The sequence below is a fragment of the Strix uralensis genome, chromosome 7 (assembly GCF_047716275.1).
Source record: "Strix uralensis isolate ZFMK-TIS-50842 chromosome 7, bStrUra1, whole genome shotgun sequence".
NCBI lineage: Eukaryota > Metazoa > Chordata > Aves > Strigiformes > Strigidae > Strix > Strix uralensis.
This window is the reverse complement of record NC_133978.1, coordinates 5820568-5960032: the sequence shown is the minus strand read 5'-3', so window position 1 is coordinate 5960032 and position 139465 is coordinate 5820568. Positions and strand designations below refer to the sequence as shown.

Here is a 139465-nt window from a genome sequence, read left to right as displayed (position 1 = left end):
TCAGCCGTTGCTGCAGCAGCCACAGCAGAAAGGTGCTCCTTCAGTGCACAAAGTTCGATGTGGTCCTTCTGGTGCTTAGCGTGTGGTGATATTTTGTTGTTAGTCTTATGGAAAGGACCCTGTAGAAATTTCAGCTTGAATATGTGTCTGCCCGCAGCTATATGCAAGGCACATCGCCTGCAATAGCTCAAGAACCACCTGGTTAGTGAAATCCCCGTGGATTCCTGTTCCTATTAAGATCTCATAATCTGAAAACAAATTCAATGTAACTTTTATTCTGACGCTTTCACAGACGAGTTGGGGAGTTGAAAGTATTAATGGCAGTGTAGTTCTTCAGCACGTTCTGTAGTGTTCAACAAGATCAGGTTTCACACAGTTGTGTTGTTGAAACTCTTATTTCTATATTTGTCTTTATTTCAGTTAGCCAAGTTGGCATTTGAGAGAAGAAACAGTGCTGAACATGGCAAATCTAAAACAAAGGTTATTGTGGGGTCGCTTGAACTTTGAGTGGCTGAAGAATCAGTAATAGGATTGATAATAAAAATAAAATTAAAACTTGTCTTACCCACAGTAAAAGCAAGGGGAGAAGATCTTAAGCTATCACCTGAGCAGAACTGTTTTGCATAAATGCTTATTGCAGTCTAATTAGTCCTAGTTGTTCATTGGTGTTTAGTAATGTTGGCTCCAGTTACAGCCAGTTGGTTAAATGTCTTGAGACAGCAAAAGTATGTGCTGGGGGACTGATACAGCAGTATAATAAACTGATTTAAGAATAATTTTTCAGGAAGCTAATTGTTTTTACCTATGAATAGTCTCAAAAATGAGTTTTAAGTTTTCTTTAGTTCAGTGAGTAGGTAGTATATCTGTCTTAAACTACTTTTTTAAGAAAAGGCTTAGCTATTTACTGTGGTAGCTTGTATGTGCTTAGATTATATTAACTTCCATTTTAAGATAATGCTTTGAAACCAGTTTCACTTACAGAGTCTCAGTTCACATCAGTGAAGAAAAGCACAGGTCTCTTGAGTTTCTTGGGGTGGATGTTATTCATAGATTCATTTGACTCTAGAGTTACTTTAGAAAATGTAAACGACTGTAAAGCAGCAATGTTTGTTAAGTGTAGATAGTTGCCCCCTATTATGTATTGATCTTGTAAATTTTTTTCAGGTGGTTTGTTACAGCCCCCTGTTCGTCTAGTTTCACAGCCACAACCAGCTCGAAGATTAGACCCCCCATCCAGATTTTCTGGGAGGAATGACAGAGGAGGAGACCCTATGCCAAACCGGAAAGATGACAGGAGGTACGTTGTAGAGGAGTAGACTATAATCAAAGCATTCCATGAAGACCTGTCTTCAGAGCTGAGCTTCTTGCTCCAGTGTGAGTTGGTTGATACGCGCAAGTGGCTTTACCGTTAGATACTAGTGAAGAGTTCTTGTCTATCTGAAATGAAGGAATTCCATAGTCAGTCTCTTTAGAAAAGAGACAGTGTACTGAAAACGATGAGGAACTTCTCCTCTCCTTTTTGTGAGTCATCTCTGGCAGGTCTAGCTTCTGTTGGGCTAGAAACCGTTTTGTGTTACCAGCATGCAAAAATATTTGTATCTTATATGCATTTTTTAAGTCGTGAAAGAGAACGAGAGAGACGTAGGTCCCGGGAAAGATCACCCCAGAGAAAACGCTCCAGAGAGAGATCACCTAGACGAGAGAGGGAGAGGTCGCCTCGAAGACCACGACGTGTTGTTCCTCGTTACACGGTTCAGTTTTCCAAGTTCTCATTGGACTGGTATGTTTATAGTGCCAGATGTTTACCTGCATTTCACTTCAATTGGGGGCACAGATTACTGTGAGCTCTGTCAACACATGTGTGTAGTGAGTGTTAAATGATGATCTTAGCCATTACGTGTTTGATCTTTCTTTAAAGTTGAGAACCTTGTATGATAAACTTTTTCTGCGTTCTTTGTTATTTTTGAATGCTACTGCAAAATACCTGTATAACCCTGTTGAATAGATATTCCCTAATACAGGCATCTTAATCAGATGAGTGTTTCGTAGTTACTTGTTTTTAAACTTCAATCCATGACACTATGTAAAATTTAAAGAGTAATATATTTAAGTTAGTATTAAATATACAACGGTTGTATTTACAATTAATGTATCTCTTAATTATGTGCTTTATTAATGATTCTTCTGTTGCTGTATCTTTTAAATAATGTTGTTTATTTCAGCCGTAGCTGTGATATGATGGAGCTGAGGAGGCGTTACCAGAACTTGTATATCCCAAGCGATTTCTTTGATGCTCAGTTTACATGGGTGGATGCTTTTCCTATGTCTAGACCATTTCAGCTGGGAAACTACTGTAATTTCTACGTAATGCATAGAGAAGTAGATCCTATAGATAAAAACGCTTCTGTCCTTGATCCACCCGATGCTGATCATCTGTACAGTGCAAAGGTTTGTACGGGTTTCCAGTATTAAGACTATTCATTAGAAAATTTTTTTACCAATAGGGTGAAAAAGTGAGTATAACTGAAAAAATATTCTACGATGATTTGAGCAAGATACAGCATTTTAAACTTCTCAGGAAACAGCTAGTGTGTAAAGCTTGAAGAATCATGACTGAAAATCAGTTTGTTTTTTTGTTACTAGAGCTGTCCTAAATCTTGATTTTGCTGAGGTGTCTTCCATTCTCTGCACCCAGTTGCAGTGATCTGATGATAGGAAAGAAAGCCAGCTGCTGTACAATCTCTGAATGTATTTCTTAGGCAATTCATTCTGAATAGTTGATCGAGCCCTTTTGTTTTTTTTCCCCTTCAGGGGCCCTTTCTGTGCAGTTTGTGCTCTTCTGTTTAGTGATTTTCTTCTTTCATCTCATTATTTATTATTTTGTTGAAAGTAGATTGGGCATATTGGGATTATCTGAATGTCAAAAAATGCTGCATCAGGGGCTGTAATGATACAAAAAAGACCTCAGTGTCAAAACGTTTTCCTAAAAGCTGTTCCATTTGAAAGCTCTTTAATGAAAATAAATCCGAGATTTCTAGGTCAATCTATTTTAGAAGTATTTCCTGTTAAAGACAGAGTTAGAAACAAAACTGCCTTTAACCCCTGTATTTTTCAGAAAGACTTTACTTGCCTTCTGTGTATAAAAACTTTGAAGCCTTAGCTCAAGTATTGGACATACTGTTTTTTTCAGTCTACTGATGCAGAGCAAGGGCTCTCTTTCAGAAGGTTAAGCTTCAAAATATATTCAGTAACTGAGGAGTAGCATCCTGTTTCATAATATTAACCTGTTCAGGATATAAAACAACCTTGTTAGATATGACTGGGCTAACGGGATGCTATGAGGATGCAGATGAATGTGTTGGTCAGTTTTCTTGTGATTTGTGACAAAATGGAAGGAGTCAGTTACTGAAACCAGAAACATACTCAGTGTGCTTCTTGGTACAGGGGATTTGGCATGTGGCGATAACATATGAAGCATGTTGCTTTTACATGCTTTCAGTTTATTTTTTCCATAAGATCACACATTGCATCCATATAGGACAGAAGGAGAGTGGTCCTCGGCAGACATTTTAACACTCAGTTCTCCGATTTTATTTTACCTTTGCTTGTTTTGATTTTTTTTTTGTGGCATTAAGGGAAAAGTACTGGTATGTATGTGTTTGCAAGTTGTGGTCATTGTTTACCAGTCATAGTGGGAGACCTTCACAAGACTGATCTGACTTACACAACAGGTGATGTTGATGGCTAGTCCTAGTATGGAAGATCTCTATCACAAGTCATGCGCTCTGGCTGAAGATCCCCAAGAACTTCGTGATGGATTTCAGCATCCTGCTAGACTTGTAAAGGTAAATATGCTTCCATGCCAGACACTTTTGGCAATAAAGGTTGGTTATAGAGCTTTAAAAAATTTCTTGGTAAGGGAGGAGTTTGTAGGCAGCTAAATGATGCCTTCGTTTTTCCTCTGAAGGGACCTAGGTTATATGTCAATTCTTTTCCAGTTTATAGGAGCTCCATCTTCACTGCTTTCATATTCACTGCTTTGTTCAACTTAAACAAGCTATTTGGAGAAACCTACGTTAATTATATAATAACTTTGTTAGGGTTTTTTTTACAAGCACTCAGACTTTCTTTTTAAGGGCTCAGCTGTGAAAAGAATGCAAACGAAGCAACAGTTAAGTAACCGTTGTATTAAGTGGAATTTAACCACTGTTAAACTGAACAACCTGTAAGTGCTACGGTGTTTCAGGACAACACAGACTTGATTTCCAGTTACACTCCATCATCTTAAAGCAAATGGGAGTACTTGAATTTATAGATGTAATACTCTTGTGGTCTGGTCTTTTGTAGCTTTGCTTTATCACTCTTAAGTGACACCATTTAAATTAGTATCTTTTTGTCTTTTGTGTTAGAAAGCTTTTATTTGCAAAGGAACAAGCCTACACCAATAAAGAAACTTGATGGAAAGTCTTGCAAACAAGAATGAGTGATGATGTTTTAAACCTATTCCATTTCTGAAATAATCTGTGGAAGAAAATAACTGAACTCTTTCTTGACTGACTTTCGTTTTCAGATTTCAAAATAACGTGAGAGTTTACTCACGGATTTCAGTGTGTGTGCTGTGAAATAATATTCTTTGTGCTTTGGGAAAATGACTCTTTACCCCTAGCAGGGGAACATTCAGAAGACTCTTTTTGTCTAGTTTTTAGTGGGTATGAAAGGCAAAGATGAAGCTATGGCTATTGGAGGACACTGGTCCCCATCACTGGATGGACCTGATCCAGAAAAGGACCCTTCCGTGCTGATAAAGACGGCTATCCGTTGTTGCAAGGCTCTTACAGGGATTGACTTAAGTGTATGCACACAATGGTAAGTACTGTACTGCAAAGCAAAGTACACTGTAGTAATACTTGTCTGTTACCAGGAGTTTGAAAAAAAGATGGAAAAACCTCTTTTTCTTTGTCGGCTGCTCTTGGTAGTGCAGGTAAACTACTCAAAGGATGTTCTGTTTTGTTATAAGCTTGATTGGTGCCAACTGTGCTGAATACTGCATTAAGTACTAATTAAAAACTCTGGATTTATTTTGACATGTTATGCTGTAATTTTTTAATGAATGTGCGTTGAAAATATTTTTCATTTTGTGCATAGCTGAAGAAGATCGTCAAGAGAACTTCATTTCATTGTTCTTTTGTTATAAATAAATAGCCGTTCGTTATATAGCCATATTTTCTCTTGATCAGTTTTTGTCCTGAGTTAATGCTCACTGCAGTTTTACTAATACCAGGAAAGTCTATTGTATGCTAAATTTAAAGTGTTTCAACAACTTTTATTTGCTCATTAAACCTATGTGTGCTAAACAACAAGTTATCTAAAAAGAATTTTGTTGGTTTTCCTCCTTTTCAATTGTGATACCTTTTTACAAATGTGCCAAAAGAGAAAATATGGCTTCCATAATTTTTTTCTTTAGATAAACTTCAAGGTCTTGCAGCAAAGTTTCTTTACTTGATGTGCTACAAGTGATCTAGGCTCTTTAAAATGTATTGTAGAATTTTTTTTCCAACATGCTTCTTCCCTTGCAACAGGTACCGTTTTGCAGAGATTCGCTACCATCGCCCTGAGGAGACCCACAAGGGGCGTACAGTTCCAGCTCATGTGGAGACAGTGGTTTTATTTTTCCCGGATGTTTGGCATTGCCTTCCCACCCGCTCAGAGTGGGAAACCCTCTCCCGAGGATACAAGCAGCAGCTGGTCGAGAAGCTTCAGGGTGAACGCAAGGAGGCTGATGGAGAACAGGCACTGAACGCTAATCCCTTTTTCTATTTCTGCTTCTCACAGGCACAGGAACACAGGCACAAAATGCACACCACATACTACACAACATACATACATAGGAGGAACATAACTGGTAACAATGACTGGTAAACCAGCTTTCAGCAGTGTAGTGAATGTTGGTTTTTATTTTTATTTCAGCTAGTTCACTAACTTTAAATGTGTATGCTGATATCACAAATGGAATTTAAATTGTGCTTATGATGCGCAGAAAATTTTTTATCATAGACGTAGTTGCTGGAATCTGGGACCAGTTGTTGAGTGAGATGCAGTTTATGAATAGCTGTCTTTAAACATTTTGCCATTTTCTAAAATTTCTAAATTCTCTCTTGTGGCCAGTTCTAATTGTGATATTTGAAATTGAACAAACGTTAGTCTGAAACATCTGAATTTCAGGCCATGTGGCTGATCAACATCTTGGAATAAGGGAAGGTCTGACTGAACAAAGAGTAATTTGGGGGATTTAAAATCTGGGGGAAGATCACACACTGTGTGGTTAATGGAGACCAGCAGTGTCTGTGTAACCCCGATATTCTTTGTGGTGTTGCTTATCACCCTTTTGTGTTCCACAGATCTGGCTTGTATTGGCTGAGTGGCACTGTGATCATTTATAAAGTGGTAGAATGTGTGTGTGAACTTGTCTAAATAATAACTTTAGGAGAAGACTATCTGAAACAGTTGTGACCTTGCACAGATCAGCAACAGAATTTAAAAAATAACTGAAATGCTTTCCAGCTTTCTGAATGATAATTTCTAAATTTTGTTTGTCAGGACGAAGAGGAAAAGGATGATGGGGAAGCTAAAGAGATCTCTACGCCTACGCACTGGTCTAAACTGGATCCCAAAACGATGAAGGTAACTAACATTTTTCTTAAAATTGATTCTGTTGTATGTTTTCATTTTTAAGGCACGACCCAAAATACAGCTGTACTTTCCCTTAACTGAGCAAAAAGCTTCAGTAGTGTCTTATCTTCCTTGCTGATTTTATAGGTATTGGATGCGATATCACAGTGTACAAGTGTGACTCCTGATTTTAATAAGTGAATACAGCTAATTGAAACTGTTCTGAACTTTGTACAATTAAAGGGTACCACATATGATACACTAACTGGAAAATGAAAGTTCTGCAGCAATCTGGTTATATCTACTTGCATTAAAAAATGTGGGGTCTAAAATACTTTAATGTTAGTTTAAAAAGGCAATAATTATCAAAAATATGTCAGGAGACGTAATAAAAAGTTTCCTTGAAAGGAATAAAAGTAATAAACTATTTCACTGTAGTAAAATCCTTTCCCTGCCCTTGTGAAAAGTTTCTCAAAAAGGGGTTCTTTGAGGAGAACGCAACTTTAAATGTAATGTGTCTTCTATATCAGTAAACATTAGTGGTTTTTCCGTGCAGATTTAAAAAAATACAGTTGACTTTTCAGTGCTCTTAATTTTACTTTGCCGTTTCTGCTAATCAAATGTTTTGCAATGTCACTGGTTGATACCACTTACAGAGCTTTTGTTTACCAGGTAAATGACCTTCGCAAAGAATTAGAAAGTCGAACCCTTAGCTCTAAAGGACTGAAATCTCAGTTGATAGCTCGACTGACAAAGCAGCTGAAAGTAGAGGAACAAAAAGAAGAGCAAAAGGAGCTAGAGAAGTCTGAGAAAGAAGAGGAAGAGGAGGAGGATAGGAAATCTGAAGATGACAAAGAGGTTAGGTTTTGTACATACTTGATTTAAGTCTTATTAAATACACATAAACACATAAAATATTATATATAAAATTTGTATAAATATATATTAAGTATAAAAAGTACAGGAGTATGCTTAGTTGTGTTGCGATTTTGTAGTTCTTGGCTGACTACTGGGAACTCTTGCTGTAACTTGAGCTGCTGAATTGGAACGAAATCTTGGCAAGTTTGAATTTCTTTATATCAGCAAAGCCAGCTGAAATGTGCAACTGCACTAAGGGTGTCTGAATTAATGTCAGACCTTCGATGTAAGGAAAAATCAATCCCAAACTCCCAAGAAAACCTATGCTTGAGAACAGGTGAACACACTTAACAAGATCTTAACTTCTTAAACCTACACGAAAAGCAGCTGCTTAGTTTTATTGGCTTTCAGTGGCATACAAGCCTTAGGGAATTCTTGTGGAAATGGGAGAAGGGCAGGTTCCAGTCTGTAAAAGGTTATCTCTTCATGTGGCTAATGGTTGCTTAGGTTTGTTTTCCCTTATTATGAAGCTTTAATTTTTGCTTCTGGATAAACTTCTGTGTATTGAAGTTTCTCAGTTTTGCATTTGGTAGTTTCAGTACTACCTAGTCTGTTTTGCTATTTCATGAGGATAAACAAGATCTGTGCAATAAGGCCAAAGCTCAACCACAGAAAAGGGGCGTAAATGTCTGGAGAATGTATTGTGTGTTAGTTGCTTTTAAACCTGCCTCTTTGTGTATTACCTGCTAACCACTATGGGATGATTTGAAATTTTATATATCTGTGTAAACCTTGTTGAGGGAGCAAAGGCCATGTGCTTGCTAATTCTGTCGGCTGCTGCCTTCTCCCACAGCTTGGATGGGCTTCAACTATCTTGGGGTTTCTTGCCACAGCTTTCTTTAAGATTAGGGGAGGGAGCTTTGATTGTGCTTGCTTTTTTAAAAAGCACAAGCTCTGCCATGACTTCTTTCTGTACTCGTAAGACTTTAATATTTCTCTCTTGGCAATCAGTAAGCTGCTTGGTATTTTACCTTTTTTAACCTTTTTTTTGATTTGCATCGGTTGTATCTATAGAGAGTGCATTTCCCATAATCAAAAGAGCCGTGTAAATTGTCACCTGGTAATTGTTAGAGCTATGTTGGATATCTTTGGGAAGATGATGTATGAAGCCTTTACTCTTCCTATGTAAGGAATAAAACAACTTATTGTACAGCTCTAAAAACACCCCTGAACAAACAAAAGACCCCTCGGGAGCATTGATTCCTTTGCTCGCTTGCATGCCATTTCTTGAAGTGAATTAGCTTTGAGTCCTTCCAATGTTGAACAAACATGCTGCAGTTAGTTAGCACTGTAAAATATTTGGAAGGTGCTCACTGCTCTGTGGGCTAAACAACACTGCACGTCCTGCTTTGTGTTGCTCACATTTCCAGTTGTCTTAGGCAAGCGTTGGCAGTGACCACAGTATGCATTCTGTAATTCTAGTCCGTAACTTCTGTCTGTGTTGCATTCAGCAGCTTAGACTTTCCTTCACCTTCTTCAAAGCAGTGAGTCCTAAAAACTAATATACAGACTGAAACTTAAGCTTTGGTATATGCTGTTATGGGAGTGGTTTTGCCTCTTTTTAGGAAGAAGAAAGAAAACGTCAAGAAGAAATGGAACGTCAGCGGCGGGAGAGAAGATACATCTTGCCAGATGAACCAGCAATCATTGTACATCCTAACTGGGCAGCAAAGAGTGGGAAGTTTGACTGTAGCATTATGTCTCTTAGTGTTCTTCTGGACTATAGATTAGAAGATAATAAAGAACATTCCTTTGAGGTAATTTAGCTGTGTTACTTACAGTTAGCCATTCTTGTTTCTTTTTAGTTCTACGTGATAACTGCACTATTCTTAAATTGTAGAAGTTTATGATAGCATGGCAAAATAAAACTTAGTTAGTTTCTTTGTGCAATACCTAGAAAAAATTGTCCAGTCTTCGATACATGGTTTACAATAGCAGTATAGTCACTATAGGATACCCAGAAGAAATGCGCATGTTTTCAGGTATGGAACTGAGTTTATAATTTATACAGCTAGTCTAGGTCCTAAACTATTGCAGTACAGAAAAGAAGCATTTCTATAAAGTTGTTTAAGGTTTCCATATTCAAACCAGATAATAAGAAATCTGACACTACATAAAATTCTGACATGGTGAAAGTTGGTAAGATAGCACCTCATAGCTATTTATCATAAGTGTACAGATTTTTTTAATACATATTTTAAAACTTTTTGTCAGTTCTCTCTTCATTCTTCTTTATTTGCAGGTATCATTGTTTGCAGAACTCTTCAATGAAATGCTTCAGAGAGATTTTGGTGTCAGAATTTACAAAGCACTGATTTCTCTCCCAGAGAGGGAGGACAAAAAAGACAAAAAAAGCAAAAAAGATGAGAGAAAAGAAAAAAAAGAAGAAAAAGATGATGAAACAGATGATCCAAAACCTAAGAGGAGAAAATCTGGAGATGATAAAGACAAAAAAGAAGATAGAGACGAAAAGAAGGTCTGCAGCTAGCTTATATGAAGTACTATCCTGTCTGGATCAATATTAAACTGTTTCTATTTGAATTTTACTTTATTGCTTTTGAAAATTCAGGTCTTGTAGTGTTAGTTAACCGTTTTGACTCGTTGATCTATTCTAAAAAATTTTATGGCTGTATTTGGGGGTATTTTAATATTTATCTATATCCCATGGATTTGTATTTTGTTTTTTTAAGTGACTAAATACAAACATGCAAATTTTGAATGAATGGTAGTGAGGTTTTTACTTTCCTGGTTTTTAGTTCTGACTGGATAAATTTTTAGGAACTTTTGTTACAGAGGGAAGATAAAAGGAAAGATGATTCTAAAGATGAAGAAGAAACTGAAGATGACAATAATCAAGAAGAATATGATCCGATGGAGGCAGAAGATGCTGAAGATGAAGATGAAGGTATCTTGAATTATGAATTTTGTGGCTTTCAGAAATTTTTTTTATTGCCACTGAATATGTTCTGTCAAGCTGGCGAATGCACTGGAACAAAATTTAAAATTGCATTATTAAACTAATTTTATTTTAGTAATTCTGACCAGATCTGCTTAAACTGTAAGTGCCTTTATGCTAGGCATTGTATAAACATAGTTAATATAAACTAGCTGTGGTACTCAAAGTAAGGCATGCATATAGAAGTGGTTTTATTTTTTTCAGAATGCAGACCACTCGCAACTCCCATTGAAGTCAGTAGGAGATGTGAGTATTCAGCACCTCTGAAAAACCAAGCCACTTTTAAGTGCCTAACTTCTTATTCCTCAGTTCTGAAATGTCATACTGTTTTTATTAAGCCAGAATGTAGTGTGGGGTGCTCTTTACATGATGTTACGAGGAGTTGATTTCTGTTTGGGTGGAGTTATGTTTGCCTGAAGAAATGGGGAAAGGGGCTGGGGCACTTTTCTGTCACCGGTGAGCAGCAGTAGTCCTCTTTCTCTGCTCAAGAGGTTCAGAAAGCCGTAAGACGTGGTGTATGTTTTTGGTTTGTACTACTTTGGGGTTTTTGTCCTTTTGTGGAGAGTTTTCGCTATAGGTGTGGGTTTGAACTGCTTAGATATTGCAGTCCCAGTATTTTCTAACCAGCGTTTTGGCAGAGTACTGCACCAGCCTTAAAAAAATTGGTGCTGATCTGTAGTTTCCAAAATAACTTATTTGCTTATAATCTGGCTGTGAGAGTGCCCTGGGCTTGTCTGTTCTGTACAAGTGCTGCTCCTTCCCATAATCTGTCCTTGTGCCATTCCCAGTCAGAGGTGCTGAGAACAATCCAACATGCCATGGAGGTGCAGGAGAAAGCTATTGGTTCTCAGAAACGTGTTGGCAAAATTAGACAAGTGTTGTGATACATAGTTTTTTTCCAAAGTTTTCCTCACAAGAAAGGTGAGCTTAAAGCTGAACTTGGCACATGATTCTCTGACCAAAGACTTGCACATAAGGTACAGAGCTGCATGCTGTAATCCATTCCTGCAGTTGTTGTATTCCTCTTTCTCTCTTGATTTTTAGATTTCGTTTTACTGTACTGTCAAAAAACCTGCAGTTTGTAATTCACATCTAATAAGCGATGTGATCTGTAACTTCTTGGAGAATCTAAATCATAGGATCGGTAACGTTTCACTCAGACATGAGTATAAACACATGCTTTTAATTATGTAGTTGATAAGGTTTTTATGATATAAAATATTTCAGAGTAAATAGTACTGATTTTGTCCTAATAAGAATAACCATAGCTGAATGCAGACTCTGCCAAGCCTCATTAGGGAGAATTGCACTAATTTTCTGCACACCACTTAAATAGATGGTGATGTTGGCGGAACTCATTCTGGCCTAGTTAGCATTTGTTTAAGCTCTTCTATCCTGTGTGTGTGAAACACATGCGGGGAAAAAGAATGACAAATGTTAAAATAAGACCAGAGAAAAATAAAAATTTAATAGGACTCACTTAAGTGCCATTTCTTTTATTTTTCAGGGAAATATATTAATTTCTTATATTTGGGGGTTTATATGAGCTTTTCTAATGAACATGTGTATTCTAAGATAATAGTTATAGAATCATTTGCTGTGGGTATGTTGAATTTTCTTTCTGTTTTACAGACCGGGATGAAGAGGAAATGAACAAACGGGAGGACAGAAGAGAGGGAAATAGGCATTGTAAAGAGAGGTCGTCTAAAGATAAAGTAATTAACATCTTTCTTAACAACTACATATAACCTTGTTAGAGGTGTCCTAATTAGAGCTTAACTTTATGTTTATTATAAGACCTATTTGCACTCTTGGATTGCTTCAGGACTTCTGCACTGAAAATTAAGTGTATATAGAAGTTAGGGAACATGTGACAGCTTTGGGTAGGGTGCTCACAACCTATTTGTACTTACATTTCAAATTTCATTGGGTGAAAGCTGTTGGAAAAACCTTCTTACATGAGATACTGATGTGTCTGATGAGAAAAGGAGCAGCTTAGCTTGATTGATAAACTGGCTTTTCAGTTGTGAGCTTGAAATCATTATGTGATGTTTTTACATCCCCTTGCAGGAAGATGGATGTTTTTTGCATCATAGGGCCGATAGCTTGCCTCCACAGTTCAGATTAAGGGGCTGCATAAGTTTGAGTTGTTATACTTAAACTGTCTTTATAAATGCTTTCTGATTCTCTTTTTATTTTTTTCTTCAAGCAAAAATAGATGTAGGAATAGGAATAGTGGGAAAACACAGTCTGCAGAACTGCTGTAGCTGTGAGAGCTGGATGCTCCCTTGTTAAATGTTCATGGGGATTTCACTTTGAAAACAGCTGTTCAGTAAAACGTGTTTGAGAGGAGAAGGGATGTTTACTGTTATTTGTTTAATTAGGTTAATTCTTCAAATTTTTGGACATATTAGCATGAACAAAAGGAAAGTGTGTCTACCAGATGTTACTGTCCATTGTGCTGTAATTCTTCTAAATATTTGAAAGATTACTTGTTCTAAACAGCTTGCTTATTTTTGAGCTCAGTAGGTAAATGCTAGATATTAATCACTTGACTGAAAGTAACAATAAAATGAACAGAGGAGTACTTTTGTTAACTGAAAAGTTTACGTGTTTATGGAAAAATGATATTTTAACTTCCTAATGATCCCATAATGAATTTTCTGTAGGAGAAGGACAAGACGCAGATGGTAACTGTTAATAGGGATCTTCTGATGGCTTTTGTTTATTTTGATCAAAGTCATTGTGGATATCTTCTGGAGAAGGACATGGAGGAGATACTGTACACTCTTGGACTACACCTGTCACGTGCTCAGGTTTTGTATAGTAATAGAAATCTCTTTAAAAAGATTACAGAAATGCTGTAAGCGGGAGGAATATAGTTTAGCTTCTGAAGGTTGTTGCTTACATACTTGATCCCTGATTTTTATGTAACCGCTCCATATTTACAATGAAACACTAGTTTAATCTTTTCTAAATTGTCTTGGAATGAAAAGGGGACGTTTGCAGCTCTTAATATGCCCATATTGTATAGGTAGCTTTTGTCTCAAAACTGTATCTTTTTCCCTAGCTTGTTTTTATTTTAAGCCCCAGTATGTTAAAGTTCAAAAAGTTGTGCAATTTCTTTAAGTTTTCCAGTTAAAACATTCTTGTTCAGGTAATACAGTTTTTGTGAATTAAGTAACACCGTATTTCTTTCCACGGCTCTGTTTTAGGTCAAGAAGCTACTTAATAAAGTAGTGCTTAGAGAATCTTGCTTTTACAGAAGACTAACAGATACTTCTAAAGATGAAGAAAACCAAGAAGAGTCTGAAGAGCTACAGGAAGATATGTTAGGTGGTATTACTTTTTTTTATGCCACAAACTTTCAGAGAATTGTTTCTGTGCGAATGATAATGAGAGTTCTGAGATATTTGCTGTCTTCCAGAAACTAATTCAGGTCTGCAGGGAACCTGCCAGTTTGGAAAAGTAGATCTTGGGCAGTTCATAAATGACAGTATTTCTGGCTTCCAGCACATCTTGTTGCATCTGTAGGATAAATCTTAATATCTTGGAACAGAAAGGAGGACCGAAGTTAATGCTGAATATTGATGAACAACATGTTTCATTCCCAGCAGTTTTGCAGTCAGGAGGATCAGTGCTATAGGTAGTAGAACAGAGCCTGATTTTTTGAAGACAAATTACTGCAGAAAGGAGGCATAGAAGAATGCCATGAAAGGGCATGCTCCCTTTTTTGGGGTAAGGGGGGAAATACGGGTAAGGAGGGAGGAGAGAAATATGAGGGATAGATCAGCAACTTGAATCTGTATTTTAGGAATTTATTCTTTTAAGAAGTTTTTGAGGTTGGTCACTAGAACTGAAAAATGACAGAATGATTATTTCCTAATGCTGCTTAATCTAATACAGGAAACAGATTACTGTTACCGTCGCCAACTATAAAGCAAGAATCAAAAGCCATAGAGGAAAATGTCGGCCTCATTGTGTACAATGGAGCTATGGTGGATGTTGGGAGCCTTTTGCAGAAGCTGGAGAAGAGTGAAAGAGTGCGGGCAGAGATAGAACAAAAGCTTCAGTTACTGGAAGAAAAAACAGGTGGGACATTACTTTGAAGGTGGGACTTACGTGGATGCAAGACTTTCTAAGTAGATAAACCAATTTGAGTAATATTTGTGATCTAAATTCCATAGCTATTTGCTTACCATAAACTTCTGTTTTCTATTTCCCAAGCCCTTTGAACTTGCACACCAACGGTTGTTGAGTACCATTGTCACCATGCTGAAATGCTTTTCTTTTTTATTCAAACTGAATGTAAGACTTCCAAATGTAGTCAGAATTGAGTATTATCAAATTATAATGCAATGCAGTTTTTAATGTTCTTTAAAATATTAGTAGTTATGGTGTTGGCATGTAAGTGGAATATTAAGATACAAAATACACAGCGTTGGAAGTGACAGACTCTATTTTTTCCAAAGATGAGGATGAAAAGACCATACTACAACTGGAGAATTCTAACAAAAGTCTATCTACGGAGCTCAAAGAAGTGAAAAAGGACCTTGGCCAACTGCAAGAAAATTTGAAGATCTCTGATGATAAAAATTTGCAATTTGAGGGTCAGCTGAATAAGACAATCAAAAATTTAGCTACTGTTATGGATGAAATACAGAGTGTTCTTAAACAGGTTAGAATTGTTTAATTCCATTTTTTATTATTGTATGCAAGCTTCCTGTAGACTAAGTTATCACAACAAAAACTTCAGAATAAAAAAGAATTTTCACATGAATTCAGGGCAGTAGTATCTTAATGTATATATATAAAAGATGTTCAATGTGATACTGATTATTTAAAGATATATTTTTTCTGAGCTTGAAACACATGTACTTGACTTAAATGTTAAAAAAGGTATAAATATTGATGTAAATATCAAACCATGTTGATGTTTTCCTGTCCTGATCTTGTCCATCCCCAACACTCCAAATCTGCTCTTCTGTTTGATCAGTAGGAGTAATTTTTCAAGGCAGAACTTAAGTATTTCAACTTACGTAGGGGTATTTTAGTAAAATAAATTTTAAGCAAACCACATAATGCTCTAGAGCATTTCTATCCCTGTAGAGAAAGATGCTTCTATATTCCCTAGGAATGCTGTGGGGGCCTGTTAAGTAAGGCTGAGAAGTAGGTTTTGAAGGCTACTGAGTGGCAAACTGGTACTAGGAGGGAGCCTTGCTTCTATCTACTTCTGTCTGCAGAAGTCTTTTGAAAAGACAATATAGTATCTAGAAAAGCTCCAAAAATAAAACCACACACACACAAAAACCTAGAAAACTTGACAAATGTTAGAACTCTTTTTTTCCCTCCACCTTGTAGGATACAAGTGCTGCATCATATAAGTCACTGTAGCTTATTAAACTGGCAGTACCTTGCAGCTGTCTGTCATCACTATTGTTACGCAGTCCTGTGCTTCACTACGTGCTGTAGACCTGCTACTCCACCAGAACCAGCTGCTGAAGGCACTGCATAACCCTCTTTTGCCATGCAAAAAGCTCAGTTAAATAGCCCTGCTCATTCTGTCTGGTATTTTTGAGATGAAAATGGCTAAGCCTAGTGTTTTCAGATGGCTTTGACCAATGTAAGTGTTTGTTATGGTAAATTATTACTGTAATGGATTTTAAAAAAACTGTTTACACTTGCTCTTTAAATAAAAGGAAAAACAAAAAACAAAACCCAAACAAAAACCCAAACGAAACACAAGGAACCAGCAGAAAAACAAACAAAACCAAAGCCCAACAATCCCCTAGACCTTTAGACTATAAAGTGAGGCATCTGGGGATGGTTTTTTTGTGTTTCTCTTCAGAAGTGCATAAGTCACATTTAATTTCTGACCCCCTCAACTTTTCAGGAAGATACTGGAAATACAAATTGGTTCTGAGTAAGATACCAGTTCACATAGTATTTAAAGTTGACACCAAACAGTATCTTTGTCTTATGCTGCTTCATAGTTCACAGGAGAAATACCACTTCTGGAATTCATGTTATCCTCTCCCTTTTTTCTTTTAAAGGATATTGTGAAGAACGAAGATAAAGATCAGAAATCCAAAGAAAATGGAGCAAACGTATGATAAAACTGCTGCTGTTTAGAAGAATGGTGTTACATAATGTAATATAAGTCACGATACCAGAATGTATGGGAAGTGATGCATGTTTGATTTTAGTAGTATAAATATCTTAGTTCCAAAAGATGTATAAAGTTTTATGAATGTGAGTGTCTGCTTCTGAAGATTACTTGTAATTCTTAGCATTCAATTTGAGACACTCCTCGAGTGAAAATAATTTTGCATTGCAAAATGTTTTAGGATGAACTTTGTTATAGTTTTAACCCTAATAAAGTTCATCAACGTAATGACAGTAGCAAGTATTTAATTACCAAATGTTTTTCATTAAAGTCTAGTGAGATCAAATTTTTCATTATTTATAGAATTGCCATTTTTAGGTTTTTATTTTTATTTCGGTCTAATTAGTCTTTTTAAATTCAAATATAAATCACAAGATAGCATGCTGCTTAATTTTGCAAGTAAAGATTTTTTTTTTTAAAAAAAAGCTTCTTGGATTTTTTTTTTACTTGTCACAACTTTCTTTTCCCTTCCAAATATAGCTTTCTTCCCCAAAGCTGCTTGTATTAAAGCCTCATAATATACAGTAGTTCAGATGAGTTAAGAAAGCAATAGAAACCTACCAAAATACTGGTAGGGTTGTGAGATTTATATGAAAATACATGGGCCTGTTTTAAATGTATGTCATTTGTGTTCCTTTAATTGTTCTTATCTTTGGATTAATATATATGCTCCTTTTTAATAAAAAAAATGCAGTGTATTAAAATGTATGGTTGGATACCAGGCCAGTAGATGTCAGAATAATGCCTTACATGGAGAAAAAGCTACCATTGTAAGCCACCTTTAATTAAATTTGGACTTCTTTCTTAATATTTCTTCATTACTTCAAATACTTTAGTCCAACAAAATGATGGATACACAAGTATCAATATTCCACATTGTAATTGCTAAGGAGCAGGACACAAGTTGGATTGTTGGAAGTGGGTAAGATTGCCTTCCTTTGTGTTCAGAAATCACTAGAGATCTAGACTTAACAGTTAAGGTGACATCATTGTCAAAGGCAATTTATTCAAAAAATGTGAAATATAAACAATTGTATTTTGGTGCAACTTCCAGGAAAATTAAGGGGTTTGAAGGTTGGGACAGGAGTGTTTTCTTACAGAAATGGTTAATTTTAGCAGACCTTTCCTTTTTTAGCCTAGATGTCCTAGGTAACTAAATACCTGTTAGGAGAGTCTAAGTGCCATAATATGTATGAATAACCTACATGGAAACTCATGTAGCTTCACTGAGATACACATTAAAATGCCTGAATTTATGTTCAAAAGAGTCTAAGCTGGTGCTTTTATCACTTACCTTTCTTGGCTCTTTTGGAGCTAGACAAGTAAAATATCTTTTTATTAAAATAACATGCATAAGCTTCCCCCTCATTCATCTCAGTTGAGTCACTGTATAATAACTGTTCACACTAAAGTAGGAAGTACTATAAAAACACTACTGATTGCATATAAGTACACAGAAAATGCATGCTTTATGAATTAAGAGATAACATCTCATTGGAATGATTGAGGATGGTGATAATTTAATCTTATCAAAAGCGTTATCTGTGGTGTACAGATGTTGTTAACAAATTCTTTTGTAATCAAATTATATTTTTCACCTTTACCTTTGTACAAATTGTTGACAGCATGTTTCATTTTTGACGTTGAGCACACTTTATTTAAATGGACTTGAAAGGATTGCATTTGAAATACTTTGTTCATGAGTTTTCAGCAGTACCTGTGAACATACGAGAAAATAATTCTAGAATTCAAGGTAACATCTTAGGCACACTGAAACATCTGTTGAAATATTTTGCTTGAGTGTTTTTACCCTGAACTGCTGAGCTGAAAGCAGTTGTCACAACAACCAGGCCTCATCTCGTGTTTCAGTGAGTGGCCCTGTGAGATAGTTGCTAGAGCGATACAGATTTTTACAGTATTTAAGAAAAAGAATATTTGTTAGAATGAGTGTAATCTTTCTCTGTATTGCTTTGATGTAATAGTGTTTCAGATACTATGTAGAGTCTGCATTTATGTTGGAAAGGAAATTAAAAGGGTAAAGAATAAAGGAAAAAAAAAACCAAGGAAGAGTTTTACAACCTCCACAAAGCTTGACCAGTCTCCTGAAGCACAACTAATCTGAGGAAGAAGGCACCTCTACAGACTGTTATAAGTCACTTTACCAAACAGCACAAGGTTCTGTATATACACAGTATCAATGCTGGTCATTAGCTAAAGCTTCTTGGTAATATTCCCAGAAATATAACTAATTGTTAAGAACATTGAATAGAGTATCAGTAATGGAGGTTTGGAGAAGCAATCTTCTGTCAGTTTTAATTTATGAATGATGTTTTTGTATTTCCTGACCATACTTCCCACCTCATGGGCTTTCCACTTCTAAGTCTTTCATTACGTATCCGTTGCTGGCGAAAGGCTGGTAAAAGGGAGCCAAAGTTGGGTCTTACTGCTGCCTCCACGTCCAATTTGTTTGTAGTTTTAAAATCATCATAGATTCTCTGTGGGAAGTAGTAAATCTCAGACTGCCTTGTTCTGTACAGAACCAACTGCTACAGCAGGCCAGTAAATGGAATCTGATCTCAGTTTATAGATTATTTCCCTCTTCTTTTGTGTTTTGTCTAGTATGGGGGAATTAATGAATTAAACCCTTACAAAGTGACATTCAGACTTGTGGACGTCTCTGAATACAGCTAGAAAGAAAGTTCCGAGTGATACATCTGCATGCAAAATGGTCTAGAATAAAGCAGACTCTCTTGAGGCTCCTTTGCTTTTGCTCTGGTAACAAAAAGGCAGAAGTATATAGTTTCAGTGCTACATAGAAACAGCAGCAAATAGACCAACAATGAATTTTTGCCAAAGTTTTCTGAAGCGTTGAGGATTGCATGCGGGATAATGAAGCTGCCCACAGCACTTGCTGCATGTTCTACCACGATGAAGACATGGAACGTTTTCTTGACTCACCCAGCGCTTGACGCTTGTGCCTGTAGCGCCTGGGCACTGCTGCAGAATCACTTCCCAGCTGTTGCTTGCTTTATCCGGTGTCCTCTGGCCCAGTCTGTGGCGCCCTGAAGTGTGCAATGGAGAAGCTGGAATTCTGTCTGGTGCCCGTGGGTTTCCACAGATCCAGCATTTACAATTGAGTTGTTTCAGAATCTAACAATATGAAGCTTAGTCCTTTAACATAACATTTTTTCAATGTTTAACTGCTTTGAGAGAGATGAATGGCTTTCAGGCCATCTTTCTGCCGAGTAATGTACTGTGTGAATATCTGTTTGAACTTATGTAACACAGTTAACTTTCCCTGATAATTTTATCAGGAATGTGCACAAAACGTGTTTTTTCTCTTGCTTCTCTGTAATCTTTGTGTACCCAGGTCAGGTTCTTACCTTGAATGCATTTGTTCAGTGCAGTTTATATTTAAAAAATTAAATATAAAATAATTCATTTTGAGTGACTTGAGTTTTATGGCCACCAATAGATTGCAAAATGTGTAGGTAGCACAGTCGATACGCTTATGCTGATATTTTCCAGAAAGCAGAAAAGGTTCAAGTAGAAATTGAACTGGGACTTATATATTGCCATGTAGTGCGACAATAAAAATGGCATTAATAATGAATACCTCTACTCGGCTATCAAAACTGCCAGTGTTTTCCCACCAGACTTTCATGTTTCTGCATACTGGGTCTCATTAGAAGTATTGTATGAAAGTAGTTACAGTAAAAAGCTCTAATAACAAAATGTATTGCTTTCAAACAAAAAAAAATTTCCTTTTTTATTCATCCACTATATAATCCATGGAATCATGATACAGAGTATAAATTTAGAGTTTTGGAACATACCAAATATTGCCTGAAGTTGTATGTGTTGTAGGGTTTTAACTGCAGTTAGGAATATTGCTTTGTAAGAATCAGTATCTTTTCAGGTGTGATTCTGTAATCCTGCAAGCTGTGGTATCTAGCCCAGTGTTAGTTCAGTTCTCTTTATTCTTCTCTCTAAAGTGATAACAGAATAGTGGCACTGAGTAATTTTGTTTGTTGCATGCTGCAGTTTGATTTTTTTTGGTGCAGGGTTATGAGGTTAAACTACCAGAGTTTTTCTTTAGTACCTGCAGTACTTCACTACTCTGGGACCATTTACAGAGCATGTTAAACCACAGGTGCATGTTGAAATACTTTGTTGATTGAAATTGTTGAAATTGTTCGGTGATGTCCTTCTATTTAGAAGGAATGGTCTTTTCTTCCATATCCCCCCCCACCCCAGCCTGAGGAAGGAGCTCACGTATAGCTTTTATTCTTGCTGATAACTTGGTCTGCAGTGTCAAGGTGTGTTTGTGTGAACTTCCAATAGGCAAGCAATCTCCCAGCGTGGTGAGGTCTGACCGTTTCTTTGTGGGAGGCAAATGATATGGTCCATGTGGTACCTCTAGAAGTCCCTGCTCTCATATGCTCTAGAATCTTCCACCTTAGCAGATCCTAGAGTGTTGTAGTGATCTTTTGGGACAAGTAGGTAACAATAGTCCTGTGAGAGGGCTCTATTTGGAGAAAGTACTTAAGCTGGATTTCAGCCAAGATGACAGATTCCCAAAGCCCCATGTCCCCATGTTTTGATGGGAAATTGATTCCTGGATTATTTTCCCTCAGTCTAATGAGGGGTGCAAGTGAAAGGATCCTGTTGACTGAATCATTGTTCACATTTCATCACGAACTAACACCTGGGTAGAGGGGAAGAGTGGAGAGGAGGAACACTGTGGAGAATCCCAGCCTGAACTCCTCCCACTCTGCTTTTCTGCAAATATTTTTAGAGTACTAATTGGCTTTATTTTTTGCTTGCAACCCTTTTAGTGGTATACAGAAGGATTTGTTTGAGTGAGTTGGGTTTTTTTCCTCTGTATTGCTTAATTCTTTTTGTACTTCCTGACACAGGGTCATCCAGTTACATTCCTGTTTTGTCATGCAAGGGGCAGAAACAGCTGGAGAACAGCAACCTTCATTTTTGGTCCCTTTGTAGCAGAGCTGGATGGTAGCCAGCAGATCTGCATATAAAAAAGCAGAAATTGCTGCTGCTTGTCATGTCACAGAAATTAACAGTTGGAGATAAAAGTACCTTGCATTACTGGTCTCAAAAACCACTTGTCTCGCAACCAACCTGATTTACTGTAAAACAGTCCATTGCATGTGTGCAGAGGAAAAGTTAAAGGAGAAGTAGGCAATTTTCACTGTAAGTGTAATGTACACACAGGTTGGGGGGGGTGGGTTGTCACACTTTCATCCTTAATAAGAAATTAGACAATTTTGGAAGTTCTCTTAAACATCTGGAAAGACTCCTGTCTGTTTCACAAGAGTTAGTCTAGGTGTCCCATAAGAGACTTTCCTTTCAGCTTGTTTCCTGATGCTTTGTTTTATCAAAGCACCATTCAAGCAAATTAAGTACTTCTATTAAGTACATTACATTAAATGTAACTACTAAGTACATTACATGAAATGTAACTATTAGAACATTCATCTTACAAGCTGTGAAATCTTGGGGAAGAGTTTCCAAATGCAGCTTGAGAATATTCTTAACATGTTTGTTTACAGAGAAAAGCTTATACTTGTCGGTATCTCCTCTAAGGAAGCCATGTATAATGTGACTAAACAGATGAAAATGAGGATTAGCTGCTTACCAATATCAAACCTGATTTTCTGCCTTACTGTCTTTCCTGACATCAAGCTAATGACCTCTTTTTTTTTGAGGGGTGGGGTGGGTATCTTTTCATTATACTAAGGAGAGGAAAAATATATGACCTTTAGTACTGGGACATGTATGGGTGGCAGCACATCTATAAATCCTGATTATCCATGGGATCCAGTAATATGCTTTCAAGGAATGTGCAGTCAGCATCTTTAGTCTTGTGATTTGGGCATGTAATGATGGACAGCACAAAAAGGGACTTGCGGGGGTAATATAACGTACAATAATAGTGATCCATGGACGAATGCAGAAGTTGTATAGCATGACCTTCGGATAGCAGAGGCTTAGAATAGGTGGGATTGATAAAGGATGGCTGTGCAGATATTCTGAGCAGTGAATTCTTTCTGGTATCTACTTCATACTTAAAGTTTAAAGAAAAGGAAAATCCACTCTAGGTGTTTTTTTTCAATGAAGACAGTTTGAAAATAAGATTATTCAAATGCAACCTGCAATTTAAGAACCTATGCAAATTTCCTAAAGAACACACTGAACTGGACACAAAATCACTCTGTGAGCACCGGGTTCCGAAGCCGGCACTGCTTGTCTGTCATGGATTTTCCACAGTAAATGAGAAGATGCACTCTGTAGCTTTGCAGAATAGGAAGGAGCTGCAGAAGTAACACGTAAAAACGGCGCGGAGCAGTGCCAAAGCCTGGCCTCTGCGCCTTTGCCCCGGTGCCTCCCTGCCTGCTCTGCCAGGGCCTCACTTCACGAAAGCGTAATCTGAGACAGGGCAAGAGCCCTGAGCTGGGGGAGGAAAACACCGGGGTGGGGAGGAAGTCTTTGGTCTCTGTGAAATTTTAGTGCAAAATAGAGGCAGGTTCCTCCAGCCCAGAGTGGGACTTTGTGGAGGGAGAGTGCCCCGTCCTGGAGCAGCAGGGACGCTAGGGGAGAGCTGGGGCAAGGCTGAGCACAGCGGCAGCAACACATAGCCAGTGCTGGACCCCTCCAGTGCCACTGTATTTGCTTTCATCCTGACTATTTCTTATCTGCTTCACTGCCTGCCTGTGTGATCCCGATGGTGAGATCCTCTCCGTTTTGCAGAGCTGCTGGTTGATTCAAGGAGGGTAGCCTGCACTGCCATCAGAGGCTTTATCAGCTGGAAGTACCCAACCACTCTCTCGGCAGGTAACTTCTGCCTCTGGCAGTAAATCCTGGCAGGCAAAAATCCTGCAGTCGGGCTGGTGGAAAAGCAGGGAGCAAGCAGAGCATCACCACCACGGCATTCTCCAGGGGCACAGCCTCCCCGTCGGTGGGGACACTGGGACAAACTGGGTTTCAGCTGCTGGGAGTCTTAAGTCAAGTCAGTGGTGACCCAGTGAGTCATTGCAATGTAGGCAGGGGCACTCAGTATCTAGGATAAATGTGATAGGAAGCAGGTGTGCTGGTTGGTTTCAGTGTTTTGTTGTGGGTAATACTGTTTCCTGGAGGAGGAGACTGGATATAATGTGTCCAGAGACCGATACTGTAATGAACCGGAAGGTGCATTCACAACCAGTGGAAGACTGAATTAGTTTCATTCATCATGAATAGTTCTAGACAGATGATGAGTTAAAAAAAATGCTGGGGCTGGATGTTATGGATTGTCTCAGCAAAAAGATTTCTCTGGGAAAATGCTACAGAATGTGCTGCTACTGGAGAAGGTAAAAGTGGAGGGCACACAGCACCGTGGGTGGGGTGATGGCTGCCCGGGAGGGAAGGCACTTTGCTACCTAATGCAGACATGATGCTCTGAAGTCAGCAGCTGCTTTCAGTCTTAGTTCCTCTGGAAATGTTGACCAAAAAAACAACAAACAAATAAACAACCTACAAAATAATCTGTTAAATCTTTTCTAAAAATGCATAAAAGTGAAATTGATGGAAGATCTAAGAAGTCAGGCTCAGACACATTCAGGTTGCTGCCTTAAATATGTGATTATTCACATTAAAAATTTAGAATATGAGAATTTTGCAGAAGATGACATATTGCAGCACTGTCTCGATTCCTGCTGTGATTTAAGTTGAATTTATTACCTTTCATGGATTACACAGAGAACATGCTATCAGATCTGGCTGTAGTAACAACAATGACAAAACAACCTCGAGGGAAATTTTTTGAGTATTTTTAACTAGATCGTACTGGTTGGTATTTAGCCATCATTTCTGTCTGCTATCTGCAATTAGTTTATATTCAATTAATTGTGCTAGTGACCTCTGCAGTCTAACAAGGCCAGGCTGCAATCAAGGACTTAGTCTATACATAAAAGTGCAGCTGCTGGATTATCAAGTGCTTTTAATGCAAGGCTGCCACGAAAAGTCCTCTGAACTGTTAGTGGCTGCAGAATATACCAGCCAGCATGGTAACTGTGGTTCCCAAGCAGAGGAGAGTACATTCCTGCTCCTGGTATTGACTGCTGCCTCGCAGCTCTTCAGTTTGCACTTGAGGTGTGTTGGTTTTAGTCAGTAAATCCCTTTACTGTTTGTAATTACTGGAGTGGGGGCAGACTTTGGTATGCTGGAGTCATTAATCCTTGGGTCTGTTTTACCCTGGTCCTGTGGGGCTTGTGTTGGTTTGTCTTGCAGAGCATCCTGGAAGGCCGCTCTTTTCTGAGCGACCTTTAGTAGGAGGAGACAACACTGTGGCACTTCTGTAGTTCTTGCAATTTTCTGTGTGGTTTTGACATGGTTAATTAGGATTGCTCTCTGTGGAAGGTGATTATAAGAGATACCAAGTTCTAATTACCAAGCATAACGCAGGTAAGTGAGCAGTGTAGTCCACTCGTGCTTTAACTTTCCCAAAACTAAAGGGTCGGAAGCATCAGCAACCAAACCAGGAAAGCTGCTGACAAAGACCAAATAGAAAATGCTGAAGTGAAGTTGTACAGCTGTTAAACCCCGTAGTAGCTATAGGCACTTGGTGAAGTGCAAACAAATCCCTTTTCAGTTGGATTTCCAAAGGTTAGTAGCGATTTTCATAGTTGTCATTATTTGAGAGGTTTATTGTTATTTTTCCCTGAGTGTAGCTCTGTAATCCTCTCTGTCCAGGGATGAATTATATTTTAAGTCAGACGTATGTTTTACCTCAGGAAGGTAATAATAATAATAATATCACAAATAATAATAATTAATTAGATCATCAAAAAAATCACAAAAGCTTTTTGTTGAAGCTAACTAGCAGTTCTTTGAGTAAAAGTACAGTTTTGAATTCTTTCCTGAAGCAAGAAAACTGTCAACTTTTGGAAGACTTGAGGAATTCTTAATGTTCTGCTTCAAAATTTTTAACATGAAGATTTCTGATGTCTAGTCTGTGTTGTCCTTGGCCAGCTCAACATCTTTATGCTTCTCTTAACACTGGCTTTAGCTTAAATCACATAAGATTTTTTTTTTTTTTTCCTGGTATTTACTCTTTTTTCACAACAATTGTAGAGCATAGCCACTCCCTGTAGCAGCTCTATTTTCTGACTAGAAAATTAATCTCTTTATACAGTCTTATTTCTCAGGCACTGTGGTAACTTTACTAAACTCTGGTAGTGAGTTCATCTTCCCTGATCACAAGTAGCCTGCTGACCTCTTAATCAAATAGTTATTTGTTAATCCAAGTGAGATGTTATAAAGAATTTACCGGTGTCCCTCTAAAAACCAGTAATACCTCTAGGTATGTTGGGAATGGTTCTCTTTTACTACAGTTAAGTTTTATACCACTGGTGAGTATTGCTGTTACTTGCTCTCTCCTGGGGATGATTTAGAAAGTCCTTGACTCCTTTGTTTTTTACCTTCTTGCTTCCCTGTAACCTCTTTTCTGATGCATAGCACGGCTGGTTGAATCCAAATGTAAATGACTTTGGTGAATGAATTAGATAATTTCCTCTATCATCTTCTTTCTTGCTGCAGTAACACCCAAAGGGGTTTCTAACAAGTTAGACTTCTCTCACAGTTTCTTTAATCAAATGCCTTTGAAGAAGCTTCTCTTTGTGAATTTCACCTTTTTAGACAATTGATGTTGAAGCGACATTTTCATGGGTTTACTTCCATTTCTGGAAGCTTAGCTGAAACAAATTTGCAATTTGAGTGTCTTTATTTAGGTAGTTTTCTGGTTAAAATTGATGTATTCTGTGCCTTCTCTTCCATCAGTCATCATAATGACCATTTTCTGCTCTGGAAGACTCTTATCCCATTCCTTATATGTATTTTGCTCCAGAAAAGCAAGTGACAAGTTAGACAACTAAAATGCAAGGGGCAAAGGTTTCTTTGGTTTTGTATTTTAAAGAAATTGACAATATTTAAAAATGAAGCTATTGGTATCACATTTGCTGTCTTTGTTCTACACAGAGAGAGATTTGACGTGTTTTTTTTTTTTTTTCATCTATCTGTTGTCATGTTATTGTTTGCAGTAACATGGAATTAAAGCCACTTGGGTTTCTCATGCTTCGTGACCAAATGCTGGGATGTTGGGAACCAAGCAGTGTCCTAAGTGGTTCCTAGGAAACATTTCCTGCAGCACATAGCCATAGCAGTGTCTGCAAACTCTAGCAGTGTTTGGTGAATCTTCACAGATATCTGGGGCACCAGTGTCAGTGATGGGAATCACCTGGCCCGCAGTATCTTTATCCTTGGCCATGGTACATGAAAAGTGTCAAGACTGAGTTTTCAGACTCGTGAGAAAAATCAGCTAACCATCTGGAATTTTTTCCTTTTTAATTCACAACCACTTGTTTGCTGGACAGTAAGTGAGAAGCAATGGGCATGCAGCAGAGCAGCACTAATTTTGCCAAGTCACATTTCAGTGAAGAATTATACTACTATACTATCTTGCCATACTCCAGTTCCTGTTGCACACTGATTTTAAAGCCCTTGGCACTCAGAAGTCCTCCTCACTGCTGTATCTCAAGGGAGCTTTTTTGGGTATTGCTCATCTTCAGAAGACACTGTGGTCACACAGATCTTTGTGTTACTCTTTATGCCAGCAGTTCCAATGAGGTTTGTTCTAGAGAAACATACTGGGGAGTTGGACATCCAGACTTTATGGAATAGATTACACCTTGACTGATGTCAGCCACCAGAAGATTAATCAAATAAAGGGAAAATCCAGTCCCAAAAGCTTATAAAGAATCAGAAACTGTCCTGCTGTATTTTTTCCCAGGTAAAATCCAAAATGTCTTTCTCTTCCCTTCTGACGGGGATTCCAGCTCTGGTTTGCATGGTACTCCCAGGACTGGTAGGAGCTGTTATAGTCTCCTCCTTGGGGCATGGAGGAGAAGAAGGAGGGAAAATCACTGCAATTAAAATCTCCCTCAGAGGGTGAAGCAGGGACTAGTTCAAAAAAACTTTTCCTCTTGATCTGACAGCTGAGCAGTCTCTGTCAAAATGCTAACATCTCTCTCTATCAGACCATCTCCTGTGCTTAGCTGAGTTGTTCAGTCAATTGTTCACCAAACGAAGGGCAAACTGCTCCCTCCCGCCTTTCCTGTAGAGCCACGGGGAATGCATGCAGGGCAGGTGCTGGGAGAGGAGTAGGGGACTCTCCACTGAGATTAAATACAATTGGAAATACTCAATTTGAGGGCACTGACCTCAGGAGCCTTTGAAGAGAGAAACTGGGGCGATAGTCCAGGAGAATGCATCTCAGTAGCTGCTTGCTTGTTGTCCTTGGTCATAGCCAGTTCGTTTCTGACATCCCAGCCCGCCTTCTCTCTTGACAGCAGCATCTTTCACGTGCCTGAACTGCCTGATTCCCTTTTTGTGGTTCCTATCGGGTAGAAGTGAACAACAGAAAATTGAAACATTTCTACTTAGCCTTTAGAGGCTGAATTTGCTGCCGGTTCAGCGCCTCTGTTGCAGGGCTACAAATTATTCACAAGGAAAGCTAAGAAAGGCCTGCACTTTCCAGATAGGCTGAGGCTGGGATTGGCATGCAGGCTATGACTTTTCTGTGTTCATGTAATGTGTTGATCACTTCTCTTAATGAGAGAGGTCTGCTTGCTGGCTTCTGCTGAGCCTTTAGGTCCCTACTGCAGGCTGCAAATTTATCTCACTTGGGAAATAATTTATTGAAGAGTGACATGGAAAGGACAGCACACTTCTCTGTAAAGTGTTAAGTTTTATCTGGTTTTGCTGGAGGTATTGTCTGAACTGGGATGAGATCAGACAAGGAATTGTTTAGTGTTCTTCTCTGTGCATTTGGTGGAGTCATCTGGTAGGTCTAGCTCCTCACTTCTCTTTACCTTGTGTGAGTCTCTCCCAGAACTTAGAGAGAAGAGAAGCACTCAGAAAAGGAGCTAAAAAATGGGCAGAGGTGGTCTCTGAAGCTCCTTGATTCTGGGGAGCTTAATGCTAATTTGATATTCAGACAGAATCCCTGTGATAGGAGAGGGGTGGAATTGAATCTCCCACAGAAGGTTCAGCAACAGCTTGAGGAGTACGGAGTCAAACTTCCATTGTATTTATAGGCTGTAATTACCTTCCAAAGGGGGGGCAGGGGGCAGTTTTGGGGAACTATATTTGTTCCTGTGTGGTGACTCGCAGGTGTAACTTATTTAGTGACCTCTGCAGTGCTGACATGTGGCTCCACAGGCACTGGTCATCTCGCTGTGGAGGTCCTCACATGCTGAGCTTCTCTGCATGTTTGTGCCAGCTTTCAGGAACAGTTTTGAAGTGCCACCTGTGGAACTGGTACACCTGGAGTCCATCTATAACTGCACACATGAGTATTCTCTACTTCTTAGCAATTCTCAACCTTGCTTAAAATGAGAGCAAAGTCTTTTTCAAAATGGACCTGACAAGCTTTTAGGACAGGCTTATTTTCATTTGAGTAATTTAAATTTGTTCACAGCAATTAATGTCAGTATCAGCATCGTTCTGCTGCATGACTAACGAAGCTATAGATGAAATTATGGCCTTGGGAGTAGCTGATTCCTGTTTTGCCTACAAAAGGTCATGACTCTGGAGTGGATGTTGTTTTTCGGGCCCTCTGTAGTTAGGCACAGGAACACACAATCTTAACGAGGATGGCGACTCAGCAAGAGGCTGGGGATGTGCTTCACGGCATTCCTTTCTTTTGGAGTTCCTTTCTTCCAGTGTCTTTCATCCTGTCTCACAAACAGGGATGTAGGTTTGCAAGTCAAAGGAGAGGAATTTTGTACTTCAATGGTGCTGGCTTCTGTGAAATGTAACTCACAGTATGGGGTCATACTTCGTATTTGACTTTTTAGGATTACTTAAAGTTCTGTTCCTTTTTATTTTCTTCAGGCTTCAAAAGAGTGGATGACCTAAAATGGTGCTTTATTTTGCACTGCTGTGTATAGCCCGCCAGACCATGAAGAACAGTTTAACTGAGTTTTAACTGGTTTATTCTCAAACATTACTTTTAAAGTTATTTTCAGTAAGGTATCGGATTTAGAATTTACTAAGTTGCATATTCAGTTGTAACTGCAGTTTCCTGGTTATCACAGTTGTTCCAGTGGTGACTCTGTCGATATATTTTCAGGAGGAAAAAAGGAAGAAAACATTTGTACTCCTTGAGGACAACATTTTATCTACCTTGTTGTTATTTGCTTACTAGTTTAATGCTCTCCACATAATGGCTATGTAAATCTTACATTATTTCATAACATTTAGCACATAATTTTAGCTGTCATTTAGCCCTTACCACTGATTTCAGATGAGATGATACCCCTGCATGTTTCATGCATTTCCATATCAAATTCTTACTAAGGTATTAATCCTGTATTATAAAAGCCTTCTCTCAGTTGAATACGTATTGCACTGAACCCAAATGTTATATTCAAACTACTGATTGAACCCAGAGCAGTAAGGTGCAGGGTGCAAGGTTCTGTAAAGTTTTCCAAAATTCTGATGCATTTACCAGATCTGCTCAGATTGAATTACCTGAAAGGTGTAATCTGTAAAAGCGTTTATGTGTGCAAATTTTTTCACTGTCTCAGCAAGTAGTCTCTAGTCACACTGTTTAACAAGTACCGGGAGTGTACAATTTTTTTATAATAAGCTCCATTCAGTTTAATTTACTCTGAATTTCTCTAAAAATAAACTTCAAGATTAGTTGTGAAGAACTTTGTGTTGTATATTTCTCAGTGCTAAAGATTTTCAGCAGAAGAAGCTCTTGCTTCTGTCTTTTGAGTGAGAAAACAAAACTCAAGAAAACAGGCTGAGCTGTGCCATCTCAGTCTTTTGAATTTCTTGCAACTTGAATCCTGAATGGCAGATCTTAACTGCCTTAATGCTCTTTTAGGACGAGGGTAATTTGAACAGTGTTAATGTTTTCTCTGTCTCAGTCAGAAAAGACAACGGTTTGTGTTAATAACATGTAATTAATGAAATCAATTGCATTAATTAGTAGTGCCTCCGCTATGGTCATTGGTAGGGTTTCAAAATCAAGGCTAGTTTTCAAGGCTAGTTTTAGCTTTTCTATATGGCCATCTTGCTTTAGGACATGTCCACTCCATCACTGAGGACAGCACCAGCTCTAACAAGACTGCACAGATGGAGTTCAGTTATGGAAAAAATATTACGAAAACAGTAGCTATTTGTTTGAAGGTAGAAGAGAAAACCAATAGTTTTACCATATGATGCTGTTTTGCATGGCTTCATTAACAGCATGATATAAGTGTAACTTTTTTCTTTAACTTGGTGTAACCCAAGAAAACTTCAGAGCTAGTGGAGGTCAAAAGTGCCATTGCATTGGGTTACGGAAAGCAGGGTGGTCAAAGTGGGGGGTGAGAGTGGCTGTGGGAGGCACAGGTACTGGCATCCAACTAAACCAGATGACTGGACTACTATTTTAGTCCTGGGAGTCTATCCCACTTCCTACTCAAAGCAGGGTCAGCAATGGGGTCAGACCAGGTTCCTCAGGGCTTTATCCAGTCACATCATGGAAACTCCCCAGGACCGGAGACTGCATAACCTCTCTGGGCAACCTGCTCCACTGCTGCACTGTCCTTAAAGGCAAAAAGGTATTCCTTATAGCCAGGCTGAACCTCTCCTGTTCCAGATGATGCCTGTTGTCTTTCATCCTCCCACCACGCACTGCTATGCAGAGCCTGGCTCCATCTTCTCCAGGGGCTGCTGTCAGGTCCCCCCAAAACTATTTCTTCTCCAGGTTCAACAAGACCCATTCCCTCAGCCTTGGCTCACAGGGCAAATGTTCCAGCCCTGACCATCTTGGTGAATTTACCCCCCATTTATAGATGTCTTTTCTGTATTGGGGGGCCCAAAACTAGACTTAGTATGCCAGATGTGGTTTAATAAGCACCAAGTAGAGGAAGATAATAATTTTTTGATCTACTGGTTCTGTTCCTGTTAATACAGCCCAGGATGCTCTTGGCCTTTGTTGTTGTGTGAGTAACATGTGCCTCCTCAATACTGAGGACTCTTGTTAAAAGGCTTACTTTCATTCAATACCAGATAAAAATTGATTAGATGTATCAGCAGAAAGAGGTGAGTGGCTTTATTCAGACAACCTTGCTTCTTGTCTCATACTTAGAGAGCTTTAGTGATCTTTTGATTATACAGTCCATGAGCTAAAAATTTGCATAATGAAGTATGACATGCACAGAGAAGCTGAGGCTGATGGCAGCATGGCTTTCTTTAAGTTGATAAAATTGCTGTGATACTTGCATGACATTTTTCTTGCTATCTGTTTGGGGCTTTTTTAAACACCAGTTTAGAGAAATGTAGGTACCTGCGTTTCTAAAACAACATACATCCAGAGCCACTCTGCCAATTCTTTACTATGCTTTATAAAAACGCTCCTGGGAGAACTGAAGTAAAGAGATGTTAGTAGTGCATATCATTACTGTGTCACACAGTGCTGCCACACTGCTAACAAACAGAAAGCTCAATATGCAAAACCCACCAAACCGCCCTCACTGGTGAAAATACAGTGAAGCCCTTGGGAATAATTAATATATATCATTTGAAACAAATTTTTTTCCTAGTATATTTATCTTCTATTGATGAATCAGCAGCAATTCGTGTTCCACTCACTGGCAGTGCACAGCTTCTCCCTAGGCAGCCTGATTTGTACTGAATCAGAAAGATTTCTGGGCAATGAAACAACTGAAACTGCAACTGCTGTTTGTTTAGCAAACTCAGTCTGTTTTGAAAGCTGAAACACTGCTTATTTGAAAAACTGAAATAAAACAGAACCTCTGTGAACTTTATTCTGGTTTCTAAAAAAGAAGAAAAAAATAAAGAGTGAGCTTTATTTTTTGTCTTGTAGCTTTTTTTTTTTTTTTCTGGATATGGGATTGCTCTTTTGTCGACTATGGCCAGCTACATGCTGAGTTTCCAAGGTTGAAAACTCCATTAAAATTATGAAATATTTTCCTTGTTCCCAAGAAAATACTGCAGCAAAGCTAGCCTGTCATTCAGATGACTTGTTTAGGTACTTCATGGACTGCATCATTTGCTTTTTCCCCTGGAATTGTTCTACATTTTCAGCACCTGGGAACTGTGGGCTAAGGTCCTCAAGCTCAAACTAGTGCTGTTTAATCTGCAGTGTCCAAACAACTTCTCTGACACCTCCTGTGGTAGTAAAGATGCTGCTTTTAATTTCTAAACTGTTTTTTGTTTTTTCTGTGGGTTGTTTTGTTGTTTTTTGGGTGGGGTTTTTTTATTTTGGTGGTTGTTTGTTTTTTTTTTTCCCCCTCCTTTGGGCCATAAATTCCAGCCCAAAGAATGGATACAGAAACTTATTTTCCAGCATAGGGAACACCTTTAAAGTTGGATATCCATTTGGAGGGAGTGGAAGGAAAAGTGGCTGTGCACATCCATCAACATCAGGAGCTGCTCAGGCAGGTGTGAAGTTGCCCATATACCATCAAAGCTTTGTTCTCAGCTGAATGAAAAAAACTCCCTGCACTGGGATATGCCCTGAAACAAGATCTGAGGATTGTTTCCACCTCGGTGTGTGACAGTGGCTTCTGTCCTCACTGCAGGCCAGGGGCCTGGGTCTGAGGGAAGTTACAACTGCACCAAGCTCTCTGACAGTTTCTCCTGCGGTGGGTGGGATTTGGCCAAGTGTTGCCTGGGAGTGAGTTGGACATAATAGTTGTCACGTGTCCCCTGATTCATGGTTTGCTGGAAAGCCTCTGCAGGGGGCTATGTTCTCTTTTGAATAGCTCTGTGGGTGCTGTTTCTCTGAAGGATTAGTGTGTGACTTTCCTTGGCTGGGGTAAATGTAAGCTGAAGCCACGGGTGTGTGAAGAAATGAATTTTGGTCCACTCTGGAGAGGGGAGACATGACCGTGGGTATATCTTACTTCCATGACTGTAGCTTTATATTGTATACTTTTTGTGACTGCCTTTTGTTTGACAGCACATTTCCAGGCAAAGGAGTCAGCTCTGGGAATACTGCAACAGTTGGAGTTGACCTTTAGCTAAACAGAGACAGGAATGCACAACTGCATGATGATGTTTTTCTAGTAAGTCTTTCACTGTATAGGTAAGTACCTAACCACCACCCAGTAACACTTAGAACAAAGCTTTTGACAATAAAGAGCTATTTGGATGGTCTGAGATTTATTTCAGAAGAGCGGACAGGGCTGGGAGCAAGGAAAAGACAGAGCTGTTTTAGAGGAGAAACTCCAGGGTTGCAAAGGGCTTTCAGGGGCTTTTTTAGACCAGGCCAAGTGGAAAAGATGTGTTTATGTCAAATTCCTGTAGCAGTGGATGGCACCACCTGCAGACAGTTAAAGGAGCCAAAGATGTTGCTAGTGACTTGTTTATTTGTGTTCTGCTGTTTGGCTCATGAGTTAGTCATTGACGATTTTGCAGCTTGCTCGGGACTGCTTCAATCTGTGTTATTTTTACCTCCCTGCAATGAAGCTTTTGAATCAATCTGTTTTACAATCAAGCCTGATGCTGAATGCTGAAATGGTTAAAGATGATCTTCCTTGCTATCAGCTGTGCTGGCTATGTTCAATGCCATATGCGAATTGACTTAAAAGCTATCAGCATGCTAAAGTATATGAAAAGTAATTATTTTGAGTGCTGTTGCTCATAGTTCAACTTCTCTGCCAGTTGCACAGTGGCCAGCAGGAATGGCCCAAAGGCAGATGTGTTTGTATGGTTTTGCTTGTTGGCTGTCTTGCCAGCTGTTGCAGGTGAAACACAGATCTCCGCTGGACAGCTTGCCTGCTAGTCTTCAAGGAAGCAGAGGTGCTGTTTTCTTTTCAATAGTCAATTTGAAGCTGCATGCTTGCTCATGTGTTCAGTCAGCACCTTTGGAGCTGGAAAGCTGCTCCCAAACTGTTCTTGGAGCATTTCAGTGGACATGTCAGTGGCCTCGGTATGTGTTGAAGAGGTTGATCTCTCTGAAGATCAGAGATACAAGTTTCAATGGGAAAAACTTTCCCACTGTGCTTGGCTTAAGGAAAACCGTACCACACCAAACATGTTGGTGTCTGCTGTATAACTTGTTCCTATTGGGGGCTTAAACTGAGATTGCAGGAGAGAGCTCTTGCCTTTCTTCTTGAATCCTGCTTTGTTTTCACTATACCTGCCTGTGGTTTATTTTTTATTGCTGATGAAAGAGAAGATGGCTTTGGGTTGCTATTAGCCCTAAGATTAGAGGAAGGATTTAATGGCTCTTGGCTAGGAACCGCAGAAAGCATTTATTGGTCATTGTTTTAAAAGTTCATAACACTTGCAGTTGGGACTAGACTTTCGTATGTTGTGGGAAAGGCAGAAAAAGTGGTTGGTGTGTGTTTGTTTGTTTGTTTTATAAGTCCATGGCATCACCCACTGTGTGTAAAAAATAAATAAAAATAATAATAATAAAAAACCAACCAACCAAACAAACAAAAAAAACCAGCAATTGAGTCTAAATGGAGGACATTGCTTGCCTAATTGTCCTGATTTGGGAGTGTCTGTTCTTGCAGGAATCAGTAGGTATAGAATTCTGACATTTTGATGTTTGTAGCTTCTTTAATATAAACTGAAGAAATGTCAGTGACCTTAACTGACATTAATTGTTTTGTTTCTCTTTTTGAGAGTTGTACAAAATAATCAAACAGAAAGATATTGTCTGCTGTTCCCAAAAGCTTTTCTTTGTTTCAGTAACAGATCAAACATGTTACAATATTTGACAATTTTAATGTACTTGAACTATTTACTCTTTGCTTCAGTAAAAGGATGATTCTGGAAACAGGATCTAGTACACAATATTTGTGCCAAAATAGTTTCCCTGCTATATACTTAAAATTGAAAATGTTTTAATGATCTTAACTCTGTCTTTATAATCCACATAGAATTTTTATTCTTTAATATGAACACATCTTGTAAAATCTTCATTAATGTTCAAAAAGTGTTTTGCTACAGTTCCCACTTTCTATGATATTCTTACTAACTTTTTGTTCCTTAAAATTTTTCATCTTTAATTATAAAATGTAATTTTTGCTATAAAATGTGACCATGATGTGCTCTAGGCTATAGAAAAGCAGAAGCCTGGCAGTTCTAAAAGAGCTGTACTTGCTTATGGCTTTCCTGGTGCATTTATGCAAAAAGTGAAGTACATCAAACATACCAGGGCACCCACACAAAGAGGCACCAGATCTGTGGGATCTTCTGTATGTTCAACTTAATAGAGCATACAAAGCAATTCCAAGATAGATCTTTCCAGCTACAAAACTGAAAAGTCAATCTTTTATTTCCATGTGCTGTGTCTTCTCTGTCTCAACAGATGTAAGTGGAATCACATAAGGGAGTTTATTCTTGATTTGCATTTGTTTGGTTGTTTTTTTTCCTGGAATGAATTTACTGTTAAGCCTTTATTGTTATATAAATAATTTACCCGAACTTTTAAGAAGTAAATTGAGTGCTCTTGTAATAAAATGCCTCTCTGTTCACTTCCCCAGAACTAGCCTGTTTTTTACCCAGATAAAAGTTCTCTTTTATGTAATTTTTCTTAGAGCGAGAAGATGCAAAAATTCTGTTAAACAACTCAGTGAAAGATGGTAAAGCTCACATTACAGAGACGGAACAAAAAATCACTTTGTGCTAGTCAAGAATACCCAGAGGCTTTCCTGCACACTGAGTTTTGTTACCCGATGCTCATATTACAGATGACTTCCCCACATTGTGACCGATATGTGCTACAAAAGGGTATTCTTGGGTTTCAGGTGTCCAGGTAATGGGCAGAGTTTGAATAGACAGGTAAACCAAACTGAAGGATAATAATACATGAGTACTGGCAAGCTGCCTAGATTGGCGTTGGTAGACATGATTCTGGAAAAGCTGTGGAGTGGGAAATGGCCGAGCTGTATTTAAACGGTCAAGAGGATTAGCCTGAGTTCCTTGACTGCTGACAGGTACCTTGCACATAGGCATACACAAGTCCTTCATAAAAGCTATGAAGAAACCAGGAAGATGATTCTCATCAGATGATTTATGTAGAGTAGGGAAGGGAGCAGGGGATTCTGCAGTCTTTTTTGAGCTGTAAAGGGACAGATACTGAAGAGCTTTAACAAGGATGGCATTTTGGTGATTTTTCATCAGGCCTATGAGACATAGCTTGAACAAATTGTTAAGGCTGCTCCCTGTGCAAATCTAAGGGATACAGCTTTTAGGTATTTCCATCAAATTTGGGAGAACATCTGAATCGCAACTGCAACAGTTATTTAACTGTGGAAAGTAAATCAACAAAGTTTTTAATAAGAAATTGATAGACACTTGTAGGGTGCTGCCTGGGCCTTTTCCCATACTGCTTATCAATGTTGCCAATGATCTAACTCTTGCTTTCACTATATCAGATTTTATTTCAAAAAGTCATGAGGAAATGATATCTACTATTTGTGTTGTTACCATGTGTGTACTCTGGCACTATTGATCTGCAACAATCATTTTGCATTTGAACACAATTTTAGTGGTTTTTTTTTTTTCCTTCAGCATCAAGCTGGCTTTTGCTTAATCTTTGTTTTAAATATTATTCTGAAAGGGCCTCCTCTGAATGGAGACATGGGATTTGAGGCTGTGAGACAGATGCAGACAATAGCAGGATAATAATAATAAACATAATGAATAAATTTTGGTGTTTTACTCCTTAGCAGTCTGGTGCTCTGCAGGAACAAATGGTAAACCTGGCAGCAGTATGGTGTGCCTACAGCAGAGACTTTAGACAGCAAAGTCTTCACAAGAGTTATTAGTGAATGCTGATGGCCTTTTCCCACACAAAAAGAAAGCTTGCAATGGTTTCTGCACCTGCGAGGAGTATCCTAGCAACATCACTGAGGAAACTCTATGCCAGGACTTTTTTCTGAGTGCTTTTTGTTGAACGTAGCAGCAGTTGTAAAACAAAGGTCAAGAGCAATTTAAGCTCTTCAAAGTGCTGTTGCTTAATTCATTTACTCAGAAAAACGTTTGTGTTGTAGTTCTCTGCCTGAAGGACAAATATCGGGTTACAGAGTCATCCAACAGCCTATCCAATTGCAGTTCAGTTAAACGCGAATATCACTTAATTTAAAATGTCACTTCTTACTTGTGGGAAAGTTACTGTTAGCATTTAACACTAGTTTTTGTCTTGTGAAGTAACCAGGAGTCCCTGCTGCCTTCTGCCAGCTCTGGCAGCTGAGGATACCCAGGGACTTTCTGTGCAACACAGAACAGGGAAGCACAGGACACCACCAGGGAGTGGGAACAGACAACCGGTCTAATTAAAAAAAAAAAAAAAAAAAAAAAGAAGAAAGCTTTTTTATTTGTCTGAGAAGGTGTATGCGGTCATTGTTTTACTGTATGCACAGACCTCAGGTGAGTCCCTGCTTTGTGCTTTGTCATCAGCTTTCAGGGAAAATACTTATTTCAGGTTTTCCTACATCATTCGGGGGTACCCTGTCAGAAGTACTGGCTGGGCTCACTCTTACTGGCCTTGCCATCTTGCAGAGGGGAGAGGGCAGTGTTTATCTTTGTGTTTTATGGATAGGGGAGTTGAGGTGAAGCGCTAAGACCCTGGGCTGGGGCTACAGAGTTACTGGGGAAGCTGGGCCACGCTTGCAACCCCTCTGAGCTTCTGCTTTCGTCATGCAGAACAGGGACAATGTTATTGTCTCTCACCGGGAGAGATGGTGATGTAGTCTAAAAAATGCACGCAGTTGTAATGAGTTTACACCCCCTGCCAAGTCTAGTACATAATCTCTAGTTCTAGAGCCCAGTCTAAAAATGGAATTTTTAACACTTCTATTAAAATGTATGTGCTAGACAAGGGACAAAGTCTGTTGCTGGTCTTTTTTCCCCTGCATTCTGACTCAGTGAAAAGATTTTGTACTTAAGATTATTGGATGTTGACCTTTTTCATTAGCTACTTAGAGAAAAACAGGTCCTGCATGGTTTCATATGTAAACAGTCATCTAAAAAGTCAGCAGTCATCAGACATAATTCTCTCTCGGCTCCCTGTTTATTAAACTAAATGATGGTTTAAGCTGGAATTTAATAACTAACAAACATGCTTAAAGTAACCTTCTGTTTCCTTCCTTACAAAGGCACTTGAAAAGTCCCTTTTCTGAGAAATATTTCTGAGTAATTTGCCAAAGAAAATTAGCTGAGGATAAGTTGTTTGTTCTGAGGCAACACAAGAAATTTTCAGTGAAAATCTGTCACAGCTAATAGAAAATATGAAACACTATTCCATTCAAATGATCTTTTTTTTTTTTCCTCCTTGTGGACTTCAGGTGATGTGACCCCTGTTCTCATGAATCCTCTCTCGCAGCCAGACTCCATTCCTCTGGCAGAAGGAATATGCCGTACTATATCAGACATGAATGCAGATCATGTGATGGTCACGCAGGAAACTTTAACGGAGCAGTTAGTCAAAAATTATCCAGGTAATGTGTTCGTTTCTCCCTCATTTTAAAAGCAACTGTACCATAAAGCCCGAGTTTCTGATATTGGGCCAGTGACCACTGAACGTTTACAAGCAAAGCTGGCAATGTGAATACAAATTAACAGGCAACTCTTAATGTACATAAATGTGCACACTCCTCAATCTGTGAGCGTCACTAACATTGTCTTGAATGTAATCCTTTTTATAGATTTTAATAAGTCTTCTTTGAGAATACAAGAGAACTGAGTGCAGTAGCATGTTGAGAGTATGCCCTTTCTAGAGGGTGGGAAGGCATAGATGAGGTATTTAGGTGCCAAATATGGAACAGCATAAAATAGACTGTGTGTCAGATCACAAAGACTTTGAGTCCTCCTTTAAGAGATGGGAACATAGCTGACTTTGACAGTAAAGGGACTGGGTAGGAGTCTACATCTGGTGTTTGCTATCAAAAAACACAACCAGCCTCCAATTCAGGTTTGTTGGTCACATTCCAGCCCCTTCCTTGCTGAAAGCAAATTATTCACACCAATGAGCTTTAATCCTTCTCTTCTGATGGGGTAGCAGCCACTTCCCTTAAATGCTGGGTTTTCTTTTCAATCTGAAAAATGCTCAGTTTCCCTTAGATCTGCAATACTGAAGTGTGTGTGTGTGCATGTGAGACTGTAAAGGCTCATTATGGCCCTCTGCAGGAGGTTGCTTTGATACTGAACTTCCTCTTTTGAGTCTTCTTAATCTTACAGCCCTGCAAATGTTACAGGCTGGTCTGGGAGGCATTTTCACTAATGGGAAGAATGTTAATGCAACCCCATAAACTGGCCCAGAACTCTGCCAGGAACATGATGTAGTCCATATGTGCAGAGACAACCACGAGGTAGCATTTTTATGTCAGCTAGAAGTAGTACTCTCAAAGTTTGTAGGGAGAGAGCGTATTTCTTGCTATGTTTTCACCTTGCTGGAAGTTTTCATTCCTGTGGAAAGGAGATCAACTGAAGCCTAGGGTAGTAGATCAGATGACACTAGACTAATGACTCTGGGACTGTGACATCTGAGGGAAAACCAGTAGCTGAGACCAGTCTCAGCTTAGGTAGCAGTTGTCTTCTGACAATATTATACCAGAAGCTTCAGAGAGAGTGTTAAAAGCCACTGTTAAATAATCTGCCAAGAGGGAAATGCTTTGAAAAACACACTCTTTGGTCTGTACCTGGCAGAAGTTCTCTCTCATGAATATCATATCCTGACAGACTCGAAGAGAACATCCTTGCTTATTTGAAGGAGAACATCTTAAGCTCCATCACAGCAGTGCTGCAGTGACAACCAGAAACGCAGCTGGCCTTTATCTTCTTCCTCAGGGGTGATCTTGCCTCATCAGTGAGGAATGGCCGTGGCAGAGTTAAAGAGAGTTCTACTGATCTGTAAGACACCGGCAGGATTGCACCTACCAGAGCCCTCGGCTGGATGATGTTTCTGTGCTGCCCTCCTCTGGCCGGCCCAGAAGGGCTCTCCCTGCCTCAGGGCTGCCGCCTGTGCTGTCCCCGAGATTTGGGGCAGCCCTCGCTATCCTCCACGCGTGGACACTGCTGCAGAGTGGGGCTGTCCCTGTTCTGCAGGGAGCCCAGGGCTGTGGGTGGGGACAGCTGGGTGCAACAACAATTGCTGGCTCTGGAAGCTCAGCAGAGTGGTGATGTATTAAAAAAAATTCCTGCCTTTTGTCTGGTGATACTGGACACTCATGTTGAAATTGCATATGCCCTACTCAAACTTTAGTTGCCAGGTCAGTTTCAAACTTCTTTTGGAATCCTGTGAACTAAATACATTGGGTATTTCATGTTCAGTTCAGCTTCCAGATCTGTTGTAAGTTAGTTATTTTTTTGGCCAGCTCCCATTTTCTTTGAAAACTTATTTCTGATTTGAAATATCTGTACCTTTGTTGTAGGCATTGCCGTTCCCTCCCACAGTATCTTATATAATATCCTTGGAACTCTAATTAAAAAAAGGAGAATCTATCATACGGGAGAAGGATACTTCATTGTGACTCCCAACACATACTTTATCACAAATGATGCCACAGAAGACAATAAAATGGTCCCATTGGAGAACAGTTGTTGCTGTTCATCACCTTCCATCACTTACCTGGTAAACATTGAGCGCTGTGCAGACCCAATGAAAAAAAACATTCCTACAATATCCCATTACAGACCCTGCCATTGTTTCCCTGACCAGAACATGGTCTGTGAACGAGGTCATTGGCAGCTGATGAACCATGAACCTAGTGGAGGAAGTAAGAAAGGCTGCAGTGAATGGAAGCCTTCAATTCAAACCCAAGGGATCTCCACATCAGCTGCAAACCATTCCTGGGACACCATCAAATCCCTGACATCTGTGAAAGAGAAACTGAAAAGCAGAAGGTTTGGCTTTGGCCTTTTCTGGAGAAGTGCTTCTAAAAAAGAAAAACATAAGAAGGAGTACTCCACATTTTCAGCCCAGTTTCCTCCCAGGGAGTGGCCAGTCAGGGATGAAGATGACTTAGATAATATTCCACGTGATATTGAACATGAAATCATCAAGCGTATTAACCCTACTCTTACAGTTGATAATTTGATTAAACACACAATATTAATGCAGAAGTTTGAGGAGCAGAAAAAATACGTCAGTAAGGGTACCTCGGCTGAAATGTCCATAGTCAGACAAAACCGTCTTTCAAAGGATTGTATTCAAAAGCCACAAAGTAAAACAGGAAAACACACCAGGAAAACCAAATCAAAGAAAGAGAAGCAGATTAGCGGAAACAACAGGAAGTCTCACATACATGATCTAACATCCCAAAACGAGAAACTGGAAGAGAACGTTTCACTGCCTATCAGAATCCAACAGCCATCTGATGCAGCAATGGAATCCCATGTCATATATAAAAAACAAATTAAGAACCCTTTTCAGGGTCTGTCATGGAGACGCAACTTTTATGCAAAAGGATACAAAGGTACAATTAACAGTCAGCTGAAGTCCAGGACTCGAAAGCAAGAAAGAGCTTTGCAAAGGCCACAGTCCTTGGACTCCTCAAAACCCTTTGCCTGTGAAACTGAGCAGCTGGCTAGTGAAACACAGGCTGACAAAGCAAAGCAAAACAAACTACTCCACACTAACAGGTCTTCCCTCCAACTAAAGAAAGACAGTTTAAGTGAAAACTTCAGTTATCTGCAAGGCAGTACTTCACAAATAGATAATAAAAGTAAATATTTTCTGGAAAGTAATACTTCTGAAGAAAACATCTACAGCAGAAGAACAGTCAAAAATAATCCTGGGGATATTAAAAAATCCCCTCACTCCTACATTGAAGATAATGATGTGTGCAAAGAAGATGCAAAATTTTCATTACATCTGAAAACTGAGTATTGCAGGTGCAAAGCTGACACAGTATGTGAGTTATTAGATCAAACAGCAAATGAATTTCAAAATGTCTGTCTTTCAAATTATACAGCTAATGTTAACCTTGTGAAAAAAGTTGGTGAGAAATACAGGCAAAAGGCTGATAAAAAGAGTGAACTTAAATATGACTGTGCCAGCCATCCCAGATCAGTGAAGCTGCAAAGTGAAGGATTTACTGATAACTACCATTTTCTGTACCAAAAAGCACATGATGGTGACACCTGTAACTCATTACATCTGGATGACAATTTTGAAGGCCATGAACCGTGTCACCTGCCTCCTGGCTGTGCTTTTTCAGATACAAGAGACTGGAACAAAGCTGTGCAAAAGCTGGGGACAACTATGTCCCTAAAAAAGTGTAAAGTTATTACTTATCCCGCCCAGTACAACACAACTGTAAATAAACATGACTCTGGAGAGCATGCATATAAGGCAAGTGCTAGTTTTGCAGAATCAATAGATGGCTCAAAAGAGCAGCCAAAACCAGATTTCACAGAAGAAGGTTGTTTGTGCAGTCAGGTTCTTCCAACAAGTCACAGAAAGGAAGAAGAAATTGGCCTTGCTGAATGTGCAAAGGCTTCAGCTGTAGCAGATTTCTGCCACGCTAATGAGGCCGACTCAGATGCTGACACTTTGCAGAACTTCACCTATGAGGTGGGTGAAGTAGTGGCATGCTGTGCTTTGGGCTCCCAGACCAAAGAAACCAGAAACCCTCTGGGACAAGAAGATCTGGTTTTTAAGAATGCATGTACTGTGGTATCAGAACAGAAACGCTCAGAAGGGACAGAAAACCACAGCATTACAGGAGACAGTGGAATTGACTCCCCAAGGTAAGAAAACACATATTAGATGTTTTATCTTCAAATTATCTAAATCAGATTTAGACAGAAATGTTGCCATAAATCATAAACCCCCCTCCTCAACAACAAAATTATCTTTAAAAACTTCAGTGTTATGTCGTGGAAATACTCAAACTGTATGGTTTTACCATGTCCTTTTACATTAACATTCCTCCTAAATCAGCTACATAAATGCTGCTGTTAATATTTTGCATTTGTTTTCATGTGGCAAGAAAAACAGTATGAGCTCTGCCTTGTAGATGGAGATAGCCAAGTGCAGAAATATTAAGAAACATGGTGATTGATAAACTCCTTGTTAGCAGGCAGGTTCAGCTTGCATTAATCTTGCCATATGACATTATGGACATTTTCATAGTTTCCCTATTCATAGATGAAGAATAAAAAGTGCTTTATAGAGGTGTTCAATCAAAATTCAAAGTACAAAATACCATCCAACTTGCTCACAAGAGGCAGGAGAATGCGCATATTACTTGAGCTAGAAGGTTCTGCTTCCTTTCATAGGATACATTTTACCTGTAACTAGACTTGTAAAATCTCTTAATGGAAAACAAATTGGTATGAAACAATGTTTTACACAGTTGCATTTGGAGACCTACAAAACTGTTAACTAAATTGGCAAGAACATAAGTTAAAACACTGTGAGGGAAAAACCATATCCATTTTCTTAATGGCATCACGTATTCTTAAGATCTTAAATGGCTGGTATTTAAGTGTAATTAAACCATTTGAGTTCTCCTTAGATATATACTATCACCTTGAGAAGCTAGGATATGAAGGAACAAATCACATACTGCAGTTTTTAAGGAAATTCTAAATTTTTTTTCCCCCTTAAGCAGCTTTTGTCTGTGCATTCTTTCAAGCATACTTGCAGTGTATTACATGGACATAAACACTTGAAATCTATTAGATGCTCTTTAGCAAAATGTATTTCAAAGGGTGATTTTGATTGTTTGTATTGATGACATATGTGGTATCAGAAGCGAAGCCAATTCAGTTTTTAGAATGTGAAGTCTGACATCTAAACAATGCTGTTATTTTAGATGGACTGAAAAGAAGATGAAACTTCCTGCCAAATTCTGAAAGCATAAATACGAATGCAAAGAAGAGGACAAAGTGGAAGGACAAGTACAACAACGTTTCTTCAGCTAACTCTAGTCATGAATATTTGATTATTTTTTTAAATAAGCTTTGTAAACTTTCCCTTTGTAACTGCATAACCATACTGTAAATGCAATCAGTCACATCTGTGAGGCTGTCTCTAAATCAAAGCTGTTAGTTAAAACTTTTGAGCATAGTATTTACAGAGCTGATGTGTATTTCTGTTGCTCTCATCTTTAATTAGTTTTTGCATCCCTGTGATAATAAAAATGAGAACTGATATACTTCATTTAGACCACACCATTAGCCTGGAAAGGGTTTGTGTTGCTCTAATAGGAACTGTATCAGTTGGACAGGACTCTTTTACACTGTAATTCTTGGAAGTGTTTCCTACTTGTGCCACAGAAATACCAGCACATTCCACCTCCCCTGTCAAAAACCAAAGCAAATGAACAAGATTAGCACACACCTTTTTACTACAGAAATTCCTTAAATCCCGAGGTTCTCTCACTGTATCCTGAAGAAATCTCAGCTGTCATCCTGAATCTACTTGGTGTGTTTATATATGGCAAGCAGGATTTAGTCTTTGCAAATGAAAACGTGCTGGTGCAGGACACAACAGGTAAGGTCAGTGGTGTGGTTTTGAGAAAAACCCTGCTGTGGGCTGGCAGGCTCCCACTCTGCTCCTGACTACCCCTTTCCTTCTCTTAAGGAATCAACACCCTGGCAGCCGTCGGGATCACTTTACAGCTTTTAGTTCAGAAGACTAATTTTGACTTCTTAATCCTGATTTCTTCCTGTAGCTAAAAGCAGACTCTGCTGGTTTCACACGGCTGATCACCACCAAAGGCTTGTGGTCCATTTAAATCTTACAGACAGGCACTTGATCATACCGTTATTGATTAAGTTAGGCTCTTTCATTACTGAAAACTTGTCTCTCTAGTTGTGGAGACAGAAGGCTAAAATTGCAGTTACCACTTTTTCATGCTATTGGAGATTTTTTTTTTTTAGCGAAAGCGTCTCTGGCTGTGGGGCAGAAGCAGCTGCGTTTGTGTTGGCTGGGGCTGAGCAGAGCCCTGCAGCGCTCTCTGCCGCCCGCCTCGGTCCACGGCCGCTTTCAGTCACGCCGGTACCGGCATTTCCCCCTCAGGCTTCTCCAGAAGCTCCCAGCGCCTCACGCTGCCATCGCCTACCAGCACCTTTCCCGCTTCCTTAAAAAACCCCTCCCAGCGGCTCACGCGCGCCGCGGGGGTACAACATTACGCAAGCCCTGGGGAAAAGCCGGTGGATGAGGGCAAATTGCCACTCCCCCGCCGGCCGGCCGCCCTCCCGCCATGGCGGAGCCCTCACGGTGAAGGCTCAGGGCTGGGCACGCGCGCCACCGCCTCGCGGCCGCGGGGCATGCCGGGTCCCAGGGCCGCGGGGCATGCCGGGCCTTGTAGTCTGGCGACGGAGACGGCCGCCTATTGGCTGCCGGGAGCGGCCCGGCCCCGCCCCCGTTACCGGGGCAGTGGGCGGCCTCTGTTTCTGTCACACAGTGTCCGGGCGACGGCGTGGCGTGCGGCGGCGCGGCTGCCGGCGAGCGGAGATGCCTGAAGCCAGCCGGTTTAGCGCTAGCAGCGGGGCCGAGTCGGATCCCGAGTGCCCTATGGAGTGCGAGTCAGCCCTGGAGAGCAGCCGGCGGCGGCGCAAGGTACCGGGGAGGGCGCTGGGGCCTCCCGCGGCTGGGTACGGCCTGGCCGGGCCGCGCCGCGCCGCGCCGCCTCGCCGGCACGCTGGGGCTCGTATCCGGCGGGTCTTGCCTCGGGTCGCGCTCCCCCCTTCCACCCCGGCCCGGTGGCGTGGGCCGGAGCGGGTTTGCGCGGCGTGGCCACGGGACGTGCCGGGCCGGCCACGTGCGCGGCGGTGGGGCCTCCCGGGAGGCCGGCGGGCTGCACGGCCTGTGGCGCCGGGCCCCGCCTCGTGTCGGGCCGGCCCCGCCGGGGGCGGTGGTGGGCCTGCTGGGCAGGCGTGTGGCCAGCCTCGGCGCGCAGCGGCCCGGGGAGCGCTTTCGGGTGCAGCCGCCGGGGGAAAAAGTCCCGAAAATGAAGGCCCGGGTGTCTCGTGGTCAGGAAAACGCCCCTTGGCGGCAGCTGCGCCGGGGCAGGGAGGGGTCTGCTGCTTTATACGAGCCCCCCCCGGCAATAACTAGAGCGTAAGACAGTTTTAACAGTTCTGCAACGTCTTTTCTGTTTCATGCTGCTTGGATCATGTGCGTGTTTTCTCATTGACCGCTGTGTTGCTGTGTGCCTTACCAGAAGGAGAAAAAAGAGAAGAAATCTAAACGCCGTGAGAAATCTCAGAAGAGAAAGACTCAGACGGAGGAAAGTGAGCAGTCGGAGAATGAAGTTGATTCCCCGAAAGTCAAGAAATCGAGGGCTCAAGTTAAACAAAATGGTGATATGAGAGAAGAAAGCCCGGAGAACGCGAAATTATCTTCCTTAAATGCGAAATCCACCCACAAAAAACGTCACAGTAACTCTAGTGAAACATCAAGTGGTGATGGTGACAGTGAACAAGAGCAGGTAAAACTAACGACTTATTTGGTTATAGTGATGTGCTTAGCTTTCAACTCCTGGGTTGCAACAAGGTTAAATTTAGAACAGATTATCTTTTTTTTTTCTCCCTGTCAGCGGAAAGACTGCTATAAATTTTCAGGGTTTAAAGCTACTTGGACTGTCCCTTCTGTCGATTATTTGCAAAAAATTTAAATTATGAAAGTCCTAAAGTTCTAGATCATGGTTTTCCTCACTTCATCAGTCCAGTACTGTGGTAGCTGTTGGCAGACGGACAAACTGCAGTGAGATAGTGTTTTGATATGATTCAGCATCATTAGATATGATTATAATTGCCAGAGATATAGTTTAGTTGACTTCTTTTTGGTATTAGGAGTACTTCTCTAGTGAAATGAAGAATTACTTGATTTTTAGTGGGAAAAAAGTTAATGTATTATGTTCTTATGTATCATCTTATTAAATAGTAATTGTTAATGTGAGAAAATGGTCCTTAATGTAATCAAATCTCACATTGTAGCAGTTTTGTAAGTCTTTTTAAGCCTTTCTGTAAGAATGTTTTTATTTTGTTTAACTATTTCTATTTTATTTAGGTTCCTTTAAAATGGCTTGACATAAACCACATTTTTTTTGAAGGGAAACCTATCTTCTTGTACCTAGGATTTGTTTTGAAAAGTCTTTTTACCTGTATGTTCTGCTGTTGCTTGGTTTTGTTTCTTCTTCCAATTGATGCTTCACAAAGCATCCAGGGTTTCCCTGGTTTCCAGGGTTAGCATTCTTTCCTCACTCTTAGCATTTTAGTCACTGTGCTGTTAAAACATATATGAAACGCATGATGAAGTAGGTGTGTTTCTACATTGTAATGTTATTCTTTTGGGGATCCATTTCTGTATCTGTAAATCACTGTGCTGTATTAATTGGGAAGTAGGAAACAGGCTAGATATCAAGCCTGATTCTTGCATATTACAACATACCTGTTAGACCATTAGTAATTATTTAAAATAGAATGTTAAAATTTAATTAAGAGCTTTCAGAGTTTTGATTTGGGTGTTTTGCATTTATAGAGTTATGCCATTAGATATGAAACAGTCTTGAATTACAGATCACTTTTGTCTACCTTTGAAATAAGATATTAAGTAAAACAAGGCTCTTTAGCTGCAGTTGTGATACTGTCACTGAAAATTTGACCCTTGGGTATGACACCAGTGCCTATGCCATTACCTTGAATTTTCTGATGGTCGTGTGATGTTCACATGGAATGTTATCTGATTTATTGTTTACCTAACAGGAAATGACTGAAGAACAGAAAGAGGGTGCTTTCTCCAATTTTTCGATTTCCAAAGGGACTGTTCAGCTTCTTCAAGGTAAATTTCTTGGCATGATGTGACCGCAAAAAGTGAATTATCTCTATCATGTGTTTTTATACTCAACATATTCAATCAGTGAGCTTGGAGATGTGCTCTGCTTGTGTGTATGCAAGCATGGATGCTATACAGAAGGCACATTGATTACCTACTCTAAATGCAGCTTTGAACATAGACTTTTCTGTTTGCAGTATTGCCTTTAATCAATCAGCCTTTATGGTAGAATTTTAAATGACAAGCTCAAAAAAATAAAATAATTCTGTGGGAGGATTTTTCAATTAAAAGTTATTTTGGTGTGTGTAAAGGAAGACCAGTTATATTTAGTATCTTTGACATTAGTTTGTACATGACTTAGTATGAATTAAGAGAAGAATAGAAGTGGTTTTAATATGTTTTATCTGAAAGGAAGAGATTTTCATAGATAGGTGGGGAGTATTCCATAAATAAAGCCACAGTACTTGAAGGCTTTCATTAAAGGCTAGTAACTTCAGCTGTCCCAGCTAGCACTATGTCTGGTGGTATGAAGTGGGGGAGAGTAAAGTGGACAGTCCCAGGGCACTCTTTACAGATGACCTCTGTGATTAAATAACTCAGTGGAGGTGATGATACAGTCCTGATTTACTTTAGAGTTGATGGAAGTTCTGCTTGGGATAATTTCCTCTGAAGAGCATGCAAGAACACTTGTAAAATGATAATAATTAAGGAATTCTGTTGAAATAATTTCCTCTGAAGAGCATGCAAGAACACTTGTAAAATGATAATAATTAAGGAATTCTGTTGAAATTGTCACAGCTCGAGGAGTGACATACCTGTTCCCAGTGCAAGTGAAGACCTTTGACCCAGTATATTCTGGTAAAGATGTCATTGCTCAAGCACGAACTGGAACAGGGAAAACATTCTCTTTTGCTATTCCCTTAATTGAAAAGCTTCAGGGAGACTCACAGGAAAGAAGAAGAGGCCGTTCACCAAAGGTAACTTATGCATAGTTAGAATGCTGATTTTGCTTTGTTTTATGTCAGAGTGATTCAGATTTTTAGCCCTCTGGAAAAGTTCTTCAAGTTTGTGCAGGTATAAGCTAACCCACATTAAAGATTATTTGAAAGCTGTTTTCGTTGTGCTTTGCCTGCATCCTGTGCTGCCTCACCCTCTGATCAGGAGTAAAGAGCACAATAGCTCTATCCACTCGTCAGTTCCTTTTTCTGCTTACAGGGAGACCGGAACTACAGGTGTTTGACATGTTGCTATTTAATTTTGTTCAGTCACCTTACCTGTTCAGGTCCAGTGGTTACTGGACACTTGTTTTTCTCCCAGATTAGTAGCAGATTAGTGACTTTTTCTGATTGATAAAAGCTGTCCACTTAACTGTGTTTGTTTAAACATGTAAATAGTGGGAGGTTTTAAAAACAGACTTAGTTTTCACTAGGGCCACCACCAGGTATTCCAGCTTCTGCTCCAGAGAACACAGATTCATTATGAGCTGTCTGCACAGGGAATACCATGTATGTTTTTTCACCAAATTCTTATGATGCCCTTCAAAACTAGGTAGGCAAAGCTTATCATATGCCCGTTAATAGTGGATTATTTTTTTTTATCAGTTTATTCTATCTTGCCACCCATCTCATAGATTACCTGAAACTCATTCCAAAACTAGTAGTACCTCTTCTATTTGTGTCTGTCCATCATGTTGGCTGTCTGACTGAAATGCTGGCTCTAGATTTGGCACAGTCTTGCGGAGAAGGGAAAGCTTTCTTTGATGGAGTCACAAGTCTTAAAAGGATTTCAGGCCCATACCATAGTACACTACTACTTTCTTTGTGTTTCAATGTTGAAAGAAGTAACAGGATAAGGATTTTAAGGTTCTTTTGTCGAGCCACTGGTGCCAGGTTTGAGAGCATTACTGCAATCACATGTTAAAAACTAAATTAGTTAAAACTCCTAGCTAGTAGCTTGCCCATCACTTGTGGTGAAGCCTGTATATTGGAAGAGAGGATGGTTCCTTCTGCGGGGATGTCAGCACAGGCTCCAGAACCATGCTGAACACCAGCTTTGCAGACTGAACATATGTTTCCCTGAGTCACAGGGAAGCTGAGAGACAGTTGATATCTCTTTCTTACACCTTCTTGCAGGACTGTGAAACATTACCGAGCATGTGTAAAAACATTTGATTACCCAAATCCTTCAGTCTTGTGCTCAAACAGCATATGTGCATGTAGAAGAAAACTTGTAGCTAATCTGTTCAAGAGCTAAAGTTAAATAAGATACCTCCTGTCTATCTCATTTAAAAAGAAGTTAGCCTGCCTAGATGAACATGTGCTGAAGATTAGTGATTTTTACAAGAGACAAGCAGTGTGTTTCTCTAATCTTTGCTTAGATAACTATTTAAACCTGATTTAAAAAAAAAAAATGATGTAGATGGTCAGACCTAAACTAGTGATAAGTCTGGCGGTTTCTTGGCAGAAGCCATGCTGAGAGAACATGTTTGTCTGTCTTCTGTCTAGGTATTAGTTCTTTGTCCAACAAGAGAGCTGGCAAACCAGGTTGCCAAAGATTTCAAGGACATCACAAGACAACTAACAGTAGCCTGTTTTTATGGAGGAACTCCATATAATGGACAAAGTAAGTGACACTTATCACTAATAACTGAAATGTCAATTGACTGACATATTTGAGAAATGCAGTTGGGTCCTTCCAAACACACACTTTTAACTCAAGAACTGGAGAGTATTCATGGGGAATTCCGCAGCTCAAAATGTATCTTCTTATGGTGAGAAATAATCATATTATTACAATATCTCAATTATATTCTTGGTGTTCCTTGTTTACTCACATACTTTAAATTAAAGTAAAAGAGATTGTAATGTGCGTATACAGAGCATTTGGGTTTAGATTCTTGTAAAGATTTCTATTTTCTTTTAAAAATGTTTAGTCGTGGAGCTGGGTTTGGGGTTTTTTTGTGTGATATGGGATATCTAGAGGATTTGTAAAGTGGAGAAGGATTTCTTCATTGCGACAGTGTAATTTACTGTCTTGATGGTTGTAAACAAGGCAAATGAGAGTGGGAATGAGAATAAGCTCTTTCATCGTAATATATCTTGAGACATTAGGGATGTTTGGTTTTTTTCCTGCAGAACTTTAGGAGGAGGTGATCTCAGTAATTTGGATGGTCAAATAAATGAAGAGTTTTTTACATTTCCAATTAAGGTAGACAATTTGGAAAGAGCTAACTTTTTCCAAAGTATGTTAAAAGAAGCTCTTTGTTTGACACTTTATTTAACTCATGGGTAGAGGAAAGGGAGATGGGAAATCTTTTTTCCTTCAGGAAGAGCAGTAGAACTTCTACCTTACCAATTTTGGCTTTTTTTTTCCCCCAACTTTTTTCCTCCCATTCATCATTGGTTCTCACTTCCATTTGTAAGGAATGTACTTATGAATGGTTTAAGAAGCTGTTTCATTATTACTTACCTACCATGTGTTTTTTATGTAGAGAATGCTCCATAGTTCACTGCTAACTCCTCTTCTGCTCTTTCCTGTTTATCAGTTGATCTCATGAGAAGTGGCATTGACATTTTGGTTGGGACACCTGGTCGAATCAAAGACCATCTTCAGAGTGGCAAGCTGGACCTTACCAAGGTCAAACATGTTGTACTTGATGAAGTTGACCAGATGCTGGACATGGGATTTGCTGAACAAGTGGAAGACATTTTACGAGTTGCATACAAGAAGGGTAATCTCAATATTTAAACAAATAGTAGGAAATGTTAGTAATAATTTAGTCCGTTAAAATTCAGGTATGTTTTTCTGAAAGCCGCAAGATGGCTTTGTTTAGAAATGACTGAATACTATATATTGTAGGAAACGTACTGTGACATTACATGAGGAAGTGTTGTGAAAGTGGGAATCATTCAGAGGACCTTTGCAAAGCTTAAAATCCAATACCTAGGGATCTGTAGATAACTTTAACACCTATCTATAAGTTGTACTTGGACTTCTTCCAGTTAAATGGAATTAGAAGCCTTTTACCCTTTTCACAGCTTGAAAATAGATTTGATTTTTGGTCGTAACAGCTTTTTTCCTATTTTTGAAAATATTTAGACTTTCCAGAGTATTTTTTCTCCAGATGTTGGTAATGCATAAATTTACAAAGCAGAATTTCCTTCTTTATTTTATATACTGATATTTGACATCATATTTTTAATAATGCATGTAATCAACTTGTATACATCTGTAAGTTGAAACATATGAGGTTTGTGAAACATTGTTCTGTGTTTTAAGATTCTGAAGACAATCCGCAGACACTGCTGTTTTCTGCAACTTGCCCACATTGGGTGTATGATGTGGCTAGGAAGTACATGAAGTCTAGATATGAACAGATTGACCTTATTGGGAAAAGAACTCAAAAGGCTGCTACAACAGTAGAAGTGAGTAATCTATCTAATGTGGAATGTTTTCAGGCCTTTTCCCTTTTCCTTTATGCTACGAATGGTCATCCCATCCTAAGGTACATTATCAGAATGATGTTGAAAGTTGTTTTTGTAATTATTTTTATAAGTATAAGGCACATTACAGCTAGTCAGAGTGTTTCTAGGTTTAGGATCCGTCTGTCTCTTCTCACAGCATCCTGTAACCATATAGACATCTCGGGTAGAGTGAGGATTCAGTTATCAGTTAGTTTTGTTGGTTTTCAGAGAAAAGCAGTATCTGGATTTATCCAAGTTGGAAACAAAAGGCACACATTAACATCAACCTGGCTCTTTTAAATCATCATAGCCATCACAGCCGAATTCTGTATTCTGTATACGGGAGATTTTTTCCAGGCTTCCTGTGGGTATCTCACCTCAGCAGTAAATACCATAGCAAGGAATACAGTACATATATGCTGAAGCCTGAATTAGTTATCTTTACTTGGTAAAATAAGATACTGTTTCTGCCTAAGTACTGCTTAGCGGTTACTTTTGACAGATCAGTTGGACACATTATAATTGTATCAGTGGGATTGAAAGAATGTTAACCTTGTGCTTGAAAAAAGCTTTTAACGCACTGTATTTATTTGTTTCGCTTTACCTGACAAAGTTTTAGTTGACAGAACTGTGACAAAATCTTGCACCCCTGACTGTCCTCCACATAAATGATATAACATCTCCTGGGGGTTTTTTTCCTTGCTTTAAAAAAGGGATTTGTACACTGTCATCTTTTTTTTTCCTCTTACTGTAATTATTTTGCTTAATATTAATTGTGGTGGGCAGAAGAGCCTTATGGATTTTATATGTTCCAGGAATGTGAGTTAGCATATTTTGCCCATCAGGAAACTGTGTAACTCTTTAGTATTTCTGGATTTTACAGTTTCAAATGTATTAAAAAAGAGTCTTACGTTTTTATGTAAGCTAAACACTGGAATTCTTTTCCATAGCATTTGGCTATAGAGTGTCACTGGTCGCAGAGAGCTGCGGTTATTGGAGATGTCATTCAGGTCTACAGTGGCAGCCATGGGAGGACCATTGTCTTTTGCGAGACCAAAAAGGAGGCAAATGAACTGGCTCTGAATGCTTCAATCAAACAGGTATCATCTGTATTAAGTAACAAAACCTGTCAGAGGTGTATCAACTCTGTTTTAAAGGGAAGCTTTAAAAATGGTTAAGGCAAGTGGTCAGATAGTGCAGCTTAGTCCTGAAGACTATAATGCTGTAAACTTTCAACCAGTTTGGGTTTTTTTAAAAGGTTCTTTTTGGCAGTTTTGAAACTAACAGATACTGCGCTACAAAGAATTTTTTCCTTAAAAGAAGAGCTCTCGTTGACATTAAATGAAACAGTTGTGAATTAATTTTTCTGTAGATTGTGCTGTCTTGGATTAAAAAATGGTGGTAGACTTACTAGGATAACGGGTCATGATACTAGAATAGCAGTTATTGAGCTGAGATGCTGACATTAATTAGTGTTGTTGGGGGGCAGTTGGGGTTTAGAGCTGTAATATAACAGAGGCTATATTTGTGTTTTCATCAAGATGTTCATTAGCTGTTATGAAGACCTTAAAGATGTATACACAGAAAGAATTCGATGTGCCATCTCTTGTGAATGACCTCTAGTGTATTCCTGAGGTTTGTGGTATGGCACACGCTAGCACTGGTGGAAAATGAACATGTTGATGTAATGGTGCAATGTCTACGATGTGTAGCGACACTGGCACTGCATGGTTGGTTTTGGTGGTGGTATCACAGCAACTACTTTTTCTGTATGTGTTTTCATCGAGGAGATGGGTTATGTCTAGAAAGCAGTACAGCACTATGTCCTTAGGGAAAGGAGAAGCTTTTTGATCTGCTACAACCGTGTTCAGGAGTGTTTCTCCTATGCTCCTAGATCACCTCAGTAACAGCTAAACCTGAACGTGGCACCTTATCCTATGTTACTGGTGGTGTTAGGGATATCAAATCTTGCATGGGCTATACAGAACTCTGATCTTGGTAGGTAAGAGAAGGAAATTACTTGGATGCTTCAGTTTTAGCATTTTAATACTTGCTAACAGAATATATGCCTATTCCATTAACCAGCTGAAGTAAATCCAAAACTGTCTGAAAAAGAGTTTTTTTTGAATTCTGTGCTGACCCTAGCATTGTGTTAGTATTTCTTCAAATCATTCTCTGTTTACATGTGGAAAATCTGGTAGCCATCTACAGGCAAGCTGTGAAATGTGAAGTGGAGGAAAAAAACAATTTTTGTATGGTACTTGTTATTGCTGTGATACACAAGGACTTTCAGAATGTTTGGATTAAAACAAAATTATCTTTGAAGCTGTAGTTAATTTTTTTTTTTAGGACCCCCTTATATTTTAATCCTTTAATTGGTAGTGGAGGAAATTAGTATATTAAGGAGAATTAAGAAGCAATATTATTTTGGAAAAGATGTCTAAATGAATACTAAGAAGGCCTAAGAAAATTGTTAAGGACTATTTTGAAACAGCTAAGCCTTGTATAGATGGTGTGGATGGCAGGTTAGGGCATAGTTGTGTTCGTAGGTCACAGTAATTCGAGGTGCAGATAAGCCACATGTTGTGATTCTGTTTTCCTACCTTTGTTAAAGATCTTTGAGGTATATGAATAAGAAGTACTGAGTAAATATTGTAAGACACCTAAATTATAAACTCTGGTAATTCAGTTCTGTATCTTGCCATATGGTATCAAATACCAAGATATTGTACCCCAGACTAGCATAAAATGGAGCACTGCCTTGGATTTTGGTACAGTCCTGTAATCATACTGTTTTTCAGGATTGCCAGTCATTGCATGGTGACATTCCTCAGAAACAAAGAGAGATCACACTGAAAGGTTTTAGAAATGGTACCTTTAAAGTTCTGGTTGCAACCAACGTCGCTGCCCGTGGTTTAGATATACCTGAAGTTGACCTGGTTGTACAAAGTTCACCACCAAAGGTAGGAGATGGTTATGTTGGGTGTCTTGTAATAATTTGTAGTCTTGTTTTCAAGTAGTAGATGTTATCAGGTGATGGTATTCACCACACAAACTTTATCAGCATTGCATTTAAGGGTAAGAAATGTCCTGATAGAAGGTAGTTTCTTAGAGGATTTTTTCAGAGTGCTTCAGTCTCCAGTATGTTTAAAGATGGTCTCCTTAAAATGCCTTCCTTTAAGGCTGTTCAAAGCCTCTCCCTTCAAGGCTGTGTGTGATCATTGCAAGTCTGGAAGCAGTGAGAAGTCAAGAAAGGCTGTTTGTCTTGCAAGAACAATTCATTAAGTAGGGGCATATATGAGGAGGGGACCCCAACAGTGAGAACATTGGCTGAAGTTAAGAGAGTTTAAAAGAAACAAGATAATTTTTCAGTGAATTTGCTATTAATATCTCAGTAATCATGCTCAAGTTAATGTGCAGGAGGGTGAGTGGGATTGTTACAGAGGTATACATGCTCAAAATGTTATCTCATATTCTCTGTGGTGATGCCAAAACAAGACTTAGTTGCTTCATGAGCATGGTTCTGGCTTTCAAACTATGATTTTTAGAGGGTTATGGAAAAGCTTATTTGTTTGCCTTTAGTGAAACAGTGGTTTGTAATTTAATTCTCTGATGCAATTATTGTGTATTTTTCATGCTTAATTGTAATAGCTTCTACTAAATTATGTGAATACAATGAATTGATTAAATTGCAGTAAATTACATAAGGGTATTTATTTTGAAGGATGTGGAGTCCTATATCCATCGTTCTGGACGCACAGGTCGAGCTGGACGAACTGGAATCTGTATCTGTTTTTACCAGCGAAAGGAAGAACATCAGTTAAGATATGTGGAACAAAAAGCGGTAAAGTATAGTTTTCTTCTAATCATGAACAATGAAATGTAATGTGTTAGGGTAGCATCTAAAATCTTCCTGTTTTGTTTAATACTTCAGTTACAAAATAGAGCTTATAAAGCATCCAGTTGAGGTTCAGTTACTTAGCAGAGTTTGGGTACGGTGTCAGTTACTGTGGAGCAGGGAGCGTGCTGCAGATTCTCATGCCCACGCTTTTTCAGCAAATGCCAGTAAGATTGTACCTGTGGAAATGGGAAAAAATAAGTAGGATTTCAGTTTAGTGTTCACCCTGGCTTGTCATCTGATCAGTGATTTGCATGTGTGTAGCTTTACCGAGAGCTGTTACTTCCATTTTTGCACTTTGTGCACTGTTCCATATGGTTTTCTCGCCAATTAAGTATTCAGTTGGGATGAGATGGTTTAGTCTCGGCACATAAAACTCAAACTTACATTTAGAAAGGCTGTATAATTGTAAATCAAAGTAAATCAGACTAAAATTAATATTTTAAAATTTGTAAATTTGTAGGTCTTTTTTTCCCCTGGAATCTGCTGAAATGGTCTCTGTTTATTTCAGTTTAAGGTCACTGAATCATTTAAACTGACCTGGTACATAAAAGGCTTTTAAGTGTTACCCATTTCCCTGCAAGCTTAACCTTGTAATTTTCACTAGCAAAAGTTGGGAGTTAAAAGGTGAAAAGAAGAAGAAAAGTGATAGATTTAAATGCTTGCTTCATTGGAGTCCAGTAGTGTTTCTTTATAACTGTATTATTTATGGTCTACAACCTTCATCTGTATTTTGCTTTTTAAATTTCAGGGCATTACATTCAAGCGTGTTGGTGTTCCTACTGCAACAGATATAATAAAAGCTTCCAGCAAAGATGCCATCAGGTGTGTTCGGTGACTCAAGCCCTGTTGTATCTTCCTGTCTTCCTAGTTCAGATGGGCTGTCTGGGTAGCTCATTGCTGTCTCTCTGAACGGATCAGTATTAAAGTCTTGGACTGCTGTTTTTCTTGTATTCCAGAGCCTAGTAAATACTAGTGTATAATGCTTTGTTGGTTTGGTTTTGGTTTTTTGTTTTTTTTTTTTTTTCTTTAATTACTTAGGTGTCTGGATTCTGTTCCTGAAACTGCTATTGAGTATTTCAGAGAATCTGCTCGGTTGTTAATACAAGAAAAGGGACCAGTTAATGCTCTGGCTGCAGCTCTAGCCCATATTTCAGGTGCTACTTCCATTGAACAGCGCTCCCTGCTGAACTCGGATGCGGTAAGGCTGGATGGCTCAACATTTGTCTTGAATCTGAAAAAAACCCAACACACCTCTGTGATGTTTAAATAGAGAATTATTTGTCTCCTAATGATTTTGTTTATGGGAACTGTACTTAAGCCACTAGGAACTACTGATTTAGTTAAAAGCAAGAATATAGTGACTATAAATATACTTGCTCTTCCATAACAGTATCCACTTGAAAACTTAGTTTATAAACTGTAAATTAGCAGGTTTCTTGTGTCTGATAGATGTGCTGAAGTTTCTTCCTCTGACTGAATGGAGCATGCCCACTTTCTGCTCTTTAGGGATTTGTGACAATGATACTACGCTGCTCTGAAGAAATAAACAATATGAGCTATGCTTGGCGAAGACTGCGAGATCTGTTGGGTGATGATGTTGATAGGAAAGTGAACAGAATGTGTTTCCTCAAGGGAAAAATGGTAAGCTTTTTTTGTATCTTTGCTGCTGAGCTTTTCTGATTGTAGCCTTTTCTCAGCAATTGTCAGGGGAGATATTTGGTCTTTTTTTTCCCCACATTCCAGGCTCTGTTGATAAGGACATAACTCTGGTAGAAGCATGGGCCTCAGTCTGTTTTATTAGGGCTCAGGCATCTCAGGGGCTTAGGGCTCTGCTTGACACTTCAGAACAGATGTTGAATGAACTTTTATGTAGAGATTTGTATTAAAGCATTAAGATTGGTGTGAGTGCAGGTAGAACGGGTGCCTTTTGGAGGTACCAAAAGAAGAGAGATGTAAATGTGGCAGATGTTGATGGCACCTAGTTTAGCAAATCATCAAAATCACAGCACATCTATATGCCAATACTGAGAATACCCAGACTTGGTAAACTAGAAAGCTCTCAACAAGGGACAACCTACAGTTGAACAACAGTTCAAAGACTCTTTTTTTTTTTTTCTTCAAATAAAAACAGTTCTTGTCCTAAGTGTTGTGTGTATTCTCTTCTACATTCCCTCTCTGTGTAAAAGTTAACCTGCATGTCTTGCCGTATGAATTTCACACGTAGTTCACAAGGTTTCTTATCCAGACCATTCTGATGTTAAGTTTGACTTGAGGACACTTTTTTTATGTCAGTGAACTGTTTTTACTATTTCCGTGCCTGAAATTTTTTCTTAGTGCATCATTCGCGCATGATATTTGATATTGCGTTAATTGCTAAGATTTGTTTTATTGTCCTTGCCTCTGTCTCTTCACAGCATGGTTCTGTATTTGATGTGTGGAACACTGTCTATGGATGGTTTTCCCTACATCAGATTTGTAATTCTCAGTTTCCAAATTGCTCATTCAGACAAAGAATAGCTTTTTAACATGTGAATTATGTATTATACTTAACCATTCAAGTAGTTTAACTTCAGATTTCTAGTCTGAACCTAGATACTCACTTTACTGGCTGCATAAAATTTACAGAAGACCACATTTTAGGATGGAAGAGGGTTGTAAGCTGTAAAGAGCTGTTAAAGAGCCAAGAAAATATGAATTGGAAATACTGGCTATGCAGAGGAAAGAAAAATGTATATTTGAGGAAAATGTTAAGAAAGTGGAAGTATTGGTGTTCTGAGAAATACTGATGCAGCTTTCTCAATGTTCAAAGACTTTGAAGTATCTTAAATCTCTATTAAAAAATGTAAATGTAAACCTGTTTGTTCTAGTACATAGATTTGTAGGCTCTATTTTTTTTTTAATTGCAGTCAATTAAAAGGCCATTAACATTTTTCTCTCTTTTCAGGGTGTGTGCTTTGATATTCCTGCAGCAGACCTAAAGGAAATAGAGGTACGTTCAGTGAAATTCCTGGTTATAGCAGACTGTAGATGAAATTGGCTGGACTGGGTTAGGCAGAAAACATTATGTAGCCTGTATCCTGCCTTTCCTAGTGGCAAAAGGGATGGCTTTGAAGGAACTAGAGAAGAAACTTACAGTGTTCCTTTCCTAATGTATTCCCATCTCCAAAAATCTGTAGCTTGAAACTTTTGCTCTGAGAAGAGTGGTGGTGTGTACAACCCACCCCTTGTTACTGCTGTCGGATTAATCTTTGTAGGAAATGAGTTTCGTTACGCTATAAAATCAGCTTTTTTTTTTCTATTCCCCACCCCCCATTCATTTCAGCGAGAATTCTCTCCACAGAAAAGCGAATTCTAGGTTTTTGCTTGGCAGAAGTAGTATTCCCATGCCAAAATTCCTTAGACTTCCAATGTTTCTTTCAGGTATTTTTCCCTTAGTGCATCTCTATACCCTCATGTCCTAGCATTCATTCACAGGATCCTAAATCAATGTTTGGCTCTGGATTAGAGGAGAATTGAGGGGAGGGTGTGAATTTGTGATCAGTAATAATTTTAGTGGTATTCTTAGTAAATGAAAGCTGGGGAAAGAGTTTACTGATGAGGCTGCTCTGTAAAGCTGTTGAGTGGGTTTCCACTCTGTTCTGTAGGATCTGAGGTGTACTCAGACAGCTGTAGCTCTTACGCTTAAAATTTTGAAACCAGTATTGACCACTTTAGTTAGAAACTTGAATCCCCTATACTGGCTCACAATTTTGCCTTTTCAGTTGAGCAGATGTAGGAATTATGAAATACCCTGTATTTGCATTCCTAGAATTTAACTTGCTATGTCTGACTTTATTTCAATAGGCAAGATGGGAAGATTCAAAACAATGGCGTTTGTGCGTGGCGACTGAATTACCTGAGTTAGTAGAATCACAGCGAGGAGGTGGCAACGGAGGAGGAAATGGCCGAAGCTTCTCAAGCTCCAGGAACGGGCGGCGTGGTAGCTCTGGTAGAAACAGATTCAGAAGCAGAGGCCAGAAACGAAGTTTTGACAGAGCATTTGATCGTTAACTTCAACCGTGCACAGTGGGACTGCAGTATTTTATATTATGTTAAAATAGGCTATTCCTCTGTGTTTGTACCACTTGGAAAAATCTGTCATTCAGATTTTTTTTTTTCTCAGTACTACTTTGGTCATAAAGAAGATCCTGTTCACTTTAAAAAACACAAAAAAAATACTATTGTTTCCTTTCTTTCTTGTATTTCCATTTCAACAGTAAGACTGAAATCTTTATTCCAGAACATGACTGTCCCATTCAAAATTGTAGCCTGGCTCACTGTATAATATATAGATCTTCACTGCCGGTCAAACCTGTACATTTTCCAGAAAAATAAAATATTATTTTACAAGTTCATATCGTACATTAGAAGGTTTTACAAGTGCACGTGTTGGGCGAAGGTGAGCGGTGTAGTTTGAGTACAGGTGGGGTATATTTTTTATGACAGGGGAGGCATTTACATGCATTATTACATGAGGTAGGTGTTGTTTTGCCGGTGGAGTCGCTGGCTTTTGGAGGGTGGCGGCAGGAGCCCCGTGCGGGGAGGAGGCGGGGGCGCGGGCAGGAACCGGGGCGCGGGGGAAGCCGGCGGAAGGGACCGGCCGGGCAGCGCCGGCGGAAGGGGCGGGCCCGGGGCCGGTGCGGCGGCGCAGCGGCTGCATGGGTGCGGTGTGGGGCCGCGCAGCGCGGCTCGGCTTCCCCGCGGCCCGGGCGGCGGCGGCGGCCCCGGTCAGCGACCGGCGGCGGCTGGGCTGGCTGTGCGGCACCGGGGCGGGCCCGCTGCTGCTGCTGGCGGCGGCGCTGCCCCGCGGCCCGGCCCTCCCGCCGGCCGCCCTCGGCGCCGCGCCTCACTTCCTGCGCGTCGGGGCGGGGCGCGCGGCCTGGGGCCGCCGTTGCCAGACGAGCGGCAGCAGTAGCGGCAGCGCCGTCGCCCACCTCCTCGGAGAGCAGCCGGCCGCCATGCCCGCCGCCGGCCCCGCCGCCGCCCCCGCCGAGCCGCAGGCGCCGGCGGGCGCCGAGTCCGTCCGCCGCGGCCGCCGGAGGAAGGCCAAGGTAGGAGGGGGCGGCCGCGCGCCACGTGCCGCCGCGGGGGCGGCCATTTTGTGCGGCCCGGCCCGGCCCCGTCGTGGGGGGACCGGGGGGGACCCGGGCGCGGGGATTCGGGCCTTAAAACCGGGTGACAGCGGGCTGTCGGAGGGGATGTGCGAGGGAGGCGGTTCCTCCGTGTAACGCCTGCGTTCCCGCGGCAGGAGGAAACCCAGGAGAAGAAGCTGAAGCGGCGGGAGAAGCTGAAGCGACGCGGTAGGGCCGAGGGCGAGCAGGCCCAGCCCGAGGAGAGTGGGCTGGGCGACGGTGACCTTGAGCCCCCGCTGCCCAAGAAAACAAAAAAAGTCAAGGAGGAGAGCAACGGTTCTGAGCATACGGTGAAACTTTCCTCGGCTGTAAGCAACGATGCGACGTCCCCAGCAGCCGGGAGCGTGTCTGGGGATGCAGCCGCTGGAGAGCAGGACAGCGACGCAGAGGTAGTAACGCTCTGCCAGTGGAGCCCTTGTCTTGCCTAATTAAAGTCCCGCTGGTAATGAGCGGGCTTAATAAGTCATACCGGGTGTTGTGGTGGAGACTTGGGGTGTGAGGGCTGGGGGAGCGTTAGGCTGCTGTCGTAGGCAGCCTTTGCCGCCGTTCCCGTTGGACTTAATGGCACCCGATCCTGGGCATCGGGGAGCGCCTGGCATCGTGCCCGTTTCCACCCAAGGTGCGGCAGGCGAGTGAAGCGCGGCAGCACATGCACCAACACGTGGTAGCTGTCTCTCCCCGTTGTGCTTTCCCTCTTGTGGTAAACGCCAAGCCCTATGGAGTAGTTTATCTTGCAGTGGAGGAGACTAGCTAGCGGGGAGCAGTTTCCGTGTGCTAGCTCGTCTTCACGTAGCACCTTGTTTTGTGCCCTGCTGCACAAGCAGTCACCATCCCAGAAACGTGCACTGCTTTTGTGCTGTGATGACGCTTTCTCTGCTGACAGGTCCTTTGACAAAGTATTTGGCAAGGTGTCCTGTAAGGGAAGGTCGGGGTTATCCTCATTAATTCCTGCTTCTGGGGTTCTCCCTGTTCAGATTTCACCCTTGGTCTCACACATGTGTGCGAGAGGGCCCTGCAGCTTGCCTTCCCCTGTATAGGGCCTTTAGTGGGTAGTTTTCTCTCGTGTGTTTAAGATGGGAATGTGAATCAAAAGAGTGCCTTTTGCACATGAGGTCTAATGATGTGATCTCTTGGGTCTTTGAAGCAGAAACTAAATTGTGAGTTTTAAGTACATATCTCCTGGTGTGCAAAGTTAAGAAGCTGTTTGTGTGGTGTACTGAGTTGGTGTGACTTAAAGGAAAATTCCTGCTTCACACAGTGAATTGTGACACCAAATATGTTTTGTTGTGAAAAACAAGTTTTCTAATGATTTCAGTGCACTCCGTTAAAGATTTTTAATAAGTAGTTTCTCTCTTCTGATTTGCCAAGCATATGTGCATGATGCACTAAGATCACATGGCAGGGGAAGTTGTTCCCTTTTGTTTGTCATGGGTCTTAAAAGGTTGTGCAGGTATATCTGAATTAGGAAGGAGATAGCAGTAGTTGTGCTTTTGAACAAGTTGTTGCAGGTAACAAGAGCAGGAAGACCTTGGGCAGGAAGTCTTTACTTAAGACTGATGTAAAACCAGGATTCACTTGTAGAAATTCTGTCACACTGAATGGTGCAGCCTGTGTCAGTGTGTCTTTTCTAATACAGCGTGGCTGGATTAAAATTTCCCACTTATTCTGTGATGACGTTTTTGTTTGATGTACCTGCATCACAAGGGTTTTCTTTTTCTTTAAACAGAAAAGAGGTGAATGGTAAAATTGCAGTGGTAAAGCAAATGCACAGCTTCTCTTGTGTGTCTGTGTAGTGTATGTTACTTGCTCATCTCTTACGGCTAATAAGTTTTTTTTTTCTTTTTTATGCTGTTAGGAACTGACAGAAGAAGCAAAAGAAGGCGCCTTCTCCAATTTTCCTCTCTCCCAAAATACCATCAACCTTCTCAAAGGTTAGTTAATGCGGTAAAAGAAATTTCTGTAAATGTCCAGAATTGCATTCTGTTACCTGTATAAGCAGAGACAGAAGCCAAGGGTAAATTGTCCTAAATAGTTTTACATTTATAGTGTGGTAAGAATATGCATGTGAGCAGTCACTGTAGATTCAAAGAATCTACTGTTAGTAGGAACAAAGCTTGTTTTGTTCAGTTTCAGGGGCCTTAAGGTGAGTTTATTCTTCCACATGGTTATTCCTAGATATAAATTGGAGATTTTCTTTTCTCATAAGTATCATTCTACTTACTGTGTATCTTTACTCCAGTTCCCTTATCTGTTGTCTACAATATCACTTGTTAAATAAGTGTAATGTGAAGACTATTTGGCGCCTGTGAACAGGTTGTCTTATGATTACTGTCACACTTTTGGGCATTTTCATATCTCTTCTTGATTACTTTTATTGAGGAAGTAATCACTGTAGAGTTCTTGTCCTGTGTGTTGGGAAGCTGTGTGATTCTTGTTCCTCAGACAAAACTCTCCTTGTTCCTTTATGTTTTCCTTGCTCAGAAGTTTCATCTTGGATGTATTGTTTCACTCCACTGTGCAAAACCTCTGAAGATTTAGAATGGTTTGAAACAAATGCCCTCACCTCCTCCCTACCTTCAAAACCAGGCTACCGCAAAATCTTGGACTGTATCAAAAAAACCCATGTTGTTTTTTGTGGTTTTTGTTCTTCCTCTCCTGTTGTCTTATGCCAAACATCACAAAGAAGGCTGTATTCATTGTGGATACTCAGATGTGTGGCTGGGGGGGGAATACCTTTTGGTTTAGAGTAGGAGTCAAAACAAAGATATGTGATTTTCTTCTAAGCTGCATCTCCTGTTGTGTACAGGATTTGACATGATGTGCCCTACACATCTGGGCTAGTTGTATATGAGGGCTTCTAATTGTTCACCTTTTAATGAAACGTCTTTGGATTATCTTACAGCTCGAGGTGTAAAATACCTGTTCCCTGTGCAAGTGAGGACTTTTCAGCCCATATACGATGGCAAAGACCTAATTGCTCAAGCTCGAACAGGAACTGGGAAAACCTTTTCTTTTGCTCTTCCTCTGACTGAAAAACTTCAGAGTGTCTCGCAAGATGGGAGAAGAGGCCGTGCACCAAAAGTAACTTGCCACTTAAGGGTTAACACCAAAACCTTAGAATATGGCAGTTTTTGAAAGTGATTTTGTAATTGCTTTGAGGGCTTCTGTTTGGGATTTCTTTCTCCTTGTTGGTGTTTGTAATACTGAACATTTTCTTCAGATCAGGAGCTACAGTGTGACTGAAACTTTGCAGCATCACAGGGACAACACGTTTCACGTTTAGGGTTCCTTGTGACTGCATTTGGGAGAATGGTCAGGGCACTGCAGCAGTAGCTAGTGGGCTCCAGATTGCTGTCCTCAGGAAGCTGGCATGCAGCTTTGGGGTTCAGTTCCCTGCCTCTTCTGAGGTAGCAGTTGAGTCAGCTGGTCCTGTCTCCGTTCATTGAGGTTGTTTCTCACTATAAATTCCACGGTGATAATTGAAGGCTTTTGGTTTGTTTTTTGTCTCCTCTCATGTCCGGAGACTCAACTTAATGGATGCAAGTGGTGTTTACATTTCTACTTAAGCATAAGATGGAATTGGTAACCAGATACCTGTGATGAGATATCATACTCCCACACAAATGAAGTGTATATATTTATCATTAGACTGAAAAACTGCTATAGTCTGCAGATTTGTTGCCTACTTCATCCTTCTATTTTATTAACTTTAAAGGTGATGTAAGTTTCAAAATCCTACTGTCTGAAAAATTTCTAGAGAGGAATTCAGCTCTTTGTTTTATTGTTCCATTCTCAAAGAAAATGGAGGGGGGAAGGATAGATACTGGAGGAAGGCAGGTAGATGGAGAAGGAGGATGCATGGCTAGAGTGCATCATGCTATGTATCTTTTAAGATCTTACTACTCCAAATTTTTAGCGACTGTTCCTATCCTTTAATGCTGAACTGCACCTTCCTTGTCCTTGGTAATGTTACTGAAGTGTCTATTTTATCTGGCATTAACTTAAAAAAAGTACTGCTGTTCTACATCTTTGTTATCTTGTAATGTTTTATCTTGTTTTTCTTGCTGGCTATGAGGTTGTGTTGTGCAGGCTCCAGGTGGCAGGAAATATTGCTGGGATGGTGCATCTCTGCAACAAGTGTAGAATAAGAATGGAGCACAAGCTGTTTGACGTGAAGTAAACCCTTTTGTCCTAGCACCCTCTCCCAAGTGCAGCTGCATTTTTGTCTTTTCACTCCCTCCAGGTGCTGGTTCTTGTTCCAACCAGGGAACTGGCCACTCAAGTAGCCAGAGACTTCAAGAATCTCACCAGGCAACTGTCAGTAGCTTGTTTTTATGGAGGAACTCCATATAAAGCACAGCGTAAGTAAACAGGAGTTACTGCTGGATTGGAGTTGACTTTCTCCACATGCATTCCATGAATAAAATTGGCTTTTTTCCCCTTCAGAGTTTCACTTCAGTCAGGAAGCATGACATTGCTTTCGAAGGAAGCATACAGCCTGGGTTGAATTATTCTAGTTCCAATAAATCTTTATTTAAAAGAATGATTGTAGGTGTGCGAAGTGACGAGTCCTTTTAGTTTCTTCTTTATTGCGTGTTTGTGTGGTTTTTGTGTGGACATTTACTGGGACTAGACAACTGTCCAAGGAAAAGAGAGAACTCTGTGTGTGTGTATGGCTCTCTCTCTCTCCAGAGGTAACTGTGAAAAAGAATTTAGCTGAAAAACTAAAGCATTTTTCTGTAATAAAGCTCTGGAGGTTTCTAATGCCAGCTTAATGCTGCTTGGACATAGGTGTATCTTACTGTAACTTTGCTTGTGGTTTAGCTGGTATTCCTGACAGAGCAACTTGGGCTGCCACTTAGCTTACTTGTTTGTTACCCCGACTGACATAGGACTTTCTTCAGAGATCAAAGTGAAGGGCGGTAGCTTTTTGGTTCAAAAATTAGAAGTGTTGCTGTGTACTGCTAACTTTTTAGCTTGTTGTCTCTTATTGTCTCTTAGCATTCTGACACTGTCCTTGTTTCTGTCTTCCAGTTGATCTCCTTAAAAGTGGCATTGATATTCTAGTGGGAACTCCTGGACGGATCAAAGACCACATTCAGAATAGCAAGCTGGAACTTTCCAGCGTGAAGCACGTTGTTTTGGATGAAGTTGATCACATGTTAGACATGGGCTTTGCTGAACAAGTGGAAGAAATCTTAGGATTTGCTTATAAAAAAGGTAAATTCGGACACCAGGAGAGGAATAGGGGACAATGCAGAAAACAATTATGCTACTTTGAAAACTGCTGGCCCACCCCGAACTTGAATCCTTTGTGTGTGATGCTAGTATTGGACCTCAGAGAAAAGGGTAACATAGAATTGGAAAAGGTTCAAAGCAAGGTGACAGATGGCTGAAGGGCTGGAATGGCATTTCTAGAAGGAGCAGAGGGGAAAAAAAAGGCAAAAAAGCGACAAACCCAACCCAACTCCCTAAGCCATAGTGGTCTTCATCCTGAGAGTGGTGACTGAGCACAGGGTTAAAGCGATGATGTGTCTGTACACTTGTCATCACACAAAGTTGACAACTAGGGAATATTTCCTTCTGATGTAGTGGGCATTTAGAAAAACCACCAGGTAGCAGGTACAGAGCAGAAAGAGGTTACTTTAATAGTGTGAAATTCCTTGCCACGTTGTACCAATGCCAGAAGTTTTGAAAAACGACTTGGTGAATTACTGGAAGTAGAAATATCAAGGATTACTAAAAGTAAGGTTATCACTTCTGGTTCTGGAAGCCACAAAAAGCTGGTTGCTGGCAGGGTTTCTTCATATCTTTGTTAACTACACTTGACTGCTTTTGGAGAGAGTACATGAGCTTCGTGGATCTTAGGTTTGACCCAGTACAGCCACTGTCGTTTTGACTTGACTTTTATGTTCCCCCCATTTCTGCAGAGTCAGTCTTAGTCCTGGCAGCCAAAAAAGACAGATAATCTTCTAAAAAAGGAAATCTGTATAGGTTTTGGAAGAGTTGCCATAATTATTCAATCTTAAAAGTTTTCTTCATAACTGGAAAATAAATTGTAGGGAATAATAAGTGTCCTTCTGCAATGTGCGTGTGTTTCTGTCTGATTCTGTGGAGGTATGAAGGTAGGTTAGACTTCTTTGGGATACTGTTTGTTAAACTGTTCTTACCTGGAGTAATCTATCTTGTTATGTAATTCTTCCCCTGGTTCTGCAGAGTGTCCTTTTTAGCCTGTTTCCTTTGCACATAGCCATACTGTTGACAGCTAGTTAGTATTGGAATACCAGGCAAAGAGGGACTGAGACAAGAGGTAAGTGGGAGGACTTCAGGTACGGTCTAAGGCATTTTTAGGAGATGATCTAGAAATGTGTCTTGCATTTCTTCTCAGGCAGGATGAAGGATTCAGTTTGGTCCAGTTAAAATTACTGCAATTTTGCCTTTGGTGTCTAAAGGGTATTAAAAATTGCTTCTAAGTTTTCTTCTTGTAGCTGACTTACTGCATATATAAACCTCTCAATTTGTGAGCAACTTTGTTGCTTTTTTATCAGTTCTCAAGTTTCAGAGTCTGTTGTGATGACTGAAATCAGTGGCCTTTCCTTCCAGGTTCTGAAAACAACCCCCAGACACTGCTGTTTTCTGCAACTTGTCCACGATGGGTATATGATGTAGCAAAAAAATACATGAGAGAGGAATATGAACAGATTGACCTGATTGGAAAGAAGACTCAAAGGACTGCCACAACTGTGGAAGTAAGTGATTCTGCTGCAGAGCAGTGCAGGTCCTGAGAGCATGTGGCCTGGATGATGTGGGTTCTGCATTGACTTCACAAATGAGGGTGTGCAATGACTTTTCACATGATTGACATACAGATTTTTTTTAAGCAGAGCTTTCATATGGGGACGTTAGTTGGCAAGCTTAAAAAACCCATTTATTTCTGTGTTTATTTTGTCTGTCCTGTGCATGGCTTAGGTTTAACATGGATGCTTACCATGTTTCTTTCCCAAACAGCACTTGGCTATACAGTGTCGCTCATCTCAGAGAGCAGGAGTTCTCGGGGATATCATTCAAGTCTACAGTGGCAGCCACGGGCGAACCATTGTCTTTTGTGAGACCAAAAAGGAAGCAAATGAACTGGCTATGAATGCTTCGCTCAAACAGGTACTGGGGTCCGAATGGAGAGCAGCGGTTATGGATATTCAGGGGTTGAATGCCCTGAAATAAATACGAGGTTGCAGCTGTGTGGATAAAGTTGTTTCTGTGGGTGGTTTAAGACTTATGAAAGCTGTTTCTAAAAGTAGAGCTTTGCAGTTAAAATACCCTCTTGGCTGTGATTGTGAATTTATTCTTTAGGCTTTAAAATCATGCAGGACAGGATCAAGGAGAGTATTTATCTTGTGCTGAATAACCAGGAGATAATAATAATGGTAATAAACAGGAGCTAGTATAACGCACATATTCCATCTCATGTTGGTGTGCTTTTTGGATTCCCATCTCTTAATGGCATTTATTCTTTGGACAGTCTATTCAGGAAAATCCAACTAATATGGTAGAATGGAATGTCTTCTTGCTCTTGGAAAGTCATTTAATAGTTTGTTCAGAACTCAGGTGATATATTGAGCAGGTTTGTTACGCTTGCTTGAATTATTACCCTTTTTTTGAGTGTGGGGAAAGATGCTGGATTTTTTTTAGAGAAAATCCTTTTGATATGAAATAGTAATTTATGGAGAAAGAGCTGTGGTGGGAATACATGGTTTGCCCAGTATTTGATAGATGTCATATACTATCCATATTAAAATCTTGCAGCAACAATTTTTGTCTGTTGGCTCTGTGCTTTCATAGTAAATCCAATGACTTTGTTCTTGTGTCAGTATGTGATGCATTGTTCTCTTATGCCAGTAAGTCCTGCTTTAGCACGTTACTTGTTTTGAATTCTGAGCTTGTGACTCTCCCCTTTCACCTTGTCAAACACTTGCTCTGTCTCTTGTTCCATTAAAAAGTGGAGGTTGTTCAGATCACCTGTAGGGTTTGGGAATGCCTTGAAAACCTCACTTCAGCCTCTGTGGGTTTTGGGATGGCTTCCTAGGGAAGGGAGCAAAGTCTCTTCCTAGCTCTTGACAAGCACTGCTTAAGTAAAGGTGCTTCCATTTGTTCCAGTGGAAGTGAAAGTTGAAGTGGGCTCTTTTGGCATGGCAGACTGCAAATTGTACAGTTTGCTCTTGGTATGCTACAAATAATGTTATGGTAGAACTACTGCTTATGAGTGTTACTGTCCCAGAGGAGGATCAAACCACAAAGTAGGAAGCTTTATATACCTTTGGTGTCAGCTGTGTAATTATTTTCTGTTGCTCTGCACAATATTTTGGGATTTGTCATTGAATGTCTTTAGATACTTCAGCCTAGACTCCCCTGTGAAATGAAATGTGAATTGTTTGTTTCACTGACAGGATGCCCAATCATTGCATGGTGACATTCCACAGAAGCAGAGAGAAATTACATTGAAAGGGTTTCGAAGTGGCGTGTTTGAAGTTCTGATTGCAACAAATGTAGCTGCCCGTGGTTTGGATATTCCTGAGGTTGACCTTGTTATACAGTGTTCACCACCAAAAGTAAGTCATTAGGGGAAACTGAAGTTGTAATGTATGTTTTTGTGACAGAACAGTGGGTTATTTCTCTGTTTCACCAGAAGTATGTTCTGATTCAGAAATGAAGTGGATTTTTGGTAAATGCAGACCTAGAATTTGCTACATAAGCTTTTATATTTTGAGCTTTGATTAAAGTAAAACTGATGAGTTTTTTTGATTACTCTTGAAAGTTGTAAGATAGCTTTTAAAGTTGTTTAGGCATTTCTGAATCCTTTCTGAACATTGTTGAGTTTAATAAATACTTCTGCTGCCTCTTTCTTCTTTTGAAACTCCAGTGGACCTTTTTAAATAAAAAAACCCTTATGTCAATAGTGTTTGTTAAACCTGAGGCAGCTTACCTTGGGCAGGGTAGCATATGCAAACCGGGGTGGTTTGTGTGTAGTTACAAGTTTGGGTATAGAGACATAATGTATCACTCCTTAGGCTTCTGAATTAGAATTTAGCTTGCGTTTTCTCTTTCTCACAATGTATAAATGTCAACAGTTTAAATGACATACAGTTTCCTCATGTTAATCTGAATTTCTGAAGGATGTTGATTCCTACATCCATCGTTCTGGACGTACGGGTCGAGCTGGCCGGACTGGGATCTGCATTTGTTTATTTCAGAGAAGAGAAGAAGATCTTCTGAAACAAGTTGAGCACAAAGCGGTGAGTTGCACCTTGCTCAGACCTTTTCTTAATGAAGTACTCGGTTCCTAAAAAGATTCTGCCACTCTTAGACCTGGTAACCATGGCTGCTTATGAGTCCAGTATGGGACTCATGTCGCAGAGTCCAGTAGGCCTAAATTGTTGGTATTTGGCAAGTGTTTGTAAATGCTTTTGTATCACCTGTTCTAATGTCTCATGAGTTTCCCCATGTTGGCAGTACTGTGTTGCTGTCAGCAGGCAGGCTGTGACAGGAGTGCATGGAGATCTTGCCTTTCGTTACAATCTGCGTGTAAATTGATGTAAAGTAGCTCCAGATTAACAAGGGCAGGAATTTAAAGAAAAGCTTTATTCTAGCTTTAGAAGTAATTTAAATTAAATAAAGACTGTGTTGATGTTCTAAACAGTAAGCAACTAGAGGTCACAGTAATGTGCCTTAGGTAGGCTTGAGTCCTAGAGTGCTGAAAACACCTTTAACTAATTTGTTTTCTTGATTTTAGGGGATTACATTTAAGCGTATAGGTGTTCCCTCTGCTACAGATGTAATTAAAGCTTCAAGTAATGATGCCAAAAAGTAAGTTTATTTGCCTGTTCCTAAAAGATGTCTAGAGATCTTAGCAACAACAATGCTGTTAATGCAAAGCTTTGAGGGATCAGACCTGTGTGTGAGCATGTCTTCGCCTGTGCCATGAAAGTCAGCTGGTTTCCATGTGGACACTGACTTGTTTTCATAAGATGATATCAGTAACCCTCTGTGTGCTTGAACATAGACCTTTTCATAGAACATAATGTTCTGTAAGTTCTTGCAAAAATTAACCTTCATTTATATCATCAGAAATCAATAGCAGAATGGGGAATTACTGTTGTGGGGATTTTGTGCACTCGGATGATACAGTAGCAGTGTATAAAGAGCAACACTTAGTATAATGAAGAGTTACTCTGCAGTGGTGAGGGTGTTGTAGCCCTGTCCTGTGTTTCTTTGTATCGTTTTATTCTCAAGGGTTGTGTTTTTTATTCCGTGCAGCTCTGTTTACATTTGCTGCCCCCTTGGTGGAAATGCCATTGACAGAGATTATAATAAATTAGCAAGGATTTGACCAGTGTAAAGGAGATCATGGGCACGGTGTTGGGTTTATCACATACTGAAAAATGGTGGGATGTGCTGATGTACGAAAAATAGCATTAGAGAAGTGGCTGTGCTCCATTTCCCAGCTTGTTTTCATTGCTGCTCCAAGAAATAACCAATTTAATCAGCTTGCACTGAGAGCAAGAAGTGCCTTGCCCCAGCCCAGCAGTGGCATTGTAGTGGTTTGCTTCTCTTCCTTGTGAAGTAAAAGCAAGGGATTCCTGGTTTTGCTGGCAACACTTTCTTGTGGTATGGCCTTAAGAATGATGATATTTTAGAGGCTTCCCAGTGCTCTCAAACGTGCGATGTTGTACATCCTGTTTTGAAAACATCTTCCAAGAGGCTTGGCTTAATGAACAGAGAAGGTGGGTTCAGCATCCTGAAGGTGTTGAGTTAAATGAGTGATAGCGAATTATGAGCATGATAGCCAAGGCTTTTAGAGATAATTCATTAATCATGAAAGCTATCTGAAGTCTGTCTTAAACATGCACTTCACACTGGCCTTTGCTGATCTTTTAAACTTTTGTTGTCACCATGTAGGTTGCTGGAGGCCATTCCTCCTTCTGCAGTAGACTACTTCAGAAAATCTGCTCAAGAGCTCATAGATGAGAAAGGGGCGGTTGCTGCCCTGGCTGCAGCTCTAGCCCATATTTCTGGGGCATCTCACGTACAGCAGCGCTCCTTACTCAACTCAACTGCGGTAAATAACATTATATCTGTGCTAACAAGAATGGATAAATGAATTTTTGCTTGCATCCAGTCCAAGTGTGGCATATCCTTCTCAGGCTCTTCCAGTAGGGTTTCTGAATAGCTGTTATCCCCAGCTCCTGGTTTGTTTAACTGAAAGCAGCTCTTACTGGCACTCTGCAGGAAACGAGAGAAACTCAAAATCAGTTAGTAAATTTTCATGTAATGAGAGTTTAAAAGAATTTCTCCAGAGAGCTAAGCAACAGAAGACTTTGGTGCTCTTAATAGAGTTTAACTAATGACATTTTACAAGCCAGTAGATTGGCTATGCTATTGTAGTTTTCCCTTCCCAGGAAACTTTTACATTTTTGTCATATTTCAAGTAAGTCTAGCATGTGATTACCTGATTTCAAAGAAATCTTGACAGAGAAGTAGTACAGCCCGCCCTTTTTCTGATACACGTAGGGAGAACTTGGCCCAGTTTGTTGCATGTTAACACAATTTTGGAAATAGCATGTGACTGGACTGTGCTTCTTGTATCAGTTTGGGGTTTTTTTTTTACCCGTTTTCTAGTGGTAACTTATGTAGCCAGAAGCAGAGAGACATTTATTCAATAAAATACAGAAATGCTGTTGGCCTTTATATCAATGGGCAATCCTGGGTTAGATGGATGCCTTCAGCCTCTTAGGAGGCTTTCAGTAGCTGATTTCTTAGGATTAAATACTATGTTACAGTAATGTTACTGCATAGTTGATTAGTTAGTGAGTTATGGGCTGTCCAACCAAGTTTAGTCTTGTAAACGTTTTTCTCTGTTTCCTGAAGGGCTTTGTGACCATGATGTTGAAGTGTTCAGTAGAAATACATACCATGAGCTATGCCTGGCGAGGACTGAAAGAACAGCTGGGTGAGGAAGTAGATGACAAAATATCTGCAATGCGTTTCCTCAAGGGGAAGATGGTAAGATGACCAGCCTTGGGGAAGGAGGGTGTGGGGGTGTGGGTGTACACATATGGCCAGTTTTTGCAGTGATTGAGGTGGGAGCTTTGAAGTACCAGAATAGAAATGTTGATACCTCACTCTGTCCATTGATATCTCACTCTATCCCTGCTCAATCTCATTTCTCAGAAAATAGTAACCTACCCCTAAAACTGCTGTTTATGTATACACTATTAAAAAAAAAAAAAAAAAAAGGCAGCATTGAAGCTAGTAGAGTGTTTTAAAAGACACTTGTTTGGAGACATTGCTTCTGAATGGTAATGCAAGAATTCTCTCCTTAAAAAATAGCATCAGGAATATGTATATAGTGGGAGTAGTTGTTGTGACCTTTATTCTTTTATTGTAAACTCGTGCTAACGGTATATACCACTGCACTGAAAAAACAGCTGTAGCGTAGGGCAGTGACTGACTGCCTGACCTGAGCAGTACAGCATTCACCTGATTGTCAGCCTGTCTCCTGATGTGTCTGACACTTGTCTCCTGTGCAAGTGTGGCACCAGATGATGCCTGTCTTATTTTTAAACACAGAGGCTGATTGCAAGCAATGCTGCTGTCAGCACAGAGCATTTGAATCTGCATTTTGGTTTGAGTTTTTGTGTTTTAACTGCTTTTTTTTCTTCAGCTTCTAAAAAGCTTCCCCCAAAAGACCATGCTTTCTGCCGTTTCTGGTTTCTATACTTAGCGTGTATGAGTGGTTGCAGGTGCTGCCTGTCTGGAGTTGTGTGTGCCTGTTCTTGGATATAACACTGAGAGGCAAATGCTTTTTTTTTTTTTTTTTTTCTGTTATTAGGGAGTGTGCTTTGATATTCCTGTTGGCGAACTGAGTAACGTACAGGTATGTATTTGTAGCCAGAATTGGCCTTGGAACCTGATGATTTGAAAGTTGGTGATGGCCATATATAGGATTGAATCTAGGGTGGTTTGGGAGGATAAGGTTTGTGTTCTAATAAGGACATTGCATAGACAACAGAGTCATTAGAGTGCAGCACAGTCATTATAAAATACCCTATTGTGTGTCTTTCTCATTTCAGTTCTCATTATATTACCTGATTTTATTAAACAAAATCCTGTGTTGTTTGGCTCCTCTGCATTTTGACCTCTTCAGTCTATTTGAGAATTAACCCATTTTCTGTTGACTTCACTCCCTCTTGTCCCTTTGATTGTTTATCCCTTGTCAGAGGACTGAGTTGTCTTCCAAGAGCAATCTGTTGACTTATTTCGGCACGGATGGGATGTGTCTGGAAATGGCTTTGTATTCCGTGTTGCTTTTAATGATACAGGGTACCTTGGACACACACGCGGGCACATGAAGTCTTGTTACGTTGGTCTTGTTTCAGGAACAGTGGAAGGACACCAGGCGCTGGCAACTGTCCGTGGCAAAGGAGTTGCCTGAGCTGGAAGAGTACCCCCAGGAGGCAGGACGAGGCTTCTCCAGGTTTGGAAACGGAAGGCAAGGTGATGGCGGCTTCAGGAGAAACAACTGGTTTAAGAATGGAAACCGAGGACATGATTTTAACAGGTCACTTGATTAACCTCCGGTACAGATATGGGACTGAGCCGATTTTTATCACAGTAAAACTGTTAAACATTCCTCTTTGTTTTTATTCCTTGACAAAGCAACCTGTCTCTGAAGATAGCTAAAAGTCATGTTTGATGAAATGACTTGGAAGATTTTTTTTTTTGTTTTCCCTGGCAAACTATCTTCTACAATTTTCCTGCCATTAAACTAAATGCCATACATGTCTCGGGGTGGGGGGTGAGTGTTTCACTGGAATCTCAGTGCTGTGGAGGAACAATGCTCTTCCAAACATGGACAGTTACTGCACCTTGCCTGTTCAGCAGCCCTTGCATTAAAAATCCGGTTCTAAAAAACCTTTTTTTTTCAGAAAAATTTGATATCAAACCCCTCAGCACCCTTCCTTGAGAGCATTCCCCAGGTGCCCAGGCTCTGGTGGCCTTTGGGGTGCTCCCGCTTGCCTGTCGCCCTCCATCTGCTGATTCTCAGTGCTTGGGATCGTTTGCCCTCAACTCCGTCACAGAGGCTGTGGGGAAAAACGCTCAGAATATGAAACAGCAGGAGAGGGGAGCGTGGGGGCGGCCCGGGGAGGCCGCACCGCTCCCCGCTGTGGCGGCGGGAGGGGGGCGCCGCTGCGGTCGCCATGACGGCGAGGCGGGAGGAGGGGGCGGGGCCTCCCCCGCAGCGCGGCGGTGATTGGCCGGCGGAGCGTCAGGCAGCGACGTGCGTGACGCTGGGCGGCCGGCGGAGGGAAGATGGCGGCGGCGGGAGGCGGGTGGGCCGCGGTGTGTGAGAAGTTCCGCACCGCCCGGACGCTCTCGGCCGTGGAGTCGCGGAAGGACCCGGAGACCGAGCCCTACCGGTCCAAGTACAGCGCCCGAGCGCTGCTTCAGGAGGTCAAGCAGCTGCTGAGCGCTGCTGAGGAGGGCGGCGAGGCGCGGCTGCTGGCCGTGCGGCGGGCCGTGCTGGAGTACGAGCTGGGCGTCAACCACACCGACACCGAGGAGCTGTCGGCCGGCGAGGAGCACCTGCAGCGCTGCACGCAGCTCCTGGAGCCCCACCGCCTCTCCCCAGACTGCGTTTCCCTCTACATACAGGCCCAGGTGGGCCGGGGCTGTGAGGGCCGAAGAGGGTGTCGGTGCTGCGGGGCTGAGAGGCGTGTGCGGTCTGAGGGGGGGGTCCTAAGGGGCGTGCGGCGGGGGGTGCCGGGGCTGTGCGTGGGCTGTGCTGTGTGGTCTCTGCAATGGGCTGCGAATAGGGCAGGGGAGATTCGTGGCACTTCAGTCTCCTGATGGGTATGGCTTCTTTAATGATAATAATAAACACCAGCAGTCCTGGCGTTTATTTCTTGCTCGAAGAAATAATTCACAGGTGGCGGCTGTGGAGGGATGCTATTCTGTTTTAAGCTTGCTGCTGATGCCTCTGGGCATGCAGAGCGTCTAACAGTGTGTTCTCTTAATAGAAACGGTGTTGACAAAGCAGCGCACTCTTCAGGATAGGCTGAGACAGAACTTGTAAGAACTGAGCAAGAATAAATTAGTAGAAGACCTCAGTGTGTCCAGAACTTATTTGTGATTCCTTAACTGTCATTTGTTGTCAAAGTAAAGTTGGGAGATGCTTTTATTTAGCAGTATCCTGAAAAGGTAAATTGTTCTCAAAAGTAGTCACTTGTTCGCTTTTCAGCCTCGCCTGTTATCTCTTAATCTACTATATTTTATCCCAGTTGAGTAAATACAGTTTTATAGGGCTAGGAGTAATAATACTCACCTCTTTATTCTGAAGAAAGTAATGCTGTTAACAAAATTCTTTATGTAGATTCACAAAGGGCCTTTGCTCAACCACTTCATCGTGGCAACTGATGTATAGTTAGATATCTGTATCTAGACTTTAAATTAAATAGAGCAGTTATTTAGATGTCTCTGTCAAAAAAGGCTGCTCTAATTAGAAAAGGCTTGGTAGCACTTCCTTGTCAAACATTCCAAAACTGTCAAGGAATTGTGTGTTCATGTGGAAAGGTGCTAGTTAAACAGTGACTTGTCTTACATTGGTTAAATCAACTGAGTTGTCTGGAGTTCCTGCTCATTGTCTGCTCATTGTCCTTCAGTGTGACAGTTTGGGTACACTGGTACAAATCTATTGCTCATTATAAGACTGGAGATTGCTTGGGCAGCCAGTTAAAATAAGATAACATTTTACCAGTGTATGTTCCTGGGGAGTTGTTACTTTTTGTGGCTGGTGGCCAGGGATTCTGCTGTGCTTTTGAATTGGTGTGTTGGAAAGCAGTACTTCTCTCTGTTGGATAAATGGCTGCATGGGTTTTCCTGTTTTGGGGCCTTTAGGAAACAGCAGGATAAAGTTTCTGTGTTATACATGTGAAGTGCTGTGCTCCAACAGTAAATGGATCTGCTGTTGTCTGGCACTACCATCAGGCATGCGGCTGAGAGCAGTGACAGTAAATGAGCATGCCCTCAGCTTTCCGTCCCAAGGGCTTTAGAAGACTTGAGTATTTAATTAAAAACATTTCTGATATAAAAGCAGTCAGTGGCCGTACTTCTCCATGTTCTGGGACGTATAGAGTATGTTCTCATGGCACTGACTTCTATTTTGAAAGAAGGAGCATTCCTTTTTCCTGCTGGGCCTGTTTCTGTAGCCCTACTTCTAATTTCTGTGCTTCTGCATAAGGATGTGTATCACAGTTTCTGTCTAATTAAATCTGGTCTGTTCCACTGCTCAGCCGTGGGCAAAGTATTTCTGTTCATAAATGTCATGCTCTGTGGTGCTTTCTTACAAAAATAATAAATGGAATTGAAAGGGACGCAGGGCTGGCACACAACTGCATGTTTTAACTCTTTTGAAGGTGGTGTTTTGGGTTTTTTTTAGCCCTGTTGGATTTTGTAACGACACTGCCTAGGAATTAAATTAGCACGTCAGACATAGATTGTTATTAATGCCTTCATCTTATTAATAAAATTAGAGGTACTTTTTGTAAAAGGTGGGTTCACAAATGCAGTAATGTTACTATGTACGTTGCTGTAACTTAAATTTGAAGGCAGTAATCTATAGCTTTTGCATCTTAATGGTTCTTTTAATCTCTTGTAATTGTTGAAAATATACATGCATTCATTCCTAGAATAACTTTTACCTGTTAAATTTTTCTACAGTCATCGTAAATTTCTAATTTCTTGGCTCTTTTTATGATATTTGATAAAAGCGACATGAATCAGATGCAGAACATACTGTGAAAAAAGCTTGTTATTTGAACACACCAGTCCTTATTTAGCAGAGTAAACACAGAAAATCACAGTTTGTGAGGTGACTTCTGTATGTATTTGCTGCTGTGTGAGAACCCTCCCTTTTGAGCAACTTGCGATAAAACGGGTGGGCACAATTTTCACTTCTTGGAATCCACTGTATTAGAACACTATATATATAAGGACGAAGAGTGATAAATTGTTTGGCGAAAGCGTGTAACATAAATGGAACATAACGGGAAAATAACTAATTTGTTTTTCCTTTTACCTTTAGAACAATCTAGGTATCCTGTGGTCTGAAAGGGATGAAATTAAAACTGCACAAACTTACTTGGAATCGGCAGAAGCCTTGTATAATCAATACATGAAAGAGGTAGTGTGTTTATTAATATTGCAGCAGGTCTTGCTTTTGTGTGCCACTTACAGTTTTAGTAATCTTTGAAAAAAAAAACCCAACCCAAACAACCCAACATATGATGGAACTTGAGTTTCTGCACTTTCTACTGGCTGCTATGACACTTGAAAAGTGATATGATTAGTACTGCTAGCATAGGAAGAGGCAAACTAGAGGATCAGTTGCTAATTTCAAAATGGACTTATTCAGGAAAACAATTTTGCTCAAAAATAATGGTCCTTTTTGAAAGCTCTTTGAATGGATAGTCTGAAGTTGAAGCCAGGTAGAATTTGGCTTTTAATTGAGATTATTCTTAGTCTTGTCTTGGAAATCCTGTAAAATGTCAATCTGTTGCTTTCAGTGGGAAAAGGAAACAAAACTGTAATATTTGCATGGTTTCCTCTGACTGCACAGTATTGTGTAGAGGCAAGTACTTTAGTTCCATATCCAAGAGAACAATTTTATAAACAGCTAAACCTCTCATGCATATTAAACAACCTTTTGAGTTGTGGATTCTGCTGTGTATCAACAAAGACTCCCTTGTGCTATTTTTAAGCTCTTTGCAAAGCTGTTCCTACACTAACTTGCCTCAGGGACAGTTCGTGAGTGAACTAAAAACATTTGTTGCCTTAAAGGAGCAGTATCTGTGAGGACAGCTGTAAGGGTTGGACAGAACCTAGTTTCATGAAATTGCAGTTCAGGTTTTACATGATCTTGGTTTATGACACAGATTATTCTCATGGAATTTTTAGAATGTCTTTATTGGTTGGTTACTGCCATATTCCTACCTTTGTAGCCATGCAGGTTTACAATGATAGGAGAGGTAGTGTAGAGTAATAAAGCCCACCTGGAAGGGAAAGTTGCAGAGCTTTTCCTAAGGATAATTAAAGGCATAAGGCTTGACATCAGAGGACTAATCTATAGGTACAGGAAGGAGGCAAGGGTCTTGCTTACTGTGTCATTTCAATTGCTTTCTTTGCAGGAATAGCTCTAGACTTGCCAGGATATACTCCAAATCTTGTTAGAAGGTTTGGGAGCCTTTGTAAGGTCATAAGCCTTTGTATCTAAAGGAAACAAGATGAAAGGTTCTAAATTCACATCTTAAAAACTAATGAGGTATAAACAGAAAACCCTAAAGATTAAAAGATCATATTAAAAAAAAATCTATACCTCTCTGGTAGGTTGGACACACTTCTATTTACTTGTCATTTTCTGTTTCAGACCCATTTGTTTATGACTGAAGATGAATAAAACATTTCCATTAAAAGCAAACAAATCCAGGATTTTTAAATGAGAATAAGTACAAACATAAGAATATGTTTTCTTCCCTGTAAAGTGAATGTATTCTCTACCCTTGCTCCTGGTCCTGCCTGAGTCTGTGTTGTCTTATGAAAAGTATTTCTCTGGACTGCTTTTTATTTGTTGCCTTACTTTCCCTCGGGCTAAGAAATAAATGGGGTTAGGGGAGGGCTAGGAAAGTTGCATACTAAACTGGGCTCTCTTGCTAACACTGTGTAATGGAAAAAAGCCACCTTTAGAAGGACACCGTCATCTGAAGTGTTTAGAATTGGCATCTGAATTTACTCACAACAAAGGAAATCAGATAAGAACAGACTAATAAAACTTAATAAAACTTTGCCATAAGCAATGTTAATCTGTTGGGCTTGCCAGTTACGCTGACTCTAACTTTATTGACAGTTGTTCTATGGCAAGGTTGAATAGAGCAATGCTGAAATATATATATAGTTGTCTGTATAAGGGTTCTGATGGAACTCATGGTTTAAAAAACAAAAAAGCACTTCTAAATGAAATAGTTCACATCATTTTAACTTGCACGTAGGTCATGGCTTATCGAGGTTTAGCAGCTTCATCCTCCAAAGACATTGCCTGTGGTCTCATTTATATATTTGAGTAAATGGTCTTACCAGCTTGTGAATAAAGGGAGTAATCTCACAGTGGTAAGTCTTCACAGCAGGTCTGCTGAGTGTTCTCTGCACATAATGTTCTTTGCAGTACTTCCTGTAGGATGTTTTCTTGTTGCTGATTAGTGCAGCAGAATATTTCACACTTGAAGGCATGCTTAGTGTTAAATCAATGCTTAAAAACCATTATGTTCTTGTACAGAATAAAGACACCCAATTAGTCCTGTAGAACCCAGGTTGAGTGTTTCTGGTGCAGACAGCATGTGTTACTTTAAAGTATGTAAGCCAAAGTCTTCTACAAGCTGAAAACCTTGTAACTCCATGTGGAGTTGTGGCTTTCATCCTCTAAATCTCCTGAGTTTTGTGGAATTGCTCCAGAGATGTGACACTGAGATAGGTGTAGATGCATTATTGAAGTTTTATTGAATTGAGGATTGAAAAATGGTAAATCGTCTGCAGCCAGAAGAGGGAGCACTATGTTACAAAGAGAAATGTAGTTTACTGAATATATGGTGTACTTTTGCAGGATGGAAATCCTCCCCTGGATCCCAGTGAACATTTCATGGCAGAAGAAGACAAACTCACAGACCAAGAAAGATCCAAAAGGTGTGTAGCAGCATACCTAGATTATGATTACTTTTGTTTTAATTTATGAGGGTATTTAGGGAGGAAAAAAAAAAAGAAAAATCTAAAGAGACTGTTGTTTTTTCCAGATTTGAAAAAGCCTATACACATACTCTGTATTATCTGGCACAAGTCTATCAACACCTGGAGATGATTGAGAAGGCTGCTCAGTATTGCCATACTACTCTTAAACGACAGCTTGAGTATTGTGGCTACTACCCAGTAGAATGGGCACTCAATGCTGCTACTTTGTCCCAGTACTATCTCTCTAAGGTAACATACCTAATGTTTTTCTGCTGTAATTATATCATAAACATAACTATCAAGTAAGACAGTTGTTTAAACAGCTGTTTGAGACAGGGCTCCATGTCGAATTAAAAACGTGCTCCTATAAAACCACAAGTTGTCTTCTGACATGAAACATCTGGTAGGTTTTTTTTCTGTGGTTTCATTATGACAATGGGAAAAATGATCAGGGGTGTAGACATACGAAAAACTCTATAGTTAAGTATCAGCAGTGATGTTCATAAGTAAAACTTTAAGGTTATAATAACTTTGAAACTGTTTCTTATGCTGTTCCCTTACAATAAAGGGTTTCAAAACAAAAACATCTGAGGGCCAAGGTATTGCACATTGTATGTTTCCTATAAATTATGGTCCTTTGTACCTTAGCATGTGCTTAAGACTTGTTTGAGCCTGTGTGAACATTAAAGTGTTAAAGATCATTACAGACGGTAGCTGTTTGCTTCCACACATCTGTGTCAAGTCTAAATAATCTACTGTGTTAGGAAATGCTTCAGCTTTATTTAGGGATTTCTGTATTCCAGACTGTTCAGATGCTCTTTTCTGATGCTTAAAAGACTTCTGCCTTACCAAAGCCAGTTAATGTAGTAACTTGTCATTTCCATGGCTTTTTGATGCATTGATAGCACTAATCATTAAACAATGCACTGCCAAATATGAGTAAAAGAATCTAAATCTGACTCATAATGCTGACTTGTATGTCCAGCTTATTCCGACTAACACCCTGTGATACAATCTTTACCATGAGACATCACTTCCTGTACCGCAAGGAAGCGATAGTAGCATAGATCAGAACAGTGAAAACGTTCACAATGTACGTATCTCATATAAAAAGAAAAGCTTACTATTGTGGCTGTTGTAGAGAGAAAATGGTTATTTACAAAATACTGCATTCAGCAGTAGGCATGGAAAAAGTGTCCTTTCTTCCAGTGTCCAGTGGAATATGCTCCAGAGCCTCTCAGTTCTGTCATTTCCCTTGTGTTCATGTATCTGAGGCGAGGGGTTTAGCTTATACCAGTGATAAATGCTCTCTTTCTGTTTCTCTCAGCAATGCTTTATGGAGTCCCGACACTGTTTAGCAGCAGCCAGTGTCATCTTTAGCCAAGCTGAACAGGTGCCATCTGCTGAAGACAGTAAGTTCATATAAAAGTTTTGAATAAAATATTGTGAATTAAGCATCACTGATACCTAATGTTAAAAGTCAAGTCTAGCAATATGTACAAAACTTATCTTAGTTTAATTAACAATGAAGTGGAACGTTTCTAAAGAGCTGCTGCTCCTACTACAGCTTAAGATTGGCTATGAGTAAACCCTGTGAGGAAAACTCTAGACCTTGTTGCTGGCGTTTCAGAAAGCATACCAGAATAAAAGTGAAATTTAAAACAACATCCGTTTCAGTAGTGGCAATGTCATTTGATCCATTTGTCCTTGTACATGTGCTTAAAATGCAGCTTACCTTTGCTTCTCAGTGATCAGAGGACAACAATTCAATGAACCAAACCAGATGCTTCCTGGGAATAGTTTTAAAAGAGGGAGGGAGACTGCAGCTCTTAAAAACCCCAAATCTAGAAGGTACTTGTATTGTCTTTTGTTGCTGGATGCTGCAGCCTCATTAATGGCTATTTTTGCAGTTTTGGGTATCGATGCAAAGGAACAACTTCGTGGTTCAGTGTGAAGATCAATAAAAGAAACTTTTAGAGAACTGACCACAGTTTTAAAGACCTGTGGTTATGTGATAGTGTCAGTACTCAATGTAAGTCCTCTGTTTTAGGCTTAGTCTTTGCTTATCTGCAGCACAGCCTTTTACATTCTGTGTCTTGGGCAACTGAAAGCTTCAAATCAATAGAGCTTTAACTCATGGAGAGGGAGCAAGTGCTCGCAGTAGCCTGTGTGTGAGTCCGTAACTCTGACTTTGAACAGTTGAATGTATTGGTTAACTTTTAATGGTTTGAGCTGTTTAGAACACAAGCTCTTTAATCCATTGATGTTGTTATTTCAGGTTAAAATATAACCAGAGTAGACACCAACTGAGTTTTATTTAATTGAAGTTCAGTGACAGTACATTAATTGCTTTTAATATTTTTCTTAGTTCAAAAATACAGAACTCTATGCAGTTGTCTTTCTTAGTATTTAAGTACTTTGAGGATGATGTCCAAAAGCTTTTTAGTTTCAGGGGAACAGGGCTGTCAGTAGTCAGGTTATGCTAATCTGTTAGCCTGTTTGAAAACAGTATATAACAGAAGATTCAGTAGGTCTGAATCAGTGTTTATGGGCTTCCAGAGCTACCTGACTGCACAGTTGTCAGAGTTTATTAATGGGATACTTAAGCCAAAAAATGAGGTTATGTTTTTGATAGATGTGTAGAAACATACAGACAGTTATGGTCTCAAATTCAGGTGCGAGACTGGCAGTGGTAGATAAGAGCCCAACTTTTAATTGTACATTAGATTTCTTGTGTGATTTTTGGTCAACTACCTTCTTCTGTCTCCTGCACCAAATAGGAGTAGTGATATTTGTGTTTGTTTCAATGGAGTAAACATTTATCCTACTTTCCCTTCCTTTTCATGGTACAGAGTGCTGGACTGTGGACTGGAAGATCATTATGCAGAAAGTTCTAACTTAAAGAAAGACTAATACACAGTCAGTGTTGGCCACTGTCAAGCATGTTCATTTTATCATGTTAATCAGAATATAAACAAACACAGAAATACTTATTAAAGGTGCCTTTTCTTAGATTAGTAACAATTCTTATTTCCTTAGTAAGAAAAACTCAGCTGACTCTAATGAAAGGTAATGAACACAGTGGATCTGAGTCTGAAGTTGGCTTTTTATTTGGTGAACAAGAATGCTAGCGTCCCCTCATTGTTCAGCTATTCACTGCCTTCTGCCTAGAGACTGGGAAATGAGTTCTGTTTGAAATCCGTTTGGTTCCTGAAAATGTTATCTTGAGGCATCAGCAGTGCTGCTACTTATGACAGTGGGGAGATTAATGCAGAAGTTGTAGAGCTAATAAATCTTATGTTAGTACCAGGTAGATTAACCAAAGGCAGTTTCCTCTACTTTCGTTCCCTTTCTTGGTAGCAAGTCTGGGGCCCATTGCAATACAAATGCCCTAGTCATCCTCAGAAATTATTGCTGGGCAGGCAGCTGAATCTCAGAAAACAAATTATCCCAATTTCTTTCTCTTATTATAAAGAGACATGAAAACCTTTTCCAGTAAAACACTTTCAAGATCAAAGGTCTTTTTAAACATACATTATGATCTCTTTTTTTGAAGAAAGCATGCGTGACAAATCCATGTTAATCTGTATGTGTTTCTACCAGAATGAGTTTACAGAACTGTTATATGAACTAACACGGAGAACATGTTTCTGTCTAACAGTGAGGCAAAATTAGTTAAATACGAGTAACGTATTCTTTGCGTGTAACATTTGAGGTTCTTGCTGGCATGCTCGCGTTTTTTTAAAGTTTTTATGTGTTTATATCCATTCAATAGATGAAATGGAGCAAGACCAACAGGACCTTCGACAGAGAAAAGCTGAAATTGCAAGATGCTGGATCAAGTATTGCCTGAACCTCCTGCAAAGCGCTCGGAAATTACTTGAGGTAACTGAAAATCTGTTCTGTAGCTGTCATTGTTTAAAAACAAAGTCTGTTTTGATGTTTGTAACAGGAATCAATTCACAGTTGGTAGCAAGTGATAAACAATTCCTCAGTGGATAATACAATAGATGCTTGTGATGTAGCAAGTGTTTGATAGTATGCTTTGACTTTAGTGCAGCACAGAGAGGGGATCAGCTCTGTAGTGTGCTCAGTGCACTGCTTGTACAGCAACTTCACAAATTTCCCTCCTCTCTGCTGCATTTTCTTGCAGCTTGATTTGGCAGATTACTTATTTAACTGCTAGTAAGAACATCACCTTAGTATGCAACAGTTTTGTGTGCTGGTGTTCTCATTCAAGCGTTCATTTAATTAATTTAAGCATTCATTCTAATGTTGAAAATAGCATTTGCTGAAACGCTTTGCAGAAGCGGGGCCTTTGGTCTTTACATTTATTGTTGGCTATATTGTCACAGAGTAGGGAGACTAGATTAGCTTAGTCTTATGTTTTTACAGAATCAAAACTAATTTACATGAGTTTTTATGAATCTAAGGTCTAACATGCCAACGTATTTTCTGTCTTGTTGCTAACTAGTTTATATTTCAGAGGTAACTCATAAGTAAAATGATTCAGTGTAAGTCACTCTTCGTAAGCCATATGCATTTTTAATTAGTATGCTTTGTCATTTCAGGATAACATAGGAGAGCTGGATCCAGATAGGCAATTGGAACTTAAAGCCCAAAGGAAAAAAGAAGAGGATGAAAAAGAGAAGGGCAGGAAAAAAGCTGTCCTTTTTGGAACAAGTGATATATGTGACTCTGTCTTAGCCATGGAAGAGAAAGTGAGCAGCGTATATCCTTTAGATTTTCAGGAAGCCAGAGAAATCTTCTTGGTTGGTCAGAACTATGTTCAGGAAGCGAAAGAATTCTTTCAGGTTGATGGTTATGTTACTGACCATATTGAAATTGTTCAGGATCACAGTGCTTTGTTTAAGGTACTTGCTTTCTTTGAAGAAGACTATGAGAGGCGCTGCAAAATGCACAAGCGTAGAATAGACATGCTGGAGCCTATATATGCAGATCTGAATCCGCAGTACTATCTGTTGATTAGCAGGCAGCTTCAGTTTGAGCTGGCCGACACCTATTATGAGATGATGGATTTAAAAGTAGCTATTGGTAACAGGTTAGAGGAGCTAGACTCCCACACAATTAAAAAAATTAATTCTCTGGCTCAGTTAGCAATCAAATATTATGAACTCTTCTTAGATTCTTTGAGGAACCCAGATAAGGTGTTTCCTGAAGAGCTCGAGGAAGACGTTCTTCGCCCTGCAATGGTGGCTAAATTTCATATTGCACGACTATATGGTAAGCTTATTACTTCAGATAGCAAAAAGCAGCTGGAAAACATGCAGACATCATTGGAATATTATACATTTCTGGTAGACTATTGTGAGAAGTACCCAGATGCTGTCCGTGCCATTGAAACTGAGCTAGAACTCAGTAAGGAGATGGTGGGTCTTCTTCCAACAAGAATGGAGAGGCTAAGAGCAAAACTCTGTCCGTTTATATAAATACTTGCCTTGAAGGAAATGTGCACTATAAAAATGATATCTGTCAAACCCAGTGCTGTTGGACAGCTTCTGTACTGACTGATAGAACTAAGGTGTCTACAGTTTGGCAGTCCACCTAGAGCCTGCAGTAGTATAACTTTGTGCAAAACTCAGAGCTCCCCTGTTCACTAGCTCACCCACACTAATGGTGTAAACTTTAAATGTAAAGTGAATGTCCAGCTGATGCTTTGTATTGTTTGTCCTGTATATAAATATAAAACTTTTCTCCCTTATGGTTTTTTCCTTTGGCGTATGGTTTAGTTTTTAAATGTAGTGCTAATGTTTTAATAGAATCTGTTCCTCTAGGAAAATTTTTCTAAGAAACCTGAGGCACGTTCTTCCAACCAGAGTACTTTTTATCTCTTCTAACCTTTGTCCCCAGAAAACTTTATCCATATGAAGGTAACTTTGTTATTTTCAATATTTGTTTTGTATGTTGCTCGGTGTTTTCTTTTTTCCCCTGTTAATCAAAACCTAGTTGATAGAGGCTCAATAAATGGACTAGCTTGGTTAAATGTTTTCTCAGAGTTCTTGGAATTCTGTTTCTTTGTGTCTAAGATACGATACACATTACAACTTTGGCCAAAATAAATAGTTGTGAAACTGTTTCCACGCGAGTATCTTCAGTAAAGACACGTGAGCAATTGAAGGGCCAGAACCAAGAGCAAGAAAGCAGCAAACTTTCTTGCTTGTGGTGGGAGGAGATACTCTGCTCTTAATACGCTGTAGAGAATTCACAGGTTGGAGATACTGTGTTTTAGTGCTCCAAACAGTTGCTGAATGCAGCTTAAAGGCCTGGGATGCCACGAATGGCTTCTTACCTTGTGTTGTCAGGGAGCCCTGGTGCTGTCTTAGCAGGAGATGCAAGTAGGGACCTCTCTGACGTTGCTGCAGATCGCAGCGCTGCCGAGGCGCTATTCAAAATCTGCCTGTGTGCCATCAGTTGCTGACTTCTCTATCGAAGCTGTCCTGATTGTCGCTAAGGTCCAGCTGATCTGGCAGTGTTCCTGGTCTTACACAGCCTGTTACCTTTGCCTTGTTCTAACTTAGCCACCTATTTATTCTTTGTGGAAGACCAGGTTGCATTTCTGACCCAAAACGTACACGGATTGTCTTTGTATTTCTGGTGTCTGTAGCAGGATTATGAACCAGGACCTGTTTTAGTTAAAATGTAGGCTGAGCACATTGTCCAACTGTATATTAAGAGATTCTGGTCAGAGGTGCCAGGGGATGTGGGGAAGGTGAAGTGACAAGGTGATGGGGTGTGCAGTGATGTGCCACTCTGCACCAGCAGTCTTGCCACTGTCAAGTTCATGGGAAAATGTTTACAGCAATAGAGAGCATTGAAGGAGAATAGTCAAAACAACCAGATTCTTCTGGAAAATGCAAGAAAACGAGGGGGGAAAAAATGATGTTAGCTTGGAGGGTGTGAGGGGGAAGCATGTGCAAGCAAGAAAGCGTGTGCATCTTAAACGTGGTAAAAATCTCGAGCTTGCAGAATTCTCTGCTGAACACTTCTAACCACAAACAAATAGGCCAACAGATGGGTCCTGGAAACAAGAGGCAGCAAAACTCAAAACTAGACCAGCTACCTGCATGCAAATAGAACAAGGGAGAGAGTGTGTGCACGTGCATGTATGTGTTGTTTCTGTTTTACTAAATAATTGTCTAGTCAGCCTTTAGAAGTTTCTTTTCTGCTGTCAGACCTTTAATTCATTTTTTCCCATGGCCTGAAGGTAGGACAGCCCATAGTTTCTCAGTGAAACAGTTCTGAGTGGGCTGTATTGCGTGTTATTTTTGTCTATGATTTCAATTAAAGCTCTTGTGCACTTTTACTGTGAACTCATAATTTTAAAGTTAAATTGTTTTTTAGCTTCATATGCAAGAAGAAGGTGATACATGTTTGGGGTTGTGGTTTTTCTTTTATACTTCAATAGTCCATCCTTGAGGGCCTTTGAGCAAATTTTTTAGAGCAAGGATTGTCTCATCAAACTTAGTTTAGTTGTAATTTGTTATCCCAGATACAACTTTTTTTTTCTTTTTCCTGTTATATCTTTCAAATACTGGTCTGAAGCGAGAATTGAAAGTTGCCTGTAAGGTAGGCAAAGCTGAGCAAAGTGCAGGGTGATGTGTCCCTTTCAACCAGCAGTTGTGTGCAGAGGTACCCTGAATTCACCGAAATCCTAGTGAGAGCTCAGCAGACTGGTGGGAGTGGGTCGGTAGTTAAGAAGGCCCGGAAATAAGAGGGACTGGAGCTTTTTCAACACAGCTGTGTGGTTGGCGCTGTGGTTTGGACACCTCTCTCCTCTGAAGACATCCCAGAACGCTTCAGCTCTGCAGCTCTTCTTAAAAACTCTGCAGTACAATGTAAATACATTTTATAAATGCATACGGAGTTACAGAAACCAATTATGCCAATTGTTCATCTCCTACAGTAAATGTTCAAGCCTACCACCAGCTAAGTATATTTTATTACTGGTGACTATATCGTGCCAGATGCTCAGCACAACACACTACATTGTGGTTCTTCTAAGGCATGTCTTCTTTAAGGATGAATAATTCCTGTTTGTTCAATGATTTGAGAGAATGAATTTAAGTCAGATTGTGTATTTAGTTAAAAAAAAGGAGGTGGGGAGCTTGTTGGATTAGGCAGCAAAGCTCCCTTCAAGAATGTTGAGTTTTAACTGTAAAGTATGTGTGAGGTCAGGCATTTATTCCAAAGATTAATTAAAGATTAGGTTCCTGTGAACTCCATTTAACCTGCATTTCTGTTCCTTTTTGTATGGAAAAAAAATACTTTACAACTGCAACCTTTCTGTGGTTCTACTAGGTTTTTTTTCTCCTTACCCAGCATAAAGCAGTGAGATTTACAAGAAGCCCATGTTTGTGCAGAATTCATATCGAGTGCAAGATCTGAACTCAGAAGCTATAACCTCAGTGTACTTCAAGTGGTGCATAATACGAGAAGTAATTTGGTTTGATTAAAAACACAGTTTTGTTTTAATTGAAATGCTTTTAATTCTCATGCCAGCTAGAGAGATTGTATGTGTTATAATATGGGTTGCTCAGGAAGGTTGTGCTGTGTTTAAATATTTCAGGAGAGAAAGAAACCAGTGCCTTGTTCTCTGTCTCTCCCTACAAGCCCGTCAAAGGAAGCTCTCTCTATTTTTTTTTCCCCTTGAGGGGACCAGACTGGAGGAGAGCGCCAGGAGGTGACAGCCATGTCCTTTGCTGTTCTCACCTCTTAAGCCAGCTGAAATACCAGGGGAGGCGGGCAGAAGTGAGTGCTCACTTCTCCTTCGCAGCAGGAAAGCGGGTCCCCCGTGTTGCAAGGCGGGCAGCCGGTGGTGGTTGCTGCCTCAGTGTGGCCAAAACAAAAGGTCCCTGGGCTGGTTCGCTCTGTTTGCCCGCCCAAAAGCTCCTCTGCTGGGGGTTTTGGTCCTGCCCCGGCACAGGCTTGCGTGGTTGGTCCTGGCGAGGTGGATGGTTTCCTTCTCTATCTGCAAAACAGAGAAGGTGTCAATGTGTCAGCACGGCGCTTGCGCTGGGTGTGATTGCTGCTGTGCTTCCACGTCCGGAAATATTGCAGGGGCCTGATTAAGCTCGACATCAGACAACGAGAAACAAACTGATCTTGTTAACGCATGGCTTTACACATCTCAGTTTTGTTTGGTGTTTTCCTTTCGCTCAGCGCTGAGAGTGTGAAGATGAGCTTTACTTGTGTCTGTCTTTTAAAAGACTGAGATAGTTGGTTGTTACCTAGATGTTTTCCGTGGAACTTTCCATTATGAGATGCCCAGAAAGAGTCCTGCAAAGGAGGACTTGGCTGGACTGGCAGCTCACGAGACCAACCCTTCTGTAGTCTTGAAGTTACAGAACTAAAGACTGTTATGTTAAAATCAAATGTGTAAAGTTGTGGTGAGAAGCATTTGTCAACTTTCTTTCCTCTTCAGTTGCAACATCTTTGGCTACTTTAGAGCTCACCACAAATAACGAATGCAGATTTTAAAATTTTGTTTGAAAACTGCTTTTATGTACTTCCCAGGAACTCTGTCCAAAGTGCTTGCTAGTACTTTTAAATTTTGCAGTTTGGCTGGTGGTTTCTAGCTCTTCCTTGTCACAGGCAGGCATACAAACAGCAGTTTTCTGACAAAGACTACTTGCCTTGGCCGCCTTTTTTCCAAACCTATTGTACAACTCTGTCTTTGCAGCTGAAGATCTGGACAATGTGCCAGAGAGACTGTTGGGCAGAGGGGATACTAAACACAGCGTGTTTCTGCAAACATGTTACTTGCCTTCAGAATGGAAAATGTCCATGGTATCAAGTGTTTGTTTAGAAAGAAGTGACTGATAACAACGTGGTCCCTTAATGCCAAAGACTGTAATTCAGGTGTTTTTAGCAACGTTTTAAATGTTTAGTGCTTGAGTTTTTGGCATTTGGTATGCACAAAATAGTTAAAGTCTTTTTACATGCTCATTGTTGCTGTAAAGGAAACTTACTAGTTGGTGTTAGACAAGGATGAAAGGATTTCACTGTTCGAGGTTTTTAATGCAATTTTCTGCTGAAACAAAGAGGAATTGGATGAGTGATTGAAAGATTGCGATGGGCATGTGATGGAGTGAGCTGGTGTTAGTCACTGAACGCCGTAAGAGGAGTACGCGCGCTTGCGTCAGAGATCAATGGGTGAAATGTAGAGGGGGGGGTAGAAAAAAGGAATTAACATGATTTCCTGTATGCTAACTGTCTTGGAAGACAGCAAAAACAAGTGGTTCCCAGGTGGGGTCTTAAACCACTGTGTTGGCCCTGAAATTCCTCCTGCTCTCCTGGAGCCCATCTCTGGATAGCCAGTGGGTTCTGCAAACACCAGAGGAGTTTCACAGCAGCCCACAAGAGGATGTAATTGGGCAGGCCTGGAGCATCCTTCCACCAGAAAGCCAGGACTTTTAAAATAACAGAGGTAGTGACACCCTAGAAGCGATGTCTAGTATAGACAAGGAGACAGAAATGGTGATGCTGGATTTGGTTGCCAGCACGTGGTCTGCAGGCAAGGAGGGAACAGTAAAGAACAACATAATCTCCTGCTAGCAAAGTTTACTCTGAACCCCAAACATTTACCAGTGGTTTGTGCGTGGACACCTAGGGCTGATGAGTGTCATACACTGCTATCCATCCTGCCTGTCCATATTTGGAACTTTTGGCAAATAACTCTCAGATCCTTTTTTCACTTCTCTATGTGCTTTGCCTTGATGTTTTCTTATAGCACCAAGCTGCCGGTGTTACATAGAGCTTGTGGAAAGACATTCTTTGTCTTCTACACCGTAAAGACATGAGGTATTGGAAGTGCAAGGGTCTTGTGAGTCTTACCTCCCTGGTTGGCCTGTCCTGGCCTCCCCACTGCCCTCTTTGCTGGAAAGGTTAGATGAGATGAATTGTGTCACAGGCTTTGGCTTTCCCTGGCTGACTGCTGTCGAAGCCCTCTTCTGCACTAAAAGAGATGAAAAAATAGAGCTGTTTCTTTGAAGTAGGAAAAGGCAAAAAAATGCCTTTTTTCCTAATTAGTGCAAATTATGTTTTCTGAAGGGATGTGCTCATATTGAAATCCCCGGCGCTGCCAGGGCCAGAGCAGTTTCATCAGCACCACAGGCTGTCTCTGAACCTGAGGGACAGGCCTTTGGAGCGTGCTGCTTCGCGCCGCAGCAGTGTCCACCCGGAGAGCATGGAGCACATCCTTCAGAAGGGGCTCGGTGGGCTGGGGTCTGCCAGTCCTGCCAGGGAGATGCTCCTGTGGCCAGCCTGCTTTTCATGCCTTCCCTCATTTTCCTTTTCTGCACGTCGCATTTCAAAACAAAAGGAAATTTCTACTAAAACAAGCATGCTTAAAACTAGCTAAAAAATCCCTGGCTCCTTTAGGCAATAGGAAATAATAATAAAAAAAAAAGTTGTCTTTTACTCTAAACGTAATTTCACCCCTTTCCTCAACAACTGAGTGAAGATCACAAAACTATGACTGTAGGTAAAGGGTTGGTTAACTGGGGCCCGAACACTAGCTCTGCTCTGCTTTACACACGGGATGGGAGAAGCGGATCTGGTTCATGGCAAGACCTCCATGGGAGCGTCTGTGCTTCCCATTTCTTTTCATCTTCCCAAATTCACTGAGGCTCTTTCTCCCTGCACACGGTGTGAAGTTTTAATGTGGCATTGGCGGTGCTTGTGCTTAGAAATAGGTTTGCACTCGCGCAGGGAGTGTGGGCAAGGTGAGCTGTTTGGCGTGGATCTATGGGGGAAGAGCCCAGGTTTGAGAAAAAGCATCTAAAAGCTGCTGAGCAACTCACGTGAGGTTGTTGTGTGTTGGAGAAACCACCTTATGGAACAACACGGGGCGTTTTCCCAAGGAGCAGCTCTGTGAAGGGGACTCCCCCCTCATTCTGCTGTGCGGGTCATGCTCCCAACGCGGGCTGGGCGCTTCTACCGTGCGATGAGGTTTTAAAGAAGGAAGGACAGCTACTGAAATTGCCTCCCCAATCGGAAACCAGAGCTCGGCTGCTGTGTTGTGTCTTAACAAGTTGTTGCTTTTAAACTACAGTCCTGAATTTGCTAGCCAAAACCTCCTGGCACACTGTGCTTCAGCGCACGGCAGCAGAAAGCACCACACCTCCCAGCACGAAGGAGAGCTGCTTTTTTCCTACTGAAGGACAGGCCCATTGCTTGGTTAATGTTTGTGGCAGAGGGGAGATCACTGATGGGGAAAGGCCGTTGGCAGCTTCCTGTCAGTCGGCAGCTGCATTCGATCTTGATGCAGCTGTGGCTTTCCAGCAAAGATCTCTCCCTGTGGGCTTGTTAACCTTCATCATGGGAAAAAACAAGGAGTTACTCTTCTGGGAGATCTAGATGGCATCGAATGTCTGATTTCTACGTGATGCATGTGAGCATTAATGATTTCTTGCAAGATTTGAATCTTATCTTCATGGGCCAGGTCCTGATACTGCCCTTGGAGGCAAGAGGTGGTGGCACGAGAGGCTGAGGGATGCCATGTACTGCCCGGCTGCACGTACCACGGTGCTCTGGGTACACGGGTGAGCACAGGGGCCAGGCACTGAGTTCGGACGCAGCCCAGGTTAAAAATTCATCTTTGCTCAGGGCTAGATTTAGAAATCCCCCCGGGTCAACCCAAACCTTCCTCCCTGGGTTGCCAGCTCTTTGCTATTTTGAGGCAGGATATATTTTTGCTTTCAATCCCTAAAGGTTGGTTGGTTGGACATGAGCTGGTAGCAGAAAACATCCTTAATTTAGCTGGGCTTGCTGCTCAGGGGGGTCAGGGTAATTTTGGGGTGTTTAACAGGGCAGCTCATGGGTACTCCTTGAGATGGATCAATGTACTCAGGACCCGTTGGATGTCCAGGTCTGATGGATCTTGTCCCACCTCAGCAGTGACTGTTGGGGAAAAAACCTGACCTGCCTTCCCAAAAGACAAGATGGGCAAAAAAAATGCTCCTTGTGTTCAACCCAGCTGCCTTTCTCTCCCCTTTGCGCAGTCTGACCTCTATTTTTCTTTCTGTTGGCATCATTCTCTCTTTACCCGCTTTTCCAGCTCTGCTTGTAACAGATGTAGCCTTTTCTGTACTGGCTGCTCCCCAGAGCAGTGACCTGTACAAAATACCTATTTCTACTTTCCCAGCAGAGCAAATAAAGAGCTGAGCATCACAGGCAGGGCCCAGCGCTTTGGGACTCCCAGCTGCTTCAGCTGGCTGCCAGCTTCGCTGCTCCACTGGGGAGGAGCATTCAAGGGGTGCAGGGGTCAGCCTGGATCCCCACTGAAGTCAGGACTGAGCTCCTGCTGGCCGGACCAGGGAAAAACCTGATCCCTAAGAGCAGAGTGACCCCCCAGCACTTAGGGTTTATCTGATTTCTGAACAGTTATGAATGAGGAACTTCCTTATTGGGACCCCTTGTCTGGACAGATACCACCTCGCCTGTGTGCCTCGCTGATAAGCACAGGGACCGCGAGTGCCCGTGCACCCATGGGAGCCCATCTGCCTGGCTAGCTGCTTGTCGGAAACGCAGACCACAGAGTAAACCGGCGCTGTCTGGCAAGGAAAAGCAGCAGAGGGAGCGGCCCGACATGGCTATGTCAGACTGCTCCTCTGGACCGCTCCTCCGGCAGCGTTTATCTGGGATGGAGCAGGGCAGGGGTTGGTGTCCACCAAAGAATTGGCCAAAACACTCCCATGAGATGCCCCTCGGGGTTGCTGAAGTGCACCCACCGGGAATGTTTTTTGCCCTACATGCCCTGCCCTCGATGTGCTCACACCAGGCACTCCTGTGGTGTGATCCCCACTTAGTGATGGTACTAAATTAACTTGTTACTCCTGAAGCCAGTTGGGAGATAAAACACCCTGAGGGTTACAACAAAGGAGCAGTTTATCGCTTCAGATTTCGAAGTGTTTATTACAGTTTAGGGGCTACTCCCAGATCTTTCATGCACGTAGCAAAGAGTCCCCAGTGTGTAGTTGGAGGGCTGGGTGCACAGTGCTGAGGTGGCCCCTTCCCTCTGTGTGCTCCCTGCTCCCCAAATTAATGCCTTAGAAAACTTCAAAGCTCTTAATCTGCTTTGTATGTGATTTGAAAATAATGGCAGTGCTTCAGTGTGGTAGCTGTAAGAAACGCTTTAGGAGCAAGCTGTGCCCTCAAATACCTGCTCCTCATTTATTCTCTTGTTTTTATAGGCTTATTCTGTTGGGGTGTTTAATCTTCCAGTCTGTATACACAGGATCTATGCAAGAGAAGTATGAACCTATGAATCTTCCTTGCAGTTTACAGGAGGTAGATTTGAGGTAGCTGACCTAGGTATGGCAACTGTCCTCCTCTGTGGATTTAAAATATTTGACTTAAAAAATCCCTCTTTCTCTTAAACTGATAGTCATGCAATTGCATGTTTTGAGATTACCGTTCCAGTGTAGTATAGCACATGTGCTGTTCTCTGTTTAAAAGAAGAAAAAGTATGTTAACTTTCAGCAATTTGTGTCCTCTAGCTCAAGATGAGATTTTTTTTTTTTTTTTCCCTGATTATTTACATTTTATGTCCTGAGTGGTTTACAGAGAGGTAAATAATTGCACAGTGTTCCTGGGGCATCCCCTGACACTCCATAAAGGGCATGCTTTCCTCTTAAGAATTGCACATCCCAGATTGCTTCAGATCTGGGTCTCCAGTATCACTTCCACATTCATAGGAAGGTGGAAAGCTCTTTGCTTGCCAAGCGCAGTGGGGTGCAGGCACCCGTGGAGCACAGCAGGACAGGGAGAGATGGGCACAGGCTGATGCTCCCTGCAGCCTTCTGGCCCCCATTACACAGGTGTACGTGAGACAGGAGAGTGGAAAATTTGCTTTGGTTTTCCCATCGTTATCAATTGTCAAGCTATCTCATTTCCTGAGGCACGCTGCTGACACAGAAGAAAATAACAAAACCGTGTGGCAAAACTGACAGCGCTACAAGAGAGAGAGCTCTGTGAGATCCCCCTCCAGATAGAGGGCTTTTGCAGCTCCCACCTACCCCTGGCAGCCGCCCCCCCTCCTGTCAGATCCCTGCCCATTGGTGGGCACCACTCTGGCTGCATCCCATGGGGCTTCTAGTGCCAGGGTGGAAAAAGCCCTGGTCTGCTGGGCAGGGCAGAAATAGCCAGCAGAAGGGTGTTTTCCCCCATGGGTCATTGTTTGCACACACTGGAGGGGTGTCAAAGGGGTGAGCGCGTGCCCGTGGCCAGTAGAAAATGAGAGGTGTTATTACAGGAACAGTTTCCACAGCCTTCTGTGGGTGGAGGCTGATTGCCTGCCCGCACACGTTCACCCGGCTTCCTATTGATGCTGAGCACCGCCTCAGAAAAAAAAAAAAAAAGAAAAGAAAAAAGAGTTGATGCTAAAAATACAAAGTAGAAATGAAGCTGGTAGGAATAACCGCTGCACGCAAGTCCTTCCGCACCTGCTTGGTTTGAGTCTCCTATATTTCCTGTGCCAGAAAAAACTCCTTGTGCAGAGGATCCTAATAAATTGCACCAATGCTGAATGTGCAGCTTGATCCCTCAGTCCAGCGGTAAATCCCAGCCCGGAGAGGGGAACTGCTGGAGGGGTCTCCTCTGCCACTCATGGGGATTTGGTGGAGTGCCATGCCCCGGGGAAAGTCACTGCTCAGCCCAGATCCCCGCTGGGGGCCTCTGTGGACTTTCCACCACGTAAAAATAGATTTACTACGGACAACTTACACTATCAGCCACAGCATCGTTGAAGGTGCTGGCAGCATGTTAGGCCCACACGTCAGTGCCCCAGTTAATCCAGCAGCTAATGGTATGACTAAGAAAAACCCCCACTGCTTAGATAACCTTGTTGTTTGTAATTTACTCTTAAGTGAACTCAAGCCTGGTTTAATCACAGCTAAAAGGCAAGCAAAAGGTATGAGCTAGCTGAAAGGCAGCTTCCATCTATCTATGTAAGGGCTTTTATGGCTTCCCAGACAGGCTCCTGGCAGAGCCACATGCCGTCCAAACTCTTTGCCATGCTCCCCGGGGCACTCACACCACACGGCAATGATCTGGCTGAGCAAATCCTCTGTGCCCTTTCAGAAATGAGCCAACATTTCTACCAGAATATATTCTCTAAATTAATATATTTTTTCACTTCAGCTGTGAATATCTAAGATCCTGCTTTCAAAAACCACCCCAAACCCGGCATGAGATTCCAGAGATAATTTACTTCTGTGGAAAAAGATTATTTCCCAGTCAATGAAATCTGCACTGATTGCAAGCAGCTGGCTCCTAACCCTCCTGGTGGATAGACATGGGCTTGAGGCAGGGAAAATCACCTCTAGTGCCAACGTAAAAATGCAGTTGACTGAAAGTCAGGGGACAAGAAGTGCTGTTTTTCCTCTCCAGAGGAAACAGTAAATGCCCTGGAGCTCTCTGAGCACCGGGCAGGCGCAGGGCAGGATGCACGCCTGGACCACAAACTGCCGGCAGCACACTCCTTCAGTCCGGCTGGTTGGTCCCGGGTTTATTTTTCTCCTCGGGCAAAACTGGAGATGAAGGCAGTGGGGATTTTTTTTTTTTTGAGTGATGAAGGCTGAGAGGCCAGAGTGCTGGGCTTTTCTGTACATGTCTCACTCCCATCAATCAGGAAGCAGTGACGCAGGTTATGGGTTGGGTTTGAGGTTTTGGAAACCTTTTCTAAAAGTCGATCTCCTCGCACCGTCATATTTCTGAAGTGTGAAGCCGTGGTGAAGGCTGGTGGCGAGCAGGGGGATACCGGCCAAAATGCAGCTCCTTATCAGATGTAACAGGAGGATTTTCCTGGCTGTTTGTTTAATCCTCTTTGTGGGATACACAGCACAAGGTAAAACGGGGCGGTTGTTCTCTCGGTAATCCTCTTTCTGGGCTATGCAGTGTAGGCCAAGTAGGCAGCCTCCAAATTTTTCAAACTGACCTTCTTCTAGGGGTAATGAGATCTACCCGAAGACCTGCTTTGCTAACATTTCGTTTTCTGGAGGGGGAATGGTAAGAAAAGGTGCTTTTTGCAAGTGGCGCATTTCTCCGTCCCTTGTCCAGCCTCTATGAGAAAAAGACTTCATAAAATACATTGCTGTATGTGTGTATATTTTCAATCCATATATTTCAATATATATTTAACCGGCCCTTTCATAGTGGTCTGGTTACTAGTGTTATTCAGTTAAGTAGTTACAGACAAAGTATGTAACAGTTCCCATGTCATAACTGCTATGATCTACTTTCTTGGGGGGCAGGAAAGGAAACTAGTTGTAAGTATGAGGAAATTAAACGGTTTATTCGGTACAATATTGCAACACGCAGCACTAAAACAACTAAAAGGAAATGTTGATTCATGATGACATGTGCCCTGTGGATTTGTTTCTTGCGAGAGAGAAGCGCTTTTCAAGCATGTAGAGTATAATCTGTCCCCAAACCAAGGCTGTGATAGAGACAGGTTTTCATTATGTATCTACCGCTCGGAGGCTGATCTTTGAGGGATTATGGCCCATTTTTCATACGCTGTTTATCTGCAAATTATTCAGCTGCAGTTGTTTATTTTGTTGCCACTGTTATTGTTAACAACCTTCTTAATAATATGCTAAGAGAAGAAAATAAGTATGGAAAAGGAATACGCTGTAAAAGAAGCAGGAAATTATACCCGTGAGATCTTTTTTCTCTTACAGAAGAGTGTAGGAGGTAGCTGAAAGTCATCTAGTACATTATGGAAATATATAGGGCAATAGAGAAGTGTAATTACAGAAAGATATTCCCAAGAAACCAAGAAAAAATAGATAAAGTGCCAACAGAGGGAGAATGCACCAGGAGGCTTCAGAACAAATTAATTACATGAGACCAAGAGGAAGGACAAAATGCTGCCGTTTTTATCTTTACTATGCAATTGTTATTTTCTCTTTTTGGTATTTTTTGAAGACCCGCTTTTCAGCGACAGCCCCAATCAGGCACCTGGGGGGCACCAGAACTGAAACCGTGAGTTTACGTAACCCTGAGTCGTGTCTGGGAGATGGCTGACAGTCTCTCCACCAGCGTCGTGCTCCAAGAGCCTACGTAATCCCCAAATCTGCTCCCATGGCAGGCGGCTCTTGGCACGCCTTGAGTTTCTGACCTCCCCACCAAAACTCATCCCACTGAACTCGAAGGGGCTGAGCTGAGGCACACAAAGCGAAAGCAGCGTTGGCTCTGAGCCTCGCTGGAGCCAACAGAGAAAGGGAGGGCGCAGGAGCCAGCTCTCTGCTGGGGTGACTTGTCCCCAGGAGATTTTGAGATACCTCCACCAGCTTCGGGGAGAGCTGCAGGTGGCCGAGCCTGCAGGTCCCCCGTGGATGTGCCGTGCCTCGAGCTGGGGATGAGCCCTGCTGTGACGTCGGTACGAAGCAGTGGTTTCCCACGAGGTTTCCATTTCTAATTCCCGTGGACTTCCCGGTGCCGTGTGCGAGATGCACCTGATGTCTCTGATGGCAAAGATGTCCCTTAAGGTATCAATAACCATTTAAAAAAAGTCTTCAGGGTTTAGTTTTTGGCAGTTGAGCAATCAGGGCCACACAAATTATTTTCTACCACTCCTTTAAGCTTTACTAGGTGCTCATAAAGTTAATAGGTCCTGGTGAGTAACGTCCTGGTCCTGGTGAATAACAGACGGCTGATTCAATCAGGTGCTCCGATGCAGAAGGCAAGGTACAAGAGAGTGAGGTGCCGACCCGATGCCTGGTCCGCTAACTGCATTGAAGAGGAGGGGCCCTTGTTTTACATGCCCACCGGTGGAGCCAACAGGATCCTTCCTCCCATGGCAGACCCGTCCCTGTAAGTTCCGTTGCCGCATGTTTGTCATTCATGCAAGCACCTAAAAAATGTCCAGTCCTGTCACCGTGTGGGTCACCCATGGGGACGTGAGGTTTCAGCGTGTTAAGAGATAACAATATAATAAATTTGGAATAAACTAGATGTTGCTCTGCATTTCAGGATGAAGCAATACCAGGAGCTGGGTGATATATTTCCCCTCTCGGATGAGGAGTCCGGCTCTGGCTCTGACGCTGTGATGGAAGCGGAGCCAGCCTCCGGGTCGGGGCTCGGTGACGGCGACAACTTCTCCGAGGCGAAGCTGCCCGTCTTCCTAGCGGGCCCGCGAGGCGGCAAGCTGAAGCAAAAGCTAACGGAGGAGGATTTACTCCTGTAGGGCTGCGGACGTCGGCCTCCTCGTGCCGGTGGCAGCCTCCCTCGCCCCCCGCGCCCCTTGCCCAGCGCCTGACCCGATGCGATGGCCACGAAGCAGTTTTAAACCAACTCCAAACCAATAAAAACTTTGCCTTAAGATCTTTATTGCTTTCACTCACAACAAAAAAACTTTGTTTTCGGTCTGAACACACTCTTTGCCTTTTGCGGGTGGGGCAGCCATCCCAAGCAGGGGAAAACAGGTTTGGGGGCCCTGCCTGATCCGTGGGGATGTTACCGTGCTCCAGGGGTCATAAATTAAAAACCTGCACGTGGTGGGGGCCGCCTGCACTTTTACAAATCTCAGCTCATCACATAAAATCCGCCTGAGCGTCTGCCTCGCACCTGGCTTGCTCGCGTTCCCCTAAAAAGCACGAAATCTCGCCAAAACGTTTTGGGACCACAACGGTTATTTCCTGTCACCGACACTCCGCACCCGCCCCGTCGTCCCCCCGGCCGCTAGGGGGCGGCCCCCCCCCCCCCCCCGCGCCGCGCATGCGCCGCCGCCGCCGCCTGGGCCCCGCCCCGCCCCGCGGCCGGCCCTCGGCGGGCACGGAGCGGGCGGCGGCGGCGGCGGCGGGAAGGCGGAAGGGGGGGGCGGTCACGTGCGGCGGGGGGGCGTGGCCTGGCGGGCTGTAAGGTCACATGACAGGGGCGCGGGCCGGGACGGCTGGTGCTGGTGGCGCGCGGGGCGGGAGTCGGCCGCGGAGGGGTCACGCACCATGGTGAGTGCGGGGCGGCGGCCGGGACGCGGCCGTTACCCGCCAACCGTCGCTCCGCGCGCGCGCGCGCACGCCCGCCGCCTGAGGCGGTGGCGGCCTGGGCTGGGCCGGGCCGGGCCGGGCGGTGTCTCCCTCCCTCTCTCCCTCCTTCCCCACCTGTAGCTCCGGGCTGTGCGTGAGGAGAGCCGCCCCGCCGGGCGTAGCTTGCTCTCCGGCGCCGCTGGTTGTCCCTCCCCTCGCCCGTGGCCCGGCCGCGGAGCTCCCGGTGACACCCCCCTCGCCCCTTCACCCCCCCCGCCCGCCGCCGGCCTGGCCGCCCCTTCCCCGGCCTGCGTCACGCGGCCGCGCTGCCGCCCGGGCCTGGCGGCGGCCGCTCCGCACAGGGTGGGGTCGCCCCGGGGAGGGGGGAGGCCGCGGCGGCCTCCCCGCGGGAGCCGCTGCTGTGCGGGGCGGGCTCGGGGGAGAGCGGGGACAACAGCAGGGGCCGAGATGGCGAGAACCAAAGGTTTGGGGTATTTTTGTTATAATTTATAGCTTAAGGTGTGGGGTGTCCCCCGCTGCTTTTCCGTGTGCACGTGTCCTCGCCAATACGGGGTTTAGCCGTGAAACTCGGCTTCCATTTTTCCTCCGCAGCTGCTGTCGGGGAGGCTTTGGGGAAAGTGCATGTGATAGTCCTGGAGACGTCAGTAAAGCTTTCAGCGGTCCCGTAAGGCAGCGCTTAAAATGACAGCAGTTGGTAGTAACCCCTCAGGGCTGGTGAAACAGCGGCCGCTTTGTGCTTAGCAGGCTTGGCCTAGGCAAAGTGCTCGGTGTGCGGTGATAGGTAGATCTTTAAAAAAATAGGTATTTTAAAGAATCAGCTAGATCAATGCGCTTCGGGTTTCTGAAGTGTGTGGATTCCTTAACATGTGTCTCTGTGGGACATGCAGAAGGTTTTTAGAGCTCTCTATGCAGCTGAGGCTGGGATTTCTGCACAGTGTATTGGCTGCTGGGAGTCCTGCAAGTCCTGTAGTACAGCTGTAACATATAAGGGCTGAATGCTGATTGAGTTTGTTCCTGATGTGGCAAAATCTTCAACGTTTGTCTTTTGCCTGAAATCAAGAACATAGCCTAGCATTTGGCCAGCTTCTGAAAACCTTGGTTCTCTGTCTTCATTTTCTTAAGCTGTAACGTAATAAGCCGTATGATGGCTTCTTAAAATACTTCTTGTTTTGCATAGTTTCCCTGCAGCAGTATCTTCGACAGCAACTGGAGGAGATACCAGCTGTTGATTTATTTTTTCCATATGTTCTTGTCCTCCCTGGGTAAGATCACGGCTAATCTCTATGGGTTACCATTGAAATATTCACATGCAGTGTCTTGAGAAGTGGTGTGTTACCAGTGTTAGGTCTGGCTGACTTAAATGATGGTACAGCTTCTTAATTTGGAAGATACTGTGAGAGCATCTGGTGTGTTTACTTAAAGGTAATGTGCTTCCTTGTTTAGTTGGGGGGGGGAAAGTATAAGGCTAATCTGGAAAATGAATCCAGTTTCTAAGGAAAAAATATGGGCATGCTTAAAACTAACTTGTGTAACAGTGTAAAATAGTCTAAAGGTTAAGAATTCTTGTTGAAACTTTTTTCTTTCTCTCTCACCCTTCCCCAGGAGCCAAAAATCAAGAATGGTTCTAGTGTGCAGTCATTTAAAAAAAAAAAAAAATTTGTTTCAGCAGGTAATGCGAATATGTGCTTGTCAGACACTTGGAAGACAGTTCGGTCTTACATTTGACTGCTGTGTTGGTTGTTTGCTTCTGCTTTCCTCTGAGAACATGAAGTAGATATAACTAGGTTTCAGTTACGTACATCTTTGTGGATTGAACTAGGGCTGCTTGCTAGCTGAACAAATACAAAGTTGCTTTAGTCTTGTGTGGATAGCTGTTTTATAGCCCAGACTTGTAGGGGTAAGCAAAAAGTTACTCAGTGTTCCTACTGTTAAGCAGTAGTATTCAGATCAAACTTTCTTCTAGACTTTTCATTATTAATGCTACATTTCAAACTTCAGGTCCCCACAATGTCTTGAAATGTGTTTAATCAATTTTTGATATTGGGGACGTGAGAATGACTGTTTCATGGATACCAAATTCCTCTAGTTGAGGTGGATGTTCTCGTTGAGAACTTTGGGTAATTTCTCCAAAAAGCCCAAAAGTCACCCTGAATTACTGAAGTGTTGTCTGTTTTAGTACATCGAAGCAGATTAGTGCCTAATTCTTAGGAGAAAATGTTGGCTTTTGTACTAATCTTGTTGAGTTTCCCATAGAGCCGCTAACATGTTTTGCAGCTTCTTGTAAGAAATACTTGTGCAAGGCCAAAGGATGATCCCTCCTAGTTGCTTGTGTTTGGTGCTGGTCAGAAGTTCATGCCTAGGGAATGCTGTTGTAAGGTGAGGACAAACATTTGATGCTCATAACGGATTGGTGCCTGGAGCAGTATTACGGGTAGACTTGTAACATTCACTCTATCTGATGGCAGAGTTGTGTAGCTAAGGTTGATTGTGTGAAGAACCGCTGCCTCTTAAACCTGCTAGTGCTCTCTTCATTTGCTAAGAGAACTATGGGGCGTAGGAAGAGGCAGCAAATAAAAGTCCGTGTTCCCCTTCACCAAGCAGGGGGATGCTTTAGGCCTTCTATTATACCCCTCGTTTCTTTTCACCCTGCTTTCCTCTGTTATTCCTCGTACGTCGGATCATCCTTGTTACTGCTCTTTGTGCAGTACGTTATAGTGGGTATAAAGCAATACATAGTGTTTATGGCATAATATCTTAAATCCTAAACCAGGTGGAATAAATTCATTAAGACTTTCTTTGAAGTGTGGTTTAAAAATAATTAATTTTTTTAAAGTGAAATCACTGATTGGAATCTTTGCAGTGACAGAAACCAAAGTTGTGTTTGCAACAATAGTGTCTTAAATATTTGTCAGTATTTTGGTGTTGTAGTAATAATGGTAACTGTGGTGTGTACTTTTTTATAAACATTATATTTTGTAAGAGCTGTCACTGCTTGTTACTGACCTGATTTCAGTTATTTGCTAGATGAACAACTGTCTTTTGTCATCACTATTTCTTGGGGGTCTAATACATAACGGCTTTGTAACTTCATGGAGCACAAATGTTTTTCCCCAATGTATAGTGTACAGCTGCAAGTAAATACCACATTTAAAATGGAGTGTCCACTGTATAGTAATTTATTTAATTCTTGTTATTCCAGAGTTTTCTTGGAGGCATTTTCGGTCGTGTTTGTGAGATTGATGTTATTCTTAATGATGCTGAAACACGAAAAACAGCAGAAATCAAAACAGAAGATGGTAAAGTAGAAAAGCATTTTCTCTTCTATGATGGAGAATCTGTTTCGGGAAAGGTAAATTATATTTTTTTAAAGTGACTATTAATTACTATACTGATTCTGGCATGCAAATATAGGAAGGTAAGTGGAAAAAAATATGTAAGTAAGAGCTGCAATTTCAGCTTGTGTTGTTATTCAAAAAGGAAAGTGTTTTCCTCTATATGGTCTTTTTAACCATAGTCATTCAGGCAGCTGATAAAACTGAATGTTTTGAATAGTAGCTGTTTGTTTCCAGTCACCTTGTATTTAAGAATAAGCTTTTTGTGCAATCCTATTATTGCTTCTGATGAGAAAACTATTTCAATCTGTATCCTCCTGCTTCCCCTTCCCCTTGAACTCCAAAATCCACAACCTAACATACATAACACTAATTTTTGGCTGGCTCAGCCAACTTGTGTTGCGTACCCTGAAGCAAAGCCTTGCGTTTCATGCCCTGAAGTGGTTTCTGGAATTGCATCAGAGGAGCAACATACGAAGTTCAGCTGGCTGCTGAGTCAACAAGAGTTCTTATTGGGGAAAAAAAAAAAAAAAGTTTGCCAGAGGTATTTCTCTGCTTTCAATATTGCACCTAGGAATGCCTTGCCATCGCTCTGGTTTTACTGGAGCCATTCTCACTCTGAGTATTTCTGTTATGATTTGCTTTCCTCCAAAAATATTGAGCCAGGTATTGGGTTCTGAGATTGACTTCTAAATACATACTTCGGTCTTGACGGACCTATTGTTACTGGGCATCTTCCTGCTCTTAAGATATCTTTCCATGCTGAGATCTTGGTTCTCTAGAAAGATCCTTTCAGGGATGTGAAACTCTCACAAGATGGGCCTCAAACTCAGGAAACTAGCTTTAGTACGTTCACTGGCCTGAGTGCCTCTCGCTTGTATCGGTGATGCCTGAGAGGTGCCAGATGAGTTTTGGCTAACACAAGCACAGTGGGATGAGGAGGTCTGGAAGACCAGTAATTTACTGGACAACTTCCCTCTATCTGTCTTATCCTTTTCAACACAAAGATTATTCAAGTGGTTTAGTTCCTACGCAGATACCAACAACGTACTGGATTTTAAGGTACAAGAATTCCTCTGGTCATCACTACCTCGTAAGAAAACGTATATGCTTAATATTTACATGTTTCCATAGAAAGTAACCTTATGGAATCTTTTCTTGTGAGGTGAAGTCTGTTTGTGAGAATCAAATTCAGAAATGAAGATCTTCATAGTAGGTCTCATTATCTGTTATTTTTCATTGACTTCTCTAACACCAGTACTTAGCTATCTGCTGAGGAAGGGACTTAAGTTCACTTGACTTGAAAGGAATGCATCTCGTGGCAGTTCTTTTTTCAACTTCCAAATGTGACTGTCAGAAGATCCTTTGAAGCTCTCTGCCTTCAAAGATGGCAAGAGGGTCATGACTGTCTTATGTGAACTCTCCTTAAGATCTGGCTTGGATTCTTAATCTCAGGACTCGAAAGTTTCAAGCTTAGTTATTAAATTCAGTATTATGGGTGATTAGATTTTTCTTAAATGCTTTAGCATTGCCTTGGTAATGCTTAATTTCGTAATCGGCTGCTTGATTATTGACTCCCTTCAAGCTCAAGTAGTGCTGTTGAGAAGAAGTCTTAGTTTTCATAGGCATGTAGTAATATGTTTTCCTTTTTCTGAGATCATGTATTAGAATGAAAGTGTTGAAAAAATTTAACTGGTGTTTATTTATTTTTTTTTGCCTTGGTAGGTGAACGTCTCCTTTAAGCAGCATGTGAAGAGACTAGAGCACCAAGGAATTAGAATTGAATTTGTAGGACAAATTGGTGAGTTTAACCTATAAAAGGAATGTTAGGTGCATGTGGTTTATGGAACTTGGCACTCGTGACTGTCAGCAGTTTGGCCTAAACATTGCAACCTGAATGGGTTAGTGCCAAAGGAAGATTATATCTTCCTTTTTTTGATGCAAGTGATGTACTAATTTGTGCTAGTCATAAAGTCATTGGAAGGGAAGATACGTACCTGTGAGGGAGAACTGGGATGGTGGGTACTTCGTCTGTCTCAGACTTGTTAAGTTTGATTAAGAACCACCAGAGATTCCTGAGAACTAAACTTGTGGTCTTTAAGTCTGTCTCTGAAAGGGAAGAGGCACAGAAAAGAAATGATGGGGCAGCCGATAGCAAAATACTTCTAAAAATTCTTTGGTGGTTGGTTTTCTAAAACCTAGTTTTAGATTGTTAACGTAAAGCAGTATTGACACTTCAGAGGTTCTGTGTGCTTTTTAGCAAGATAATATAGTATTGACATTAAAAATATTATTTTCTTATAACTGTATCTAAATCTGGTTAGATTTGAACTATGAAGAATCTTGATCACGTCTAACTTCTTCTTACCAGTCAAGGTGATCTCTCTGCACACTTAGGCTGATGCTAAAATTCCTTCCCTCTCTGTTAGAGGGCCTTTTGCATTATTGTACCCCTTGGAAGTAATTCTTCAAGTTTCACCCTCATACAATTGTCTTTGGTATTTCACAAATTCTCTGTTTCTGATCGGTCAGTAGGTTCCAGTACCCCGTGTCCGAACTGTTTAGTAGCAGATATGACAGAGTTCTGACACCTGCTGCTTTATGCTTTGAGAATTTGATCAGAGGGGCTGTAAAAGCAAACTTTCAGAATAAAGCAGCAGTGTGATGGGAATGAGGCATTTAGAGGCAGGGGAAAAATAGAGCTCACATGTCAGCTTCGTTTAGTCTGTTGTCTTCTATTAGCTATGCAGGCTGTTCTTCATCTACTCTGATGTATGAATTTTATTCTCTAAATGACTTTAATTTGATGTAATGTTTCAGGAATTACATGTGTTTCTGGGACTTTCCATTGTGCTAGCTTTTAGAAGTCCACAAGAGTTACGCAGAAGTGGTTTAAGCTACTGCTTTTTGTACTTGTCTGTGTTTTCTTGCATCCTTTCAAGTTTTAATATAGTAACACAAAAAGCATCCCAGTAGTGTGATCTGTCTCTGCACTACTTGGAGACTAGCTCCAGCTGCATGTCAAACCCTTATCTTAAACCATCTCTTCAGAGTACGACTTCTCTGGCTGGCACAAAAAGTCTTGGATATGCAACAGTAAATAAACTTTATATTATGCAAATGCTTGTCATGGCAAACAAAGTACACCTTGGATAATTTGTAGTCATATTAGAAAATAAGCAGTTACTACTCAGTGTCAGTTTCTACCAAATTGGCAATGATAAACTGTGGTGTTGGTGTGTTTAGTTTATTCTCTTCTGAAAAGCTTCAGTCTGTAAAGCCAGCTACTACTGATGTTCTTAGCTGATATTTTCAGTTGTGAATTGTAGAGAAGCTTGTTTTTATATACTAAAGTGTTTGCATTTTTTATGGTAATGTTAATTTTTTTTATAACTTTTGAAGTTTTTATCTTGGTGAGAACTGCATGACATAGATCTAGGGGTGAACAGTAACGACACTGGTCTGGGGACAGGAGATGCTGTTGCTGTGAAACTGCTGTGTCTATGCTTATGTATGAAGAACTTGTGTCCAAATGACTGACTTAGAGCTGTGGTCATAATAAGCCATCTGATTGTAGACCAGTAGTAATAATAAACCATTTGATAGGTGGTGTTAATCTGTGGGAGACCAGCTGGGATCACTGGCCTAAATGAACCAGTCATGATGTTGCTTAGGCTTTGTCCCTTCAGCAATAAATTCTGGAAGCCAAAATTGGGAAGTGCTAATTACAGAGGATGCAAGGCAAGAAGTACTTATTAAAGCTAGCTAAACTGTCATTATAAAAAGATGCCGTGCTAGTGAATCTTCAAATATGTGTTTTGTTCATTGCAGTTAGCTCTTTAGGAATGCTTACTGTAGGTTGCTGAAACTGAAGATAACTTTGAAAAACTGGATAAAACATTTGGTCAAATATGTGTGACTTTAATCAAAATGATTGCTTCTGTTGTCCTCTCCCACCTGATCCTGCCAAATTAACACTGAAACGTGTTTTCCTTTAACTTCCTCAACTTCAGAACTCTTCAATGACAAAAGCAATACCCATGAATTTGTAAACTTAGTGAAAGAACTGGCCTTACCCGGAGAACTGACCCAACACAGAAGCTATGATTTTGAATTCATGCAGGTTGAAAAGCCATACGAATCCTACATTGGTGCCAACGTCAGACTGAGGTTTGAAACTTAAGCCTTCTCTTTTTTCTTCCCCTGCAGAAAATCCATCATTTAGCAATTATGCTACCCCCTCCCCCTTCCTTCCTCCTTTCGGATTTCAGATCAGACGTGTCACAGCCAATAGATAGTGTGCCTTGATTGGAATTGTTGAGAATGTGTTATAATGTAGCCTTTTCTACTTTATTTGGAACCGCTCAGTGTTGTTTGTATAGATAAAATTTTCAGTTGAATCGAGTGAAAACAGTCCATGTCTCTCTTTTCAAAAAAAACCCAAAAAACAGCAACCAACCAAAACAAAACTACAACCAACCAAAACACCCCCACTTTTCTACCTGTAAGTGTTTTGGTTTGTATTCTGGTGTCTTACTCTTTTCTGCTTAGTCTTATGAGAATGTGCTCCTGTCTTTCAAAGGATAGCTGTACCTCAGAACAGAAGGGCTTTTACATATGCAATTCTGACTAATTATGGCTAACTTGGTGGCTTTCTTCCTAGGTATTTTCTAAAAGTGACAATAGTGAGACGACTGTCGGACTTGGTGAAAGAATATGATCTGATTGTTCACCAGCTTGCTACATACCCAGATGTAAACAACTCCATTAAAATGGAAGTAGGCATTGAAGACTGTCTTCATATAGAGTTTGAATACAATAAGTCAAAGTAAGTGTCACTTAGAACAAAACACATTCAGGGAAATATCTTGGGATAAAAGGGTAGATTTTGTAATATTTGATGAACAATCTTGGCATCTGGAGACTTAAAATGTAAAGCGACATTTTCAATTATTATTGTGTTGAGCTGTTTGGTTACTAATTACACAATGGCCTTTTTTGAGAAATAGTTGTCTGTTCTGCTTTCAGTACTAATAGGAGGGTCACTAGCAAATATTTAAGACTTGATTTCTGCATTTATGCTTTTTCAATATAGCTGTAATACTTCCTTTAGTAATACTGCAATGATGGAAGGGTACTAATTGCAGTGGTCTGAGATGCTTAGCTCAGTGGGGAGGTAAGTGCTAGTAGTTAACAGGCAGATAAGGTAACTGCCTGTATAACTTGTATTCAAGAAGGTTACGTTTAGTCTTTAATGAAAACTCCCATTCTGTTCTTTTAAAGGTATCACTTAAAGGATGTGATTGTTGGAAAAATTTATTTCCTCTTAGTGAGAATAAAAATTCAGCACATGGAGTTGCAACTGATCAAAAAGGAGATTACTGGAATTGGTAAGAGAACAAAGTCCAAAAGAAATGGCAACTTGTATGCTGTTTGAACCTTATGCAAACCTGGAGAGTGAAGTCAATAGTTGTAACTTTGGCTAAACTAATGGTTTGTGGTGGCTGACTACCATTTGCATTTTGTGCTTTGGTAATCCTACTTAGTAGTCAACACTGTCAGTCTGTAGCATTGTTCTGGGATTGTGACTGTTGGGCTAGCTTCACAGATGGGAACCCTTGTAAATGGAACTTGGGCATAGATATGCAGCAGCTTAATCAGCCTTGATGGGTAACGAACAAGGGAAAAGGTGTAAAATGCATCCTGAACACTCTCTTGCCTCTGCAGAGATTAGCTGGTAAAGTGGGTTTGGTAAAGATCAGGGTGAGTCTCTCATGTTCTAGAAATGTGTCATTTTCAGTCAGCCTAAAACTGATATCATGGAAATATCAAGAGGCTCTGAAGCAGAAACAGCTTGATTATTGTAGATCAGGCTTGTATACCTTGGAGTTAGGAAGGCAGTAAGAGGCTGTGGCTCATGACTTCATTCCCCAGTGTCTGGGGCCCTAGTGAGCTGCTTGTGTAGAGAATGAGAATGCTCTTGTAGCAATAGAGGAAGGGCAGAAAGCTCTGCTTTATTGTTGGCTTTTGTGGCTAAATTAGGTAAAAAAGAGAAAGGTGGCTCTTGTGCTGGGCGATAACCCTTCAGGTTTCTAGTCTGATCATGGCCTAGCAGTGTCTGTCACTAGCACTGCCCACCAAACAGAACTGTTTCACAAGTCCTATCCTGCATGCTTGTCCCTTATTTAAAGCCGGCATTCCCAGGGAACTGCCTCTTCTGTGTCTGCGTGGGGAGGAGAGAGTAAGAAATAGATGCTCTGCCTGGGGGAGGATTTTGCTTGCTTTAGCTGTGTGTAACTTACATGCAAGACAAAGGCAAAAAAATGCAGTGTTGTGTAAATTAAATGCTGCAGAGTAGAAATTCCTGTGATAAAGCTTTGTAAATGTTTAAAACTGAAGCACGTGTTCTCACAGTGAAAACTTGTTTCGCCAGGACCCAGTACCACAACAGAGACTGAAACCATTGCAAAGTATGAAATAATGGATGGTGCACCAGTTAAAGGTAAATAACTGTGCATGTTTAAAAGGGTAGCATTTTGAGTTACAACTGTATTTTAAAAAATTCTGGAGGAGAAGAGGTGACTTGTATAAACTTTCCATGGTAGTGGATATAAGCTATTCATGATAGTGGATTTTCCTATTCAAAGCAGACGTTCTTACTGACTTAGGACATTTCACTTGGGATCCTAGTAATTCTTACCCTTACTTACCATTGGAAATTCTATGGCTGATCTTTTATTGCTTTGGTTCAAGCCTGGCTCCAGGGTGTAGACCAGCTCTAAAGAGTTCAAGATACTGATCCTTTTGTCTTGCCTGGCTACCACGCTTCCCCTGAGAAAGTGTTCCCATTTTTGATTTCACACTTGCCTCAGTGCTCGGTGTTATGTTTTTGGTGTTTGTTGTTTGGGTTTTTTTTTCTTTAACCAAGGAAGGGCACAGACAGTGCTTGGGAAACTGCCTTTACTTTGCGTGTCTTCTGAAACTGCATTAATGACATCCAATTTTAAGGAACTAATTGAAACTTTCTTTTTTAAGGTGAATCGATTCCTATAAGACTGTTCTTAGCAGGCTATGACCCAACTCCAACAATGAGGGATGTGAACAAAAAATTTTCGGTGAGGTACTTCTTAAATCTAGTGCTTGTGGATGAAGAAGACAGACGATACTTCAAACAGCAGGTATGGTCTGTAGGAATCTTGTTGCAGAATTGTCTGGGCTGTTGTACGTGCTGCTTTGAATGTTCAGCACATTAGAAGCCACCTGTGCTTCTTGTATGGCATAAGCATTTCTGCTGGCGAGTGTATTGGAAGCTGTATAGAAAATGTTAGCTTGCAAAAAGGATCCAAGGGGGATGGTGGATACTATTTCAGCAAGGACAGGCTGCTCAGTGCCATAGAACAAGCTTGCATTATGAATATTCAGTCAAAACACTTCGTAGGTAAAATGAGCTACAGGTGCATTTGTTTGGTTGCTTTCTAAAACTGCTGCAGATAGAGTTCCCTCCGAGCATTAGCCCAGGTTCAAAATTGCAAAATTGTAATACTGGCTAAGACATTTGACTAAAAACCTAACAAAAGTTGTGGTGACGCTGAGGAAAGGAATAGTGGAAAGGGTCACTGAAATTGAAGGCATGTGGATTAGATCAGAATCTTTTAAAAGAATAGACAAAGCAGTATAATTAAACATGGAAAACAAAAGGTAACTGGAACATACAGTGGCTATGATGGGCTTTGGATTTTGAGAGAAGGAGGAAGAAAAACTTCTTGAACCCTTTAATACTCTCAAAGTTGCAAGTAGGATTGTTAGGGAAGAGGTGACTGCTCAAGATTGATGAAAGTAAGTGTTCAGGCAGTAACTAAATATGTAAACTTAATTGTGTCATCTTTCTGTTACTTTCCATGTGTACTGCACTGTTCTGTAAGTAATGGGGATGCAGAGTTTTTTGTGGGGGATGGGGGGGTTTTGGTTTTGGGGTTTTTTCCCCAAAGTTTTTGGCTATCAGGAATTTAAGGTACTTGATGCTGCTGACTTAATGGCGGTTTCAAAATTGTTTGCTTCCTCAAATAGGAAATAATTTTATGGAGAAAAGCTCCCGAGAAGCTGAGGAAACAACGAACAAACTTTCACCAGCGATTCGAATCTCCAGAATCACAAGCATCTGCTGAGCAACCCGAAATGTGAACTGGTATAAGGTGAAAAACTTTGCGATGCTTCAGCAGGTTAAAGATGGCAGCAGCCTGTGGGAAAAGAAGGCCAGAATTCCCATTACAACTGTCTTCCTTCATCTTGCAGTGCTGCATTTACCATACTACTAAAGCATTCTTCAGTTAAACATTCAAGTATGTATATACATTTAAAATAAAGTGCTTTCTCAAACACTGGAACTTTCTTAAGCTACTATTTTATACTGCACATTTACTTTTATTTGATAATGTTATATGCACTTGGCTATGCATAAGCTTAAGTCTAGTTATTTCCATGCATGGTAGGCTGGTATGTTTGATTTTTTTGCTGACCACCTATACAGTGTAGACTAAAGCATTTCCCTTCTCTCATGTTGTTTATTGCATGTTTCTTTCCAATGTTGCTTATTTGCATTTGTTTTGTTTTGAAACTACGGTAAGACACAATTGACTAAATCACACTAAAAATTGAAGTTCACGGTGAATTTGTCCTAAGACTTCTAATTACTATGTTAGACAGGGTTTAACTGAAACTGCATGTATATGCACTATGCCTATGATAACTGTGGAGCCTTCAGACACCTTACCAAGGTTGCTAAGAAGCTTTGAATCTGTCAGTAGCAAAGAATGTTAGGAAACATCTTTGCTCTCCCTCCCCCAGTTCTCTCCCTATCATACATCTCTAAGCTTTTTGTGTGAGTCACTCCTGATGTTTGGGGTTCGTTGCCCAGTAACCGGTGACTATAGAGATGTTGTCATGATTTCACCTTCAGGTGATGAGCGGGTAAAGTATTTGAACGTAATTATCTCTTATTGATTAAATAAATGCTGGTAACGTTATTTCGCAAATACACGAAACTGGGTGGTTCCTCCTGGCTTTGTGCTTCCACTGTCTTCACAGTCTGTCTCCTCACTGTCCTGACAGGAGAGGCAAAACGTCCTCAAAGGATATCCTCCTCCTAGTCCCTCTGGGCCTGTTATGAGGGCAAACAAGCTTTTTGTGGTCTTCTGGAAAAGTATCTTGAAGCCAGGCGAGCCTTAAAAGTGTTAGAAGCTTGTCTGGCACAGCAGATCATTTGTCTTAATCATCTCATATGCATTTAAGTGTTTGAAGAAATAGCTTAAAGGAGTTAGCTTTCATCTATTCACAACTGAGCATGTAGTCTGTTATCAGACGTGTGGCTTGGGCATAAAGCGAAGCCTGCTGCGTGGAAGGCTACTTGCGCTTGTAGTTCACTTGGCCTTTAAACCAAGACTTCTCAACTCCAGTGCAAGTGTCATTGGTAACCTTACTTTATGAGTAAGTAAATAATCGAATTACATTTCTGTAAGAACTGTTTTATTACTGTGGCACTTTGATAAAGCAGACAAAGACTCTGTGTACTTTATGCTAGGATACTTCTACCGCGGATATCTTTGAATGAGAGCAAATTTAACTCCCTCATGTAAGTGCCTGTTGAGAAATTTAAAGAATTAATTAAAAAGCCAAATATTTTCATGGTCACTTGCATGTTGTAATCTGGAAATGATTCCAAGAGATTTTGAAAACTTGATTGTATTTAACCAGCCTCAGATTGTGCAACCATGTATAATAAACGGGAAACATCCTGAGCTGCTATTGGATTTATTAAAACAGCTGTATTCTCACTAACCCCTGGGTTGTCTCTGTTGCTTGGCCTCTGCCGCCGCTCCTGCCCTGCAGCGCCGGTCCCGCAGGCCGCCGGCGTGGGGGCGGTGCTGCGCATGCGCGGCGCGGGGCGCTCTGTCGCGAGGCGATGACGCGTGAGCCCCGCGCCGCCGCTGCCCTTCGCTGCCGATGAGGCGGTGCGCGTGGCCGCTGCTGCGGCTCCCGGCGCGCGCGGGGCTCGTCCTCCGCCATGGCGGGGCCGCCGCCGCCCGCCTGCGCCCCGCCGCCGCGTCCTTCTCCTCCTCCTCAGTCGGCGGGGAGGGCAGCTCCCGGGGCCTCGACACCTCTCTCTTCGTGCCCGTGCCCCTGAAGCCCGTCGGCGATGCGGCCGAGGAAGACGTGGGCGCCGAGCTCACGCGGCCCCTCGACAAGGGTGAGTGAGGCGGCGGCCCGGGCCCTGCCCGCCCTCTTCCCGCCAGGACCGGAGGCGTGCTGCCCCTCTGCCCCGGCCTGCGGGGCTGAGAGGAATTGGCGGGACCCGCCGGCGGTCTCCTGAGCCCTGTGGGCGGGCGTCCCCTGGCCTCCTCTGACGGGCCCGCCGCTCCCTTCGCGTGGTTTCCTGGGGTTTTGTCTCCGGAGATCAGGGGGTCTTTCCTTTCGGCTTGTCAGACCGCTGTGACTGCTCGTGCCCGCGAAGGCAAAAGTGGGATAAAGGCTGTCAGGTGAGGTAATACGACCGATAGTGAGGTTTTTACCAAGGCCCATTAGGCGTGCCCTGTGGGGAGGAAAAATCTGCTGGCCCAGTTCCTCCACTCCCTATTTCGTCGCAGTCAGGATAAAGGTGCTTGGCGTGGGGGCAGGTCCCACAGCTAAACTGAAACCTTGTGGCATTCCAAAACCATAACTGTATCTGAATTTAAAAGTCACAGTTTTCTCAAACATTGGTGTTACAGACAGAAGAGCATCATCTGTGTGTGAATGTGCCTAGATCAAAATCGGGCAAAGCATTCAGTTTTTCTAGTTATTGGCCATCAGTGTTAGAAACTTAAATTTAAGTTTCAGTTAGAACAGTGCAGGTCTGTTTGGGTATTCTTGGGTTTCCATATCTTAACGTATGAGCAAGTAAATGTTAAGTGTAGATTTCTGTGTGTCAGCTGGGAAAGCTGTGTCAAGAGCTATCTGCTTCAGTGCCCTCTCTGTTACGAGAGCTGCTGAGTGTGTCAGAAGCAGAACAGGAGTTTGAACTTCAGTCTTTAAGTAAAGTAATATCTTTCTCAGTGTTTTATGTTTCTCTTTTATCTATCTGCTAGGTATATATCCTGTCATTTTACTTGACACATTTATGTGGAAACAAGAAATTCTGTTGTTGACCTTTAGATGCTCTGCACTTCTGTTCTTTGATGTCTTTACATGTAATTATATTTCAAGAACCATTGACTGAGTGGTAACTGCTTTTTCAGTGTTTCCTTTCCTTTAATTATGAACGGTACATCCTCTTTGTTCTTCATCCATGTTCAGTCTTCTGATCAGGAAGGGTCTTATTTTATCTTGCTGTGCCAGCACACTATCTTTAAAGATTTGATAAATAAGAAACAAGTTCTTGTTCCTTTTGATGTTTGGAGATCCCAAAGCATTGAGGGTGTAAATGGAAACATTTTTTCTTCGTATGTTCTCCTAATTAAGTGTTCTGATGGCATATTATTCATATTAACTGCAGGTATAGGAAGCATGGGAAAACAATCTTAATTTGGTCAGAGCCCTTCAGAAAAGAATACCTGGCCCTGACAGCTAAAAAACCTAGCTAGGAGCAAAACCCCTGAACAGCTGTAATGCAAAAATACTGTGTTGTTTTCAGACTTGTCTTTGAGTGTTGGCTTATATTAGTAGTGCATTCCTTAGGTGCCAATAAATATGAATAGTGGCATCTTACTTGTACATTCCTTGTTGTCTCATATATTAGATAAGCAGTTATGTTGGATTTCTTCAAAGGTACAACTAAAATGCTCTGGGAAAATATGTATAGATTCTGTTTGGTCTCTGCTAACTTGTTGCGAGAGAACAGATTGACTAAAGTTACTTACGTTCCCACGGGTGAAAACTGCTGCAAACAGCCTGAAGTTCTTCCACGTGAGACTTGCAAGGAATACCAGCCAGGTGACCAGTATGGTGCTTGTCTGGCTTGTTGGCCTGTGGTGGGCTCTCTGTTGCTGTCAGTAATTTTGTATTTTGAAACCCATCAATAATGTTAAAGAGGAAACTGAACGAGACCTTCCTTAGCAAACATCATCCACTCTTTTTTATGAAATAGTCTTCCTCTTCTTCCCTCCCTTAGATTCTGACCACACACAGTATTATGCATCTGTTTTTTTTTAATATTTTGAATGGAGAGGCTCTGTCAGATTCTGCTGTCAAATACTGAACTAGATTCAATAAAGCAAAATTTATATTTACAAGCTTTCTGTTTACAGCTTGTGAAGAAACTTTGTTACACTGCTCGTAATTCCAGTGTGAATCATCTGGTTAGCTTGTTACTTGCTGAAGTGAGACAGGGATCATAGTTTTCACGCTAGTCAAACCCTGTCAGTATAACAGAAGCCTTTTGAGAAGCTTACTTTTGCAAAGCCAGTTTTGCAAAACCTTTGTAACAAACCTGTCACTTCATGGCCTGTAGTGGAATTCATTCATGGCTGCATCTGTTTTCTACAACTTCATAGGAAGTGGATCCTTAGTGGGGATGTATGCCTTCCATTTTGGGGTATCGAGTAGGTTACAGTTAGGAGGACCCCTGCTTTTGAGCTTTTCTTACAGAGATTATGGGAGAGTATGTCTTTCTGTAGCCTTTCATTGCTTTTACATCAGCAATGTTTCTGATATATTTTGTGATGATGATGTCATCATGGTGAAAGGCCCAAATGAACAGTTACAGGAAACAATAGAACAATATGAACTTGCTGTATGATGGAATGATTTAAGATCTAAATAGGTGTTTCCTGAACCCCTTGTATGATTGCCCTATCAAACAAGCTAATTGCATGTTATAGGGAAATATCTAAGGAGCAGTTATGTAAAAAAAAAAAAGACGATAGAAGAAAAAAAAGAAACTGATGTTAAACTTGGGAGGGTGAAAGAGAAGAAGAGGTCTGCTCATGCTTGTAGTATCAAAAGAAGGGAGCGTAAAGAACAATGAGAGAAGATAGGGATGGCATAAAGGTAGGTGATGTGCTATCAGTGCAGAGAGAGAAAGATTGGTACCTGGCTTCATGAACTTCAGTATCGGGCCTGAATGTTGCCAAGTCAGTGGGCAGCACAAACTAGGTTTGGTTTGTCTGTGGGCCTTCTGGTATGGAGATGATTCGTTATCCATTTTTAAATAAATATAAACAAAAATGTACTGTATGCAAGATCAGCACTTTGTGCCATGTGGCTTCACCGAATCCTTGATACGGTTGTTGATTTGGAGCCCTAATGCTCAATTGTCATATTGAACGTCAATTCTGTGGCTTCGATCGTCAGACCATGGGGCTGTGCTTTCTGGTGAGAAATGTAAGTGAGGGAAGACGAGGTATTGTCAGCAATTCATGCATCAGGAACAGGAGGTGCCTGAACAGGTGGATTAGTTAGATGCACAAGGTCACTTGGGCTGGACAATAGAAGTCTAATAGTTCTGGAGGAATTTTAAAATAAAGCAGTTCAGCTGCTGCAGTGGTAGCATACAGGCTTACTGAAGTGGACTGTTGTCGTCTCAGATGCAGGAAAATGACTGAAAAGTCTTCCTGCAAATAAGGCTAAAACATCTAAATGAATCTGATACATTGGAGGCTAACTGCATTATTTCTGAACTTAACTACAGAGTCAGGTGGTCTTTTTACACAGAACCTTAAAAATGCTGCTGAGAAGTCAAAGTAATTGAGGAGTAAGAGCTAAAATACTGTTCAAGAATGAGAAAACGATAAAGAAAGGAAAATCTTAAAACAGGAGTGAATGATAAAAAGGGTAATGGTAGAGGCAGGACACAGACCTCCTTAGTATGTACCCTGATCGCTAAGCTGCTGCTGTAGAAATAGTACTATGTGCAGTTAGATTAAGCTCACGTGGGCATGTCTCGCTGGACTGCAGTGCCAGCTTTGTTTTGTTTTGATATACCTGATTGTTAAGATAAGTATTTGTGCTTAGGAAGGATCGTGACCTTGGGTGTTGAGGGCTGCAGTGGTCCCAATGTCATGTTGCCTTGGATAGTAACAAATGTTCTGGCATTGACCTTTTCATCTTGTAGTAAGGCCAGTAGGCTGTGAATTTAGCTACATGGCTGATGATGTGTTAAGTGTTACAACTTCTTAGGGAAGCTCTGAAGAGAATTTAGCCATGTGCTTTCTGTTAGTGCAGTGTTTTCCAATCTGTCTTTGATTTCCAGGCCCTTAAACATTTTCTGATGAGAGTATGAATGCCTGTGTGGTAAATGTAAGCCTGCTGACAATCTTTCTTAGTTACCTTTGTGAACATTTCAGACTGTGGGTTAATCTGTCAATGGCGTATTGTAACCATGCATGGGGTATGGAATGTAGCCACTGCTCTTGTGCTTCTGGCTTTGCCTGCAGTTGATCTTTGCCGTGTTCTTGTCACCTGATTATTTTTATTATGCAAAGTGGGTTATCTCTGTTCTAGAGTATAGCTTTTTAGAAAGAGAGGCAATCTTTCAGTAATTTAAGGTTGATCTCATGGGAAGCTTTCCATGTCACGGCAGAGACTTCAAAGAGTTACGGAGTTAGTTGCAGAGAGCAGAGCTTGGCGGTGTTGTGTTCAGTGACTTGTGCAGGCAAACCAGGGGCGTGCTGCATTATCTATCAGTCCTAGCATTTTATAATACAGGGTTTGTAGGCTTGAATTTTAAGAATAAGTTTATGAATAGGTGCTCATGATATTTGCTAGATTTTTGTGAATTTCTGATCTACTGTAGATGGAGAGGGGACACATTTTTGCCACTGTGATTTGACTAACATTTAAATGAACTAAACTCAGAGTGTATATTAGTAAATACAGTTTTATTGCAACTCTGAGATTGCCTCTTAGAGGGGAGGGAAAGTGTGTATTAATAACTTTAAAATAAGTTATTTTATACAAACAAATCTGAGTAATTTGTGATATATATATGAAGAAACTCTGTTAAGTTTTCTTCTCCCCTCCTTTATTTAACCTGAGAAATAGGAAGAATACTGCATCTGGTTTGCCTGATCTTTCTGGAGACTGTGTCTTAGAAGCAGTGTGGAGGAAAGAAGGTCTCAGGATGTTTAATAAAAAGCTGTCACCGAGTACTTTAAGCAGATTTACTTTTCATATTAAAAGCTGGTGTTTCCTGATAAGTGCTGATAAAAAGCAAACAAAAACCACCCCAAAACCTTAATTAGTTTGTTCCATAACATGTTGGCTGCAGGTTCCCACCTTTATGCTTTCCTATCAAGTACTGGGGAAAATGTGTCTCAAATACTGACCTCCTCTTCATGGCAATTCTTACTCTTCTGCAGTTTAAGATTGTCCTTTTCCACAATAGGCTTAATCATCGAATGTGTTTAATTTAGGGAGAAATCATTTGAGTCTGTTTGGCATGGCAAAGATTCCCTCTCTCCAGAGTATGAGCCATGAGCTTTGGGCCAGGAGAATATGGTTTAATTTTGAGCAAACTAAAACAATATTACTCTTTTTCTTCAGGTGAAGTTCTAAAAAACTTAAATAAGTTCTACAAAAGAAAAGAAATCCAAAGACTAGGATCAGAAAATGGATTAGATGGTAAGAAAACGTTCTGAGATTTTTTTTTTTTTAATGTGAAATGTGTTCTTATTCAGTTATGGTATTGGGTAGATCTGATCTTTTACGAGTCTCACAACACTGCTTGTTTAAGTTGTCTGTCACTCAGTTCAAATGACCTTGATATTTACTTGTAATATTTCATATTAATTCATAGGGTTTTAATGGGCTACTTCAGTGTTTTATTGGGTGTTTACAAATATGGTTTTGTGATCCCAGTCACATTTACTGTGCTCCTTTTTTTTTTCTTGCAGCTCGCCTGTTTCACCAAGCCTTTATAAGCTTTAGGAAGTATATCATGGAATCCAGTTCTGTGAGTGCTGATTTGCATATTATTCTCAATGATATATGCTGTGGTGCAGGCAAGTATCTGGGGTGCTTGTAAAATAAAATATGCAGTTTTTCTTGGTTTTGACCTGTATGCTTACCTATGTACCTGTTCCCCCCCCCCCCCCCCCACTATGCTGTAATAGAGGTTAAAAATCACTGCTTTCCCATCAGAAACACTTGTGCCCATCCTATGGAGTGTTCTGTCCTTAAATCTTCTGAAGTGGAAACAAAAGAGGTGGAAGTCTTGGCAAGAAGCAGCCTGTCGTTTTCTAGCATCTGTTCATTGCTGAAATGAAAAGAGTACTGTTCCATTTTTTCCTCTCTTAAAAATTTAGTAGTCACTAGGGGGCACTTTGAGAGCTTTCTCCTGGCCAGGTGGCTTTAAGTACTTGGGGCTCTATGCCTGTGCTGTTTCCGTGTGCCAGGAACAGTCCGTGTGCCACGAAAGGCACTTAGAACTAAGAGGTGGTGCTAGCAGAAACAGCCTTCTCCACAGTTTGAGCTGCAGAATTTTGGCGTAGTATGTGTGTTTCTAATGATGGTAATTTAAAGGTTACAGTGGCCTTTAGTTTTGTCTTAAATGTAACCGTGTAGATTTTAAATGTTTACTGCCTTAGGAAATTTCAAGTGTCTTTTTATATTAGTTGTGCATAAAATCTTCCACATGATTTCCTCACTTCCGCTCCTTATTTACTTATATATGGTCATTGTTTATATATGCTTTAAAACTCACACATATAGGAGTGCAAGGGGTTGTTTATTGTGATAGTTTTGAAGTTTTTTAGTTGAGTTTTGCCTGTCCAAAGATGATAATTGAAAATACTAGAGTTTTTAAGTTCCTTAAATTTTCACAATAGTTTTGATTCATTGAATACTAATTCTCAATTAAAAAAACCCCAACAAACCAAAACACTGCTTTTTTTTTGGTCTGTGTGTGTGTGTTTGTTATAATAACAGTTTTTTAGATGCAGATAGTTCTTTGAAATTCTAGGAGAGCTGGACAATCGGAGTGTGACCTGAAATGGGACCTTTAAGGCCACATGTCTTCAATGCAGACATTCAGAAGAGTGAAACTGGATGTCTCCTCTGAGTGGATTTTTCTATTTTTGTTTTCTCACCTAGGGATTGGAGACTCACAATTTTGAACCAGCATTCTAAGTCTTAGTAGCTTAGGGAAGCCACAAACTATTCTGTTTTTTCTTTGTTTATTCATAAAAGCATTTTTGAAGATTTTATTTTGTTTTATTCAAAGGCAGCGTATGAATTCAGGAAGAAAAGGCTAAAATTTTCTTAGGACAGAAAAGCTATTACTCATCCCGCTTTTCCATAGCTTCTCATTTTATTTAGAAGTTCTCTAGACATGTAGGCTAACCAGAGTGAATGTACTGAAATGAGATTTCTTTTTTCCATGCTATTGTATTTGTATTATGTTGCTTAATGAGTCCGTGTACTCATGTTAGTTTACCTTTCTGCCATTGAGATAATTATGGAACTTTGTAGAGAGCCAGAAGTTGAAAGAATTACATAAGTGTGTGGTAGAAGTAGTAGAAATTTTTTTTAAAAGTTTATTGTGAAGATACAGGCTTTCGGACAAGCATGGAAACTTTCTTAAAATGGTTTTGTCTTCCAGGTCACGTGGATGATCTCTTCCCATTTTTCCTGAGGCATGCAAAGCAGATCTTTCCGATGCTGGACTGTATGGATGATCTGCGCAAGATTAGTGACTTAAGATTGCCACCCAACTGGTCAGTGTCTTTAAGTGGTTGCAGTGTTTTCTTTTCTTAGTGCCACAGAATTTCATAGTCTGTGGACTTAAGATTTATGAAGTACAGTTGCACTATGTTTTCAGTCCCATTTCTCTGTTTTTACAATAATTCACGTCAGGAACTCTTATCTTTGTTACAAGATATATTGCAATCAATCAAAAGGAAAATAAGATTGTATTGGCTATGAAAGTCACTGAGTTGGTATTGCCTTTCCGGAAGGCTGTCTTCTGCTGTACCTGTTTGGGAGGTAGCACGCCAGAACTTTAAAACATCAGTATGCCCAAGAGAGAGACCACAGTAAGGAGAATTATTTTGAACACAATGTGTGAATTCCACTCTAAATCTTTGAAAGCACTGTATGATTCAGAAGATGAATGTGTAAGACATAGTAACCTCTTTATACTGTCTCTATTTAAGAACTTGATCTGCTTTCAACACACATTAAAAAGTCTATTAATAAGTAAATGCTTAAGCTGATTTGCAATTTCCCCTGAATCAGTATCCAGAACACCAGATAAACGTTCAACAGATCTGCTTTTTTGTGTATGTTTTAGGTATCCAGATGCCAGGGCTATTCAGAGAAAGATAATATTCCATGCTGGTCCTACAAACAGTGGAAAAACTTACCATGCTATCCAGAGATTTTTGTCAGCAAAATCTGGAATATACTGCGGTCCACTAAAACTTCTGGCTCATGAGATCTTCCAAAAGAGTAATGATGCTGTCAGTATATTACTTACCTACCTCCTTAGTACTGGAACAGTCTCATGAATGCATGTTTGTCAAGTACTGTAGTTGCTTAAGGCAGTCCATGAAGCAGTGTGCCTGGACGGGTGCCTTTGCTTCGCGGCAGTGTCAGCTCATGTGAATACCAGTTGTGTGTTGCTGTTTTAGGTGTGCAGAACGGAACATCGTTTCCCCAGATGGAACATCGCTTTCCCCAAAGCACATGCCATGCAATCATTGCTGTAACCTGCCTCCATTTTCCTGTAATTTTTCCCCTGCTGGGTTTAGCCAGGTTCTACTATTAGCTTTTTCAGTGTGGAAATAGTGGCGTCTTTTGCCCACGACCTTTATTTTAGCTTGTATGCAAGAAATCACCCTTGCTTAACTCCCCATAACCTTCTGCTTCAATGTTTAAATATATTTCACTCAACCATCTAACAAAAAGTACTGCAGCTTCAGATGCGTTGAGTTGAGGAGCAGTGCCCTAGATCAGGTCCCTAAAGGAAGCTTTCATTAGTCCTTTTTTTTTATTGCTTCCAGCATCTTTTTGAAAGCTCCTCACCAGTGTGTTTCCAGCTCCCCAGAACCACACCAGTTCTGAAGCATTACAATAACACCTCACATGTTAATGCAGCATAGTGTCTATGTACAGTAGTGTTTACCAAATGATGTTGTGATTTCTCTTTTTGCTAAGTCTGTGGTTTAGAATTTGTAATTCCTATTACTGGTTTATCAAAAGCAACACATAAGAAAGATTGGCCTGTCCTGGGAGATATCTGTAACGCGTACTGCATAGTGAACATGGATTCCATGTCGTGATGTTCCTTGTTAGTAGAGTTACTGCACTTTTTACCATGTGTTTAGCGTGTGAGAACTTTTCACTTGGCAGCTTGTGGATCATACACAGCCCTTGAGGCTTAAACGGGGCTTCCTGCCTGGCTCTGCAGATGGCTGTAGATATGGAAGGAGCAGGCATCTGCCTGACATTCAGCGAGTGTAGAGCTGACAGAGGGTGGTGGCCTTGCTGTCTCTTACAGCTGGTGCTCATTCACCCTTGCTGGGCGAGTATAAGGCAGCAGGTGAGACACCCAACAGGGCAATCACCAAATGAACTGGAAGAGACTGGAGCTTGCTGGGCTCCTTCACTGCTGGGCCTTACTTTATGAGCCCCTTGTACTACAGCTCTTCTGACAGTTCTTTTGTTGCAGATGTGACAGCTCTGAAATGCTCAGAGGAAGATGTAATCTCCTGTAGGTGTAGGGGAGGGCATCTAATTACAGATACTACCTCTTCCTTGTACCCTTTGGTCTGATAGGACTTAAATACAGGGCACAAGTCTCAAAAGGTTGAGTAGTTATTTTCTAGATAGCTTCCATTATGCTGTCTTAGAAACTACTTTAAGAAACTATTTTTTTTCCCCTTTGGAAAGGGGATTCTGTTATATTAAATAAACTTAACATGAGTTATCTGAATTCCTTTAGAATGTGCCATGTGACTTGGTGACAGGAGAAGAGCGTGTGTATGCCAATGAAGATGCCAGACAAGCCCCTCATATTGCTTGTACCATTGAAATGTGCAGCACTAATACACCTTGTATGTATACATAATTGTTTCAGTCATATCTGTGGTATCTTTATGTGTAGTATTGCTTGGACTCTGAAGTAGCTGAGCTATTCCTTTTCACTCTTACTTTAACAATTTCTGAACTATATTAGAGCAGTTAATGAAACCTGGATCATCTCAGAATAGCTTTTTGGATTAACTTTGGTAGAGGATCAACTTGATTGGAGCAGCCTTTTTTAGAAAGCTTTAGAGTTCCTTCCTGTGTTGTATTGCTGTTCTAGATGCTCTTCCTTGGTGCATCGTATTTTTCTTTTTTTTTTTTAAGATGAAGTTGCTGTGATTGATGAGATTCAGATGATCAGAGATCCTTCCAGAGGGTGGGCTTGGACAAGAGCCCTTCTAGGTAAGCTTGTTTGTGTTGAGAATTAACTACTATAATGTGGTTGTAAATGGCACGTTAAATTCAAGCTTGGCAGTCAGTATATTTGTCAGTGGTTACAATATGTGATGCAAAATAAAAGCGAGTATTGTTTCTTCATATGTCTTCTCACAGCAAGTTAGAGAGATACTCTGCCTCAGAGGATTTGTCTGTATGGCAGCAAGTTACCTGTCATGTTTTACTTAATGAATGTTTTTTAAAAATTTTATTCTCTAAGGTACACAGATGCCTCTTTCAGTTTTGCTTCTGTGGATAATATGGAGTCTTTGTGTTGTTACACTATGCTGTCCTTTTACATTGATTATTTTCTAGAAGTGTGCTTTTTTGTTCAATTAAAACAACACAATTTTTCAGAGATTTCATTACGAAGAGATACTGTTAGATGTTCGCCATGGTTCCATACATTAAATATTTTATAGTGTTCATTTCAAACGGCTCATTTATAGAGCTGTATTGATCTGCTAAATTCTTAGAAGAATGCTTCTTTTGATGATTTTAGAATTTTTTGAGAGCAATTTTTGAAACTTGTTTTTCCTCAGATTTTAAACAGAAGATTGGAATCTGATTCCCCCCCGCCCTTCCCTTCCCTGCTTTTGATGCTGAGTTTAAAAGGATGATTTGTCACACTTCCACTACCTCCTATTTTTTTCCCGTTTTCTATTCTGACTGCATTAGAGACGTATTCATAATTTTTAGAAGGTCGTGCAGAAAACAAAGCTCTTCAGTTCTGCTGTGGTTTGAGAGTTAGTAAAACAATAGTACTAAGTAAAACATGCTCAAAGCTTTGTTCCATTTGTTCAGTGGTTGAGGGTACCTCCTGTTTTGGCTGTTTTGCTTTTGGGTGCAACAAGGTATTAGCTGCTCTGATTATCATACTAATGGGTTTCCAGGCATCAAGAGCAGCTCTGAGGAAGTAGCGTATTGTGGGAGAGGCTTTAGATATGGGATGTTGAAGGAAGGGAAATACAGTCCTCATCGATGTGTTTAGCAAGCAAAATGTAATTTTTGGGTAACTTAAAAGTCAGATAAAGCTACTGTTGTCTATAAATATGTAACATTTTGCATTTTATTTCATTGGATCTTGTTCAGGACTCTGTGCGGAAGAAATCCACATTTGTGGAGAAGCTGCTGCTATTGACTTGGTGACAGAGCTCATGTACACTACAGGGGAGGAAGTTGAAGTAAGTTTTTTAATTCTGTAAAGTTACAGACAGAACCTCAGTCTCACCTTGCTGGAAAACAGGAAAAAATTTAGGGTCTTTAGGGGTTTTAACTGATTAAAGTTATTCTTGCACGAGTTCTTGTTAAAATGTTTCTCAATTACTGTTAAACCAAAGGAGATGTTGCAAAGTTATTTCATTTTTAATAGTGATACTGTTTTGCTAAAGAAGATCAGTGCTTTGAGTTCCCCTCAGGGAATGCTACAGCTCTTTAGGGGCTTTCTTCACAGTTCTGTTCTTCCTGAAGGGCACAGTGCCCTCAAATCTGCTGAGGTTACTGGATCTGTTGATAGTTATTCTCCATATGATGAAGAAAGGAGTTAAAAGCGCTAATATCTCCAGAAAAAAGTGACTGAAAGACCTCTGACACCCAAATTTACAATAATAAATATTTTCTTTTACTTGGGAAGATTCCTTTGTGAAAAATTATTTAAAAACATAAAATATGGTCCTAAGAAAGTCCAGCCTGCATGATTTCCTGGTGAATTAGCTGTAGCTTTATGTATCTGTGTGTGGTGGGGCATGTGATTCTGAAAGGGGACCAGTTATAGCATTCAGGTGACTGGGTGAAAACAGACTCTCATGTCTTGATAGAATTGTTACATAGCCTGTATACTACTTTCCTTGAATATAGTTCACATGTGAAAATATATAGTTCTTCTGTTTCTTGAAAAGTCCATATAGTTCTCAGCTTGGGAAGTGCTGCAGACATGCAAGTGCATAAGGTGTATGTCACCTTCTCGCCTGTAATTATCCCTTAAGGGCTGCGAGACATATTTTTCATTGAAAAACTTATTGTCTTTGACAACTCCTTTGATTCTAGGTCCGAAACTACAAGAGACTCACTCCTCTTACTGTGCTGGATTATGCCTTAGAATCTTTAGATAACCTCCGTCCTGGGGACTGCATTGTCTGTTTCAGTAAGAATGACATTTATTCTATCAGTCGACAGATTGAAGCCAGAGGATTAGAATGTGCTGTCATATATGGCAGTCTGCCACCAGGTAAAGCACTTTTCCTTTTATTTTTAAGGGAACATTCTGCTTCTTGCTGCTTTCTTAGAAAAAACTTTTAAATGAAGCAATACAAGTTTTCCTAGTTTTACATCTCTATATAGTTAGAGAAAGTTAATCAACTTTTGTTGACTGGTGTTTTAATCTTGGGATTAGACCTTTATTAGGTACTTAATAGTGATCTTCAGATAGATGTAATTAAATGAGGTCTGCCCACAGCTCTGGGAATGAGTTAAATCCCTCCTGCTCCCTTCCCCCAACAACAGCCAAATACCTTTTTTTTCTTTTTCTCTGCCTGTTATAAAGGCATTGGGCTTAGTGATACATTGTCTTTGTTTTGCAAGAAGAGTTTGCTATGTGAAGTGTTTTGTCATTCTGTTTTAGGAACAAAACTTGAACAGGCAAAGAAATTCAATGATCCTGATGATCCATGCAAAATTTTAGTTGCTACAGATGCAATTGGAATGGGACTCAATTTGTGAGTACTTGGAGCAGGTTATGATATGGGGCTTTTTGGTGGGGTGTTTTTTGCTGGTATGATACCTGATACCTGCATTAGTTTCCTCACTTGTTTCTCCCCAGCTTGACTAATTTGGCTAGATATCTGCTATGTCTAGATAACATAGTACATAAATTTTAATTCTGAAGTAGTGACCAATTTGACTGGGTAGAACTAAGCTTTAATTTTAAAACTGATCCTAAGAATTAAGTGCCTCACTTGGCCTAATTCTGTGTGATAGTAGGCACTGTTATCCTTTCGATTCACTGGAGTCAGATGTGCTAGGTTGGCAGAGTATCAGACTCTTGCATTTCTGAAATGTAGAGCAGGTTCAGTTCAGTTTCAGGTGTATTTTGTTGCTGAAGACGATGCAGTCACGTTGCTCTAAACTACTGAGGCAGATGATGAATGGATTGGGACCCTATGAGAACACGACTGATGTGTGTAGGGATGATGATTCTCCTGCAACTAACCGGTAGTTTTATGCTGCACTTTTGAATATGCCATGTCCATAAGCAGCATCTGTGATCCCTTAATTTATAGAGGGGAAAAAAAGCTCAATGAAAAAAAAAAAAAGGCTTTAATCCTCCTGTGGCAGGTTGTATATTGAAAATCATTTGCAAAAAAAGATTCCTCTTTGTTTTTGTTCAAATATTTCAGGTGTATAAAAAGAATAATTTTTAACTCTATCGTAAAGCCAACTGTCAATGAGAAGGGAGAAAAGGAAATAGACTCCATTACAACCTCTCAGGCTCTACAAATCGCAGGCAGAGCTGGGCGTTACGGCTCATCCTTCAAAGAAGGAGAAGTCACTACAATGCATCGTGATGACCTCGTACAGCTGAAGGAAATTTTGAGTGAGCCTGTGCGACCTGTGAAGGTGAGAGGCTCAGTGCAGTTTGTACAGATGTGCTCTGGAGCTGTTTTACCATCCCAAATTATTTTTCCTTGTGTCTGTTTACAAGTTAATAATAAAAATGGATTATGTCATGCTGGAGTGACTTTGAATCTGTGTCCTATTTGGAGACCTGCAATATTTCATTTATATTGAAGCTGATCTTTTAAGAATTGAAAGCTCAAACACAGTTCTTAAGTTCCAGATGAGTGTGCTAAATAAACTGGACTCTAGGGTGCTTTGATTTCTTGCTTTTTATCTTTCTAGATTTTGGTTCTGATGCACTAACTTAAGAAGAATATTGAGAATTAATGGAGATTTTTTTTCTTTATTTTCCCTTTAGGCAGCTGGCCTACATCCTACTCCTGAGCAGATAGAAATGTTTGCTTATCATCTCCCTGATGCTACTCTATCCAATCTAATTGTAAGAATGATCAAAATATTAGCTTCTTTAAAAATTAAGCATTGTTTATAGTCACTGTTTTTGTACGAAGATGCACTTTGGGAACCTAACAGACAACCTTGTGTGTATCTTTTATCAGTTGGATTCTTCTTTCTACCACAGCAGTGACTGAAAATACGTTTAAAATGCTTAACTGTTAAATGTTATAATAAACTTGAAAGCTGTTGAAGTGTGTAAATATGTTTACACGTGTTGAAGAGTGTGCAACAACCTTTTCATTTCACCTTTCCTGTATTTTACATGTAGACATTTTTGCTCTGAGGCTGAAAATATTAGAGACTAAAATTTTGATAAATTTATGTGAAAATTCCTGGGAAACTGGGCTGGTTATGTCAGATTTCTGTACATCTGAGAGCTACCTCTCATTTTTTTCCTGGTTCTGTGGAATTTGTAGTAAATAAGTATCTGCTTAACTTTGAGAAAATAGATTTTATAGGATCTACTTGATCTCATCATTAGCTGCATAAAATTTTTGGAAGTGCCTAAACCTTTTAAAGTAGAAATTAAGCTTCCAATGGTGTATTTAAAAAATAGTATCATGGTTTTTAGTACGCTGAAAAATTCTCAGCAGCTTTCATGGATTTAAATGCATATTATTGTTCTCTGCTGATGTGCTGCTATGTAGCAAAGTGTATGATTTCTAACCTCAAGGCAAAAGATTATACTTGGAGACCTCCTGGAAGACTTGAGGTGGTAGAGTAACAGCACATCTTTAAAATGTTACTGTTGAGAATTTCTGGGCTAGCATTAGAGGTATTAAGATTAAAAAACCCGTTAATCTCTTAAGTATTCAGTCACATACTAATTAAGAAGCTCAGTGTTTCTGTAATGGTCTTTTTAAAAAAATCTTTCAAAGATTTACACTAGAGAAATAATTTTGGGGGCCCAGAAAAATTCCATCTACAATGTGCAGTGGCATCTCCTGTTTCTTTGAACCTTGGTTATGTTTCAGGTATTCTCTGAACTCCTCTATTGCAATACTGTATTTATCTTGTGATTTCTTTCTTCCTAAAAGAGATCTGTTCCTGATATTGGGCTAAAAATACCTCGATTATTGAATTTTATGCTGTAAAGATAGCTTTTTGGGTCATACGAAGTGACAAACCTGGAACAAGTTCTAAGCATAGTCGTAACTGGTTCCTGTGATGGTATCTGTAACTAAAATGTACACTTCCAGACATTGAAATTGAAAATGCTTAAATAAAGCTTAGTGTGTTATGTCTTCTCTGATTCTGTGTTAGAGAATTTAATGAAAATCCTGTTAGTAGAGGGAGCTCCCCTGTCCCCTTTTTTATTACTGTGGTCAAGTTTGATATTTTTAACTGTTCTTTCAGTATAACTAGCCTTTGAAACACTAAATAATTTTTTGCTTTGGTAATAGAAAGTTTAACAACCCTTTTTTGTAATAACATCTTCTTCATTTGGTTATATTTTCACAGGATATTTTTGTGAGTCTCTCACAAGTTGATGGGCTTTACTTTGTCTGCAATATTGATGACTTTAAATTTCTAGCAGATATGATTCAGCACATTCCACTAAATTTGCGATCACGATATGTCTTCTGCACTGCACCCTTGAACAGAAAAGAGCCTTTTGTGTGTACCACGCTGTTGAAGGTCAGTTACTTTTTCCCTCCAAAAAACCGTGGTATATATATTGGAGCAAGTGGGTCTTGGTGCATACTGCTGCTGTATTTATTGTGGATTTTGTCATTAGATCATTTGAGAGCATTCTTGAAGTGCTCACAGGTAGTAATATAAAACAGCTGCAGATATAGGTGTATTTAAATGGAGAACTCATTCTCATTTTGTGATATAAATTAAAGTTTGGGTGGCTTTTCTGCTGTTTGCCTCAGAGAAACCTACTGCTTGCCTTGCAGGTGATCTTTGAACTGGGAGAGATCAGAACTGTGTTACGTAGTTACTTGTGCACTGTTAAGTGTTGCACTACAGTGTGTCTAAAAGTAGTCCTTAAAAAACAAGATACCACTGGTTCAAGGTGTTAGCTTGTCAGCGAAAGAAAAGAATGTGGGTTTAGGTGTGATTGCTGATGTTATAGTACAGTTACATAGAATTAAAACCCCGGAAAATACAGTGCTGTAAGTTGCTCTCAGAATTATGTTGTTTCATTTTTCAGGCCTAGATGAACTGTTTTCCACTGTGCTCCCGGAGTGATTATTTAGAGGAATTCATAGTCAGCTGATTTCAGTTTTTCAGGATTAATAATTTTATTTGGGACTCTTACTTTGTTAGACAGTATAACCTTTGTCCCCTTTTAGAGACACATTTTTTAATAAAATAGTGTAAAAATGAAACTGATGCGGTTTACTCATGTCATAGATATTAGACCTGTGCTTTTCAAAAATGGCTAATAATGTCCTTTACAAATTGAGTGATTGAATTAAAGAGTTGGAAAAAAAAAGTGCCTCATTAAGAAAATGCTGAGCATTCAGATCCCAAGTAATGAAGGTACAGAGGGACATAATGTGATGTTGGAGGGAGGTAGGCTGTTGTGAATGCCTGTGTGAATTTAAGGCCCATTCCTTGGCAAAAAACAACTTCCGGTATCAGCCAGTTAGGAAGCAGTTAATCCAAGTCATCAATGCTCATGAAGATTTTAAATTTATCTTGTTTATCTGTTAGTAAAAGAGCTGAGATGTTTTGGTTTCAGAAGGGCTGATTTCTAGTGCAGATTAATCTGTTTGGGTTGTGAATAGTGTGTTTCTTAAGTCAGGGAACACAATGAACATTTTCTGAACCCTGGAGATTCTGAAACAAGATAATTCCATCTGCTTTGCTAGATGAAATCATATGCCTTCACTGTTAACGCTTTTCTGGATAGCTCTGTTCTTCTGTTGCTTAACTCTGTGTGTGGCTCCTGGACAAATTGTGTTAATGAGGCCCTGGAAAGGAGAGGTGACTCCTGTGTTGAGTAATTAAGTAAAAGAATGTGTGGCATTTGGGCTGTGTAAAACAAAGCAGGTATTTTCTGGAGTATTCTATGTATACAGACTCAAGAGAATTTAACTCATTTGGGATTTCTTCTTTCCTGACTGAAGACTTTACTGAATCTGCATGTTTTTCAGTTTGCAAGACAGTTCAGTAGAAATGAGCCTCTGACGTTTGACTGGCTCTGCCGGCACACCAAATGGCCATTACCTGCTCCAAAGAACATCAAAGAACTTGTACACCTTGAAGCTGTTCATGATGTTTTTGACCTCTATCTGTGGTTAAGGTATTGTCTTTGTGCTTGAAAATTGGTTTTGTTTTTTCCCAATATTTATGCCTTGGAGTCCTAGAAAGGCAGGGTCTTCAAGCCCGTGTGTATGTGGTGCAGTAGGGGCTCCTTTGGCCCCTTAGGGGATCTTGACAAATGCAGATGTAGCTGTGTTGTGGGAGCAAGTCCCAGGTTCTGCAGAGAACAGTTTGACTGACAGTAGGTTAGAAACAAGATGATCCTGGTCTGGAGCAGCTGAGATGCCACTTAAAATACAGCGGCCTTCCCATGCAACACGTAATAATTTTTTTTTGCTTTACGTAGTTATGTATCTCGTTTTTGTCCCAGTCAGCAGTCTTTTAGTGAAAAGGTTTAATTGTGTGTTGTTTTGCCTCTCCAGTTACCGCTTCATGGATATGTTCCCTGATGCTGTCCTTGTAAGGGATATTCAGAAAAAACTAGACAACATTATACAAGTTGGTGTCTGCAACATCACAAAGCTGATCCGAGCTTCCCAATCTGCAACTGTTCCTGGCACAGCAGAAGTTCTGTCAGAAGACTTTCCTCTTTCAAGGACTAAGAGGGATACCAGGGTGGTTTCAGACCACCAGGGTGGTGCAAAATCCACAGAGGCACTCTCTATTGCAGTGGATGTTCCGGGAGAAAGGAGAGCAAAGAACTTGAAAGCCTATCGGTCTGCTACAAGGCAGGAGGATCTGAAAAGTCATGGACGTGGATCTCTTGCCAACAGATTGCTGCGTGAAGGACTTCTAACACAAGAAATGCTGAGACAGCTGGAGAGTGAGTGGCAGGATCAGCACAGGAATGGTAGATATGGCCTTGGTTCAAAAAGAGATGATCGGAATAGTTCAAAGGAAACGGGAAAAAAGAAAAAATAGAACCATGTCCTAATTCTGTTTAGTTTTTATTCCTAAAATAAAATACTATTTTAATAACTTCTTTGACATTTCATGTTTACACTGCTGCAGCTCCTTGATGTTTTGCCTTTTCCTGTGACCAGTTACGTGAAACACTCAGAGAAACGGACTCTTAAAAGCTCAGAGGCCATAAGTTTGCTTTTACCAGTCAGCTGTACACTTTTTCAGTCGTGGTGTTCAGCGTTAAGTGTACGATCTACTGCTATGTGAAAATTTGAACTTGATGTCTTCTTGCGAGATATCCTCACATCATTAATAAACGTCAGATATTTCACTAGTAATGAGTTAGCTACTCATTCTATCCCTTCCCAAAGGGCATAGTTTAACAGATAACGAACAAGTAATGAACAACCTGCCAGGAAATGGGGTCAGAATGGTGATAGGAGTCATGCGCCTCTAACCTTTGTGTCCTGTGAAAATGTGGAAGGAGGCGAAAAGCATTTGTGTTAACGTGTTGGGGAATGATGAAACTCTGGCCATGGGCATTTCTGAGTAAATTCCAATTCTGTCATCTGAGGGGTAATTACTGAAACAAAGCAAAATCTGTCCTTGCGCTTTAAATTGTATTCTTTCTCCTAGGAAAAGCTCATCACACTGTTTCAGGCAAAGTTTGCGGGGAGAAGAGAGGAAAAATGTTGGTTTATGATTTTGGGGGGGAGGAGGAGATGTTAGAGGCATAGGTATAATTTATTTACTTTTGATAAATTCAGATGTCTGTTTCTCCTTGACTTATTCTTAATTCAGTTTCATACAAATTATTCTGTTGCACTTCTTCAGTGGTTTTTTGATTCATATAGCAGTTTGTTTGTGATACCTAAATTTTGAGAGAAGACATGAAATATTTGACTTAAACTCACATAACAGCTTATAGTTTAAGTAACAGCTTGTGGGTTGGTATTTGTGCCAGTAGTATTTCCACATACCTGTTTTATCGTGACTATCATAAACTGGAAAAGTTAGGTGCTTGCCACCTGGAGGAAGGTTTAATTTGTTGGAACTAAGTTCTCAGGAAAGAGACTTATTTTCCTGATGCAGTCTCACTGATGAATAATGTTTAAGACAGTGCACCACCAGGTTATGCCTCTTTCATACGTGTGCCAGATGCTCTGTCATTTGTTTTTGGCATGAGCAGGGATACTGGAGAGTGGAAAGAATCAGATGTTGAAACTGCTGTGTGTTCGCAGAAATGGGTTTCAGCGCTAGGTTGTGTTGCTGGGGCTGCTTGAGGAGAATAATGCTGGAGCAACCCTATTTCTGGGGTTGGCTGTATAAAAGTGCAGACCCTGCTTCTATTAATGTTGGGTTTCGTGTAAAAGCCAGGTTGAATTTCACTTTACCGGACTTTCTGAAATGATCAGCCACATATTTCTGCAGGTTGAAAGTTTGCTCTGAATCCCCTTTGTTTCCTCCTAGTATCAGTCCTCTAAGATGCTGGTCAGAAATGTCTGCAGCAGTTTGAATAATGTTTTCAACAGCTGTTTTCAGTGTATTTCATCTATTCTTCCCCCATTATTTACTAAAAAGCAAAGCAGTGTGTAAATGTTTCTAGTCTGCATGATCCTCCTGCTGATTTCAGTACCCGACTGGTGGGGAGGGAAAGTTTTAGGTCTTTCCCCTGCAAAGCCCCATCTTTCTTTCCTCCCCCAAGAAAAAACAAGCAGCTATGTATGTGTGGCAACGGCCATGTGAATGTCCTGAATTTTCTGCTTTGCGGATGAGTAATTCTGCTTTGCTTTCCCAGAGTCCTGACAGCCGCTGCTTAACAGCACCATGACTTGCACAGAATGCGAGTTTGCAATTAACCCTTGCAAATGTATTCCACTGGGTACTATTCAGATAGCTTCTGTGATGTGGATTTACAGGGTTGAGTGGTATCGATTGCCTCCTCGTGTCCTTTGCACTTGACAGACTCGAAGGGAAGTTGTGGTTGCTCAAGCCTGCAGACAGGTTTTGACAGCATGCATTTGCCCACTTACCCCTTGGACTGCAAACTCCTGACTGAATCTGCAAACCACTGTTTAAAACCACACTAATGCAAGGATGACTCCTCTGTTTTCTCTCCCCCAATATGTGTGGGGTTGGGTTGCAGGAGACCCACATTGCTACTGTACTTTGCTTCTAGTCTGTTTTGATAAATTTATCCTTTAATTGTATGCTAAGCTGTGTACTAGTGTATATTTTTGAGCTAGGAAAGAGTGGCTGGGACTTCGGGTATAAGCCAGCCTTGTGTTTGAGCAGCAAGCCTTGCAATAAGGAAGCTAAATGACTATAAGCATTCTTTTTTGTATTTTGCTGAGATTAGCACTTGGCTTAACTCATTGCTTGTTTCCATAGTGACTCCATAGTAACTGTTTTAAGAGCTCTGAAGTTTATTCAGGCGTTTCCAGGCTGACTTTTTATGAAAGTTTTCTTTTCTTCTGAGCTAATGGTGTGGCTGTCATTGACTCCCATTAGAATGGCTGCCAAATTGGTCCCATGTGGTACAATCCGGACTGGTGTGGTGCAGAGCTATGCCAGCTGCACATTTTCAACGTGCCCTGTGCAAGCAAGCCCCTGGGGGAGGACTGAGCGGCTTCTTGCTCTTCTTCACCGGGCTGTGCTGAAACTTTTTCTTTTTAAAAAACATCAACAACATTGTTCACTTGGATCTGGGAATCACATTTGCAGAACTGTTTATTTCAGATGTTCACATTTCCAGATGAATTTCCAGCATTCAAGTTACAGATGTTTGGATGTTTATTGATTTCACATTTTTTTTGTGTGTGTGTTTTCTTGTTATGCTTCAAATGTGAAATACTGATTGTAACAGCACTACTTGGAAAAAGCCTTCTTTCTCTTAAGCCAGTGTGCTCTTTCCTGACTGTGCTGTCTCCATCTCTTCTAAATAGTGTCTATCCTTGGAGTGGATTTTCCAGTCAGTCCACTCAGGTGTTCTGCCTTACTTTGCCACCTGATGTTGCCCTGGGAGGGGCATATGCAGGATGAATGCGGGGACCCCTTTCTGTCCTGAGTTTTGATGAACTTGTGGGAATGTAATGTGGAACAGAGCTCCTGCTACTGGGAGGGGAACGTGTTCTAAGGGTTGGTCTTGGAAGCACAAGCTATAACAAAGAAGGATTTCTCCTGATGACTCTCACCTGTAGCCTTGTCCACTGTCTCCTTGTTAACCTGGGTGCCAGACTCAGCAACCAGTGTTGCCACTGCCTCTGATACCTCACCAAAGATAGATGCGTTTCTCCAGCAATAAAATGCTTATTAATATGGTACCTCTTTCTGGAGGTAACTGGTGATGCACTCAGACATTTGTCTGAATTTCCCCACTGTAGCTGTGAGCTCCTTTTCTCTGCAGGCCTTTGACTGCAAGGCTGTGGCAGGCGGATGGGCTACGTGAGCACCAGCCTCTTCAGGATTCTCCATTGTGCCTTGAGATAGGGTTTGGAGGGAGAACTGCAGGAGCAAAAAGTAAAGAGAGGGGTATTACAACTCTGAAGTCTTGTTGGCCCTTGCAAAAGGGGAAGAAGGGAGGGTTTGTGACTAACTTTTATTGGGTGCAGCTCGAACAAAGGGAAAACCACCATTGCCTCAAGCCTCCAAGCTGCATGCAGTTGGAGCTGATCTGTTCACTTGGTCCTGGATTGTTTCCCCTGTACTGGCCAGAATACGTACAAAATGGCTGTAACGTATTTGGGTATTGGGCCCTTAGTGCATTGAACTGCTGTCTGCGTGGAAATGAGATAATGTCTTTTCTTTTCTTGCACAACAGCCTGCCTGAAGCTAGGATGCACCAGGGATGAGTGAACAAGTTACGCAGTGATTCTGACATGTCAGGTATTTAACAGAGCTTGCTGCCAGTTTAGTAACGTTCAGATCTTTGAGACCCTTTTCCAGTGGCATCCGTTAGAGAAAGAAAGAAAAGAGAGAATGAAAAATAAATCTACTGTATTACAGACACAATGAGCTCTGGATCAAAGTGGGATGGAGCTTGAAAGGTGATGTTTTCAATTTTGCTGGCCAGAGGGGTTGTGACTCGGATGGCATGGGTAAACAATGAGGAAAGAGACAGTCCCTCTGGGAGTCAGTGTCTGACTTAATGAGCCAGCAGTTATTAAAAGATGAATACAGGAGAAGTGAACCGTGCTTTCTGGCTGGTAGCCTGGCTTTTTTCTTCTTTCTTTTCTCCCTTTCTCTTGAAGATCAAAGGCCTAATTTTAGAACAAGCCCTATTTATGGACTGTTCAGCCACTCTGTCTGCTTTACTCTTGTTCTAGAATAGTGGAAAATAAATAGAGCTGGCGGGATCTCCCAGTGTCCAGAGCTCATCCCTGATGCGAGGCAGGAGGGGAAAAAAAAAAAAAAAAGGAAAAGAATAGAAAAAGACCTCAACCTTTCCTAGCAGAGCTTCTGTATAATTTGTCTCTGCAGAGGGAGTTCCCTTCCCCTCCCTCAGCTCTTTTAGTCTTTCCTCGTGATCAGAGTCTGAGAAAATGTAACCTGTGACTGCTCCTGATGTTCAGCAGAGCGATCTCCTTCTGCTCCATGCCTTCTTGACCTGCTGTAGCTGCCAGGGCTGAGACTGGTGCGAAGTATTAGAGTTGAGTGTTGTTTTGTGTGTCTGTGGATTATACTCCCGTGCATACAGCCCAGCATGATGATCAATCGCAGTTTTTCTACAATAGCATGAGATTGTTGGGTCCACTTTAGGCTGTGAATTGATATAGCCTGACATCCCCCTCTGCTAACTGGCTGCTTCTGCCCTGCTCTGGATCCGTGTAGACAATTTTCTACTTCTGCTTGGTAGTTCTTTGTGTTTCCTCCTATTACTTGGCACCCCTTCCCCTTTCCATCTCCTTCTTCTTCCCCCTGCCCCGAGGCTGTTTTTCTAATTTATCAAAACAATTTTAATTGTAATCTTGTTCTGCACAATTTTGGGTGGCAATTGTCTGCCGGTGCAGTAAGTGTGCTCAGTTCCAGCTGAAATACAGAACACTAATTGGGGGAAAACACACCGAGTATAGGTGTAGTTTGAGAGTGAGCCTCTAATTACCCCATGAGAATGCCTTTTTTTTTTTCTTTCTTTCTTTCTTTCTTTTTTGTTTCTCCTTTTTGTTTCTCTCCTTTATGTCAACATTTCACCCAGTTTCCTTTTGGGTGATGTTTCCATAGTCCACATCACTTGATACAATGACGAAATCCTGGAAACACTTGTGTATTCAGAATGAACTTTTGAGAGTAATAGTTAAAGGCTGTGTCCAATTCAGCTCTGGTGGTGTAAGGAAGCTGCTCTTGCTGTAGGCACTCTGTGCTGCCAGTTAAAGGCATTTATCAAATAAGGCAGTCTGATATCAGCACTGTTGGCTGCCAGGTAAATCTGTCCCCTCCCCAGGTTTTGCAATACCAAGGATCTGCACTGGCCTGAAACCTTGTCTTCAGGAGGGGTGAAGGGAGAATAATCTGTACAAAACCTCTCCGCTGGAAATTGCGCAAGAGGCATTTCAGCTGGGGGCAGGGGTCTGTGTGTCTCTTTGCTCCTTTACACTGCTGAAGCTTAATT

General features: G+C 41.0%; 8 protein-coding genes and 1 non-coding gene across 16 annotated transcripts in view; all 9 read left to right on the top strand.

Annotated features, from left to right (window-relative positions):
- CCAR1 (cell division cycle and apoptosis regulator 1) overlaps positions 1-20150 on the top strand; it is a 31654-nt gene extending 11504 nt beyond the window's left edge. For 4 of the 5 annotated variants that reach the window (XM_074874264.1, XM_074874262.1, XM_074874261.1 and 1 more), the window contains 19 exons: positions 1-32; positions 1165-1297; positions 1619-1780; positions 2223-2448; positions 3732-3845; positions 4700-4866; positions 5580-5790; positions 6598-6681; positions 7342-7527; positions 9153-9344; positions 9830-10063; positions 10381-10492; positions 10748-10789; positions 12176-12258; positions 13213-13359; positions 13759-13879; positions 14450-14635; positions 15016-15221; positions 16597-20150. The exon at positions 1-32 is cut by the window's left edge and continues 161 nt beyond it. In XM_074874264.1, the coding sequence (XP_074730365.1) occupies positions 1-32; positions 1165-1297; positions 1619-1780; positions 2223-2448; positions 3732-3845; positions 4700-4866; positions 5580-5790; positions 6598-6681; positions 7342-7527; positions 9153-9344; positions 9830-10063; positions 10381-10492; positions 10748-10789; positions 12176-12258; positions 13213-13359; positions 13759-13879; positions 14450-14635; positions 15016-15221; positions 16597-16656 (2698 nt within the window). In that variant the 3' untranslated portion in view covers positions 16657-20150. The remainder of the gene's footprint in view (positions 33-1164; positions 1298-1618; positions 1781-2222; positions 2449-3731; positions 3846-4699; positions 4867-5579; positions 5791-6597; positions 6682-7341; positions 7528-9152; positions 9345-9829; positions 10064-10380; positions 10493-10747; positions 10790-12175; positions 12259-13212; positions 13360-13758; positions 13880-14449; positions 14636-15015; positions 15222-16596) is intronic. The other variant, XM_074874263.1, reaches the window with a different exon arrangement.
- LOC141946252 (small nucleolar RNA SNORD98) lies at positions 4482-4545 on the top strand. The gene has a single exon (XR_012629773.1). It is a non-coding gene; the product is annotated as a small nucleolar RNA SNORD98 (small nucleolar RNA).
- A 3773-nt stretch (positions 20151-23923) lies between the features above and the next one.
- Positions 23924-44924, top strand: STOX1 (storkhead box 1). Of its 2 annotated transcripts, none has more exons than XM_074875709.1 (4): positions 23924-24079; positions 39092-39244; positions 41177-43496; positions 44567-44924. In XM_074875709.1, exons 1-4 carry the CDS (start codon positions 24010-24012, stop codon positions 44604-44606), a joined length of 2583 nt encoding a protein of 860 aa, XP_074731810.1. In that variant the 5' UTR covers positions 23924-24009; the 3' UTR covers positions 44607-44924. The 2 variants fall into 2 exon arrangements, with proteins under 2 accessions (XP_074731810.1, XP_074731811.1); XM_074875710.1 differs by lacking the exon at positions 23924-24079 and adding an exon at positions 38081-38174.
- Positions 44925-46171: 1247 nt separating this feature from the next.
- LOC141945760 (nucleolar RNA helicase 2-like) lies at positions 46172-61292 on the top strand. The gene is made up of 15 exons (XM_074874259.1): positions 46172-46317; positions 46922-47188; positions 48465-48540; positions 49333-49511; positions 51039-51156; positions 52079-52264; positions 52813-52958; positions 53948-54097; positions 55799-55960; positions 56722-56841; positions 57647-57720; positions 57937-58096; positions 58405-58539; positions 59843-59887; positions 60742-61292. The coding sequence occupies exons 1-15, from the start codon at positions 46213-46215 to the stop codon at positions 60946-60948; spliced, it is 2130 nt and encodes a 709-aa protein (XP_074730360.1). The 5' UTR covers positions 46172-46212; the 3' UTR covers positions 60949-61292.
- Positions 61293-61595: 303 nt separating this feature from the next.
- On the top strand, positions 61596-75755 carry LOC141945758 (nucleolar RNA helicase 2-like). Its single transcript, XM_074874257.1, has 15 exons — positions 61596-61988; positions 62186-62458; positions 63925-64000; positions 64972-65150; positions 66313-66430; positions 67104-67289; positions 68673-68818; positions 69078-69227; positions 70514-70675; positions 71240-71359; positions 71857-71930; positions 73023-73182; positions 73992-74126; positions 74956-75000; positions 75503-75755. The coding sequence occupies exons 1-15, from the start codon at positions 61596-61598 to the stop codon at positions 75695-75697; spliced, it is 2412 nt and encodes an 803-aa protein (XP_074730358.1). The 3' UTR covers positions 75698-75755.
- Positions 75756-76403: 648 nt separating this feature from the next.
- On the top strand, positions 76404-87904 carry KIFBP (kinesin family binding protein). The gene is made up of 7 exons (XM_074874258.1): positions 76404-76784; positions 79207-79305; positions 81775-81854; positions 81962-82145; positions 83224-83308; positions 85672-85781; positions 86468-87904. Exons 1-7 carry the CDS (start codon positions 76437-76439, stop codon positions 87344-87346), a joined length of 1785 nt encoding a protein of 594 aa, XP_074730359.1. The 5' UTR covers positions 76404-76436; the 3' UTR covers positions 87347-87904.
- A 10690-nt stretch (positions 87905-98594) lies between these two features.
- On the top strand, positions 98595-101241 carry SRGN (serglycin). Its single transcript, XM_074874255.1, has 3 exons — positions 98595-98763; positions 100586-100733; positions 100893-101241. The coding sequence occupies exons 1-3, from the start codon at positions 98685-98687 to the stop codon at positions 101104-101106; spliced, it is 441 nt and encodes a 146-aa protein (XP_074730356.1). The 5' UTR covers positions 98595-98684; the 3' UTR covers positions 101107-101241.
- A 531-nt stretch (positions 101242-101772) lies between these two features.
- VPS26A (VPS26 retromer complex component A) lies at positions 101773-115071 on the top strand. Its single transcript, XM_074874254.1, has 9 exons — positions 101773-101866; positions 105105-105254; positions 106963-107038; positions 109251-109407; positions 109901-110065; positions 110521-110627; positions 111671-111739; positions 112273-112415; positions 113305-115071. The coding sequence occupies exons 1-9, from the start codon at positions 101864-101866 to the stop codon at positions 113416-113418; spliced, it is 984 nt and encodes a 327-aa protein (XP_074730355.1). The 5' UTR covers positions 101773-101863; the 3' UTR covers positions 113419-115071.
- Positions 115072-115225: 154 nt separating this feature from the next.
- On the top strand, positions 115226-134191 carry SUPV3L1 (Suv3 like RNA helicase). Of its 3 annotated transcripts, XM_074874251.1 has the most exons (15): positions 115226-115480; positions 120751-120828; positions 121101-121208; positions 122807-122921; positions 123497-123665; positions 125150-125261; positions 125557-125634; positions 126760-126851; positions 127714-127894; positions 128288-128381; positions 129063-129282; positions 129641-129721; positions 131200-131376; positions 132846-132994; positions 133377-134191. In XM_074874251.1, the coding sequence occupies exons 1-15, from the start codon at positions 115237-115239 to the stop codon at positions 133873-133875; spliced, it is 2397 nt and encodes a 798-aa protein (XP_074730352.1). In that variant the 5' UTR covers positions 115226-115236; the 3' UTR covers positions 133876-134191. The 3 variants fall into 3 exon arrangements, with proteins under 3 accessions (XP_074730352.1, XP_074730353.1, XP_074730354.1); XM_074874252.1 differs by lacking the exons at positions 115226-115480; positions 120751-120828 and having other exon boundaries at positions 121101-121159; XM_074874253.1 differs by lacking the exons at positions 115226-115480; positions 120751-120828; positions 121101-121208; positions 122807-122921 and having other exon boundaries at positions 123505-123654.
- Positions 134192-139465: the final 5274 nt, after the last annotated feature.

Bases quoted from the DNA above. Each gene is read 5' to 3' on its own strand.
- STOX1 (XM_074875709.1), top strand. From the start codon at position 24,010: ATGTTATGGATTGTCTCAGCAAAAAGATTTCTCTGGGAAAATGCTACA. The intron at 24,080-39,091 runs GTAAAAGTGGAG...TGTGGACTTCAG, and splicing joins ATGTGCTGCTACTGGAGAAG to GTGATGTGACCCCTGTTCTC. The intron at 43,497-44,566 runs GTAAGAAAACAC...CTGTTATTTTAG, and splicing joins AGTGGAATTGACTCCCCAAG to ATGGACTGAAAAGAAGATGA.
- LOC141945760 (XM_074874259.1), top strand. From the start codon at position 46,213: ATGCCTGAAGCCAGCCGGTTTAGCGCTAGCAGCGGGGCCGAGTCGGAT. The intron at 49,512-51,038 runs GTAACTTATGCA...TCTTCTGTCTAG, and splicing joins GAAGAGGCCGTTCACCAAAG to GTATTAGTTCTTTGTCCAAC. The intron at 54,098-55,798 runs GTATCATCTGTA...ACTGTTTTTCAG, and splicing joins TGAATGCTTCAATCAAACAG to GATTGCCAGTCATTGCATGG.
- LOC141945758 (XM_074874257.1), top strand. From the start codon at position 61,596: ATGGGTGCGGTGTGGGGCCGCGCAGCGCGGCTCGGCTTCCCCGCGGCC. The intron at 65,151-66,312 runs GTAACTTGCCAC...CACTCCCTCCAG, and splicing joins GAAGAGGCCGTGCACCAAAA to GTGCTGGTTCTTGTTCCAAC. The intron at 66,431-67,103 runs GTAAGTAAACAG...TCTGTCTTCCAG, and splicing joins AACTCCATATAAAGCACAGC to TTGATCTCCTTAAAAGTGGC.
- KIFBP (XM_074874258.1), top strand. From the start codon at position 76,437: ATGGCGGCGGCGGGAGGCGGGTGGGCCGCGGTGTGTGAGAAGTTCCGC. The intron at 81,855-81,961 runs GTGTGTAGCAGC...TGTTTTTTCCAG, and splicing joins GACCAAGAAAGATCCAAAAG to ATTTGAAAAAGCCTATACAC. The intron at 82,146-83,223 runs GTAACATACCTA...TGTTTCTCTCAG, and splicing joins CCCAGTACTATCTCTCTAAG to CAATGCTTTATGGAGTCCCG.
- SRGN (XM_074874255.1), top strand. From the start codon at position 98,685: ATGCAGCTCCTTATCAGATGTAACAGGAGGATTTTCCTGGCTGTTTGT. The intron at 98,764-100,585 runs GTAAAACGGGGC...TGATTCAATCAG, and splicing joins TGTGGGATACACAGCACAAG to GTGCTCCGATGCAGAAGGCA. The intron at 100,734-100,892 runs GTAAGTTCCGTT...TCTGCATTTCAG, and splicing joins CCCATGGCAGACCCGTCCCT to GATGAAGCAATACCAGGAGC.
- VPS26A (XM_074874254.1), top strand. The intron at 105,255-106,962 runs GTAAATTATATT...TTGCCTTGGTAG, and splicing joins GAGAATCTGTTTCGGGAAAG to GTGAACGTCTCCTTTAAGCA. The intron at 111,740-112,272 runs GTAAATAACTGT...TTCTTTTTTAAG, and splicing joins GGATGGTGCACCAGTTAAAG to GTGAATCGATTCCTATAAGA.
- SUPV3L1 (XM_074874251.1), top strand. From the start codon at position 115,237: ATGAGGCGGTGCGCGTGGCCGCTGCTGCGGCTCCCGGCGCGCGCGGGG. The intron at 126,852-127,713 runs GTAAGTTTTTTA...CTTTGATTCTAG, and splicing joins CTACAGGGGAGGAAGTTGAA to GTCCGAAACTACAAGAGACT. The intron at 127,895-128,287 runs GTAAAGCACTTT...ATTCTGTTTTAG, and splicing joins ATATGGCAGTCTGCCACCAG to GAACAAAACTTGAACAGGCA.